The sequence below is a fragment of the Eleutherodactylus coqui genome, chromosome 8 (genome assembly GCF_035609145.1).
Source record: "Eleutherodactylus coqui strain aEleCoq1 chromosome 8, aEleCoq1.hap1, whole genome shotgun sequence".
NCBI classification, from domain to species: Eukaryota; Metazoa; Chordata; class Amphibia; order Anura; family Eleutherodactylidae; genus Eleutherodactylus; species Eleutherodactylus coqui.
In genome coordinates this window covers 141,977,131-142,113,710 of record NC_089844.1, presented here as the reverse complement: position 1 = coordinate 142,113,710, position 136,580 = coordinate 141,977,131, and the positions used below count along the sequence as shown (strand labels likewise).

The 136,580-nt window shown below is 45.7% G+C and overlaps 1 protein-coding gene across 8 annotated transcripts; it reads right to left on the bottom strand.

Moving 5' to 3' along the window:
- Positions 1-16,011: 16,011 nt before the first annotated feature.
- EPN2 (epsin 2) lies at positions 16,012-84,297 on the bottom strand. Of its 8 annotated transcripts, none has more exons than XM_066576596.1 (9): positions 84,086-84,297; positions 54,731-55,545; positions 38,351-38,463; positions 37,929-38,021; positions 37,470-37,644; positions 33,634-33,807; positions 24,268-24,363; positions 21,307-21,519; positions 16,012-16,969 (listed from the first exon to the last, which is right to left on the bottom strand). In XM_066576596.1, the coding sequence occupies exons 2-9, from the start codon at positions 55,326-55,328 to the stop codon at positions 16,662-16,664; spliced, it is 1,770 nt and encodes a 589-aa protein (XP_066432693.1). In that variant the 5' UTR covers positions 55,329-55,545; positions 84,086-84,297; the 3' UTR covers positions 16,012-16,661. The 8 variants fall into 8 exon arrangements, with proteins under 8 accessions (XP_066432693.1, XP_066432692.1, XP_066432697.1 ...); XM_066576595.1 differs by having other exon boundaries at positions 84,092-84,297; XM_066576600.1 differs by having other exon boundaries at positions 33,634-33,804; positions 84,092-84,297.
- Between the last annotated feature and the right edge of the window lie 52,283 nt (positions 84,298-136,580).

Genomic DNA, 136,580 nt, shown 5'->3' with positions numbered 1-136,580 from the left:
CATTACAGCACACGGCCCCATGAGGGTGCCTACCCACTTGCGATTTTTTTTCCTGTGATGTTTTGCGTTTTTTCTCAAGAGCAATTAGTATAGAATGTGTTCTTGTCCATCTGGGGTTTTTTTTCCGTTTCGTGGGGTTTTTTCACATAGAAACTGTCAGTTGCATATGTCTCCTTATTTTTCTCTTAATGCACCCATGATTGTCAATGGAGGGCTGCAAAAAACGCCCAAAAAACGCGCGGAAAACGCGCAAAAAACGCGCGAAAACACCGAGTTTTTCACGCGTGAAAATCGGCAACGCAAGTGGGTAGGCGCCCTTACAGCACATGATCCAATTCTAGCACATGGCCCCATTATAGCACATGATCCCATTATAGCACATGGCCCCATAATAGCACACGGCCCCATAATAGCACATGGCCCCATAATAGCACATGGCCCCATAATAACACACGGCCCCATAATAGCACACGGCCCCATGACAGCACACGGCCCCATGACAGCACACGGCCCCATGACAGCACACGGCCCCATGACAGCACACGATCCCATAATAGCACACGATCCCATAATAGCACACGGCCCCATTACAGCACACGATGCCATAATAGCATACGGCCCCTTAATAGCACACGGCCCCTTAATAGCACACGGCCCCATTATAGCGCACGGCCCCATTATAGCGCACGATCCCATTATAGCACACGATCCCATTATAGCGCACGATCCCATTATAGCACACGATCCCATAATAGCACACGGCCCCATAATACACCACGGCCCCATAATAGCACACGGCTCCATAATAGCACACGGAGCCCATAATAGCACACGGCCCCATTACAGCACACGGCCCCATTACAGCACACGGCCCCATTACAGCACACGGCCCCATTATAGCACATGGCCCCATTACAGCACATGGCCCCATTACAGCACATGGCCCCATTACAGCACACGGCCCCATTACACCACACGGCCCCATAATAGCACATGGCCCCATTACAGCACACGATCCCATTATAGCACACGGCCCCATTAATAGCACACGGCCCCATTACAGCACACGATCCCATTATAGCACACGGCCCCATTACAGCACACGGCCCCATAATAGCACATGGCCCCATTACAGCACACGATCCCATTATAGCACACGGCCCATTAATAGCACACGGCCCCATTACAGCACACGGCCCCTTAATAGCACACGGCCCCATTACAGCACACGGCCTCTTAATAGCACACGGCCCCATTATAGCACACGATCCCATTATAGCACACGGCCCCATTACAGCACACGGCCCCATTACAACACACGATCCCATAATAGCACACGGCCCCATTACAGCCCACGGCCCCATAATAGCACACGGCCCCATTACAGCACACGGCCCAATTACAGCACACGGCCCCATTACAGCACACGGCCCCATTACAACACACGGCCCCATTATAGCGCACGATCCCATTATAGCACACGATCCCATAATACACCACGGCCCCATAATACACCACGGCCCCATAATAGCACACGGCTCCATAATAGCACACGGCCCCATTACAGCACACGGCCCCATTACAGCACACGGCCCCATTATAGCACATGGCCCCATTACAGCACATGGCCCCATTACAGCACACGGCCCCATTACAGCACACGGCCCCATTACAGCACACGGCCCCATTACACCACACGGCCCCATTACACCACACGGCCCCATTACAGCACACGATCCCATTATAGCACACGGCCCCATTAATAGCACACGGCCCCATTACAGCACACGATCCCATTATAGCACACGGCCCCATTACAGCACACGGCCCCATAATAGCACATGGCCCCATTACAGCACACGATCCCATTATAGCACACGGCCCATTAATAGCACACGGCCCCATTACAGCACACGGCCCATTAATAGCACACGGCCCCATTACAGCACACGGCCCCTTAATAGCACACGGCCCCATTACAGCACACGGCCCCTTAATAGCACACGGCCCCATTATAGCACACGATCCCATTATAGCACACGGCCCCATTACAGCACACGGCCCCATTACAACACACGATCCCATAATAGCACACGGCCCCATTACAGCCCACGGCCCCATAATAGCACACGGCCCCATTACAGCACACGGCCCAATTACAGCACACGGCCCCATTACAGCACACGGCCCCATTACAACACACGGCCCCATTATAGCGCACGATCCCATTATAGCACACGATCCCATAATAGCACACGGCCCCATAATACACCACGGCCCCATAATAGCACACGGCTCCATAATAGCACACGGCCCCATTACAGCACACGGCCCCATTACAGCACACGGCCCCATTATAGCACATGGCCCCATTACAGCACATGGCCCCATTACAGCACATGGCCCCATTACAGCACACGGCCCCATTACAGCACACGGCCCCATTACAGCACACGGCCCCATTATACCACACGGCCCCATTACAGCACACGATCCCATTATAGCACACGGCTCCATTAATAGCACACGGCCCCATTACAGCACACGATCCCATTATAGCACACGGCCCCATTACAGCACACGGCCCCATAATAGCACATGGCCCCATTACAGCACACGATCCCATTATAGCACACGGCCCATTAATAGCACACGGCCCCATTACAGCACACGGCCTTTTAATAGCACACGGCCCCATTACAGCACACGGCCCCTTAATAGCACACGGCCCCTTAATAGCACACGGCCCCATTATAGCACACGATCCCATTATAGCACACGGCCCCATTACAGCACACGGCCCCATTACAGCCCACAGCCCCATTACAGCCCACGGCCCCATTACAGCACACGGCCCCATAATAGCACACGGCCCCATAATAGCACACGGCCCCATTACAGCACACGATCTCATTATAGCACACAGTCCCATTACCGCACACGGCCCCATTACAGCACACGGCCCCATTACAGCACACGGCCCCATTACAGCACACGGCCCCATTACAGCACATGGCTCCATTACAGCACACGGCCCCATTACACCACACGGCCCCATAATAGCACATGGCCCCATTACAGCACACGATCCCATTATAGCACACGATCCCATAATAGCACACGGCCCCATAATAGCACACGGCCCCATTACAGCACACGGCCCCATTACAACACATGGCCCCATTACAGCACACGGCCCCATTACAGCACATGGCCCCATTACAGCACACGATCCCATTACAGCACACGGCCCCTTAATAGCACACGGCCCCATTACAGCACACGATCCCATTATAGCACACGGCCCCTTAATAGCACACGGCCCCATTACAGCACACGGCCCCATTACAGCACACGGCCCCTTAATAGCACACGGCCCCATTATAGCACACGATCCCATTATAGCACACGGCCCCATTACAGCACACGGCCCCATTACAGCACACGGCCCCATTATAGCACACGATCCCATTATAGCACACGGCCCCTTAATAGCACACGGCCCCATTACAGCACACGGCCCCATTACAGCACACGGCCCCATTACAGCACACGGCCCCATTACAGCACACGATCCCATTATAGCACACGGCCCCATTACAGCACACGGCCCCATTACAGCACACGGCCCCATAATAGCACACGGCCCCATAATAGCACATGGCCCCATTACAGCACATGGCCCCATTACAGCACACGGCCCCATTACAGCACACAGCCCCATAATAGCACATGGCCCCATTACAGCACATGGCCCCATTACAGCACACGGCCCCATTACAGCACACAGCCCCATAATAGCACATGGCCCCATTACAGCACACGATCCCATTATAGCACACGATCCCATTATAGCACACGATCCCATAATAGCACACGGCCCCATAATAGCACACGGCCCCATTACAGCACACGGCCCCATAATAGCACATGGCCCCATTACAGCACACGATCCCATTACAGCACACGGCCGATTAATAGCACACGGCCCCATTACAGCACACGGCCCCTTAATAGCACACGGCCCCATTATAGCACACGGCCCCATTACAGCACACGGCCCCATTACAGCACACGATCCCATAATAGCACACGATCCCATAATAGCACACGGCCCCATGACAGCACATGGCCCCATGACAGCACACGGCCCCATGATAGCACACGGCCCCATTACAGCACACGGCCCCATTACAGCACACGGCCCCATTACAGCACACGGCCCCATAATAGCACACGGCCCCATTATAGCACACGGCCCCATTACAGCACACGGCCCCATAATAGCACACGATCCGATTCTAGCACATGGCCCCATTATAGCACATTATACCACATGGCCCTAATATAGCACATGGCCCCATTATAGTCTGTCAGGCTAGTCACATGCGTGAGCATTCACCTGGGCCAATGATCTGCATGCAAATAAATCACTGATGTCCTACTGTCACATGTTGCACAGACAGTAATAGAACATGTACTGTGCACTGCGCATGCACCGTCTGAGTTGCCCCTTTGTTTTCTTGAGTGCACACGAGCATGTGAGCAAAAACGCTCGACTCAGCGCAACGTATTTGTGCATGAACGAAATTGATAGATTTGCGCACATATCTACATATATTACCGTGCTTTTTGCGCACACAGGGCCAATTCACATGCGCTCAACACGCTCCTTCTGTGCATTAATAGGCTATTTAGCCTAATAAGGTCCAAATCTGTTCATTTTTTGGCCTTTTTTCACGCAGTATTTCACGCATCCCCTTGCGTATTTGCGCATCTCCCATAGACTTCTACAGGGGCCTTTGCTGTGCGAAGCGCTGAAAGATAGATCAGGTCCTACTTTTTTCTGCGCACGCAAAACATGCTCATGAGAACCAACCTATTGAAGTCTATGGGTTCTGTTTTCTGTGGTTTGCGCTTTTATATTTTATGCATTAAAAAAATGGTCGAGTGAAGAAGCCCTGACCTAAAGAAGCATCGGGGCGTATTGATTATTTTTGTGTGCCAGTTTTTTGGGCTTATAAAAGTCCCAATTCTCACTCATGCCGAAAATGTGATCTTTTAAAGTTTTACTCTAGGCTCTGCCAATTTTTGACAAGGTGGCCATGGCATAGTGTTATTACTATTTTATTACTACTATTATGGCTCATTCCCATGGGAGTCAGAATCGCGCAGGAGATAGCCGTGCAAAAAAAGCACAGCTAACCGCACAAAAAGTCGAGTGGAAAGACTATTTTTCCTCGCAGAATTCCTGAGCTGTATCAGCGTTGAAACAACGCTGATGAGCGACAGAAAAATTGCGCTGCGATTCGGAGTTTGGGGACCACAGGGAGAAAAGATTGTCACAGCAGCCCCGAAGTCCCTAGTTCGGCTGAACAGCAAGTTTTAAAAAGCTCCTGTTATCCCTTCACTAATCTCTTCATCTCCCCGAGGCTTCCCTTCATCTCAGAGGGGCTGGAGTGATTCCTCACTGCTGGGGAATCCCTCCAGTCCTGCTGCTGGGAAATTCCTCCAACCCCACTCCTGGGGAATCCCTCTAGCCCCGCTGAGATGAAGGAAATCCCCGGGGAGATAAAGGGGTTCCCCTGGGGCTTCCCTTCATTGTTAGGCACTCCCTTTATCTCAGCATGGATAGAGGGGTTCCCCTGTAGGGGAGAAGAAGTGCTTTCCCCGGAATCCCTTCTTTTCTTTCCACGGAATCCCTGGCTGGCCTGCATAGTCTCCCATAGGAGTCTATGGAGGCTTCTGCACTTTGCGCACCAAAGATATTTTCACGCCACAGGAAATTTCAGTCACTTATGTCCTATCTTTTTAGGTGGCGTTTTTTTTGCGCTGCTTAAATTTCTTCTTCTGAATGTTTTCGTAGGAAACCATTAGTTCTAATAGTCGTGTTTTTGTGCGCATGTAAGTTAGCTGCACAAATTCCCTCATGTGAATGAGCCCTAACGCCTACTTCACACCAGCCTAAGCACTAGCAATTGCACAGTGAACGAGCTGCTTTTGCACACGTATCGGCTCATCTTACTGTACTTTTCGTGCTCGTAGAGGTGCAAGACCCCCCCCCCCCCACCCCCCGTGTGATTTAGAAAGCTGTTTAGTCTGAGGCCCGAATGTGCTCTTTTCCGTTCAGTTTGGTGCTGTATTTCGTGCATCCTGTTGAGTATTGCGTGCGCACTTGTGCATCTCCCATAGACTTCTATGCGCACAAAATAGAGAAATGCGTGCTAAAAATACGGAAAATGAGAACAAACCCAAATACACCCATGTGAAGGAGCCCTAATTTACTAGTTACTAATTTATTATTAATGATGCCAGAAACCTACGCCAGCTCGTAGCATTCAGTTCAGGACAGCTTATTTCCATCCACAGAATTCCCTTTCGTTGGATGTTTTCCTCAATCACGCCATTCTCGGTATACTGTCCGCACCGTTACACAAGCGAGAAAACACCATAAGGTTGGCAGTGAAATCCTGGCCCGGCTAGTGTAGCACCGATGACCGCGCCTCATTGAAAGTCACTCAGATTGCTGGATTTTGCCCATCTAATGTAGATTTAAGGCTCATTCACACGAGCGCAAAATTCACGCAGCTATTAGTCGTGCAAAAAAATCGTCTGAACGGACGATTTCCTGCAGCGCTAGTTGCAAGGGTCAGGGCTAGTTGCAATTGACTGAAAAGATGCCCCGGGGAAAAGCCCCTTCATCTCTCTCACACAGTGAAGTGAAACCCCATGGCTGAGATGAAGGGGGTTCCCCCAAGGCTTCCCTTCATCACTGGGGATTCCCTTCATCTCAGCGGGATGCCGGGGTTTCCCTACTGGGGAATCCCTTATTCTCTCCAGTAGGGGAATCCCAGCATGGCACTGCTGGGAAGTTCCTTATTCTCTCTTGCAGGGGAACCCCTCTCTCCCCACTATGGAAAAAGTTCCTCCAGCTCCCTTTGCCAACTGGCTCACATAATCTCCCATAGGAGTCAATGGAGACTTCTGCGTTTTTTTTTTTGCCAAAAGATAGGTCAAGACCCGTTTTTTCACACCGCAGGGAATCGCCGTCGCTGAGTTCAGCTGCCTGATGTCCTATTTATTTTGTTGCGATTTTTTTTGATGCAGCTACAATTTGTGCGTCTGAAGGTTTCCATTGGAAACCGTTGGTTCTATGAGTCGCGATTCTTTGACGTATGTAACATAGCTGCATAAAATCGTACGCGTGAAGAAGCCCGCACACTGAAACTGATCCATGAAAAACTTCACGTGATTTTGTGCTGCACTCCGGGGTCACGGGGAGAATTTCCATACAGAGGAGCTCCAGCCGTGAGAGCGCGCCAGGGCTGTAATATAGGTGTCAGTCAGTGTATATGGATGTAGTACAGCTGAGTTTGTCATTTGGCATGCATCTGGTTGTAATCCTACCACATTATATCATGCTGAAGAAACAAATGACACACTGAGCTCTGCTACATCTGTGTAGACATACAGTATATAGCAATGTACCAGACAGTCGCATCCCAGGGAGATGATTGAAGTTATCCTGGATGAGACTACAACTCCCATTCTGCGGTCAGCGCTCGGTGCGGTCATAGTCAACCTTCATATTAGCGTTCATAGAAAAGTCGCAGATTTCATCTTGTCGTAAAAATAGGACTTTAAGTGAAGGGGTAAATACATAAGAAAAATAACTTAGACTTTGCAGAGCCGACCGGTACACAGAACATGTGACAGTGAGACGACACGTCCGCCATAACTGTGTTACAATGCAGCAAGAGGAACCCAGCTTCACACAGCGGCGGCGCAGCACGCATTATTACTTATTTTTTAACCAAAAATGAGATTGAATACAAGAGAAAACGGTTATTTCTTTTATATTCAAAATGTAAAAATAAATTGCGCAAATCGCACTGTGTGGAGCCGCGGCTTTACAAAGTTACAATGTCATGATAATTTAAAATGTCTTTTTTTTTTTTACTAATTCATAGTACAAATCGTGGTAGTATTGATTTTCCCTTTTACGACCTCATTATTAGGTCTGGGCGCCATGGCGATAATACACGGGCAAATGATCACAATGTCCGGTTGTGGTAGATCACATTAGTCTGCAGGAGGGGCATGAAATCACGTATCTCACGTGTCCGCGATTTCGGAATACAAAAGATCTGACAGTGTCAAAATCGCGGGCGTTGTTATAGGGTGAACAAGGGGTTAATAGCATAAAGTGTACATTCTGGCGTGGAAGAATCCGGAACTAAAGGTAATCATGATGAAAAATCATGGCGATATACGATTTTAGGCAAAATGGGTTTCAGAATCCGCGTGCGTGAAAACACGTGACGTATGAAGTCCAGTGTGGATTTTTGTAGCATTCCTCGTAGCGCTAAAATGGCGTGGATTTAATTTGCAGCAAAATTACGCCGGCCTGAGGGAATTCACGGGAGTTTTACGCGTGAGTTCCGCCTCTGAAAACGTCGTCAAAATCCGCATCTTTCTGCCATGAATCAGCAAGCAGACTTAGCACTGTCTACGGGCGAAAGCCATGTGTGGAATTCCAACGCGGAAAATCGTATGTGGACTTTGCCCATTGCCAGGGCTGAATCTGCATGCAGATCCGCGCAAAAAAAACAGCAGAAAGGCAAGGAATTTTTAACTTGGTTCTTAGAGGCATAATTCACATGGAAAATTCCGTGTTCTAATCCGCCGCGTGAACGTCCCCTAAACATATGCTCCCACATAGTGTAAGGCCGCTCACACACGGGCGTATTCACACTGCGGAATCCGGAGCGGGCAACTGCCTCCTGGTTCCGCGGCAAATGCTGCCCATAAACATGCTATTGGAAATCGCTTTTTCCTGTCCACGAGTGGAAATCAACTGCGATTTTCCGCTGACGGAGGAAAAGCCGCGGCATGTTCTATTTTAGCGCGGATGCTACTTTCATTGAAGCTGTCTGATCCACCATCCTTCACTGTGGATAGGTCGTGGAATCTACGTCATTGCTACGTGCAGACCATTCGCAATACAGCAGAAAAGAAAGAAAAGCAGGTATGTGCGAATGCCAGCTGGGCACAGGGTTGGATCCTGCTGCGGAATCCGACCCGCCCGTGTGCAGCCGGCCTAAATGCTGCACAATCCACAGCAGTTTATACGCGATTTCCAGAAATTTCATCCACAACATGCTGCAAAAAAATGTGCAGCATAAATTTCCCTGCGGTGCGGGTTGTACATACGGACAGCATCAATTTATGGCGCGGGTCTTCAGCATGGATATCCGCTTTCCATTGAGGGTATGAAATCCGCATCAAAATCTGCACCAAAATCCACAGCGGATTTGCTGCAGCGAATCTACTATGTGTGAACGTTCTTTTCTTGTGTGCGCAAATGCATATGATTTGCGCGTGCAAGAAGTACCTTCAAACACGCACATGTGAGCACAAATATGCAACGCCCATTGTGCAAACACAGGACGCAAATGTGCTTACGCCCGTGTGACAGCGGCCATCTTCACGCAGTGTGATCACATCACAAAGTCACAAAAAATTGGGGCAAAATTGTGACTATTGTGGCAGAAAAAAAAAATATGACCACAGCGCTCCAGAGGATGTAGCGCACAAGCTAGTTTTGTGCCAATTTTTGGGCGCAAAATTGCTGCTAAAATTGCAGAACTGCGCCAAAAAAAAATTTTCTAATTAATACAGCGTGTTTCTTCATTACAGCGACACAATCACATGGTCAGAGTTCTTTAATTAAAGGGGTCCCTAGAGATTCCCTCAAAATGATCTCTCATTTTTTCACTGCAGCTTTCTCCGGTTTTCTAGAATGACGAATTATTGATATTCACGATGATATTGGATATAAAGCGCCATCCCCAAACCGCAAAAAAAGGACCTTTTACACGGCTGATCGGCTCCTGAATGTGAGCCTAAAAACAATCCCCTCATGTAAACGGGGAGGCAAGCAGCCAACCAATGACAGCTCTGTGGGGGCGGACCATCGCTCAAACAATCGACTGTCCTCTAATTGGGTCTGAATTGGGCTGTGTAAAGGCCCGGTAGAGGAGTGCTGATCTCACGGATCGGCGTGAATTGTTTTCGTGTAAGAGTACCCTTAATCGTCGTCCTTATTTGTCAGATTGTTAAGAATTGTATTTTAGTTATATCTCTGTCTGGAAAAACTGGATGACAACAAATATGGCGGCTGTGGTCGTCATTGAGCTGTGTAAGGCCAGATTCACACGGACGTATTTGCGCATGCAAAATGTCCACGAGCAATACGCGGAGAGCAGAACCCAATCATTTCAACGGGTTTGTTCACGTATTTTTCCTGTCACGCAAAAAAAAGCGGCATGTCCTATTTTCCTACGCATTTGCGAACCCAAAGGTCCCCATAGAAGTCAATGAGGGGCGCACGAATGCACACGCAATACGGAGATGTGTAAAACGCGCCTGGAACTCAATTAGCCATTTCCATCGTGCGTTTGTTTGCCGCGTGCAGTTCACATAAGCATATATTGTGCGCAAAAAAAAAAAAAAGCAGCCTGCTCTATTTTCTTGCGCATTTGCACACGAAAATTAGCACTAAATAATTTAATTGCCTATTTCAATCAGTGGAAGCACGCTTGTGTGTTTTTTTTGCGTGTGCAAAAAGTACAGTAAACCATGCACATGCGCGTGTAAATACGCAACGCCATTCCGCAAATCTGCATGTAAATACACTTACGCGCATGTGACACTGGCCATAGATTCGCAACTCTTAGACCAAAAGGTTTTGGTGGAATGCATTCTGCTTAAACCAAGTTATCGCGCACGCCAACGTGCGAAGTCCCCGCGGATGCCAGGCGTTTTTCCGTTAAAACCGCCTCGCACTACTTCAGGAAAGTAAACCTTGCCTCGCACTCGCATGCACCTCGTACGCCGTGCGCTGCTGTGCCGGCCCCATTGAAAGCAATGGGCGACACGTTCCGAGGGAATACCTGAAGATATAGCATGCCGTGTATGACCCCATGAGCGAATGAGATTCATATTTGTGCAAGATTCTTGTGCCTCGCAATGCGCAAATCTTGCGAGATTTTCTCGGCTGTGTGAAAACGGCTTCAGTTTTTTTCAGACCCTTTTCCTTCCCGTAAAGTCGGCCATATTGGTTATCCACCCGCTTTCCTGGAAATCAGATATAACTAGGAAGCCAGACAGGAGATGACATCAAAGCGCCAATTTAATGGCGATTTCTTTTTTAATATATGATGCTCTTTTTTAAAATATATATTTATATATATAAAAAAAATAAAAATATATAAACTACAGACATTTCTGGGAGATAATAGATATTACCAGATGCAATATGAGGGGTTTGTTTGCGGACTATAGAGGAGATTTATCAATTGGTGAAGGTGCCTATAGCAGCCAATCAGATTCCTGCTCTCATTGTTCGGAGGGCCTCTAGGGAATGACAGCTGGCCTCTGATTGGTCGTGATGGGCTCCACTTCTCCCCTGCAGCAGTTTTTGATAAAGCTGAATGAGACTTTCACAAATGTTCCGATCCCTGATGAGGCGTTATATTTTACATTACAGGATAGAAAATGGAAGGTGTGATCTGATTGGTTGCTGTGGACAATTACGCCACAATCGGGGTGGACGACATTGTCCTGGTCTGCCGGCTACAACTGCATTTTGTATGTTTGTAGTATAAGGTGGGTTACCAGAGTGTCAGGATTGGGGGTGCAACTTGATTCCTTGGCAGAAGTCGCCCTTTGGGGTCTTAAAGGGGTTGTCCAAGAGTAGAAAAACATGGCTGCTTTCTTCCAGAAACAGCACCACATCTATGAACAAGATGGAGCTGAGCTGCAATACCAAACACAACCTGTGGACAGCTGTAGCGCTGCATGATATTCATGCATTCTGGTGATGTTAAGGTCACAAGTTCCTCCGCCAATGCCCCTATGCCAATACAAATAAGTGTTATCATAGGGATTTGGCCAATAGCAAACAATTAGAAAGCAGTTTTACATGAAAGGTAAAGTACAGATCTGATTGGACGTAATGAGGCACGAAATGTTCCTATTATAGCATTTGGACAGGAAGTGTTGTCATGGGGATATTGGGCTTCAGTTATCAGACCTGTTCTAAGGCTACATTCACAAGTGTCAATCTCGTGCAAGTGGCCGAAAATCGAGTCCCGAGATTAATTAGCGTTTTCTCATCCATTCACACGGGCGTATCATGTGAAAAATACGCTGCAGCGCAGAATTCTGTTGCTTGGCAGGAATCCTCAGAATGACTTCAATAGGTTAAAGAGCGGCAGCGGTCTTTTTTTTCCAGACGCAGGTGAACTCCCTCCCCTTACCTTTTTTTTCAGCTCCCATATGAGTCTATGGGAGCTTTCAGCGGTTTTTCCTCAAGACCTATCTTTTGACGCAGCGTGAAAAATTGCCGATTTGCGGTTTGATTTTTTTCACGTGCCCGAAAATCACCCATGTGAATGAATGCATTAGAATCCAGTGCCTCACGCAGTCGCAGCTAAATAGCCTCATAAAAGCGCTCATGCGAATGAGGTCTAACAGCGATGCTGCGAGGTAGAAAACGCTGCAGGTCCTATTTTTTCGTGTCCATCGGAACGCATTGCCCATTGTTTTCGATGGGACAGTCAAACACATCACACGCCGTGCGCTGTGCACGCGACTGCGAGGTTATGTTTCACATTAAAATCAATGGGAAACACTTGCCGATCCTCAAGCGCCGGAGGATCGCAATTTCACAGAAGTGATGCGAGGTTGTAAAACACACGTTGACAAGCGCGATATCAGACCGGTGTCTTGGCCCGATATGGCGCTTGCTTGTGTGAAGGTAGCCTCATGGTGCACTCACACCCAGTTGAAGGGAGTGACGTCAGCCGCGGAGCCGTGTCAGAAGACACACCATGGCGCAGATTTGGACGTTCTTTTTGACACAAATTTCGGTGCGGATTTTCCATTGCGCACAAATTCTGCTACGTATGAAGTACCACAAGGTACATTGGCCTGAAATTGCGCAGAAACATAATTCATTAATTTGAAGGAGTTCATTAATGGGAATGATTTTTCACTAGGCCATGTCCTATTCTTGGAGGAGTGATTACATGTAATGTGCGCTGTCCCGCACATCGCACAGAACACGGACAGACAGGGGTGTTTGTGCTATTCGATGCAAGTTGCGTCCGAGACTTTTGGGCGTACCTCCCTGTCGTCCGTGGGCATGCAGGCTAAGGCTATATTCACACAGATAAACGCAATCTTGGTCGATGAAAAACTCCGTTTTACATCAGTTGAGGTTTTGCGTTTTTAACGCTCGAGTGTCGTTGGAGTGTGATCCGTTTTTCATGAGCGTAAGTAAAAAAAAAAAAAAGGTGGCCTAAATGATGTCACTTATAGATGCGTGGAAAAAACGCAGCGCACACGTGTATTATGAGAAGGACATGCTGTAGAAAACAAAATTGCACATGTAAATATACACATTGGGCTAGATTTATGAAACTATCTAAAATAAAATGTGTCATTATTGCCCATAGCAACCAATCACAGCGCAGCTTTCATTTTACCTCAGCAGTATAAGAAATAGCAACCAATCACAGCGCAGCTTTCATTTTACCTCAGCAGTGTAAGAGAAGAAAGGTGCGCTGTGATTGGTTGCTATTTCTTACACTGCTGAGGTAACATGAAAGTTGCTCTGTGTTTGGTTGCTAAGGGCAACAAAGAGTTTTCCTTTTAGGCTGCCTGTCCACGGGCATTTTTACACTGCGTTCCCTGCGGCAATAATCCGGGCGTGGGGAACGCAGTGCAGAGCAGCGCTCGTGGGCGGCAAATTGCAGCATGCTGCGAATTGCCGCGATTCTCTGCGGTCAGCCTATCTGTCAGATAGGCTCACCGTGGAGATCCGTCAGCTGGCTCCTGCCTCCGGGCGGCGTCTCCCGCTGTGGACAGGCGGTGTTAGACACGTTTCATAAATCTCCGCCATTGACTTTAATGGGTCAGTTTCAGATTTGGACAGAACTCTAACGTTAAAATCACCGGTGTGAATAATCCTAAAAGTCAAACTGTCTGTTGCCCCTAGCAACCAATCACAGCGCAGCTCAGCAGGTTATGAAAGCTAAATTCTGATTGGTTCCACTGGGCAACAAGGCCAGTTTTGCTGTTGGACAGTAAATGAGGTCCTGTGTGTTCAAAACTGTGGCAGCGTTACACGGTTATGATAACTTTTTCCTGTGCGCCAATTTGCAGCCACGTGTTATAATAAATATCGAGGTTTTTTTTTTACAGAAATCATTTTGCGGCGAAATTAAAAAAATTTGGGCTAAAAACAAAACTAAAATGACCTCAAATCCCTGAAAATCCACATTTTGCTCATAGAAAGTAAAACAAGCGACGATACGGTGGGTAACACGGGATGAGATTGGCGCCGCGTGACTAATGGTGACAACAAAATACTAAGGATAAAACACAGCGAGAGGAAGGGGAGGACAGCGGACGTGGCGGGACCCTGCAGGCGACTCATGTCCATAGCAACCAATCAGCTGTTATTCTATGCCAGCAGTGATGTGATTGGTTGCTACTAGAGATGAGCGAGCGTACTCGGATAAGCACTACTCGCTCGAGTAATGTGCTTTATCCGAGTATCGCTGTGCTCGTCCCTGAAGATTCGGGTGCCGCTGCGGCTGACAGGTGAGTCGCAGCGGGGAGCAGGGGAGAGCGGGCGGGAGAGAAAGATCTCCCCTCCGTTCCTCCCCGCTCTCCCCTGCAGCTCCCCGCTCCGTGTCGGCACCCGAATCTTCAGACCCGAGCACAGCGATACTCGGATAAAGCAAATTACTCGAGCGAGTAGTGCTTATCCGAGTACGCTCGCTCATCTCTAGTTGCTACGGGTAACACCACCATTTTGTCTTTTATATTAGATGACATTCCTGAGCCCCTCTGTGGAGTGACTATACCACGATGGACGTCATTGAACCAGTCAGTAGAGACAGAAGAGTAAAGCAGCAAAGGGTTATTCTTCTAAAGGCGGCCATTTTGTCAGATGCAGAAATGTTTATGAACGCAGCCAACCGCCATCACTATCGTTACGACAGCCGAGTGAGTTCAGGACCCGAACGGCCGCCTACTGATATTATGGTGGTACCTGGTGTCTTGGTCCTATCACCCAGGAGATAGATCCGGTTTATATATTATTACATATGAGCTGCGTTGATGACATTTCGAGGGGATTTCCATTTTTTGTAAATAAAGCTGTCCAGGAATTCTACATAATGGCTGCTGTCCATGCAGCCGGTAAAAGCCTGTCCGAGGACGGTGAATGCACCTCCACACCGGAGGAAGAAGGAGACATGGCCATTGGTGGGCCCTAACATCACACAGTTAACATTCCACTTAAAGGGGTTTTGTCATTACCAAAAAAAATTCCCAAGCAGCCGGGCCTGGCGGAAAATATAAAGATAAAGCACACTCCCCTCTCCGTGGCCCCCCGGTATGTAGCTGAGCGGCAACCATGGCCCCGGCTTCTAGGTGTGCAGCCCGGTGGAAGTCAAGTAACTGCCTCAGCCAATCAAAGGCCACAGCGTCTCCGTCCAAACTCCTGGCATCAGTACTCACATCCTCAGCATCATGATACCAGGAGTTTGGGACAGTGAAGCTGTGGCCACTGATTGGCCAAGGTGCTCACTTGACTTTCATCAGGCCGTACACCCGGAAGTCCGGGCCATGGAAGCCACTCAGCTACATCCCCGGGGGCCCCGGACAGGGGAGTATGCTTTATTTTTTCATTTTCCACCAGGCCTGGGAATTTTTTTTTCCTAATTATAAAAACCCCTTTAACAGCGTGGGTTAGGATCTGCACCCCGCCAACAGCTCTTCACCGCCCCTTTCCCCTCCAGTCCTAGCATGGGTTTGTCACAGGCCAGCTGCCATTTTGTCGAGGTCTAAGACAACCACTTTACTCATTTTTTGGGCATTTTTAAGATTTCTGCTTGCTACCAGTGAATGAAAATGTTGCTGAAGTGTTCATCATACAGTGATTAAGCTTCATTTATATAAAGTCAGAAAACCCCTTTAACTGACCCTCCAAGATGGCCGCCTACGCTACGCAGTATTAAATCTCTGTCTGTTAGCGGATGGGGGGGGGGGGGTATTAAAAGCTCTTATCAGAAACCCGTCTCCATTACAATCGCATTCAAACCCACAGGACATCTAGAAGGGTGACATAACCATGTGAGTCATGTTATAGGCACACGATGCATTCTCGTCAGATCCGCATCACTGCGGTTTTTCTTTACGTAACAGGATAAACTTTCTGTCTATAGAAATACTCAGTTCAGACCAGTGTCTCCTTAAAGGGACACATTTTTACAAGTCCACATTTTTTTTCCTTCCCAGTGTGAGTGATGGCGCCTCGGTGGAAAAGAAGACCGCGATCCACTTCGATTAGCGCGACAAGTGAAAGACAGGAAGCCGAGGTCCAGCTTTGGTGTCCGTGTTAAATCCAATGTGATAAAATGCTTCAAATCAATCACTCTTAGCTAAAGGCTTGCCCCTCGGGCTGCATCACCCCCAACCTGCAGGACGGAACCGCCAGACGCTACCCTCAGGACTGGAAGAAGACGACAACAGTTTAGCGGTGTGTAGTGTTTACTATACATGACAGACAATACCCTGCGCCTTCATAGCAAGAAAGGATTGGTGGCATTCATGGCTTGGGCTGTCGAGGGTGGGATGGCCGAGCTGTGGTGGGGCAAGGTGGCTGCCATGTTCATGTTAATTCCAAGTCCCGTTGGTGGTACGGCGGGTAATGTGGAAATCCCCAGTAATGGCGGTGGTACGGAGACCTCTGGAGCCACGGCTGGCACTGTGTTAAAGGACGGGCTGACTCCCATCATTGGGCTGGAACGCAGCTGGTTGAGGGTGAGAGCTTGCGGCTGGTTTACCTGGAAAGGGTTGACGGCTGGAGTAGATCCTTGGGCCGGAGTTCCTGAAAGAAGAGGGCAAAAAAAAATAAATGGATGTGGCCAATTTAACAGTAGAGTCCCAGTAATAAAGGAGTCCCCCTCTACTGGGCATGTGCAGCTTTTCAGCCAATCACAGCACATAGGGTTGATTCGTAGCTACATGATTGGCTGAGTAGCTGCACATGCCCAGTAGAGGGGAAGTCCATTGTGCTTGGGACTCCTGCAACTAGTGCCAAGCTGTAAAACTTTGGAGACTCAGATCTGCTCATACCCATAAAATGAAAATGGTGGCCCCCAGTATTGTCACCGGAGCTGTGTGGCTGCAGCCTACTTTCCTAAATACATGAACACATGTATGTGGCAGCCGGGAATAACAGATATTGTATGAGAATTTTTACTTAAAGGGGTATTCCCATCTCAATTTTTCAGAGCAGAGATGGGAAATCCCGTCCCTCTGCTTTGACCACCTATCGGAAAAGGTTGGGCGCTCCAGTGCAGCGCTGTTTGCATAGCTCCTATGCACTTCAGTAGGAACTACGCAAACAGCACTGCGCTGAAGCGCTCGGCTACTGTTGTAGTTACCAGCCAACTGGCCAGTGGATTCCCATTTCGGTTATGAAAAGCTGAGATGGGAAAACCCCTTTAACCCCTTCCCCCCTTGTAACATACACGTATGTCAGAGAAGTGCTGGGTATGCGGGTGCCACATCGTTTATGCTGTACCACAAATGCTGCAAAAGCCTCCACAAAAATGGCGCATTTGCATTTTTTACATCATAACCCACTTAAAAGTTTTTGAAAGTTTTTAAATAGCTTAAATCGTACATTAAATGGTCCCCAAAACATAACAGCTCTTGGAACCCAGGGATGGGGGGGAAAAACGAAAACGCCCAAAATGGCTAGTAAGGGTTAAAGGGGCTGTTGCCATCAGATACATACCCCTTTCAGAATGTGCTCTGGGGCCAAACATCTGATAACCTCGGGCCCCACCCAAGCAAACAGTTGATTTTACTGAGAAAGCCGCAGCCAGTCAGACATTTCGCCTGCAGTGGAAAACGTAGTATTACGCGTGAATGGCCATCCTAATGCAAAGTGCGCTTGAATGGGAGCTGCTTGTACAGAGCAGTTCATCGTTCTGGCTCCTAGAGAGGGGTACCATGCAGGACATATGAACATGGTTTGCTTTCTTGGCACAACCTCCTAAAAGATCCTGGGCCCCAATGCAAAATCTATGATAGCGCCCCCATCGGCCATGTGACTTTTAGAATACTAGTGTCTTCTTACAGGCTCCCCACAGGCACCAGGGCCAAGCTGTGAGTGCTATCTGTGCACCCCCTATAGATATCCTTACAAGGGATGTATGAGCCCACATATTTCCGGAACCATAAAGACACATGAAATGATTAAATTGTTCCAAAATGAGAAAAAGTTGCCGGCCGCCCCTTGGAAGCTCCTGTGGTTCGGAGGAGAGACGGTCCTGATTTGTGAGAGGCCTCTTTATGCTGCTATGACTGGAGGGAGCGTGGGCGACTTACAAGGTATTTCAGGAATCTCTAATGTAAACAGGTCATTTCCGATTTCCAGGCAGACAGGAAGAACACAGGAAAGAAACTTTCTCCTGTATTAAGAGCCCCTGGCGAGGTGCCAGAGCCAATTACAACGTCTCATTGAAGCCAGGGAGCCTCCTCCAAGGCCAACAGGACACATATGGACGTCCCAGGGGGCCGGGGGTGGATCATGAGCTTCACGACACGCCAGATGAAAATGAACTAACTTGTTATTCAGTACTGCAGAGATGGGGACACTACAAACCAACACATTACAGCACCCCTTGTACACAGACCCGCACCAGGCACTGAAGGGCTTTGTCCGTTGTTAGTCCGAGGGTCACACCTCCCTTCTATTTTACCTGATTAGTATTCACAAGCCTTGTGTTAAGGCAGCAGAATGCAGTCCTAAGCTCTCGCACACGACCTGAAGGTCACGGGTTCAATCCCCGCATAGTTCAGGTAGCCGGCTCAAGGTTAACTCAGCCTTCCAAGGTCAGTAAAATGAGTACCCAGCTTGTTGGGGGTAAAGATGACTGGGGAAGGCAATGGCAAACCATCCCACAAAAAACAGTCTGCCAAGAAAACGTCACGACTTGGTGTTTGCGCCAGGGGACTTTACCTTTATTCACAAGCCGCATTCCTGCTCCTTACACTCCTACAGGCTGCTCATCTGTGCTGTGGCCCGTAATTACAGCACATGACTCCACACCATATTTAAAGGGTATCTCCTTGTCCTTTATTCTGCATTTCTTAATATATCTGTATAGCCATAGGAATTCCTTTTTTCTGATACAAAGCTTCATTACCCTACATTAGTTACATTGTAAAACTGTGGTACCTGCAACTACCACAAGGGGGAGTTAAGAGAAGAAAGATCCAATTGAACTCATAGAATCATAGCTTTTTTGCCAAATGAGACCTATCAACTGTCCTGGATCTGGTGGGACAGTCCGAGATTTTGGGAGCTGTCCTGCCATCCCAGAAGCCCTGCCTAATGTCCTGACTTCAACTGTATCTGCATCTTCAGAATATAGATACACTTAAGGGGTATTCCAGGCATTTACTATTGAAGACCTATTCTCAGGATAGGTCATCAGTAGTTGATCGCCAGGAGTCTGCTGCCCTGGATTCCTGCTGACTAGCTGATCCTTTAGCGTGCTGTCAGTGCAGAGCCAGAGGTGTAATAGGAGGCATCGCTCCCACTGATTTCAATGGGAGAGAAACATTCTATAAGGGCTCATGTCCACAGACGGGTCTGAATTCCGGGATCCGTGTGGTGTACCCGCACTTGCTTAAAGCATGTGGGTTTGTTTTCCGGACCATCCACTCTGGAAAAACAAATCGCAGCATGCTGCGTTTTGCCGCGGGGCCTGCGGGGACGGCCTCCATTGAAGTCAATGGAAGCCATCTGCTCTGCAGCACACCCGGAACTGTCACTCCAGGTGTGCTGCGGGTCCCACGGGAAAGCAGGAGATTAAAAAAAAAAAAAAAGAATTTCCACTGCGCATGTGTGTGTGTGTGGGCGTGGGGGCATGCCGGCCAGCGGGCCCACCCACATGCAAGGAGGAGACGCCGGACAACCCGCACACGTCTGGAATGTCCTCATGCGGCGGGCAGGGTGGGAACCACGTGGATCCCGGAATTCAAACTGCCCGTGGACATGAGCCCTTACACTTCCGGCTCTGACCACCGATGGATGAGAACGTCCAGCTCCACTGCACTGACAGCCGGAGGATCAGCTGATTAGAGGGGATCCCGAGTGGCTAACCCCCACTAGTCAACTATTGATGAGCCAAGTCATAAATAGTAAATGCCTAGCATGCTACCTTTGAATGTCATAGTGAACAACAGGGAGCCATCAGCTCCGCTCCCCACCACTCACCTTGCCGCACGGCTTGTAGGCAGGTGTGATGCAGTGACATCATCGCACCTGTCTGCATTGAGCCCAACAAAGAACTGCAGAGCGATCTCCTCCATGGGAACAGGCATTAATTTTGATGTGTTAAGTTGAAGGACACTTTTTATGTGTGGGGGAACTTAGAGAGAACCTGTACTATGGAGGAGGGGCGCACTTATGGGCATCACTGAGCGTAATAGGCTTCTGTGTGTAGGAGTATTTTTTTGTGGGGGGCACTAAGGAGGAATCTTTGCTGTGTGGGGCATCACTAGTATGAGTGGAGGACTAAGGGGGCATCACTAGGAGTAGTTTTTCTGTGTGGAGACAGAAGGAATCTTTGCTGCGTGGGGACATCACTGAGGACACTAAGGGGTAACTTTTAGAGTATGGGGGTATCACTTCTAAGAGACATCCCTCTCACTACTTTTTCTGTGTGTACACAGCGTGAATCTTTGATGTGTGAAGGCATCAGTGGGGGCACTAAGGGGTAATCTTTACAGTATGAAGGTATCACTACTGTGATGTGAGGGGGCATCTTGTGTGGCGGGCACTGATGATGCATGTTTACTGTTGAGGGGCACTACTACTCAGTGCCACACAATGAGGGCACTATGAAAGTGTGTGGGGCACAAAGGGGCACTATTATTGTGTGGGACCACTTCTAGAAAAAAGATGGCACTATTACCGCGTGGTGGCACAAAGGTGATTAGGCAGAATTGGGTGAAGTTAGAGGTGAGAATAAAGACTTGGCTTAACAGTACAAAATTTACCTGGGCTGCGCAACTTTTCACCCGTGGAAAGTTGGAAGTTATGCCTAATCTGTCTAGTTGAGCATGTCAGATGTAGCAGAGCTGAATATCTCAATCACTATGTTTATCAGCATGCGTAATGCTGGAATACCACTTGACTCCTACCTGATGCCAAGAATGGGTTGAACGTCGGGGCAGGCTGAGCAGGCATGGTAACCAGCGTCTCCAAGTTCACTAAGGCAGCGTTAGGTCCCAGGAAGGACTCCGGTGTTTTTCGAGCTATGGACTGTTTGCTAGTGCTGGTGGTAGTGGTGATCTGTGACTCGAAGAGATCAGGACTTGTGGTGCCGCTGCGCAAGGAAGTTGATATGGAGTCGGCTGGAAGTGATAACATAAGACTGTAAGAAGGTCATTCGGATTCACTCAAGGTCACCATGACAATCCTGCACCTAAAAGTGGACAACATTGTCATTGCAAAGTCTCAGTAGTGCAGCCTCAGGCTTCGGGCCTGTAACTTCAAGTGATGAGATCTCAGCACAGAAGTGACCTATTAAAAAACGGTTTTCACGTTTGTAATGCACGCTAAATACTTTGCTTCTGGGAGTGTCCGTCCCACAATAGCTGAAGATCTCACAGATCACCTCCTTAAATGAAGCCGGTCTATATAAAGAACTAGCGTGTAATTTAAGATAATGTTCCCAGCTGCAGCACATTACATATGAAACGTTCTGTCTTCAGATAGAGGGCCTCTTCCTTTCCATTCTGCATGTCCCAAAACTACACAGCACATGTGTGACCCGTGACCCGACACCCCATCCAGGGCTGCTGTACATGTAAAACCAGCCATTCTGCCAGATGTTCGACTCTCCCAGGCACCTGGGATGCATCATATTTCACCATGCACTTTCCAGGAAGCGAATTCTTGCAGTCTCGGTCGCCAGCGGAATGTTCTGGATGCAAAACAAGTTGTGTTTAACTTTGTAAGGAGGACGCGCTTACTGAATTAATCAGCTTGTGCAGCTGCTACTGACTGATGGCACCAAAAGTATGATGGGAGGACTGACCACAGGGCAGTGCATGGGAAGACTGACCGCGGAAAGGTGTATGGGAAGACTGACCGCAGGGCAGTGCATGGGAGGACTGACCCGTGGGCAGTGCATGAGAGGACTGACCGCGGGGCAGTGCATGAGAGGACTGACCACGGGGCAGTGCATGAGAGGACTGACCGCGGGGCAGTGCATGAGAGGACTGACCGCGGGGTAGTGCATGAGAGGACTGACCGCGGGCAGTGCATGAGAGGACTGACCCGCGGGCAGTGCATGAGAGGACTGACCCGCGGGCAGTGCATGAGAGGACTGACCCGCGGGCAGTGCATGAGAGGACTGCCTGCGGGGCAGTGCATGAGAGGACTGACTGCGGGGCAGTGCATGGGAGGACTGGCTGCGGGGCAGTGCATGGGAGGATTGACCGTGGGGCAGTGCATGGGAGGACTGACCGCGGGGCAGTGCATGGGCGGACTGACCTCGGGGCAGTGCATGGGCGGACTGACCGCGGGGCAGTGCATGGGAGGACTGACCGCGGGGCAGTGCATGGGCGGACTGACGGCGGGGCAGTGCATGGGAGGACTGACCGCAGGGCAGTGCATGGGAGGACTGACGGCGGGGCAGTGCATAGGAGGACTCACCATAGGGCTAACCACAAGAGGATTGATGGACTGTAGGACTATGCACAGGAGCGCTCACTATAGCGATGTACAAAGGGGATGTACACTGGAGGACTGACTAAACACTACTTACAGGACTGACTGTAGGGCTTATGTGCAGGGGGACTGACAGAGGACTATTCACAGGACTGACGGTAGGACTATGCACGGGGAAACTGACTATAATACCAGACATAGAATTATCCTTAGGGCTGTGCCCCAGATTGACTATAGTGCTGTACACAGAAGGACTGACTGTAGCAGTCTGCACAGGAATACTGACAAAGGACTATTTACAGGACTGACTGTAAGACTATGCACAGGGAATTGGCAAATTGCATTTTGGTCGTGAAAAAAAATAGAACATGTTGTTTTTTTCTGCATATTTGTGAAACAAAGGTCCCCATTGAAGTCAATGAGGGGTGAACAAGTGCACTCGTAATATGCAAGGAGGTGCGTGAAACACTACGTAATTCCTCTGGAAAAAGAACACTTCTGGAACTCATTAGACGAATTAGTAGATTCATTTGGTGTATGTGTGTCCCGCGGCTTGGAAAACATGCCCTACGGGCGGACAAAGTACAGTGAAACGAGCCAACCTCATTGGCTTCTACCTCATTGGTTTTTTTTGCCTTCCTCTGGATCAACAAGGGGGGTGGACACAGGCTGATCTAGATGGACACTGTCTGCCTTCAGCCTAACATACTATGTGACATGCAGTGTAAAGCCGGCCAAGGGGTCATCGGAGCTGTGTAATGAATGCAATGAACAAGACTGCAGCTCATTTACCTGGCCGTCACATAGGCTGATTCAGAATATATGGGGGAGGAACGAGCGTACATTCTCTACATACATTTCATCATTGTTGGCAGCACATCCCCTGCTCACATAGGAGATGTGCCTCTTACAACGATGATTTGTTTTTTGGATTCCCAAAAGATGTGACGAGCAAATGAACGAGCATTTGCTGATTCGTGGGTCGATCGGTTGCAGGATCACACAGCACAAGGACTGGGAAACAAATATTCTTACAGATCATCGAGTCACATAAAAGGCCTTTAACAAAGGACTATTCACAGGACTGACTGTAAGCTTAGTGGTGGGTGTGCCCTCTGGAGCTAGGAGGAAGGATTGTAAAGGCACCACTCCTTGATGGTCGACAGCCATGTCCTCATAAGGAGGCGGGTGCAGGAAGTGCGGGCAAATCTTTTACTATTAAAGCAGGTCTTTGGTGGGTGCAAATAATGCTGTTTAATGGGTAACAGCAAGGAGGACATGGCCAACATCAGCCTGCAAACATCTATCAGGTCCCACTGCTTAAGTGACCATTACACCTTATCAAGATTTTTTTAGGTAGCAAACTAGGGAAAAAATATAAAATCAACTTTTTCATTTTTTGAGGCTTCTCACTGTAAGCGATTTACCTGATACTTTGGTGGAGGATCGTAGGCTATCGAAGTCTGAGAAATCGTCCTTTGCCGTCCCATTTAGATTGCTAAAGGGGTCAAAAGAGGAACTTCCTGTCAGGGAAAATAAAGGTGATTTAAAAGGATTATCTGGTCTCATATAAATAAAGAGAAATCATATAGACAAAAGTTCAAAAAAGTGCACCTGTTTCAACTCCTCACCATTTTTTCAAGATTGTCAGTGAATGTAAACATCCTCACTTACATGCTGAGGCTGAAAGCCCTTACAGAGCTGACATAGGGCAGCTGCTTTAGCCCATTTGCAACATCAATGTAGTTGTACACCACATGAACAATTGGGGACTATGGATATCCATACCTGGAGCTGTTAGCTGTTTCATAGAGTTGACAACTAACCACATTCAGAGCTAGCTTACATAAAAGCCAGTTAAATACTTAGATGCCGTGGTCAATGCTGACCTTGGCACCTGAGCAGGTAGTCAGAGAGGGCCCATCTCCGATGTCCTATCAGTCCACCCATGACGTGATTATGGGGTACTAATGGAATGCAATGGTAGCCTGTGGTCTAGTGAAGGCTCTCAGGCCCGCCATGGATTTTTGCCTATGAGCTAACATCAGGAGTACAATAACAATATAATAAAATACAGAAGTCAAATGATTACAAGTTCAATTATCCTGGTGTGACTAAAAAAAATAATGATAATTAAATAATTATTAGAGATGAGCGAACGTACTCGTCCGAGCTTGATGCTCGGGCGAATATTAGGGTGTTCGGGATGCTCGTTACTCGTAACGAGTACCACGCGATGTTCGGGTTACTTTCAGTTTCCTCTCTGAGACGTTAGCGCGCTTTTCTGGCCAATTGAAAGACAGGGAAGGCATTACAACTTCCCCCTGTGATGTTCCAGCCCTATACCACCCCCCTGCTGTGAGTGGCTGGGGAGATCAGATGTCACCCGAGTATAAAAGTTGGCCCCTCCCGCGGCTCGCCTCAGATGCCTTGTGAGATAGCTGAGGGACAGTGCTATAGTGTTGGAGCTGCTGTAGGGAGAGCGTTAGGAGTTAGTGTAGGCTTCAAGAACCCCAACGGTCCTTCTTAGGCCACATCTATCCGTGTGGAGGCTGCTGTTAGCAGTGTTGCACTTTTTTTTTTTTTTCCAAATCGGCCGTGCAGAGCATTGCGCCCTGCAGTAATACTCCAGGGACAGAATTGTGTAGGCAGGGCCAGAAGACATATTTTATTGATTGAATATACGCAGTGGGCCTTTCCTTTAAAAAAAAAAGGGCAAAAATTCTATTTGGCCTGCAGGCTTGCGCCAATTTATTTCCTGGCTGGGAAATCACCGCTCTGCTGCAGTTAATAACACTGCAGTTCTGTGACACACAGCAGGGCCACACAACACATTTATTAATTGATTGAATATAGTCAGTGGGCCTTTCCTTTTAAAAAAAAGGGCAAAAAAATTCTATTTGGCCTGCCTCTGACAGTCCTCAGCGTTCTGGGTACGTGTGTGCTGGTTGGAGAAGGTAAAAAAAATCATACGCAGCCAGCTAAGTTTAACAGCAGGTTTGCGCCAATTTATTTCCTGGCTGGGAAATCACCGCTCTGCTGCAGTTAATAACACTGCAGTTCTGTGACACACAGCAGGGCCACACAACACATTTATTAATTGATTGAATATAGTCAGTGGGCCTTACCTTTTAAAAAAAAAAAGCAAAAATTCTATTTGGCCTGCAGGCTTGCGCCAATTTATTTCCTGGCTGGGAAATCACTGCTCTGCTGCAGTTAATAACAGTGCAAGACTGCAGTTCTGTGACACACTGCAGGGCCACAACACATTTATTATTGATTGAATATAGTCAGTAGGCCTTTCCTTTAAAAAAAAGGGCAAAAATTCTATTTGGCCTGCAGGCTTGCGCCAATTTATTTCCTGGCTGGGAAATCAAATCACTGGTAATACAGCATGCTGAGGGGTAGGGGTAGGCCTAGAGGACGTGGACGCGGCCGAGGAGGCGGAGGGCCAAGTGAGGGTGTGGGCACAGGCCGAGCTCCTGATCCAGGTGTATCGCAGCCGACTGCTGCGCGATTAGGAGAGAGGCACGTTTCTGGCGTCCCCACATTCATCGCACAATTAATGGGTCCACGCGGGAGACCTTTATTAGAAAATGAGCAGTGTGAGCAGGTCCTGTCGTGGATGGCAGAAAGTGCTTCGAGCAACCTATCGTCCACCCACAGTTCTGCGCCGTCCACTGCTGCAAATGCGAATCCTCTGTCTGCTGCTCCTCCTTCCTCCCAGCCTCCTCACTCCACTACAATGACACATGCTCAGGAGCGGGAAGACTCCCAGGAACTGTTCTCGGGCCCCTGCTCAGATTGGGCAGCAATGGTTCCTCTCCCACCAGAGGAGTTTATCGTCACTGATGCCCAACCATTGGAAAGTTCCCGGGGTCCGGGGGATAAGGCTGGGGACTTCCGGCAACTGTCTCAAGACCTTTCAGTGGGTGAGGAGGACGATGACGATGAGACACAGTTGTCTATCGGTGAGGTAGTAGTAAGGGCAGTAAGTCCGAGGGAGGAGTGCACAGAGGATTCTGAGGAAGAGCAGCAGGACGATGAGGTGACTGACCCCACCTGGTTTGCAACGCCTACTCAGGACAGGTCTTCAGAGGGGGAGGCAAGGGCAGCAGCAGGGCAGGTTGCAAGAGGCAGTGCAGTGGCCAGGGTTAGAGGCAGGGCCAGACCGAATACTGCACCAACTGTTTCCCAAAGCGCCCCCTCACGCCATGCCACCCTGCAGAGGCCGAGGTGCTCAAAGGTCTGGCAGTTTTTCACTGAGAGTGCAGACGACCGATGAACAGTGGTGTGCAACCTTTGTCGCGCCAAGATCAGCCGGGGAGCATCCACCAACAGCCTCACCACCACCAGCATGCGCAGACATATGATGGCCAAGCACCCCACAAGGTGGGACGAAGGCCATTCACCGCCTCCGGTTTGCACCGCTGCCTCTCCCCCTGTGCCCCAACCTGCCACTGAGATCCAACCCCGCTCTGAGGACACAGGCACTACCGTCTCCTGGCCTGCACCCACACCCTCACCTCCGCTGTCCTCGGCCCAATCCACCAATGTCTCGCACCGCACCGTCCAGCCGTCGCTAGCGCAAGTGTTTGAGCGCAAGCGCAAGTACGCCGCCACGCACCCGCACGCTCAAGCGTTAACCGTCCACATAGCCAAATTTATCAGCCTTGAGATGCTGCCGTATAGGGTTGTGGAAACGGAGTCCTTCAAAAGTATGATAGCGGCGGCGGCCCCGCGCTACTCAGTTCCCAGTCGCCACTACTTTTCCCGATGTGCCGTCCCAGCCCTGCACGACCACGTCTCCCGCAACATTGTACGCGCCCTCACCAATGCGGTTACTGCCAAGGTCCACTTAACAACGGACACGTGGACAAGCACAGGCGGGCAGGGCCACTATATCTCCCTGACGGCACATTGGGTGAATTTAGTGGAGGCTGGGACAGAGTCAGAGCCTGGGACCGCTCACGTCCTACCCACCCCCAGAATTGCGTGCCCCAGCGCGGTGCTGGTATGTGCGGCGGTGTATGCTTCCTCCACTAAAGCACCCTCCTCCTCCTCCTCCGCAACCTCTGTCTCGCAATCTAGATGTGTCAGCAGCAGCAGGACGTCGCCAGCAGTCGGTGTCGCGCGGTGTGGCAGCACTGCGGTGGGCAAGCGTCAGCAGGCCGTGCTGAAACTACTCAGCTTAGGAGATAAGAGGCACACGGCCCACGAACTGCTGCGGGGTCTAACAGAGCAGACCGACCGTTGGCTTGCGCCGCTGAGCCTCCAACCGGGCATGGTCGTGTGTGACAACGGGCGTAACCTGGTGGCGGCTCTGCAGCTCGGCAGCCTCACGCACGTGCCATGCCTGGCCCACGTCTTTAATTTGGTGGTTCAGCGCTTTCTGAAAAGCTACCCACGCTTTCCAGACCTGCTCGGAAAGGTGCGCCGGCTCTGCGCACATTTCCGCAAGTCCCACACGGACGCTGCCACCCTGCGCACCCTGCAACATCGGTTTAATCTGCCAGTGCACCGACTGCTGTGCGACGTGCCCACACGGTGGAACTCTACGCTCCATATGTTGGCCAGGCTCTATGAGCAGCGTAGAGCTATAGTGGAATACCAACTCCAACATGGGCGGCGCAGTGGGAGTCAGCCTCCTCAATTATTTTCAGAAGAGTGGGCCTGGTTGGCAGACATCTGCCAGGTCCTTGGAAAGTTTGATGAGTCTACCCAGGTGGTGAGCGGCGATGCTGCAATCATTAGCGTCACCATTCCTCTGCTATGCCTCTTGAGAAGTTCCCTGCAAAGCATAAAGGCAGATGCTTTGCGCTCGGAAACGGAGGCGGGGGAAGACAGTATGTCGCTGGATAGTCAGAGCACCCTCCTGTCTATATCTCAGCGCGTTGAGGAGGAGGAGGAGGAGCATGAGGAGGATGAGGAGGAGGGGGAAGAGACAGCTTGGCCCACTGCTGACGGTACCCATGCTGCTTGCCTGTCATCCTTTCAGCGTGTATGGCCTGAGGAGGAGGAGGAGGAGGAGGATCCTGAAAGTGATCTTCCTAGTGAAGACAGCCATGTGTTGCGTACAGGGACCCTGGCACACATGGCTGACTTCATGTTAGGATGCCTTTCTCGTGACCCTCACGTTGCACGCATTCTGGCCACTACGGATTACTGGGTGTACACACTGCTCGACCCACGGTATAAGGAGAACTTTTCCACTCTCATTCCCGAAGGGGAAAGGGGTTCGAGAGTGTTGCTATACCACAGGACCCTGGCGGACAAGCTGATGGTAAAATTCCCATCCGACAGCGCTAGTGGCAGAAGGCGCAGTTCGAGGGCCAGGTAGCAGGGGAGGTGCGGAGATCGAGCAGTATGTACAGCACAGGCAGTGCAACACTCTTTAAGGCCCTGGACAGCTTTATGGCTCCCCACCAAGACTGTGTCACCGCTCCCCAGTCAAGGCTGAGTCGGCGGGAGCATTGTAAAAGGATGGTGAGGGAGTACGTAGCCGATCGCACGACCGTCCTCCGTGACGCCTCTGCCACCTACAACTACTGGGTGTCGAAGCTGGACACGTGGCCTGAACTCGCGCTGTATGCCCTGGAGGTGCTTGCTTGTCCTGCGGCTAGCGTCCTGTCAGAGAGGGTGTTTAGTGCGGCTGGGGGAATCATCACAGATAAGCGTACCCGCCTGTCAACCGACAGTGCCGACAGGCTTACACTCATCAAGATGAACAAAGCCTGGATTTCCCCAGACTTCTCTTCTCCACCAGCGGACAGCAGCGATACCTAAGCAATACGTAGGCTGCACCCGCGGATGGAAGCATCGTTCTCTCTCACCATCCAAAACGGGGACATTTCTGCTTCATCAATCTGTGTATAATATTCCTCCTCCTCCTCCTGCTCCTCCTCCTGAAACCTCACGTAATCACGCCGAATGGGCAATTTTTCTTAGGGCCACAAGGCTCACTCATATAATTTTTCTAAACAATTTTTATACGTTTCAATGCTCTTAAAAGCGTTGAAACTTTAACTTGAACCAATTTTTCGGTCAACTGGGCTGCCTCCAGGCCTAGTTACCACTTAAGCCACATTAACCAAAGCGATTAATGGGTTTCACCTGCCATCTTGGTTGGGCATGGCCAATTTTTTCTGAGGTACATTAGTACTGTTGGTACACCAATTTTTTTGGGCCCTCACCTACAGTGTAATCATAGTAATTTCTATGTTCTTCGCCTGCACTCATGGTACAGAAAGGTGTGTGGGGTTGGCCTACACTTTAGCTACATAAATGTAACTGGGGCCTTGTCTATACTGCAGCTACTGAAATGTGAAAGAGACTGTTATCTCCCTAAACTGCTGCAATGGGAATGTTACTGGGGCCTGTCTTGAGTGCTACTATTACTGAAATGGAACTAAGACTGCGCTCCCCCTATACTGCTGCTAGTGATATGTTAGTGGGGCCTGTCCCTAATGCTACCGCTGAAATGTTAATAATTCTGGGCTCTGCCTATACAGCTGCTAATGGTATGTCACTGGGGTGTGGAAACAGAGGCTTCACAAAGACATGATGGCGGCGAGGCCATTTCCCACCAACGCTGTTACTGTTAAGGTGCATATAACTACGGACACGTGTAGAGGACACATAGTGCCTCCAAAACATCCCCCTCCTCCTCCAAAAATGAAAACATTCTTGGCAAATACCTTTGCATTGGTCCGTCTGGTGGCAGTCCAAGAATTTCACCTTTAACGACACAACAAGAGAGCACCACCACCATCCCCCCGCCACGGCCCACTTAATCCTGGCCACATTCCGAAAACCAACTACATAAAACCGCGCTACTAGGTCCGCAGTCACCACCACATTACCACCAACGAGGTTACTGTTAAGGTACATATTACCAGTCTGACTGGGGCATGCAGTGTGGGCCGAAGCCCACCTGTATTGTATCTGACGTTAGCTCTGCTGAGTAGGGCACTGCAATGGGATATATTTATGTACCGCCGGTGGGTTCCAGGGAGCCACCCATGCTGTAGGTGCACATGGAGTTTAACCTACATCTGTCCACTTGTAAAGAACCCCAGTCTGACTGGGGCATGCAGTGTGGGCCGAAGCCCACCTGCATTAACCACGACATTACCTCAGCTGTGATGGGCAATGCAATGGGATTTATTTATGTACCACCGGTGGGTTCCAGGGAGCCACCCATGCTGTAGGTGCACACGGAGTTTAACCTACATCTGTCCACTTGTAAAGAACCCCAGTCAGACTGGGGCATGCAGTGTGGGCCGAAGCCCACCTGTATTAAGCACGACATTACCTCAGCTGTGATGGGCAATGCAATGGGATATTTTTATGTACCGCCGGTGGGTTCCAGGGAGCCACCCATGCTGTGGGTGCACACGGAATTCCCATTGTGGAGTTGTACCTGCCTGTGACTATTTATAAAAAAACGCGGTCTGACTGGGCCATGCAGACACCTTGACAGATAGAAAAGTGTGTGGCACATAGGTTCCCCATTGCTATGCCCACGTGTGCAGCTCCAGATGGAGGTGGCACAGGATTGGATTTCTCATTGCTTCTGTACAGCATTGTGGACTATCGGCCCGCCCCTTTTATGGGGGGGTCGCTGCCTAGCCATGCCAACCCTCTGTAGTGTGTGCCTGCTTTTCCTCTGGCAGACGCACTTATAAATAGACATGAGGGTGGCGTGGCATGAGGGCAGCTGAAGGCTGGGCAGGGACAATTTGGTGTACGCTGTGGACACTGTCGTGCGGGGGGGGGGGGTTGGGCAGCATGTAACCCAGGAGAAGTGGCAGCGGAGTGTCATGCAGGCAGTGATTGTGCTTTGTTGGAGGTAGTGTGGTGCTTAGCTAAGGTATGCCATGCTAATGAGGGCTTTTCAGAAGTAAAAGTTGTTGGGAGGGGGGGGAGGGGCCACTCTTGCCGGTATTGTGGCTTAATAGTGGGACCTGTGAACTTGAGATGCAGCCCAACATGTAGCCCCTCGCCTGCCCTATCCGTTGCTGTGTCGTTCCCATCACTTTCTTGAATTGCCCAGATTTTCACACATGAAAACCTTAGCGAGCATCGCTGAAATACAAAAATGCTCGGGTCGCCCATTGACTTCAATGGGGTTCGTTACTCGAAACGAACCCTCGAGCATCGCGATAATTTCGTCCCGAGTAACGAGCACCCGAGCATTTTGGTGCTCGCTCATCTCTAATAATTATAATAATAAAACTTTTTTAAATATTACAAAAAATACCCAGTTTTTCCCATGAAAGCAATATAAAAAAACAAACACAATTAGTATAGCCACGTCTGTAAAGTCCGATCTATTATTATTTATCCCACACAATGAATACAATGCCGCAGCCTCACACCCCCAAAATTTAAAAAAACCCTAGTAGTAGGTACCCAAAAAAAGAAGGAATAAAAGCTACAGCTCACCTAACAAAAAAGAAGCCCCCACACTGGCCCATTTCCAGGGGAAAAAATTATGGGGGTCTGAAGATGGCGATAGAAGCAATTTTTTATAAAAGCCTACCTAAAAGTAGTAGACCATAATAAAAATTCTATAAATTTGGTATTGTGATAATTGTACTGATCCACAGAATAAATGTAACATGTCATTTTTACCAAATCATGAACACTGAAAAAACCAACTCCTCCAAGTGGTGAAATGACACTCTTTTCCATTTCAGTTTTTAACGTTTTCCAGTACATTATCTGGTAAGTTAAAGGGCTTTTCCAGGCAAATGTTATTGATGACCTATCCTCATGATAGGTCATAAGCAGCTGATCAGCTAGGGCCCATCCCTTGGGGACCTGACGATCAGCTGATCAGTCACCTGCTGCCAGCTCAACAACACACAGGGTATGGGGCGGAAGCTGATGCTCCGACCCCTGTGTATCGTCTGTTTTTTGTTTTTTTTAAACATGGAGGAAAAAATGGCTGCGGTGGGAAGAGGTTAAGGAGTATAAGGGATCCATAAGAGTTTTGGGGGAACAGATGCAAGCAAAATTTCAATAATTAGATGGGCAATATTTTGATAATTAGATGGAGTTTCATAGTCAAACGAAACAAAAGTCATGACCGCAGTAGGCAACGATACAGTAAACATAAAAATTAACAATGAAGAAGTCGAGTCGGTCCAAGATTTCATCTTCCTTTGATCCAGAATCAATTGCAACAGGCAATCTGGGCCTGAGATCAAGAGACTGATCGCACTTGGTAGGAATGCAATACAAGGAACGGAAGAGATCTGGAAAAGCAAGGACATTAGCATTGCAACGAAAACCGGACTGGTCAATGCAATTGTCTTTCCCATAACGACGGATGGTTGTGAAGGTTGGACGTTCAGGACAACAGACAGAAAGAAAATTGATGCGTTTGAACTATGGTGTTGGAGGAGAATGATGGAGATACCTTGGACCGCCATGACAGCGAACAAGGTAGTGTTGGATCAGGTCAAACCGAAAATATCACTAGAGGGCAAAATCATCAAACAGCGGCTCTGTGTTTTTGGCCACGTGATGCGCACGAACTGGAAACAGGACTGATGCTCGGCAAGGTCAGTGGGAAGAGAAGATCAGGATGACAAAGAACAAGATGGCGAGATACAATCAAGGCCACCACCAACATGTCAATCACCGAACTGAAAGAAGCCGCGAAAGACAGGAGTGCGTGGAGAACATTGATCCATGGAGTGACCGAAGATCGGATGCGACTGAACGGATAATCATCATCATCATAGTCACTCTTGTCATTACCCTACATGATGGAACCTGCCTACCTGTGCTTGTACTTGTTTTAATTGCTGGAGCCGGTCCCCAAGGATCTGTTGTGGAATTAGCAGCTCCCGCCGCCTGCGTAGGTACCCAGGGATCTTGTTTTTTTGGAAGAGACTGCGTTGTAGAAGCTGAGCTTGTACCCCAAGGATCACTGTTGGCGGATGGTTTTCTACCTGCTATATAAATAATTATATCACACAATGCCGGGCCGTGGGCAATCATTATTTACATATACAGGGACATAGTCATGACCCCACCCCCTAAAATATCCAAACACGTGACGACCACATGTTCCTACATTTCTAACTGTGGGAGCAGGTAGGTCAAGTTCATTGAGAATACTTTTATTACGAAAGGGATTTCCATAAACGAGTCATACAACAGCCCTTCTGTGCTGTCCGGTTACGGGAATCTTAGCTTATACCACACAATGTGGCCTTTTTTAAAGGTAGCTCCGAAATCCGTCAGACACTTGTGTGTATGTCCTGGACAAAGGCCGACTTCACATTCTACCAAGATATTTTTCTTCAGCAACATTGTGACCTTACATGGAGGAATGTGTCAGAATCGCCAAGAAACTTTCCAAATGAATGATGTCATGTCAGAACGACTCCAACACTAAGCTCCTGTGTATCTGCTGGGTAAGCAAAGGGGCAGGTGGCCGACTAGCTGACCACAGTATAAGGAGCTGCAAGTACAATAGGCAAACTAGTTGCATTACACTGCACCTGCCTCATTCTTCCCCAAGACTTCAGAAAATAGGGGGCAGTATTATAGTAGTTATATTCTTGTACATAGGGGGCAGTATTATAGTAGTTATATTCTTGTACATAGGAGGCAGGATTATAGTAGTTATATTCTTGTACATAGGGGGCAGTATTATAGTAGTTATATTCTTGTACATAGAAGGCAGTATTATAGTAGTTATATTCTTGTACATAGGAGGCAGGATTATAGTAGTTATATTCTTGTATATAGGAGCAGTATTATAGTAGTTATATTCTTGTACATAGGGAGCAGTATTATAGTAGTTATATTCTTGTATATAGGAGCAGTATTATAGTAGTTATATTCGTGTACATAGGGGGCAGTATTATAGTAGTTATATTCTTGTACATAGGGAGCAGTATTATAGTAGTTATATTCTTGTACATAGGGAGCAGTATTATAGTAGTTATATTCTTGTACATAGGAGGCAGTATTATAGTAGTTATATTCTTGTACATAGGAGGCAGTATTATAGTAGTTATATTCTTGTACATAGGAGGCAGTATTATAGTAGTTATATTCTTGTACATAGGAGGCAGTATTATAGTAGTTATATTCTTGTACATAGGAGGCAGTATTATAGTAGTTATATTCTTGTACATCGGGGGCAGTATTATAGTAGTTATATTCTTGTACATAGGAGCAGTATTATAGTAGTTATATTCTTGTACATAGGGGGCAATATTATAGTAGTTATATTCCTGTATATAGGGGGCAGTATTATAGTAGTTATATTCTTGTACATAGGGGGCAGTATTATAGTAGTTATATTCTTGTACATAGGGGGCAGTATTATAGTAGTTATATTCCTGTACATAGGAGCAGTATTATAGTAGTTATATTCTTGTACGTAGGGGGCAGTATTATAGTAGTTATATTCTTGTACATAGGGGGCAGTATTATAGTAGTTATATTCTTGTACATAGGGGGCAGTATTATAGTAGTTATATTCTTGTACATAGGGGGCAGTATTATCGTAGTTATATTCTTGTACATAGGGGGCAGTATTATAGTAGTTATATTCTTGTACATAGGGGGCATTATTATAGTAGTTATATTATTGTACATGAGGGGGCAGTATTATAGTAGTTATATTCTTGTATATAGGGGGCAGTATTATAGTAGTTATATTCTTGTACATAGGAGGTAGTATTATAGTAGTTATATTCTTGTACATAGGAGGTAGTATTATAGTAGTTATATTCTTGTACATAGTGGGCAGTATTATATTAGTTATATTCTTGTACATAGGGGCAGTATTATAGTAGTTATATTCTTGTACATAGGGGGCAGTATAATAGTAGTTATATTCTTGTACATAGGGGGCAGTATTATAGTAGTTATATTCTTGTACATAGGGGGCAGTATTATAGTAGTTATATTCTTGTACATAGGGGTAGTATTATAGTAGTTATATTCTTGTACATAGGGGCAGTATTATAGTAGTTATATTCTTGTATATAGGGGGCAGTATTATAGTAGTTATATTCTTGTACATAGGGGGCAGTATTATAGTAGTTATATTCTTGTACATAGGAGGCAGTATTATAGTAGTTATATTCTTGTATATAGGAAGCAGTATTATAGTAGTTGTATTCTTGTACATAGGGGGCAGTATTATAGGAGTTATATTCTTGTACATAGGGGGCAGTATTATAGTAGTTATATTCTTGTACATAGGGGGCAGTATTATAGTAGTTATATTCTTGTACATAGGGGGCATTATTATAGTAGTTATATTATTGTACATGAGGGGGCAGTATTATAGTAGTTATATTCTTGTATATAGGGGGCAGTATTATAGTAGTTATATTCTTGTACATAGGAGGTAGTATTATAGTAGTTATATTCTTGTACATAGGAGGTAGTATTATAGTAGTTATATTCTTGTACATAGTGGGCAGTATTATATTAGTTATATTCTTGTACATAGGGGCAGTATTATAGTAGTTATATTCTTGTACATAGGGGAGCAGTATTATAGTAGTTATATTCTTGTACATAGGGGGCAGTATTATAGTAGTTATATTCTTGTACATAGGGGTAGTATTATAGTAGTTATATTCTTGTACATAGGGGCAGTATTATAGTAGTTATATTCTTGTATATAGGGGGCAGTATTATAGTAGTTATATTCTTGTACATAGGGGGCAGTATTATAGTAGTTATATTCTTGTACATAGGAGGCAGTATTATAGTAGTTATATTCTTGTATATAGGAAGCAGTATTATAGTAGTTGTATTCTTGTACATAGGGGGCAGTATTATAGGAGTTGTCTTCTTGTACATAGGGGGCAGTATTATAGTAGTTATATTCCTATACATAGGAGGCAGTATTATAGTAGTTATATTCTTGTACATAGGGGGCAGTATTATAGTAGTTATATTCTTGTACATAGGGAGCAGTATTATAGTAGTTATATTCTTGTACATAGGAGCAGTATCATAGTAGTTATATTCTTGTACATAGTGGGCAGTATTATACTAGTTATATTCTTGTACATAGAAGGTAGTATTATAGTAGTTATATTCTTGTACATGGGGGGCAGTAGTATAGTAGTTATATTCTTGTACACAGGGGGCAGTATTATAGTAGTTATATTCTGGTACATAGGGACAGTATTATAGTAGTTATATTCTTGTACATAGGGGGCAGTATTATAGTAGTTATATTCTTGTACATAGGGGGAGTATAATAGTAATTATATTCTTGTATATAGGGGGCAGTATTATAGTAGTTATATTCTTGTACATGGGAGCAGTATTATAGTAGTTATATTCTTGTACATAGGGGGCAGTATTAAAGTAGTTATATTCTGTTACATAGGGAGCAGTATTATAGTAGTTATATTCTTGTACATAGGGGGCAGTATTATAGTAGTTATATTCTGGTACATAGGGGGGCAGTATTATAGTAGTTATATTCTTGTACATATGGGACAGTATTATAGTGGTTATATTCCTGTACATAGGAGCAGCATTATAAAAGTAACACACATAAAAGTTCTCGCACATAAGGGGTACAAGCTACTTAGACAAAGAAGAAACAAAAAGACACTAGAGGACATACCAAAAGATTGCCAGGGATCTATGCCAGAGGAGGTGGCAGCTGATCCTCCCCAGGGGTCTTGGTGGTTGCTTGATGCTGTTGCTGACCCTGCTGTCCAAGACTCTGACTTCTGGGGGGCAGGGGCCCCTGAAGGCAAAGCATCCATAAGTTCCAACAATGAAGTCTGTGGTTGCTGCTGGAATTAACCAAATTATGAGTTATAAAAACTAATGACATATATGTTGTTCATATTGAAACATCTGCAAAGCTACTCACTACATCTTTTAAAGCAAGAGAACATGTTTTGTAAAGGTGTTAACAGGTAATTATATATTGATAAAAGTTACATGAAGGTTATTGAAGCCCTTTGGAGACAATGTCTATGTAGCTGCGTGCTGATCCATTAACAAATCCTTTGATTTTATGCAGAAGAGAGACCATAATATGATGTGGGACTGTTGATCCCATTGCTAATCTTACCCCTTTCTTTTTTGGGAATTTGATAGTATCCTTCCTGCTTTCCTCAAGTGCCATCTGAAGTCGTAAGTCGTCTCCTCGCCGAATGCGCTCCTCCTGCATATATATATATATATATATATGATACAATCTAAACAAATGTCTCCTGGTTCATTCCACTGCACATTGCCATGTTCAAGTAGACCCTTCCCAACCCATCCCTCGGCGGCAGGTAGGGGGTATCTGACCCTATGGAACAATTCCTTCCCATACTTCCTGTTTGTTCATATTATCAGAGCCTATAGAGCGGGAGAGCCCAAATTCACACAACCCATAGCATAGGAGGGTGGGGCCAATTCAAGCTAGACCCAGCCCATTTTAAGAGGTCTTAGGGGCATGCTTTTACATGCAGTGCAACTTTCATGTAATGCTGCACCCATGCTCACCTGTTCAGCCACCTCTCTGCTCATGGCAAGAGCTAGTTGTAATTGTAGCTCCTCCTCTCCGCTTGTCTGGGGTCGGGCTTGTTCTAACTCCGAAGAGACTCGGGGAGAGGTAGCTGTGGAACCAAAAAAGAAAAAGAATAAGACTGCATAATATTCAACTTAAGGAAAATACACTTTTTGTAAAAAAAAAAAATCAAGCACTTAGAAGAAGTTCTCATTTTGCTGCAAAACTTGTCATAGAGTTACATCAGGCAGATATGAAAGCAGTGAATGTGTGAGGGCACAGAAGGCGACCGGGCTCAGGACCGCCTCGATAGACCACCCGTATAGAGAATCATCTGATCGTCTGACAAGTACGAGTAGGTCCAACTGTTTTGTTGTCCGCCATTCACAGACAGGGGGCGCCATCGTTACACCCCTGTGTCTGTTGGAACCATTTCCAGGCGCTTGGCTGAAGGACATTTGATCCCCATTACATGTACGGCCTCTGACCCCCACTGTCACCTCCGTTTACAGTGTATCGTGAACCACAAAACTGGATGCTACGGAGGGGAACCGGCTTGTCTTCAGTGATGAATTCAGGTTTACTTTTGGCGCTGACAACGGCCATGCTGCAATTTAGTTTAGGTTTTGTCCATTTCAAGGGCGGACAGAACTTGGATGTTAAGAACGTCCGTGTGACTAAGCCCTTATTCTGTGTATGTAATGGTGCACAGTACCACTTCTCATGTTTGGTAGGCTGGTAGCAATTTGCAGTGCATTACGCTTGTTTAAAAGGGGTTGTCCAGGAATGGGACATCCTTCCTAGTCCAGTTGTGTCAGAATCTCCACTTCTTGCCCCTTCCAAAGTCGGTGACATCATTGCAGGGGGCTAGCTGTTCGGCTGGCTTGGTTATTGTAGTAAGCCAAACAGCTAGCCCCCTGCAATGACCTCACCGAAAATGGAAGGTCCATACCATATGACCAAGTGTCAAATTGGGCAAGAAGTGGAGGGTCGCTTTTAGTCTGTGTCTTCATCAGCATACACTATATTCATCATGGCACAATAACTGCAGTATTATGTGGGGTAAATATCACTGCATGACTACCTAGATATGTCATTCAGGGATCTGGGAAAGTTAATCTCTTTGTGAGTTGTAATGGAAGCCATATTGTTTTTTACCCAGCTTTCCTAGAAACTGATAAAACAAAAAAAAAAACAATGGAATAGAAATGTTATCACAAAAGGACATAGTTTAGAAGGAAATGTAGAAGGATTACGTAGACCCCTCCTCTCTGTCATGAACATCTAGTCTCCAAACCGTGGGAAGTTCAGTCCTGATACATGGCCACGCAGTACAGACTATATTGTGCAAGCGCAGGCAGACACACAGCTGTCCAGCCTGGCATCGGAGCGTGCCAAGCATCACTCAAGGAATCCCAGAATATACTGGCACATAAACCCCAGCATGGTACAGCTCAGAGATCCGGGAAATACTGCAGAGCCCTACAGACAGGAAGCGAGGGCAGAGTTATGGGACCAACGGGGTCACAAGGCCTCATTCCCGGAATTCCTGTGACAAGGACATAGAGAGCTGGGACAGAACTGACCGTACAGAAAGAGAGCTGCCTGCGTGAGAGATGACGTACTGTGCCGCAATCTGCCAATTAGCACCAAATAACATCGGGGACAGATAACGAGGACAGTCCCACAGTGGGCGAACGTCAGGCACATGCCCTGCCAGGCCAAACACCCTAGCTATGCCCCGCTGCAAGCAATGCCCAATGTACCCCCAACCTCCTTACTCTTCTGCTGCCTATACACCTTCAACAACTGCCGGAGGATCGATAGGTCAGCTTGGCCGAATGTCTGTGTGCTTATGGTTGTGCCAAAACTGCAAGTTATCCCCTATGCACCGAATAGGCAATAACTTGTTGACAGGTGGGGGTCTCACTGCTGAGATCCCCACCAATCTTGAGAACAGGGGTCCCGTGTCTCCAATCCTCCGTACTGTGAGGTTATCGTACGCCCACAGTGAGGAGGAGACTGAATAGAGTGTTAGTTACACAAGCACACTAATGCTCCATTTACTTGTCAATGGGGCGGCGGAGATACCCAAGCAGCACCCACTCATCAGTCAGCACCCCATATGTACAGTGACATTACTGCAGGGGAGAAGAGACCCCCACAGTGACAGTCAGAGTGAGACACTGGAGCCCTGTCCTGAAGGTCGGTGGGGATCTCAGTGGTGGTCATTCCCTATCCTTTAATAATTAGTAATCTTGGTACAACCCCTTAAACCTCATACAGACAATTCAGACAACAACTTATTTCCTGAGGAACAAAAGGATCAGGCTTTGAAATTCACTATCCCCGATCCTTCTTTCCCCTGACATTATCGGTTGGGGAAAGTTGAGCCGTTCCCATAAACATCAGAGAGTTGTCCAGTCCTACCATTATCGGTGGGTTCAGACAACCAAACTCTAATGTATATGGAGACCTTTCTGTTCTCCTTTTTTCTTTTTCCTCTCATTTTAATGTGAACTCGGACAATGGAATTCACCATTCACATCTCCAATGATCCCTATGACCACTGTTGGGTGACAGCCTCTGTTGGAGCTATAATGGCAGCCATACTGGTTGTCACCGAATTTTCCCCCAAAAATCCCATCATGCACCACTTAAGCTGCAGTCTCGGGGCAACCATATTTGACAAGTAGCTGCAGATTCAGGATACGATTCAGCAGAAGGAGTTAGAAAAATCCACAATATTTATCTAAGTCCCGAATAATGCAGGTGAACAATGGTAGAATAACACACAAACAATTAGTTTTTACCGTACACTTTCCTAACTCTAGCTCCAGCTATCTAAATCCTAGGATTAAGGCTATTGTATATGTAATACGAAACATCAACAACAAAAAAACAGGAAAATAGCAAAAGATACCGTACACAGGTCAGTCCTGTTGTACCAGAATACAGAGGTGTAACATAGCTCACAGGCCAACACTACACTGCGGTATACTGTTGCTATATCCCTTGAACCGATTCATGAATCTGGTTGAAAACGCACAAACCTTGCACAATATCCACTTTCCTTAAATGTTAGCCCTGACTCTTATAGCCTGCTTTCTAATGAACTGTGTCTCTTGATCTGGTGGGCACACCTAGCATCTGGGTTGAGGCCAGCCTCACTTACGGTTGTGTTGCACAGGAGTCACCACTACCACCAACCTCTGAGCTTGTGTTGGGTCAAGAGAGAAACTCTACTGTGGTTTTCTCTGTTCAGTCTCCTTGCTTTATCAGTCATCTCTGGTTCTGCAACACATGGTCTCTTATGCTGGCTCCTTTACCTTCTGTTTTGTGCCTTCAACTTTGCCCAATGCAGCTCCTTTTCGGACATAAGACACATCAAGTCTTCCTGTGCAGTGCACACTGTGCTTTCCAAATGGCCAGCCTGCAGGTTATTACGCCTCCCATTACAAGGATCCAGCAGCACCTCCTGCTACCTACCAGTCATCAGGCACTCTCTTGATGGTGCATCAGAAATTGTGCTTCATATTTGCAGAGCCTCAGCCAATCAGAAGATGTCCTCTAGGCACGCTCTGTTTTGCTATGCTGAAATTTGGCATGTGACATTATGGCGCAAAGTTTGGCACATCTCCCATTTATTAAGATAGCAACTTTTTAACCCCTTTAGGTAAGCCCCTTACACAGACAGATTTACCCTTTCTAGTACCCCTATGCATCGGCAGCACAGTGGGGGTCTCATTGGGTCTTTCCAATGCAAGTGATATGATGGCTCAGGGTGATATCTGATCATCAGTAAAAATCCACCTGTTGCCGGGCAGTTCAGGCCACCCCCGCCCCACGTTGAAGGCCACCACAGGCCGGTTTTCCCCGCTCGCCTTCAGCACATGAGAAATTACTTCCAAATTCTGCTAATCACTAAAGCAGGATTCCCAGCACACCATCTGTCTATTCTCTGTGCCAGAGCTGCAGCCACTGGGCCAGCGGGGAGATGGCATATGTGGGCACCTGTCAGGCAATCAGCTTTACTCAAAGCCTGAGAGGTTAGGGTTGTATTTAGGATTTCTTCACATATTTCCAGCCGTATGTGTGTAGAGGCACGGATTTACCCTCCAACATGGTGAACATATCAGGTATGTGTTCTTAAAGGGGAAATCCACATAAAACCATCTTCTATAAGGGCACAGTGATAACATGTGAACAAAAAATTTAGACCACTTTTTTTGTAATTTGCCGGTGTCTGAAATGAGGGACCGTAAGAGATAAAAATCACTGCAACCTGCCAGAAGATGGTTTGATACTGAGAATACTGTGGATTTCCCCTTCAAAAACCAAATGTTTTATGAATCATTTCCCTTCATGCAAAAAAGATCTGATAACATGGAATCTGGTGACAGATCATCCAGCATTACATACACTGAATGGCCACTTTATTAGAGACCCCCATCTATTAGCGTTTTGGCCTTCAGAACGGCAGCAATTCATTGTGGTGTCCTTCCACAGGTATCAGAGGACCCGGGGTGCACCAAGAAAACCTTCCCCACACCATTACTACACCTCCTCCAGCCTGACAGGAAGGGGTCATCTATTCATGCTGCTTGCAGCAAATTCTGACGTTCCATCAGCACAGGGCAAGAGAGATCTGCATCCATCTGACCAGGAGATGGTTTTCTGCTGCTCACTGATACAAGTTTTCTGCTCTTTTGCCCGCTGGAGTCTTGTCTTTTTGTTTCTCCTAGACACAATGGCGCTGGAACTGGTCGTCTGCTGTTATAGCCCATCCGTGGTAAGGAATGGTAAGTTGTGTAATCGGACACATTAGTTGCAGCACCAGTGATGTGCTCAGCTGCTCTCGACTGTGCGGCACCTGTTGGTCAGAACGATTCCTGACATCCTCTGCTGACCCCTTTTAGTGATGAGTTGTTTCCATCCACAGGATCCCCTTTCTCTGGATGTTTCTCCTCAATTATGTAATTCTCTGTATACTTCTCACACCGTTACATGAGAAAACCCCACATGGTTGTCAGTGACATCCCGGCCCCGGCTAGTCTAGTACTGATGACCGGGCCTTGTTGGAAGTCGCTCCGATCACTGGACTTTCCCATCTAATGTGGATTCACAATGAAACTGATCCAAGGAAAACTGGTTACCTGATTTTATGCTGCACTCTGGGGTCACATCTGTGATACATCACCTAACAGCCACTATCCGCTCTGCCGCACTTCTCCTCCACAGCTCCGGCACTTGTGTGTAATGTTTAGCCAGCGCTTCCAAAAATTCCGCCTCCAGGAAGCACTGGCTGTGATTGGTTCTTGAGTGCCGCGGCTCAGCCATTCACTGCTGCGCTCGATGAACCAATCACAGACAGCAGAGTAGAAGTGAAGCGGAGCAGACAGCGCCTGTTAGGTAATGTATTGATGTTAGGGCTTATATTTCAAGCCCCCCAGAAAATACCGGCAAAATAGCACTACAAAGCTGCACAACTTTGTAGCACCATATCACTGTTGCCCATGTGAAAGAGGCCTTACGGGAAAACCCCCTAAATATCTGTGTAGCAGGATTATACTTGGCATCACAAGCCCCGTAGTACCCCATAACTGCCTTTCCACATATAAACTGGTGGGCAAGTCTATAAAGTAGGACGACAAATTGTAACTTAGTAATTGACAATCATATTACTGTAGATGGGGGAAGGGTAACCCTTAAACTTCTTAAAGGGATATTTCCATCTCAGCCATCACAGGATATGCCTCTGGGATGTGCGCCTACCTTTAGTTCTGCCCCCGCTACATTGGGACTTGGTTGGGATTTACAGAAACAGCCAAGCAGGCTTCCCTATGCTGTTTCCATCTGTGTAAGGCCGTTCTCACACGACCGGATTTGAATTGTGGATTCTGCAATCGCAGTCTGCCCTAGTATTGGAAGACATGTTGTTTTGACTTTTCCCTCACACGCGGATACGAATTGCGTAAGGAAAACCGCAGCATATTCTATTTTACTGCTTAATCCGCGACTCTATGGTCTTGGAAATACATAATTACATTGCATATGGGCTGCGAGTACCTGCGTCATCGCTAAGCGACGGCGCGGGAAATACAAAAACTGTACTGCACATGTACTGCTATTTTTCCTCAAAAACGCCATGTTTTAATAGTGTCTCTGGGTGGCTTTGCTGTATTAAAAAATATATATACTGCGGTAAAAAAAAGAGTGCTGTGGCCAGATGTCACATGTAGGTCAATGGGGAATTAGGAAACGCTACTCTGCATATTTTTGGTGGTGCTTTTTTCCACTTGCCGTGTTTTTTGGGTCAGTAGCTGTTCTATTTGCAGGCTGAAGATTTGCTGTTTCTTCCTCACATTTTTGCAAAGGTTTTTCTACAATGCATGAAAGATGTTAGAAAATACGCATGTTAAGAGTGCCCGAATTAGGGGAAAAAAGACACCTGGAAAAATGCTTGTAAATCCAAAACACACGTTCCAGTTAAAAACTGACGTCTAAAACGTATGTGAAGGAAAGCGAAGGCAAAATCGCTGCCGCAACAGGATACCGGCGGCCATTCTGTATTGGCAAAATCCGCACCTCAATTCTATGGATTTGACCAGATTTTGAATTGCTTGTATTTCAAGGGTAGAATGCAGCAACCTCAATCTGCAGCATAAAGAGCTCCGCTGCGGATTTAGAAATATCCCCAGCATGTGAAAATGGCTTATAATAGAAACGCTGCGTAAATTCTGCAGCGATTCTACCAGTCAACATTGTGCAGCATTTAGGGCGCCCTAAGGCTGGGTTCACACGGGGCAGATTTGCCGTGGAAATTCCATCCGGAATTTCGCCGCGGCAAATCCGCTTGCGGCCGCTAATCCCGGGATTAGCCAGCCATGTGGACGAGATTTCTCAGAAATCTCGTCCACACGGGATGGCAAATCCGCCGCGCCAAAGCCGGCACTGCGGCTCGGATTAGCCGTCCGCAGCATGCTCATTCTTTTTCTTCCTCCGCTGCGGCCGCGCTCTCCTCTATGGGAGCACCGGCCGCAGTGGAAGAGCGAGCGGGTTTTGAAGCAGTGCTTTTACCGGAGGAAATCTCGCATTTTTTCACTGCGGCCAAACCGCGAGATTTCCGACGCAATTCCGCTGTGTGTGAACCCAGGCTAAGACTTCCTTTACATGAGCGTAGGGCTTTTGTGGAGTAAACGATGCTCTTTTGTATGCACAACGGCGTATTTCACTGTTTGTGCCCACAAATCATGTTCATTTGCACGCAGCAAACAAAGATTTCAACCGATTGAAATAGCTAATTAGTCTAATGAGTTTCAGATGTGTTCCTTTTTCAGCGGAATTATGCAGTGGATCATATATAAAACCTTGCGTATTGCACACATTTGTGCCCCCAGCATTGACTTCTATGGTGTCCTTTGGTGCGCAAATAAGCAAAAAAATAGAGTTTGCTGCACTTTTTTTGTGCAAACCGAAATATGCAGGAAAAATCTAGACATTTGAATGAAGCTGCTGAAATCAATGGGTTCTATTCTCCGTGTATTGAGGGAGTAAATTTTATGCACGCAAATACGTCGGTGTGAATCTAGCCTAAGGCTGCCTTTCCACAGGCGTAGCGATATCCTACGGCAGATCTCCGCCGCAGGAGCCGATGCCGGGGAGCAGGGGAGAGCTGACGGCTGTCCGAGCTGAGCCTATACGACAGAAAGGCTCACCGCAGAGAACTGCAGTAAATATTGGCGTGCCGCGATTTAGATCCCGCGAGCGGAGAATCGCTATGATTCTTCGCTCGTGGACGCCGGCCCTGCGCTTTCCATAGCAATGCTATGGGAAGCTTCAGACAGCGTGATTCGTTGGCGAACCATCGCCCGTGGACAGGAGCCCTAAAGGTTCTCTTACAAGGAGCAACGAAATCATTAGAATAAACATATGGTGAAAGGAGTTGTTCGCTTTCAAATGATGTCCGTTTACACGCGCAGATAAGAATTCCTATTTTTTTGTACAGCTTGTTCAGTCCATCACTGGTCTATCTGGGGAGTCCGGAAATGCCCTGGAGTTTTAATCATTCATTCTTGCTGTAAATGCTGGGGATTTTTCACAGCAAATTTTGCTGCAGAAATTCTGCAGCCATTTACGTCCTTTGTGACTATATCCTAAGAACTTCCTGGTCATTGTAGTTCCTCTGCCTTTTCTGCACACAACCTTGATGCTATAGGAGGCTCAGAGGAGAAGCAGCATCTGTACAGAGGCCACAGGCAGGAATGTACATCTGATTATGCATCTATAGGAGACGTATTGGAGCATAGTCAGCCGAGAACGTATCAAGAACACCGGCCTCCCCATATTGGACTCCACATCCCCCAATAGTAACTCCTGAGTTCCTACTGCTTTGACATCGTCTATAGCGGAGCAGATAATTTGGTGGTGGGGATAATCCAGATGTGTAATCTGTAGGGTTTGCATTTTATTACTACAGGGAAGAAGAGGATGATGGAGTCCCCACTGGGTACGTCTAGCTATGGACGTCACCATATAGGAGAACGCTTAGTTCATCTCTATGTAGGAAATGTCCAACAGACACAAGTGTTACCATCCCAGACTATGTATTCCTAGATCAGTGATGTCCTACAGCACAGAATATTACTGAAATGTAACAAAAATGTATCGTTTACAAACAACAGCCAGTAATGGATACAAGAGCACAACACTGAACACATAGTAAACACATAACACATCGCTGCCTTGTCATGCCATGCAAAGCTCTAGATGCCCAACCAGAAGGGGAGTAGAATTCCTTTAATCCGGCATTACCTGGATCTGAAAGCTTCTGGATGATATCAATGATATTGGTTCTCTCCACTCAGTCTTCTGCTCTTGGCCTAAGGGCTTTTTTCATGTGGGCATATGCGAGTTTTGCCCGAGATTCTCAGGTGCAACTCCCATCAGACAGCCCAGGGATAGGGTGTCCATACGCTGTCCGATACCCCTAGGCTGTGGACATTGCATATCTGATTCTGCTCTGTGATAATGGACCATGTCAATAGCCTAATTGTCACAATTTGCATATTACAGTGCACAGGCAGCATATAGTGCAGATTTATGTCCATAGCAGAAGATTCCACCCTTAGATGCCCTCAATAGGCAATAAATAGTAATGAGAGAGTATTTGATAAGTTTGGTTTGACTGGTTTACCAAATTACAGAAAAAAGTTTAGTTCACTCTAAGGCCGGCTGCACACAGCCAGATTTGCACTGCGGAATCTGGAGCGGTCGTACGCCTCCAGATGCCGCAGCAGATACCGCCCATAGCATGCTGTGGAAGAGCGTTTTTTTCTGCACACGAGTGGAAATCAATTGCGATTTTCCGCTGGCAGAGGAAAAATCACAGCATGCTCTATTTTTGTGTGGGCTCTGCACGGACAGCTTTCATTATACTCGATGGAGGCCGTCTGACCTGTGTCCCCTCCGCAATGACATTGTGAAAAAGGTCACGGGTGCCCAGGTCATCACCTACAAATGGCGCAGGAAAAGAATGGGTTTAAGAATGTAAAAAACTGTACTGCGCAGGTCTGACGTCGAGCCGTGCGGACCATCCGTGGTACAGGGAAAGAAAGAAATAAGAAGCAGGTATGTGCGGACACCGGCCGGGCACAGTGTTGGATTTCGCAGCGGGATTCTGCATCCGGAATCCGACCTGTTTAGCCGGCCTAAATTAGTCTGACCCAAACCAGAACTTCTCCAATCCCCCTAAGGGGTCAGGCACACCGGCGTTATTACACGCATTTATTCGTGCGTAAAAACGTTGGCACTGTACACGTAAAAAAAAAAACGCGTAACCACGTCCATTACCCCCATTCTATCTTTTGTAGGTGCAATTTTTTTTTACGTGCAAACGTTTTTACGCGCAAATAAACGTGTGTAAAAACACCCGTGTGACTGAGCCCTAAGTGTTTATTCCCAGGAGCATATATCGGCCACCGTTTTCACTGCCAGCCGATAGACACTACCATCTGAGCTGTCTTCCCCTTTCCCTTCCCCTCACCGGCTCGCTCCCTCTCTCCTCCCCTGGCTGTTCGCAATGGGAGGGGGCGGAGCTTATCTCTGCCCCCGTCACCCCCCCTCCCATTGCAAACAGTCAAAGGGGAGGAGAGAGTCAGAGAGCCGGCGAGGGGGAGGAAAAGGGGAAGACAGCTCAGATGGTAGCGTATATCGTCCGGCTGTGAAAACGGTGGCCAATATACACTAGAGTAAATAAGCCCTAAAACTGTTGTGTATCACTGTTGAAGAGCCATATAAGAACTTATAACACTCTCAGCTCACCTCGGACTTATCTCGGTACTTTTAAGGCAGAGTTAACAAAGAAGAACTGTTTGCAAGGCATTATGGGCTCCCTGAGGTCATGTGATCCTTCCTCTTTCTGCCATTTAGTGACAAACCGCCCGAGGTTTGAGTTCGCACAAACCGAACTTTTAGCAAAGTTTGATCTGAAACAGGAATCAACTGTTTTTGGTTCGCTCAACACCGGCCGTAAATCCAGCAGAATCTCCACCTCACCCACAGTACAAGCTGTGTGGGGAGCATTGTAAATCCACATGGGGCGGAACAATTGTGTGTGGAATCCACAACGTGCGTAAAATACGCTGCGGGTTCTAAATACGCAGAATGGCAACTTATGCTGCAGATTCTGACAACCAAACCCTCAAGGAAATCCGTGGCACAATCTGTAGGTGCAGAAGGGCTTTTCTGCACAGGCCTCAGCGCAACATATTGGCACACATATTGGCGTATTTTATTGTACTTTTCGCGCTCGCAGTGCATTTTCATTTGTGCGTGGAGTGTTCAGATGTGCTCCTTTTTTTCACAGAATTGTGTAGCGTATTGCGCTCACATTTGCGCACCTCCCACAGACTCTTGGTGCGCAAATGCGCACAAAGGTAAAGCAGTTCATTTTTTTCTGCGTGCAAAAAAGGAACTGTAAATGAACCAATTGATATCAAATTTTGCGCACAAATAAGCCCATGTGAAGGAGTCCTTAGGGTCCGTATTGGACCTGCTGATTTCTCGTTTGAATGCGCGAATGATGTCAGAGTTTGCTCGGGCAGCCTGTTCATTCAGGCGGGTACATCGTTGGCTCGTTCAGCCACTGAATGAGCCAATGACGATTTTCATGCCTGCATAAAACGAACAGCGAACGGAAAGCGATCGATTTATCGTTTATCGTCTGATCGTTGCTGCATTTACACTGGACGATCATCCTTCATTTTCGCTCATCTCAACGATAATCGTTCCGTGTAAAAGGGCCTTTACACTTCTGTGTCACTTTACGCTGATGCTAACCTAAAATGCACTAATATGAGGTCACTCATAGGAGTCTTCTGCTTCCAGCCCTCCAGATGATCAGATAGTTATGTGCTACAAATATGATTGACTTCTCTGGATTGCCGGATTAAAGGAATTTTACATTCAATGTGGTTTTTCTGGGCTTTCATTTCTTTTTGCGATTCCCGGGAAGGCTGCATACACAGGGCGGTGACGTGGAGCCGTGGCGGCCACAATAGGAGCCAGCTCAGCCAGTCTTGGTACAATCAGCTGTTTATGTGAGCTGGCATCAACAGGCTTCTCATGAAGAGTGGGTCTGTGTATTGAGGGGGTGGTGGGAGGAGGGGATGTACCATGCAACTCTCCCACCAGCAAGCATGCACACTCACCTGATAGGACATCACACATGACTGGATGGGGGTGAGATAACAGAAACACAATGACTGAATGCAGAACACACGCATCATCTAATAACAGGTGAGCAGTGATGTCATCACATGTGCGTGACGGCGCTTCTGTCACATGACTGCATGATGGAGGGTTTCAGTAAAGTAGAGCTCGTTAGGAACTTGTAAGGCCGGGCTCACATGGGCGGGTTTGTATCGTGGATTCTGCGGTCGCCATTCGCATTTTCGATTTTTTGTTCACACTCACGGATATGAATTGCGTATTATGCGAGTGAAAGAAAAATCGCAGTATGCTCTATTTTGCTGTGGAATCCACGTGTGCGGCCTCCATTGATGTCAATGGCGATGTCCGACCTGCAGCCCATACGCAATTAACATTGCATATGGGCCGTGGGAACCCGCGGCATCGACACCGGATGTCCCTCTGCAACGAAAAGAAAAAAACAGCACGCAGCGTTTTTGTGTCCGGCTATTTCAGGTCATGGAGGCCAGATCAGTGCGCAAAAATGTCATGAGTTGTGTCCGGCATACAAGAACAATGGACGTATGTGAACCCAGACTAGAGAGCATTTCATGGCCCAATGACCGAGCAAGAATGTTTGTAAGGTCGCTGTCACACGCATTGAAGCGCCCGTGCGCAATGGGCGTTGCATGTTTGCAAGCACATGTCCGTGTTTTACTGTACTTTATGCACACAAGCATACTGCCATGTATTGCAATGGGCAATTAGTGTAATTAGTTCAATGCGCAGGAAATAGAGCATGCTGGGTATTTTTGTGCACAAGATGTGAACCAATCCACTGACATCATTGGCTTCTATTCACTGCATTTTGCGTGCGCAAATTTTTTGTTTGCTTGCCTGATCGGCTTGTAAATTTGCAGCCACTGAAAGAGGAAATGCCTGTTCATAAGCCGATCGCATCTTTCATGCATCACTGTCTGCGGCGCATCTCCCCGTGCGAAAAGCCGACAGCGATGAAACTCTACGGAGGAACGATATTTGTCCCCCATACTGTCTGAATCGGCCAGAGAAACAAGTGCTGATCTCACTGAGATTTTGTGGAGAACCCCAAAATTGTCCATGGAGTTGTACCATGAGAACTGTGCGGCAAGCTTGTGCCGTTCTGGGATGAGAGAAAGCTGGGTGTAAAACCTTGTCGGATCTGTAATGGGCGCCATATTGGATAACGCCTAACATTATCAGGGAAGTATAGCTTCCTTTCAGGGCTGTAGGAAAGCTGGATGAAACGCCGACTGCATACTATAATAATGGCCATATTGGTTGACATCTTACATTCTCAGGTGCCTAAAGCCACATTTACATGGGATGCGCTGTTGGGCAAACGATGTGCGACAGCGAGTCCCAGTGAAGTTCGCTCGGAGCGTGGCCAGCATGGAGGCTGGGTGGCCAGGGAGCGTTCTCCACCCGCCCACCGCCATTCACTGGAAGCAGGCAGTCATTCAGTCTCTGCATGCATTTATATGTTCAAATAAAAACGCCTCGCATCCGCAGGGAAAATGCATGTTGGCGAGCGCGGAATCGGGCAGCGAATCATGGCCCAATATCGTGCTCGCCCGTGTGAAGGATTGCGGAGTTTCTCCCATTGTTTTCAATGGTAGACCACGCATCATGCGGCACGATGCTGCCACCGGCCCCATTACAAACAACAAGAGATACATGTCCTAAGATGTGTAGGACCTCATGCGAAAGCATGGGGTTCATATTCGTGCAAGATTTCTGTAACCCTCATAGTGGGGAATAGGAGTTGCGCAAGAAGCATTCACACTGCGTTTATTACTACGCTGTCGGACTAGGTCAGGGGGTTCTGTCATGGCTGCCATAACCAGCAGTGTGATGGAGCCATGTTGGGACGGGAACATGTACTTGCATTAGTGAAACCACTTTGGAATCCATTTGACAAGGTTTCCGTTATATGGGAAAAAATTCCCTAAGCACAAACTCGCGGTGCGTTTTTAGCATTAGAAAGTCCCATTGACAATCGCGTAAATAAAACTCGACGTTAGCGCAGCGTTAAAAAACCGCAAGTGGGTGTGAGCCCTAAAACAGCTAGGTTGATGGATAAATAAAGGAGTTATGATTTTTTGAAAGTGGGGAGAAAAAAACAAAAATGAAGCAAAAAAATGTCATTAAATAAATAAAATGTTCAATTACTAAAATTTACTAGGAAAAAAGTTACCAGTGAAAAACATACAGTTTATAAAAACTGACACAAAAACATTTAGAACAGTCTGTCAATGTGTTTAACATGTCCGTTTTGGGAAATGTGTACGGTTTTTGCCATGCACTAGTGACATATACGCTAAACCATACCTCCCTAATGTCTCTTTAGGAGGAACAGTCCCTCCTTGGTCCTTAAATGTTCCTCTTTTTGACCTTGGAAATAGATGTGCATTGGGCCGCTGTTTTGAATTGCAGATTCTGCGCAGGCGTCTACTCGGACTATGCACGGTAAAACGTGGGCATTGAAAGGCATGCTTTTTAGAATTTTTCTTCCCACTTGCGTATTTCAGAAGAGAAATGCAGCATGCTTTATTTTACCGTGGAATCCACGCAGACGGCCTCCATTGATGTCAATAAAGGCGTGCGACCTACAGCCCATACGCAATTAACACTGCGCATGGACTGCGGGTAACCGCATCATTACTAAACGACGCAGCGGGAAATACAAACAAAAAAACCATATACTGTGCATGACCGTCTGCGAGCCTCCACAGTACAGTAAAGTGCCGTACGCAGGGTCACCAGCCGGAATCAGCTGCCAGCGGAATCCGACCCGTTCACGTGAGCCCGGCCTTAATAAAGTTACCACTTTGCTCCATAAACTATCTGCATGGTTTCTATCTCGTTCTGAGACCCCAATTTTCATATTATTCCATCAGATTCCGTAGATTTTTGGGCTAATAAGTAAATTCAAGGCATTAACATGTATACAATGTGGATGGAAAAATGTCCCTCTTTGACCGTCCAGAAAGTTGGGATGTTTGGCTAGACTACTATAAACATGATGTGAACAGCCCCTTACGGAAACAGAGTTTGATGGGCTACACCGTTTCCATAATTCTCATTCACTTCTATGAGAGACACGGAAACAGCGTAGCCCGGCCACCCTCAGCTGCTTCTGGAATCCCGACCACCCGGCCACCTCGTATACAGCGGTGTCCCCATTGCGGCCATGTTTAACCAAGATGGGAACACCCCTTTAATTAGGGCAGTGTTACTTCCCCTGCTGCTAACTAGGCAGCAAATTTCTCCATCCTCTGGTGGCAGGGATGAAAAAAGAAGGGAAATGCTTTGAGTGCCGACTTCTTTGAGGGATAATTAATTTGGACTTTGAAAGTCAGCCGGCAGAACGCCATTCTTCACTTCAAAAGACGGCTAAATTGGATTAACCGGGGGTGATAATGGCGGAGGGTGGAGAGTGGGATTTGTGTATTTTGACACCATATGTATAGAATCAGCGTATTACATGTTACCGATTCTTCACTGACAATTGTATCAAACCGGAACGCCGCTTGTACATCTTGTATCGAACTTGGGTTACAACGGTTTTTACTCCATTCACCTCTAAAGCTAAATACAGAATTCTGGTTTCCTGTGCAATGCATTGTGGGAAATGAGATGCCAGTTGAACAGTTAAAGCCAAGATCTTGGGTCACATGACTGACAATGAGGTGGGGCTTAACAGCGGTTTGTTTTTATTGGCAATCAGAAGAGTGTTAAAAGTAGCTTGGAACGTGAATGGAGAGAATGACACAAAATAACTCAAAACCAGTAAAACGATCTAATAAAGGAAAAATTCTCTCTCCCAGAATACACTTTGACCTAAAACCATGTTGTCACCTTAAAGGGGTTGTACTAGATGAAAAAAAAACATGTCCATGCATTGTAACTGGTATCGCAGCTCAGTTTCATTGAAGTGAAGAGAGTTGAACTGTAATACCACATACAACCTGTGGAGAAGAATGGCACTGTCTTGGAAGAAGGCAGCCATGTTTTTCTATGGGTATTCCGGGCACATAAGCACTTTTCGTACTAATGACATATCCTCAAGATAGGTCATCAATACTTAATCAAAAAGGGTCAGCCACTGGGAATCCCCAGCGATCACTTGATCTCAGCCCCCACACTGCATCAGCTACACCTTCTAAGGCACTTTTGGCCCCGACCACAATGCAGATGTCTGGCAATGAGTGCAGGGGCTGAGATTAGGTGATTGGCAGAATCCCGAGCAGCGGACCCCCACCGATCAACTACCGATGACCTATCCTGAGGGGTTAAATGCCTGGACTACCTCTTTAGATGATGGTTAGGTTGTCTATGGCCAGTTATCACAAATTCACAGATTTCTGTAGTAGTATCAGGCTGAGGTTCTTTGTCCCACCAAGACAAATCAAGATTGAGGTATAACATGTGGTTATTTGTGAATCATCCCAGAAGAAATAGACTCTAACCCTTGTTGATTGGCTCCAAACTCAGCCCGAAAGGAGTTTGTCTTCTGCAAGACCTTTGGGCACTGTTAGGATCACCTGGCACCATGGTGGGCTAGTGTGACCCTAATCCTAGAACTATAAAGTGTTTTCTTCAACTCAATGAAAAACATAATAAAGCATTACACTAATACTCACATCCATGGTAAGATGCCGGAGAACCACCAGATTTCCCGTAGTCTTGCTCAGAGTAGCTCGTGGACAGGTTGGGCTGGCTAGAACCACGTCCAAAACTGATCTGGTTATTACTCCCAACTCCTGTAGCCACCTGTGCCATTCGCTCTTTGGTCTTAAGTGCCTGAGCCCTTTCGCCCTTTAACCTCTCATCATCTTTTAAGAGGCTCACTAACTGTTTTGACTTTTCCCTCACGTTGATCCCTTGGTCTTTCCCATCTCGGTCGATGTACTGGAAGTCTTTGAGCGTCTGTATGGCAAATATATTTTCTTTACATTGGTGGGACACTCTTTCCGAACCAGTCTTGATGAGATAGTCCAGCAGGGTCAAGGCTTTGTAAACATGTCTCCAGTTCTTTCCGTGGTCATTGAGCCTCTTCCAGATCATGCTCATGATTTCCGAAAATGCCACCACGTTATAGGTCAGGTCGGCAATCTCTGTCATGAGGGAGCTGGAAGGACCCCAAGGATCGTTGGAGGTGGCTTCTCTAACTTTAATCTCTGCCTCTGAATAATTATTTACAATGTTCTTCATCTGCCGCCTTATGGACGAGGTTGTCATTTTTGTAATTGGTTAAAAAAAAAAACACCTCAAATTTTTAGTTAAAAAAACCACAATCACAAAAAGTCTGAGATGCCCCGGGTCCTTAGGTTAAAAGCCAGGTGAGGAAACTCTCTAAACGAAAATTCGCTGGATGTTCCCACACATGACAAGAAATGTGGTCCAATGTTGATTAAAAGCATCTCCTCGGCCAACAAACATCATGCGATCCAAGAACCTAAAACAAAGAGAAACAATTGTTAGGTGTGTAAAGTTCGCAAAACTCAAAAAAGTTTTTAAAGGGGATGTCTGATATAAATATTCCATTTAAGTATCCTATTACAGAATTCTGAGTTATATCAACTTCCACAACCTCTGAGAATGCAGAGCCCGTGGCACATTGTTGACAGCGCCAGGTCTTGCTCCCAACACCCCCAGCAATCAGAGGATTTTTCTGAGGAAAGCGCAGCCAGCCATACATTTCCTGCTGAGGAAATATAGTACAGTATGGCTGTTAACATGAATGGCCAACCTGCAGTAATAGGAAGGTATAAGGATGACACCAAATTCGCAGTTCTGAGTCATAGAGGGGAGTCCTGAGCGGGGACCCACATATATGACGTTCATCGACCCTAATAGGGCCTATGAACAGGGATCGTGCTCTTGGCAGAACCTTTTTAATATAGGCTGAGAAAGGGAGGTCCCTGTTCAGGATCCTTATCTAGTAGAACTTTGCAAGGAGCCTCTCTTGCGCTGGAGTACAAAGCATGTCTCTGCATTAAATGGACAAACCCTTAATTTTGGTGGGAATAATAATATCTCCAGCACAAAATACTGGAAGAAATTAATGTAATACCTAATTTCTCCTGTGGAGGCACTGCAGGAGAATTAAACACTTGCTGCCAGGTTTCCCCATAGATTACAGCTGATTGCTGGGGATCCTAGCAGCAGGACTATCTCCGTGCATGGACCGTCATTACATCCCTTTGTTTCACGAGTGTCTGCTGCCTCATTTTACGCCTAGTTAGCACTAGCCATAGGGGTTTCCATTTTCCTGCTCAGTTCAGGGAGCAGGAAAACGGCAACCCTTGGCTGAAAGAATCCAGCTTATGATAGAAACAACCAGCACCAAATGACCATAATGGGATCCGTTCCGTTTCCCTCTGGGATTTCACAGGATGAAATAGCGCAGCATGCTTTGCTTTTTCGTCTTTTTTTTTCGGAAATCAGTTACCCAGGTTCTATACAGTCTCCAACAATGATGGGAACTACCTCTTATACACTCTTTGCCAAAAGCAATCCAATTCCTAGAAGAAGTTGTCGTTTTGCTACAAAACTCGGCATTCAGTCACATCTCTGATATGTAAATGATGGGAGTTGTAGTGATTAGATGAACAGTCTTGTCACCTGAGGCCCTAAAAGTGGTTCCTCCCTTGGCCTATAAAAGGCCCTCAGAGGCTCCTTGTGTGTAGTGACCGCTTGTAGATCCGGCACAAAATACTGCAAGAAAAAGCGCTGCAGGCAATGCTTTTTCGTCCGGTAAAAAGGCAGTCAGCTGAACTAAACCATTATAGATAATGGGGTCCGTTCGGTGCTGTTTGATTCCATCGTAAGATGGATCAGTTCGGCCGGGGGGTTCCCCTTTCCTGCTCCTCTCACCTCGCAATCAGCAGCCCCTCACTGCAGTGTACAACGTGTGATCAAACCCTTAAAAGGGAACAAAGAAGCTGGAAATGAAATGCTGATGTGAACTCTGAGCCTTGGGGCCAGTTCACATCTCACTATAGTTTTGGCCCTGGAATGTCATCAGGTTTCTATTTAAAGGGGTTGTCCCGAGGCAGCAAGTGGGGTTATACACTTCTGTATGGCCATAATAATGCACTTTGTAATATACATTGTGCATTAATTATGAGCCATACAGAAGTTATAAAAAGTTTTTTACTTACCTGCTCCGTTGCTAGCGTCCTCGTCTCCATGGTGCCGACTAATTTTTGGCCTCCGATGGCCAAATTAGCCGCGCTTGCGCAGTCCGGGTCTTCTGCTCTCTTCTATGGAGCCTTTCGTGCAGGATGCCGGCTCCGTGTAGCTCCGCCCCGTCACGTGCCGATTCCAGCCAATCAGGAGGCTGGAATCGGCAGTGGACCGCACAGAAGAGCTGCGGTCCACGAAGATAGAGGATCCCGGCGGCCATCTTCAGCGGTAAGTATTGAAGTCACCGGACCGCCGGGATTCAGGTAAGCGCTGTGCGGGTGGTTTTTTTAACCCCTGCATCGGGGTTGTCTCGCGCCGAACGGGGGGGGGGTTTAAAAAAAAAAAAACCCGTTTCGGCGCGGGACATCTCCTTTAAGATCAGAGAGGTGGCACCCCTGAATGGAAACTATATCAGTCCTCAAAGGGGTATTCTGGACTTTTTCTATTGATGACCTACCCTCAGAACAGGTCATCGACATTCGATCGGCAGGGATCCACCACTCAGGATCCCTGCCGATCATCTGATCCTCTAGCCCACTGTCAGTGCGGCGGGGCCGAACGTTCACATCAGTGGTCAGGGCTGGAAGTGTAACAGGCAGATTCCCTTCCATTGATATCAATGAGAGTGAGTGATGCCTCATATTAGACCTCCGGCTTTGACTACAATGAGGATAGGTCATCAATAGTAAAAGTTCAGAATACCCGTTAATTGAAACTTGCGGAAACAGAGGCCAGTAGGTCTCTTTTTTGGCAGGTTCCCATTCTTTAGGGTCCATCACACTATCCCAGAAACCTTCCAAAGCAGAGACCTGTTAGTCTACGTTTCAGCAGCTCTCATTACAGGTAGAGATAGTCTCCGTTCAGGTCATGTCCAGCAGTGCCACTTTTGGGCTTTTAAGACAGAAAGCCTGATGGCAACCCCTGAATGGAGGCCATAGTGAGATGTGAACGGACCCTTAATGGGGCAGCAGGATAGTATAATTATCTAAGACTATACATATAGATATGTCAACCAATAGCAAACAGCCCTACTTCCCTAAAAATGCACATTTGGCTCAGCTGTAATGGAATATTACATGCGTGGAGCAGTGGAGATAATCAGTTGTCAGACACCACTGTCACGCTTATCTGCAGAAGAAACATTAAGTTTGAACAGGAACAATCCTTTTTTCTGTTCATTTAAATCCTGCAGATTGCCCTTGTTAGCGATCATTTAAAGGATTGGACCAAGATACACTTTTATCACCTATCCATAGGTGATAAAAGTCTGATCGGTGGGGGTTTTAATGCTCAGACCCCCACCGATCCCAAGAATGAAGCTCCCCTGCCTACTTTTGTCACTATGGGGTTGATTCTCCTACCGACAGTGACGTCATAATGAAAAGAGCAATGGTCACACATTCGCACCTGCCGCACCATTCATTTCAATGTGGCTGACGCAAATAGCCAAGCGCTTGTACTCGACTATCAACAGTGATCCTGTTGTGGAGCGGCACAACGCATGCAGAGCCATCGCTTCATTCCATCTCCTCCTCACTGGGCTTGGGTGCAATGAGCCCAAAAGATGAGGAAACGGGACCCCATTCTCAGGATCGATGACCCCCACCCATCTGACTTTTATCACCTGTCCTGTGGATAGGTGACAGAAAAGCATCTTCGTACAACTTCTTTAATTAACTTCACTCCCCAGTCAGTCATGTGACAATCACCTGAGCTCCCATAGTGCACCACTCTCTGGTGACGAGAAGCAGGTAGAACTTAGCTTTGGATGTGAATGGAGAAGAAAGCCATGCTGTAGAAATGATACAACCATAGAAATCTGACTGTAGTTGAACCTTTATTCCTGGAGGTTTCATCTCATGGACTCCTTGATAACATGTTCTGACATGTCTCAATTATTTCCTCGCTGTTATTTAAAGGAGTCACATACTCTCTAAGGAACGTCATAGTGCCAAATAATTCTAACAACACATAATTCCCTCATTCTTAGGACTACAACACATAAAAACACCATAAAAATTAGGAAATGCCAAACAAGACTCATGCGATAAAGTTGCTTTTGTTGAAATGCTGATAACATGAAGTAAATAGGCCTCATTTCTTTGCACAGAGCAGAGCAGTGTAAATAGTGAAACCAAACTCCGTCCTCATATTCACAGGTCTCACCTACTTTACCAAAACAGCTAGCTGGTTTATATCAGTTCCTAGAATTATGGGAAGTTTACATGGGCTGTCAATCAGGTATTGTAAACGTCCACCTATCAACTTGTTTAATGTTTATATACAGTCCGATGGCGACTATATTGGAGATGAATTATATCGTTTAGGGGTTTTTTTTACCCTTGTTTTACTGATGACCTATCCCCTGGATAGATCATCAGTAATTGATGGACAGGGGTCTACTGCCCGGGATCCTCGTCCATCAGATGATTGTCCAGTCCAGAGTCGTTAATCAGTGGTCAGAGGAAGAAGACAGATCACTCATCTCACTTCCATTGAAATCAATGGGAGCGCAGCGTTGCTCCTATACTTACTGTTTAAGTAGTTATGTCCTGCCCTGAGCAGGAAGTGTAAGAGCAGCGCAGCGCTCCCAGTGATTTCAATCGGAGTGAAGCCAGCGCTTCGACTGCCTCCTCCGACCAATGACACCGTCTGGCCCTCTGACGATTAGCCGGACGATTAGCTGATGGACAGGGATCCCGAGCGTCTGACCCCCGTCCATCAAAAGCTACATGGGTTAGGTAATCAGTTTAAAAAATCCCAAAATACATCTTAAGTACAATCTTTTGTCTGAAATACAGCATCAACAGCACATTGCCCGTTCACACGGGGAGATGTGCTGCCTATAATAAACAACCTAATCAGCTGATGAATGAGCATTTGCTCTTGCATCAGCTGATTGCTGCCCTATTTACATGGCACAATGATTGAGTGAATAAACATTCTAATGAATGCTCATTCAAGATAGCTGGCCTGTGTAAATGTCTCTTAAGGGCTCTTTCACACGAGGGACCTGTGCGCACCCAAATTCAGCACCTCAAAAAAACGTGGCTTACTGCACACAAAAACACGTGATTGGATGATTTTTTTGCGTGCATGTCCCGAGCTTAATTAGCACAAAAATCCCCTATTCATAGCGCTGCTGTTCGGGAGTTTGGGGATGAGAGAGAAAGTGAGAGAGAGAGAGATCTTGGCAGCAGTCCCGAACAGCAATTAGTACCTGCAGGGCTAGAGGGGACTCCCCGAGGGAGTCCGCCATAGCAGGGAGAGAGAGGGCAAGGCTAGAGGTGTGCCCCTCTCCCTCTCTCCTTGCTATGGGGGATTCCCTTGGAGAGTCCTCTCCAGCCCCGATTTCTCTCTCTTGCCAGGGCCACACCCTATACAGCTAAACCTCCTTCTCTGCTATGGGGGATTCCCTCAGGGAACCCCTCCAGCTCCACTCTCTCTCTCCACACTGTGGGGAAATTCCCTGTAGCAGGGAAAGACAGGTTTCCCTGCAGGAGGTAATTACACTGACTGTCATTATGTCTTGAAGCCCTTAAGCTAGCCAATAATGTATGTGACGCTACTGGGTAATTTAACTGATTAAGAACCAAGTGTGGTAAATATACAGTGCTTGGTCCTGTGCTTTAACCCCATCCGATAGTAACAGCTGTTAGTCACAGCTGAGAACCCGAAGGAGAAGGGAGAAATGGTTTTTAACCTCTTCTGCCTTCTCCTTTCCCAAGTAAACAGCGCTCAATAACCACTATGTACTAAGAAATTAAACTGAAGTGTTTCTTCCACTACGCGATCCATTGGTCACATAACCGCTGGGATTCCCTGTTACAGTAGAGCTGCAGGGTCGTATCAGACCCTGATCAGCTCTGCCAGTGACTATTGTCCCTACAGGGGATGTTTTCCCTGTACCTGGGGATCCTGTGGATGCCCCAGCTACAGTGGAAAAATGTCAAATAAAAACAAACATGTGAATGTCCCCCAGAGGTCTTATATGACGTCATGGAGAACATGGTAAAAAAAATTATTACATAAATAAGAAGAAAAAAAATTACGGAATAAAATAAAAATATATAGATACATAAAATTGAAAATAACCCAAAGCTGACGCCAACCCAAACTGTCGCCATATGCGCCCTGTAATTCAAAATCATACATATTATATATCAAAACATCCGAAACATAATAAGGGAACCAATTTCCATACTTTATTTTAGCGTAAATATACTATTTAAAAAAATAACTATCAATGTTAAAATAATTTTTTAAAGCTTTTTACCCCCAATAAAACAAAAAAATAGGGCAGTAAAACCACCACATGGGTAAAATCCCTAAAAAGTGACTGGTCCTTAAGGTGCAAAGCAGCCTGGTCCTTAAGGGGTTAAGGGCTAAAAGGCATAATGACAGTCAGTGTATTTACCTCCTGCAAAGAAAACCCTTCTCTCCCCTCTACAGGGAATACCTGGTTCTCCATTCGCTGGCCTTGCCGACCGGCTTGTTTAATCTCCCATTGGAGTCTGCGGACACTGCTGCGCAAGGCGCACTAAAGTTAGGTCAGGTCCTTCCTTTTTGTGCAACAGAGGATTTGAGTTTCTGAATTTAAGTTGCTGAGGTAAGAATGCTTTTCGGACGTAGCTAAAATACCTCCGTCTATATGTTTACATAGGAAACCATTGGTTCTAATAGGCGCGATTTTCTGGCGTGCCTACATTGCGTCAAAAGGGCGCTCGTGTGAAAAAGCCCTTAAGGCGGCTATTACAAAAGCGATAGTGGCTAGTGCTCGTGTTTTCCTGACAATTGCTGGCAATTTTCGGAAATACGGGAGCACTAGCTTGCGTAAACGTGTAATAGCTGCCTTAGTGGGGTCTCAAACAAACGGGTTTAAGATACAGAATCCACAGCAAAACGCAGACATTAAAAGACATGTAGTTTTGATTTTTCCTTTACACTCTGCGTATACAAACTGCGTATTCCGCGAGTGGAAAGAAAAATCACAGCATGCTTTATTTTGCCGCGAAAAGCCTCAATTAAAGTCAATGGAGGCATCCAACCTGCAACCCATACACAGTTAACAATGCGTATGAGCTGCGGGTATCCACGTCATCGCTAAACAACGGCGCAGGAACTGCAAAAAAAGAAAACTGTACTGTGCATGACTGCCTGCGAACCTAGGTGGCCATACACAATACATGTAAGTGCCGTACGCAGGGCCACTGGCCGGGCTCACAGCTGAAATCCGTTGCATGCAGAATTCGATCTGTCCATGTGAGCTGCATGCAGCAGAATGCATAATGCAGGTGCAAGGGACTGGGGGGCAGGGAACAAAAGGGTTAAGTGGGAGTGAGAGTAATGGGAATGGGTGGAGTTAGAAGAGGAAGTAGGAGGAGTTACACATGAGGAAGAAAAAGGAAGAGGAAGGACAGCAGTGAAGGAGCACCACGTGAAAGACGCTGGAAGAAGAACTTGAAAGACACCCGCCCATCGGCCCTTGAGGGTTACGGGCAAGGTTTTGGTTTCGCGGACATATGGAGATGGAGTTTTTTCTGGAGTCGTCATAGCTGGGTAGAGGCGAAGATCTTTCCATGCTAGCTGCGGTATAGGTCGAAAAAGGTTAGCGAGCCCGAAGGAGATCAGGGCTTATGAACGCCCGTGGTGTTTTTATCAGATTCAAGAAATCAGGATGTATCATAGCATGGGAAGGGTTTATAGGTTTCTAAAAGTTTTAAAAGAGTTAATATGTTTTTAAAAGTTCGTTAAAAAAGCTGTGGCCTACCCCACGTTTAACACCAAGTAGTATTACGAGTACTTGTCTATAAGTAAGGGAGCGAGACGGTTAGGGGGATGTACCCCCAGTCCCCGTCTTAGAGACACTCTGTGATGCCTGGTGCAGAGTCTGGTGGGTGTCTGATCTAATATGTCTGATCACAGGGATCCACCGATTACAAGAACGGGGGTCCTGAAGGTCTCTGAATGATGCTCACATGTGCCCACTGCCACTCCATGAGGTGTTTTGGTATAAGAACACCTTCAGGGTTATGGTAAGAGTAAGCTCCCTGGCATGTTCATCTTTGATCCCTGTGTTCTCATTACACAGAGGGGATGTAGGCCAGTGTGTTTATATCAATGGTCATTGTTCAGACTGACAGGAAACCACAGAAGTGCTATGGCTTATTTTAAAGACACAGGATCTTCCATGGGGTTCACAAACAATACACAGGAAACTGCTGTGCGGCTAGAGAAAACAGATAATAGGGTAACTCCCGGCAAAAATGGAGAATTCATCTTACAGAGTCATTGCGCTCTACTTTCCCTCAAAGTTTCGCTTACAGACACGGCTCTATTACAGACAACTCTGACAACTTCTAGACCACAACGGCAGAAAGCTGTGCTAGACAACAAAGAGGGTTGTCAAGAACCACCCGGGACTCATAGCCTGGTTGGTTGCTTAGAAGAGGATGGTGGTCATCTCTAGGAGCGCCACTTCAAGAAATTCTCCGCTTTGGACAATCCCTACTTTTTTCCCTTTCTGCTGCAGCCCTTTTTGTTTTTTTCTGTTTTCATTTTTTCTTCTCCACTGTCAAAAAAATTAAGGGCAATACAAGGGCTTATTTTTGTGGGACGAGCTGTATTTTTCGATGGTACCATTTAAAGTACCATATAATATATTGGAAAACTTTGAAAAAGTTGAGCAAAATGGGAAAAAAACTCGATTTCACCATAATTTTTTTGGTGAAGGGGGGAAGTGGGTCTTACAGTGTTCAAGTTGTAGTAAAATGCCTTGTTATCTTTATTCTGTGGGTCAGTACAATTACAGTGATACCATAGTTATTTAGGGTTTTTTTTATATTGCACTGCTTAACCCCTTACGGACATGGCTTATTTTGACCGTAAGGACGTGACAATTTTGGGGGGATTTTTATCTCCACTTATCAAAAACCATAACTTTTTTATCCTTCCGTTGACACGGCCGTATGAGGGCTTGTTTTTTGTGTGGCAAACTGTAGTTTTTTGGTACTTTTTTGGGGTACATATACCGTATTATAAAACTTTTATACGCTTTGTTTGAGAGCATAGAGAGAAAACATCAGTTCTGACATGTCAATCTTGCAGCATAAATTATACGATAAACCTTTTCCGCGGGTTCCTACAACTATACCTACACCAAAATTATCTTTTTAGGTTTTTCTACTTCTTGGGATGCAAAATGGACAAAATAAACATTTTGCCTCTGGTTTTTAGGTTTATTTTTAATGGTTTTAGCTGTGCAGGATAAATAGGGCATTTAATTTATTGTGCAGGTTATTATAGATAGATAAAATGATACCAAATACGTTTTTTTTTTTCTTTTTAGTACAAACAGGAAACCTTGCAAAAAAGTGTTCTTTTTTAAACATGTTTTTGATTTTTGCACTATTTTTATTTTAGATTTTTTATGTCCCTGTAGGGGACTTAAACCATAAAGGCTATGATCATTATGATAATACATTGCAGTGCAGTTGCCATGGTAACCCAGTGGCCATCTGCAATTACATAGTGGAGGGCTGATGATGTCACAGAACCCTTTACATGGTGCGATTTACATTGAGGGTTTAACAGCCGGGATCGGTGTTTTCACCAATACCCGTTGTTGCAGCAGGAGGCCTGTTATCACTTACATCTGGTTCCTGCAGCTGGATGATGTGGACTCACTTGTTAGTCAGCCCCTTCCTTCCACAGGGGGATTTGAACTTCTGATTATTTGATTAATCATACAGTGTACTGCAATACTGTATTCTTCGCAGCAATCTATCAAGACATGCCACAGGCATGTTTTAATAGGCTACCATTCATAGCAGCCCAAGGGACCTTCAGAAGTCTCCAGGCTACCATAACACTGGAACGGCACCCAACGATATCACGAGGGAGACATTCTGGATATCAGAATCCCGATCGTTATCTGTGATCACAGTAGTTGAGGGTGGGATCAAAGATGGCCAACACCCACAATGATATCATCCATGTATGAAGCATTTTGGGCAGGGGTTAATAAGCGTCCTTTGATAAGAAGCAACTTACAAAGTGTCACCCTGCTAGAATACTTAGTAATCAGTTTTGATCTGTGGGCAAAGCTGTCAGTAAGTGTTCAGTTTCCCTACAGCGCCACCCCAGGAGAAATGAAGCATTACACAGTGCCTATACAAATCAATGGGCTATTCGTGTAATGCAGGATAGGACAGGTGCTCCAGAGAGAGAAAGATGCTCTTTATAACCGTTCTCCACTCTGGCCGGGAGATGAGGATCCTGAACAGAGGACCCTGTCTACTAACTCAGAACTCACTAATAGAGTGCATGAAAATGGGTTTTCTAGTCTCGAAAAGTTGGCTGACAACCAATATGGCTGCCATAACACCAACAGTCTCATTTATAGTAAGGACAATATACACTAAGGTTTAGGAAACTGAAAAGAGCTAAGCAGGGTCTTACTTGAACATCCTCAAGTTCTGCACATCAACTATAACTCTCATCATGCCCCACTGGCTGCTGTGATGTGCAGGACAACAGGTGGCTGTCTACACGTGTCCGGCCTAAAGTTACGCTATTGTTTATTCTATTACGTTCTCATGTAATCCAGACAGGAAGGGAGACAAGCGAGCATTGTAAAGTATTGAGGACATGGTGAATACAACCTCCACTGTTTCATCATGGAGACAGAGAACGCTTCATGTGGCTCTGTAAATGGAGACATTCATGGACTATTCGGGACTAAAGAAATGGCCCTGCCTGTGTATGAAGGCGCAGAAGACTTCCGACTCTTGTAAAGATTGTGTCTAGATTTCTGCTTAGAAAAGGCAAATAAAATAGGTGAACGCTGGAAAATGAAGCACATAGATAATAACTATGGAACGCTACAAACTAGTACTGATCATATGTGCTACAGTGTATCAGGCAGGAGTATACGAACAGTGGAAGTATCGCTCATTGTCTGTGCGGACCGTGAGATACGGAGAGTTCTTGCTTCAGATACTGGATACTATAGATAAGACTTTTGGCTGCTGTTATGCATTTTGACAGGGAAGACCATGGGAAAGTTATGGAGTTTTCCAAGACTAAAGGTATCCTTAGGCCCAATGTCCACAGGTGTATCTGATTTGCGGAATTCGCATGGGGCACCTGCGCGGAAGATCCACAATTCAAGCTGCCCATAGGGAAGCTTGGGCGTCCGCACCTGAATTAAAGCATGCAGATTTGTTTTGCGGATCTTTGGATGCGGAAAACAAATCACAGCATGCTCCATTTCAGTGCAGTTCCCACATGAAGTCAGTGGAAGCCATTCAATCCATGGCCTGTCCGCAGCTGACACGGATGGACCGCAGATTACGTAGGAAAGCAGGAGTTTAAGGCTGGGTTCGTCGCGGCAAATCCGCCTGCGGACGCTAATCCCAGGTTTAGCCAGCCATGTTGATGAGATTTCTCAGAAATTTCGTCCACACAGGACGGCAAATCCACAGCAGCAGAAGCCAGGACTGCAGTGCGGATTCGCCGGCTGCAGCATGTTCATTATTTTACTTCTTCCATTGCGGCCACGCTCTCCTCTATGGGAACGCTGGCCGCAGCGGAAGAGCAAGCGGCCAAGCCCGCTTCAAACCCCGCACCTAAGTGCAGCTGGTTTTGAAGCAGCGCTTCTCCGGGCGGAAATCTCACGATTTTTCGATGTGGCCAAACCACGAGATTTCCGTCGGGAATCCGCCCTGTGTGAACCCAGCCTAGAAAAAAAAAAAGTACTGTGTATGTGTGCAAGCCATCACTTTCGCACATATCCGGAGAACAGAAAAAAGAAGACTCGGACAGATAAGCGGGCACGGTCGGATTCCGCTGTGGCCTCCCGCATGCAGAATCTGACCCGCCCGTGGACATGAGGCCTTACACGGGACAAATATAGCCTGAATTTTCACTTGAAACAGCAAATTCAGGCAATAATCGTCCCGTGTACATGCGGTCACTTTACTGGACACTAAACCGAGAAATCACTCACACGTTGGAGTTGCTTTGTTTCTTAACCAAGCAACTACTGGGCCGTGTAAACAGCAGTCTTTCAATCTTTCTCCGGTGAATGGAAGTGGAATCCCCGGTTGCCCCGCCTACATTCACTGTCAATCCTGTTTAAAGCACCAAAGTGAAAGTCAGATAGTAGTCAGTAGGGCAGCTGTTGGGCACTAATGCCCCCCACAGTGTAATGGCACCTTAAGATACTGCAACTCGCTATTCATCGGCTTCCCCCGCACTAGACTCACTCCACTCCAATCTATACTAAATGCAGCAGCTAGGCTTATTTTTCTATCCAGCCATTACTCAGATGGCTCTGCACTCTGCCAGTCGCTGCATTGGCTGCCCAGCCACTGCAGAACTAAATTTAAACTTCTCACCCACAAAGCTCTCCATGGCGCCATGCCACCGTACATCGCCTTCCTCCGGTCCGTACACCACCCAGCTCGCTCACTCCGATTCGGTAACACACTCAGACTAAACACCCCTCTAATACAAACCTCACATGCTCGCCTACAGGACTTCACTAGAGCAGCACCCATCCTCTGGAACGCTCTACCCCGTAGAGGTAACCGGACAATTCCCAATACACGAAATTTCAGATGCGCCTTAAAAACTAACCTCTTCAGAGAGGCATACCATGTCTCCTGACCTAGTCCCCCTGCCCCTCCCTATGGCTCCCCACACCTTCCACCCTGCCTATCACATACGACCTCTACCCCTGCATCTCCTTACCGCCCCACCCCGTTTGCTTTCTAATAACTGATTTCCACATGTAATTCCCGTACCGCCTGTGTTCCCCCGTGCCTCATGCAACCCCCTCCGGCCTTAGTCAGACGGGCGTTTTTTTGCGCGATTTGCGCATGCGTCCGGCAATTTTTTAAAACCATTGCTTTGCAATGGTATCGGACACATGAGCGCTTTTTATGCGCTCGTCCGATAAATTATAGAACAGAAATCGCAGATCGCACCTATCTGCGATCTGCAATTCCTGTTCTCTTCTCTATATGCGCTCAATGGGGCCGGCGGCAGCAGCGCCGACCCCAGTGATAACATATAGAAGACAAATCATTCTTCTCTGCCACAGCTGTAACAGCTGTGGCAGAGAAGAACAATGTTTGCCCATTGAATTCAATGGAGCCGGCAATACAGCCGGCTCCATTGAAAGCAATGGGCTGCCGGACAGCGCTGGATGAATTGTCGGGAAGGGCTTAAATATATAAGCCCTTCCCTGCAATTCATCCAGAAAAGTGTTAAAATAAAAAAAATATATATACTCACCTTGTCCCGGCAGCCGGAGTTCAGCGCGGCCGGCCTGCAGTGGATGTGAAGGGGGTGTGAGTCAGACCTGCCCCCTGATTGGCTCAGCGCTGAGCCAATCAGAGGCAGGTCTCACTCACACCCACTCATGAATTCATGAATGGGTGTGAGTGAGACCTGCCTCTGATTGGCTCAGGCTGAGCCAAGCAGGGGGCAGGTCTGACTCACACCCCCTTCACACCCACTGCAGGCCGGCCGCGCTGAACTCCGGCTGCCGGGACAAGGTGAGTATATATATTTTTTTTATTTTAACACATTTCTGGATGAATTGCAGGGAAGGGCTTATATATTTAAGCCCTTCCCGACAATTCATCCCGGGCTCGCCCGCAGCACATTGCTTTCAATGGAGCCGGCTGTATTGCCGGCTCCATTGAATGCAATGCGCTGGACAGCTCCGGCCCGTTTCTAATGAAACGCGGCTAGGAGCAGATTTTCAGGCGATTTTCGGGCACCGGTCACGCGATTTGCGGATGCGCATCAGTCATGCGATCCGCAAATCGCGCGAAAAAACGCTCGTCTGACTAAGGCCTCCCTTTGTACTTCCTGTAACCCTCCTACCCCATTTGCTTCAAACTGTTTGTATATCACATGTAATTGTTGTATCGTCTGTGTTTTCTCCCATGCTTGAAAGCGCTGTGGAATAAGTTGGCGCTATACAAATAAAGTTATTATTATTAATATACTGATGACCTACCCTCAGGATAGGTACCAATATCAGACTAGTAGAGGCCCTCCTCACTGGATCTCCGATGATCAGCTGTCTGATGTGGCTGTGGCACTTGGGTGAGCTCTGAAACCGCTCTAGCGCATACCAAGCACAGCGCCGTACATTGTATAGTGACTGTGCTAGGTACAGCAGCTCAGTCTCATTGACTTGAAGACGGCAAAGCTGTTTTTCGGTCAGGTGACCAATGAACGTGCTGTCAAATGTTCGACAAGAGGCTGCCGCAGCCCCTTCAAACAACTGATCAGTAGGGGGCCCAAGCAGCAGACCCCCACCGATCTGATATTGATAACCTATTCTAAAAACAATGTAGAGGAAAATCCTGGCAGCATGTAGAGCTGCTATATAAAATAATACTCTTTATTCTCCCAGGAGACAGCAACGTTTCAGCCATGAGGCCTTTCTCAAGCTTGAGAAAGGCCGAAACATTGCTGTCTTTGTGTGATGGGAGAATAAAGAGTATATTTTATATAGCACCTCTACATGCTGCCAGGATTTTCTTCTACATAACGTGGACTTCTGTGGGAGTGTGGTTTGCCTCTTATCTGGCTCTTGCATTTGTTGGCCCTACCCAGATTTGGTTTTTCTAGTCTTTTGCATTTTTTATTTATCTATTCTAAAAACAAGTCATCAATATCTCAGTCCTGGAAACCCCCTTTAACTAGAAGAGAGGAAGCCCCATGGAAATGATCAAAATGTATCCCAAGTCATTCCTGCCACACTATACCTCTAGTCTAGCACTTCTTACCTTCATTCTATGTATAAGGGAGGTATCACACAAACAGATTCTAATTTCGGAATCAATAAACGACAGCGTGGGAAATAGCAGAAAAAAAAGAAAACCTGTACTGCGCATGACAGCCTGCGAGCCTAGGCAGCCATACAAAGTACAGGTTAGTGCCGTACGCAGGGTCACCGGCCGGGACCACAGCCGTAATCCGCTGCGCACGTCTCACATACGGAATCCAATCCGGTCGTCCGGCCTAAAGGGAGAGTGACATAACAGTATTATGTACATTAAGGGCTCGTTCACATCGTTTAGAAATAAGTAAAATGATGAAAGAGTGCAGCGCTATTTGTCTTGTCATATCTGGCAAAATTCCGGACGGATGGAACCCGAATGGAGCCATTGTGGTTAATGGGGTTCGTTTGGCACCATTCGGTTCTGTCATATGATGGATCGCAGGAAAATGGTAACCCCTTGTGCTGATGTAAAGGAGCCATGAGGCTGAGCTCACATCAGCATTTCCTTTTCCATTTTCTTTCCATCTTAAGTTGTAAAAACTGAAAAAACGGATCCAGTAGAATCGCTATTGGTTTCAGTGGGACTTATTTTGTTTCAGTTTGCTTCCATTCTGTCTGGTTTACGTTTTTTAGATTGGAAGGAAAAACAAGTGCAGGACGTTTAGTGCCATCCAGAAAAAAAGCAAACGGAATGGAGCTTTCCATGATTTTTTACTTGTACTCAATGGGGACAGACACAAATTGAAACTACTCTATTTGTATATATTTGGGGGTCCATTAAATCACATTGCACATGTACAGTTGCAAAACTAGAGTTAAAGAATAACCCCCCCCCCCCCCCCCCCCAAAAAACGATACGTTGGAATCTGATCATAACGTAAGAAACTTATGGAAACAGAACCTACTACAGTGTCTCCCTGAAAATGAGACCAACCTTGATTTTAAAATATAGGCCCTACCCTAAAAACAAACCCTAGCTAGACTACATTAAAAAAATGAATACATTACCTAGCAGCCACGTTCCGGGTCCCTCCCACTGCTCTCAAAGTTCCATAGCTTCGCCGCTCGCTGAACCAACGCGACGGCTGCATTGATTGGCTGAGAGCAACGCTCGCTGGACCAATCAGAGCTGTTGCTTCCTGGAGGCAGGATTTATGAATCCCACGACCAGCAAGTGATGTTCTATTGGCGGCCCTAGGAGTGCAGGATGCGCGGCAGAGCTACGGAACCTCAGAGACTAGCGGGAGGAACCCAGACCAAGGCTGCTAGATAAGTAAAATAAGCCATTCCCTGAAAATAAGACCTAGTGCCTCTTTTGTGGCAAAATTTATATAAAACGGGGTCTTATTTTGGGGGAAACACAGTAGTTTTTTAACACTTGTTTAATGGATCCATCAAAATACAGGATCAGTTAGAATCAATTTTTGTACATTTTGAAAAGAGCAAAAATTGGATTAGTTAAAAATGGACAAGAGATCACAGATGTGAACGCATTAAGTGCGTAATATGGACAGGATAAACCCCACTGACTTGCATTGGGATATTCAACCATGCTTTTTACGTGCATAAAAAAAGATTGCAGTATGTCCTGTTCTCTCTATCTTGTGGACCAAAATTGCCCATGCAAGTCTATAGGAGTGTAAGAAAACCGCAGTGAATACGCATGAAGCCAGGACATCAATTGGTCCTTCTTGCATGCGTATACAACACAGTGAATACACACACAAAAATCCATAAGAACGGCCAAATACGCTACGTGCAGTGAAAACCCATAAAATGAGCCCTTAGACCCAACCAATGCACATCCAATTTAAGCTTCTACTAAAGGCCCATTTAGACACAACGGTTATCGCTCAAAAGATGTCACTCCAGCGACTTTTGAGCGATAATCGTTGTGTCATTCACAGCACAAGATGAGCGATCACCTTGCGCTGCGAGTGGAAGATGCAAAAAACAAGCGGGTGTCCCCGCTTGTCTTCTGCATCCAGCTGTTCCCCGCCCCGAGCGCCCAGCTGTTATACAGCCAAGCGCTCGGAGTGGAGGATGCAGAAGACAAGCGGGGTGTCCCTGTTTGTCTTCTGCATCCAGCAGTTTACTGCACGAAGCGCCCGACTGTTATACAGCCAAGCGCTCGGAGTGGAGGATGCAGAAGACAAGCGGGGTGTCCCTGTTTGTCTTCTGCATCCAGCAGTTTACTGCACGGAGTACCCAACTGTTATACAGCCAGGCGCTCGGAGCGGAAGATGCAGAAAACAAGCTGGGTGTCCCCGTTTGTCTTCTGCATCCAGCTGTTTACTACACAGAGCCCCCGACTGTTATACAGCAAGCGCTCGGAGTGGAGGATGCAGAAGACAAGCGGGGTGTCCCTGTTTGTCTTCTGCATCCAGCCGTTGACTGCACGGAGCACCTGACTGTTATACAGCCAAGAGCTCGGAGCGGAGGATGCAGAAGACAAGCGGGGTGTCCCTGTTTGTCTTCTGCATCCAGCAGTTTACTGCACAAAGCGCCCAACTGTTATACAGCCAAGCGCTCGGAGCGGAGGATGCAGAAAACAAGCTGGGTGTCCCCGTTTGTCTTCTGCATCCAGCTGTTTACTACACAGAGCCCCCGACTGTTATACAGCAAGCGCTCGGAGTGGAGGATGCAGAAGACAAGCGGGGTGTCCCTGTTTGTCTTCTGCATCCAGCCGTTTACTGCACGGAGCACCTGACTGTTATACAGCCAAGTGCTCGGAGCGGAGGATGCAGAAGACAAGTGGGGTGTCCCCGTTTGTCTTCTGCACCCAGCCGTTTACTGCACAGAGCGCCTGGCTGTTATACAGCCGAGCACTCCGTGCTAGGTATGGAGAACAGAGCTGGACCGCTCTGTTCTTCATACTCAGCCTGTCATCATGGAGGGGGATACAGCTGAAACAATAACACGCTGAAAGACAACGATGAGCGACGGTATAACGAAAACTACACAATGTCAGTGCAGTTACACACAACAATTATTGCTCAAAAGCCGTCTTTCTGAGTGATAATCATTGTGTCTAAATGGGCCTTAACTGCTGACATCCCATCCTATCATGCATCAGGACATCAGCCGTAGCATAGATTCCCCGTGATAATATATGCATTAAACCAACTCAGGCTCCATCAGTTGTGACCCTACACAGCATGCTGCCAGATGACTGGACTGTTATTGGTCTGCAGGCTCATTTTTTGTAGCTGCATTAAAAAGGAACTTCCAGTAATTGCAAAAAACCACACACCCCTTCAGGACTGTATTGTGGTCTGACGCTATGGGTGGAGCATGGTGAAGCAAATATTACTTCTCCCTGACTGTCTCTTCTGCTGCATGGCCTCTCAAGGGTTATTAGTAGTGTTGGTAGAATGTACAGGGGAGCCACAGGCTCAAATGTGTCAAATGGCGCCCCCACACAAAACAAAAGACTCAATTTACAGGCATTGAAAGTGCCAATACTCAAGATACCCAACATGCAGTATATTTTTGAACCATTGAGACTTGTCTAAACTGACAGTAGTGGCCCCAATAGTAAGCGTCCCCCTTAGTGGCCTCAATAGTGATAGTGACCCTCTTAACGGCCCCAGTAATTATAAAGACCTCATTAGTTGCCCCAATAGTAATATTGACCCCTCACAGTGGCATCAATAGTAATAGTGCCCCCGATAGTGGCCCTGGTAGTAATAGTGCCCTCATAGCGGACTTTCAGCCAGGCAACAACCCAACAAGCAGTTAACCCACTCCGCTGTTCCAGTCTGATGGCAACCGCCAATGCTGTTATCAGTCTGTGACCCCTGACTTCTCTCCCATCTGCATCCCCAAGTTCGTGAAGGTGGGTGGGGCTTGACGGGAGGGGGTATCACTGCCTTGAACCGACACATCTATGTATAATTTACACCAGAAACTGGTGTAGATTAAGCCGGAAATGTCCGCCAGATCAGACCTAGCGTACATCTCTGTGTAGGCACATGGAGGTGACAGGATGCGACTAATATATGTAAAGGTGTGCGCCTCTTCAAGGGATTGTCTGCAGTAGTTGGTGGATACAGCCCACTGCTCGGGACCCCTACTCATAAGCGGACCGTCTGGCTTGCTGTCCAGTGCAGCGGGCAGGACATTGTCATCTCATGAGCAGTTAGCACAAAGACTGCAAATCTGCTCCAGCCCAGAGTTGATGTGGAGGTGCTTTTCTGATGCAGAGAATGCCAAAAGATACAATTTAAGAAGGATACGCCAGCGCACTTAATATTAAGGCAGGTGTAGGAAATGTCTAATGACAAATCCCTAAATCTATCAGAAATTTGTTACAAAGTTCTCATTGCACATGGGAAAACCCCTATGATTATAATTACCATGTATTACTCTCACCTTTTCTTAATCCTCAAACAAATATTTAAAGGGCCATTTCCCAGAGCCGGCGATCATTGTAGTGTCTTTATAAAGACATACTCTTTGAGTTCTGCTTCCTGTTGGAGAGCAAAGCAAGTCATAGCAGGTTCCAGAGGCTCGATTGTCAGCACAGCACCGCACACTTTCTTGGGCCACATCCAAACACATGGAATTTATTCTGACGTAGGGATAATGTCTACAGCAGATTGGCAGCAAACTCAGGATGTTACAGATTTAGTAGAACCAGGAGAGGACACCAAATAAAATCTTCTGCCTAGTGTCCCTTCAACCCACTGTACTGCCTTTATTGCATAGGTTGCAGTAAAGGCGTTGTCTGACAACTGTAATACTACCTAAAAGAATATAACTACTATAATACTGCCTTCTATGTACAAGAATATAACTACTATACTACTGCCTCCTATGTACAAGAATATAACTACTATAATACTGCCCCCTATGTACAAGAATATAACTACTATAATACTGCCTCCTATGTACAAGAATATAACTACTATAATACTGCCCCTTATGTACAAGAATATAACTACTATAATACTGCCCCCTATGTACAAGAATATAACTACTATAATACTACCCCCTATGTACAAGAATATAACTACTATAATACTGCCCCTATGTACAAGTATATAACTACTATAATACTGCCCCCTATGTACAAGAATATAACTACTATAATACGGCCCCCTATGTACAAGAATATAACTACTATAATACTGCCCCCTATGTACAAGAATATAACTACTATAATACTGCCCCCTATGTACAAGAATATAACTACTATAATACTGCCTCCTATGTACAAGAATATAACTACTATAATACTGCCCCCTATGTACAAGAATATAACTACTATAATACTGCCCCTATGTACAAGTATATAACTACTATAATACTGTCCCCTATGTACAATAATATAACTACTATAATACTGCCCCTATGTACAAGTATATAACTACTATAATACTGTCCCCTATGTACAATAATATAACTACTATAATACTGTCCCCTATGTACAAGAATATAACTACTATAATACTGCCCCCCTATGTACAAGAATATAACTACTATAATACTGCCCCTATGTACAAGAATATAACTACAATAATACTGCCCCTATGTACAAGAATATAACTACTATAATACTGCCTTCTATGTACAAGAATATAACTACTATAATACTGCCTCCTATGTACAAGAATATAACTACTATAATACTGCCTCCTCTGTACAAGAATATAACTACTATAATACAGCCTCCTCTGTACACGAATATAACTACTATAATACAGCCCCTCTATGTACAAGAATATAACTACTATAATACTGCCTCCTATGTATAAGAATATAACTACTATAATACAGCCCCTCTATGTACAAGAATATAACTACTATAATACAGCCCCCTATGTACAAGAATATAACTACTATAATACTGCTCCCTATGTACAAGAATATAACTACTATAATACTGCCCCCTATGTACAAGAATATAACTACTATAATACTGTCTCCTATGTACAAGAATATAACTACTATAATACTGCCCCCTATGTACAAGAATATAACTACTATAATACTGCCCCTATGTACAAGAATATAACTACTATAATACTGCCCACTGTGTATAAGAATATAACTACTACAATACTGCCCCCTATGTACAGGAATATAACTACTATAATACTGCCCCCTATGTACAAGAATATAACTACTATAATACTGCTTCCTATGTACAAGAATATAACTACTATAATACTGCCCCCTATGTACAAGACTATAACTACTATAATACTGCCCCTATGTACAATAATATAACTACTATTATACTGCCCCCTATGTATAAGAATATAACTACTATAATACTGCCCCCTATGTACAAGAATATAACTACTATAATACTGCCTCCTATGTACAAGAATATAACTACTATAATACTGCCTCCTATGTACAACAATATAACTACTATAATACTACCCCCTATATACAAGAATATAACTACTATAATACTGCCCCCTATGTACAAGACTATAACTACTATAATACTGCCCCTATGTACAATAATATAACTACTATAATACTGTCCCCTATGTACAAGAATATAACTACTATAATACTGCCCCCTATGTATAAGAATATAACTACTATAATACTGCCCCCTATGTACAAGAATATAACTACTATAATACTGCCTCCTATGTACAAGAATATAACTACTATAATACTGCCTCCTATGTACAACAATATAACTACTATAATACTACCCCCTATATACAAGAATATAACTACTATAATACTGCCTCCTATGTACAAGAATATAACTACTATAATACTGCTCCCTATGTACAAGAATATAACTACTATAATACTGCCTCCTATGTACAAGAATATAACTACTATAATACTTCCCCCTATGTACAAGAATATAACTACTATAATACTACCTCCTGTGTACAAGAATATAACTACTATAATACTGCCCCTATGTACAAGAATATAACTACTATAATACTGCCCCCTATGTACAAGAATATAACTACTATAATACTGCCCGCCTATGTACAAGAATATAACTACTATAATACTGCCTCCTATGTACAAGAATATAACTACTATAATACTGCATCCTATGTACAAGAATATAACTATTATAACACTGCTCCCCTATGTACAAGAATATAACTACTATAATACTGCCTCCTATGTACAAGAATATAACTACTATAATACCACCCCCTATGGCTTAATATATGTACCAATGATGCATTTGGTGGCAGATTATTAGTTAGGTAACAATGTAGCATGGGTAAGTCAACTTGAATTCCACTTTCTGCTCAGATGGTTTTTATGTTAATTTCTTGCCGGAAAGGTAAGACAAATATTTGGCATGTGATTGTGTGATGAACATTTCTCTTGCTTCATATCATTACTGGAAATCTCTCTATCAAACCATGAAGCAGTTGGAGCACAAATAAAATATACAGCGGCCGGGTTAGGTGACCTGTGAATGTATAGAAGTACCTTTACCAGTCAGACTATGCAATACTTCCACATTTCTTTATTAATGGACATGATGAGTATATCTACACGGTGCCATGATTACTTTCCGTGACGTCTAACAGGTTGCTGAGCAACGCAACACCAGTGCCTCTTTAAATCCAGACCCGTTATATCTGTTCTCAGACTCGAAACTAAACTTCACAGTATTATTTTTGTACTTTAATAGCTTCTACTGAGCGAAGGAGCATGACCAAAAATAGGTCTCCAAGCAAGAGCTTAAAGGGGTCGTGATATTAAAGTACCCCCTTACAGAAAAGTGTGAGTTTGACATGTAAAACCCTCACCTATCGCCTGAACAGGGGTCTGTGCCCCCAGACAGACTAGCAAAATTAATGGGGTCGCAGAATCACAGCCGCATTCATTTCAATAAAAGCTCAAGACGTTGCCGAGTGCTTTAAAGGGGTTTTTCGAGACGTAAAAAAAAGGCTATATGGCCTTAAAATATAGAAAAATTGCATACTCCCATCTCCCAGCGGCTCCCTGTCCAGCGCTGCAGCCCTGCTGCCCGCCACTGAAGCCATTCCTTCCGGGTTCCATGTGGCAGGCTCGGGGGTGCAGAGCTAGACGAAAAGGCCATATAACCTTTTATTAGGTCCTGGAAAACCCCTTTAACTTAGCTGAAATGAATCGAGTGGTGACCAAGCATGTGTGCTGCTGCACCATTCATTTTGCCAGTCTCTCAGGGGGACAAGGGATCCCCATTTGGGTGATCGGTGAGGGTCTCAGTGGTCAGATCCCACCGACCAGCTTGTTGTCCCATTAATACCTCTTTAAGATGCTGTTGCAAACCTTAAAGGGTATGTTCACCTGTATAAGCACCATGTTACAGTTTACATATCTAGATTAACAGGTGGGTCACAATGTACATGCATTACATTTTTTGTCTTGCACTGATCAAGAGTTAAAACAACCCTCTTGTTTCGGGACAAAATTCTGTTCCGGGACAGGAGAGAGGGGAGGGTATATTACCTGCCATTGTTCTTCTTTGCGGCCCCTCCAATCCGCCAGTTCCAGGGCCCGTTTTCAACCGTCCAAGTTGACAGCAGCAATTTTTTAACTACATATTATACACTGCTTTCTGATTGGCCAGTGCTGATCACCTGAGCAACTCTGGCCAATCAGAGAGCAGGTATATGGCAAAGGTAATCTAATACTACTAATGCACTGTAAAGATTTGGTATTCTGAATATTGCGTTGGCCATCTTGGAACCAGAGAATTAGAGGGATGCCAGAGAACAACATCTGCAGGTAATATATTCCCTTCCTCCTCAGGTTCCAAGACAGAATTTTGTCCCAAAAATGTACCGTTGCTTTAAACTGGCCATACACTTTAGGCCGCCTGCACACGAGCGGAAATTCCGTGGCGGGATTTCCCGCAGAATTTCCGCCGCTGGAAGCCTGCATAGGATTGCGTTAACAAACGCAATCCTATGCAGACGGCCGTGATTTGGCCGCGCGAAATATAGCGGCATGCTCTATTTCTGTGGTCTGCGCATGCGCCGACTGCCTGGCAAGCCGGCACATCAAACAGCCTGAGCCGGGGGGAGCGGGTGAGTACGCGCTGGTCCCTGCAGGCGCTCGGGTCGGGTCCCGCGGCGATAATTCTCGCCGCCGGGTCTGACCCGCCCGTCTGCAGGCGGCCTTAAGACATATACTGGCCAAACCCACTGATTTGAGTAGAACCAGCCAATCATCTAACATGCATAGCAGTCTTCTGACTTTCCCTCTGTACATCCTGTATTATTCTTCAGAGCTGCACTCACTATTCTCCTGGTGGAGTCACTGTGTACATACATTACTTATCCTGTACGGATCCTGAGTTACATCCTGTATTATACTCCAGAGCTGCACTCACTATTCTGCTGGTGGAGTCACTGTGTACATACAGATTGAAATTCAGTACAGAATAAAGGCCCTTTTAGACGGGACGAATGTCGGGCAAACGATGCCCGACACTCGTCCCCGCACATACTTGTTCCCATGCACCTGCACGGGAGCTAGTATCATTAGTTCCCAGTGGGGAGGCTGGAGGAGAGTTCTCTCCTTGCGCTCCCCCGCCCCTCTCCATTGACTTAACATAGCGGCCGTTCAATACTGAACAGCTGCTATTTACACTGAGCGATCAGCTTATTGTCCATCATTTATGCTGCATAAAGGATGGACGATGAGCTGATTGCTCATCGTTCAGTGTAAACAGCAGCCGTTCAGTATTGAACAGCCGCTATGTTAAGTCAATCGAGAGGTGCGGGGGAGCACAAGGAGAGATATCTCCTGTAGCCACCCTGCCCACCTGCTGGCCGCTCTGTGAGCGAACCAGCACTAGTAGCTTCTGTGCAGGAGCACGGGAACAAGGACACACAGGGACGAGTGTCAGGCATCGTTTGCAGACATTCGTCCTGTCTAAATGGACCCTAAGGAATGTACGTACACAGTGACTCCACCAGCAGAATAGTGAGTGCAGCTCTGGAGTATAATACAGGATGTAACTCAGGATCAGTACAGAATAAGTAATGTATGTACAGTGACTCCACCAGCAGAATAGTGAGTGCAGCTCTGGAGTATAATGCAGGATGCAACTCAGGATCAGTACAGGATAAGTAATGTATGTACAGAGTGACTCCACCAGCAGAATAGTGAGTGCAGCTCTGGAGTATAATACAGGATGTAACTCAGGATCAGTACAGGATAAGTAATGTATGTATACAGTGTCTCCACAAGCAGAATAGTGAGTGCAGCTCTGGAGTCTAATAGCCCTTTTACACAGGCCGACAGTTGGGTAAATGACTGCACGAGCACTGACGTCACCGCTAAGGTCGTAAGCGCTCATGCAGAGCGTTTACACTGACAGACTTCACTGCTGGATCACGGCTTCTCGCTCAGCGCTTCACCTTCTATGTGAAGCGCTGAGGGGCAAGCGTTTACACAGAACGACAAGCCCACAATCCAGCCATGGTTTTTAAGCTGACTGAAAGTCAGCTTTAAAAACCTGTGAGCGATTTTTGTGCATTTACACAGCGCGGTTATCGCTCAAGTTCCTTTGTTTGAATGGCCCATAATATACAATGTAACTCAGGATAAGTGATGTAATATATTTACAAAACAATTCAACTTTTTAGATGAATTCTATTTATGAACTATAAAAATATCCTTTAATACATATACCTAGATTTGCCAATCACTGCCCAGGTAAATGAGAGTGACAACCCCTGTTTGTGATCACCCAACTTTCCCATAAAAAGGATAGACTATGAATGAGACCAGAGATAAAAAGACTTAATAAAAGAAGACTCTGAAGAAATATTCCAAGAGCAATGCTCCTGGGCTTACATCTCCTTGGTGCTTCACTGACACAATAAACTAAGAAACGCAAACATTGTATCTCAGCTGCTTTGTATAAAGCCATCACTGACATCTCACTGGTGCCTTTACCTGTAAACTAGCCATAGAAGCCTGTAATCCAACCTGAGATCCGATATTCGGGATGCCCGTTGGTTACGGGAAACACGTGGAGAATTCTATACGTTTATGATATCACTGTAGTGACATAAATCCAGAATGATGACAATATTGGGATCCGCTATGACAGTTACCCAGAGCTGGGAAAATTCTTCATCAACTGGGAAAACAATTGCAAACCCAAATGTGTTCCTGTGGGGGTAAAAACTGCACAATAATGGGAAGAAGTCCAACAACAGAAACTTTTTACCTCATAGGAAAACATAGGGGTTTCCTGTAAGGGTGATTTTACCTGAAGTCATTTGAATTACTATATGAGCGCCATTCAACGACATCAGTGCTCGCCTTTGTACAGGCCGCTTCAGACTCTATGCGGGACAAATGATCGTTCGCCTCCAATAGAAAATCATTGCAGTTCGCAGCACATGAGATGTGCAGCCGGCAACGATGAGTTTCTTTCAGTTACACAAAAGATGCGATCAGCTGACAAATGGGCATTTGATTGTTCGTTGGCTGATTGAATGCCACTTCATACAGGCTGACAATTGGGCAAATGAGCGTTCCTATGAACATTAATGACCAATTGTCGACCATCGCAAAAGGGTTTTAAAGGAGTCATTCCCATCTCAGGCTACTATGACAAATCCACAGGATATGCCATTAAAGTGTGATAGGTGCGGGTCAAACCTCCGGAACCTGCAACTATGTGCTGTTCTCGCCCCCACTGACCCCGGCCACCCTGAATGCTGTCTGGATGACAGAAATAACTGAGTGTTCTGCAATACACTGTTTCAGTAATTTGGAAGCTGCAGCGAAAGCATAGCTCACTCACTGTGCTACCTCCCATTGACTTCTCTGTTTCCGTCAGCCTGACCACCCTGTATTTAGTGGTGTTCCTGATGGAAATACCCCTTTAAGTTTCGGTAATGGCAAGATATTACCATGTTTGATGCATCACCTAGCTATTCCAATCAGCTTTGGGGTCCTAAGTCCAAATCTGGCCAGGAACAACATCTGCATGGAGTTTGTATATTTTCTCCCAGCTTTCATGTTTCCTTCAAGTTCTGTCAGAGCTGTAATGGCAAACATACTGATTGTCACCCAGCTTTCCCAAAGCAGATATAACCTAGAACTGATTTCTTATTTTAGGAGAACCATTCTTTAGCCTACACCTCCACAACATTGATAATCTTTATTTGCCCAATGTTTACAAGCTCAAAGAGGTTGTCCAGGACTTTGGGGATTCTTTTCTACTGATGACCTATCCTCAGGATAGATCATGAATAGATGATCGGAGGAGTTCACCGCTCAGCATCCCATCGGAGGAGTTCACCGCTCAGCATCCCCAGTGACCAGCTGATTCCTAGCACTGCAGTCACTAAGTAGCGCAGCAGGCCAGGTTGGTATGCTAGACACAGCTCCTATTGACCAACCTGGGCCACTGCACTACAGTCAACCAAATCTGCTTCCTGCACTGCCCGTAGTGACAGCAGTTGATTAGTGGGGATCCCAAGTTGCGGCCCCCCTGCGGATCATCTATTGATAAACTGTCCTGATGACAGGTCATCAATAGAAAAAAATCCTAAATTCTTTAAAAGAGTTGTACCAAAATTACATCCATAGGATAGGGGATAATTTGCTGATCGGTGGGGTTCTCAGTGCTTAGACCTCCACTGATCTCCAGAATGGGACTCCCATTCTGCCTGTCACTGCAGGGGTCACAGTAACCTCAGCATGAAGGGAGTGCTGGTCAAACATGCACAGTCAGGGCTCCATTCATTTTAATAGGGCTAAAGGAAATACCTGAGCAGTTGGTGGGTATCTCCTCATTATCACTGAAAGTGAATAGAGCGCTAGTGCGCTTGCACGACCACTACTTCATTCAATTTCCTCCTTACTAGTGGGGGGCTCAAGTCACCCCACAATGAGAAGGACAGGGGACACGGGACGCACATTCTTGGGATCAGCATGGGTCTCAGCGGTGAGACCCCCACTGATCAGCAAGTTTCCAGCAAGAATTACTTGTAATTCTTGTACAACCCCTTTAATTCGCACATGTGTGTTGTAAATCACAATCTGGAATGAGACGTAGTTAAAAGTTACAGCACAAAAACAAAATTGCTCTTCTACGCTGGTGTCACCAAAATACCTTCCACGCCCCCCCAAAAAAGCAGAACAAAATGCAACAACATACTTAGTTCCACAAATACACCTACATGCCTCCTGCAGCAGGTTTTTCTAGCTTTTAAAGGTCGAAATGTAAGTGAAGAAAAATAGCAATCTGTCCAGCAAACAAATGGTTAATGAGTTTCAAAAGCTAGGGGGTAAGAAGAAAGTGAATCCTACCCACACAATGTATAGCCCCTGCTAACAATAGAGTGACTACAATGCATTTGATACCAGGGAAGAAGTATTGTCACAACCTAAACTTCCTGCACACAACCTCCCCCCACCCCGAGACCCTCCAGGGAACAAAAGGTTACGGAGAAAGATGGATCCTGCCATCTCATCCCTAGAGTTTACATTATGGTACCCATTGTAAAATGTATACATATAAAAAGCAGTAGCAGCAGCTTCTTCTCCTACTAGAGGTGGGCACTGGTGCCATCCTCTTGGCATAGGGTGGGGTAAGTTCCATGGAATAACATAAAGGAGTTGCAGAGGTAGCAGTCTATCCAGCACAAATAGTTCACTGTGCCAGGAGGTATTTTAGGGAGGGAAGGATATTTTAACAAGCTCTGAGCTACATGCCAACATACTCTGCCCACTGGAATTCTTGAGATGGAAGGGCATGGTGCAGGGAGGGCAGGCCTTGCATGCAAGTTACTAGCAACAATAAATGCATAAGATACAATGTATCAGTAAAGCAATATAATAAATAAACAAGGATGGAGAAGGAAGGGTGCATTCCCACACCCTAAAAGAAGAGGCCTCTTCCTCCAGACATCTCATGCAACAGGCCCCTGGGCATCTGCAGGGTGGTAGAGTGGGTGAGGGCCCCCCTTCTTTCATATCTGCATGTAAACACCCCAACCCACACACCCTAAAAAAGGAAAAAGCCACCTACACTCACCCCGCTGGACTCTCTCCTTCCTGCAGGGTCTTCTCTGTGCCAAGCAGGGTCTCCTGTGACTGTGTGCAGAGGGGGCAGGGAAGGTGCACCTCTCCCCCCACCCCTCCCAGCTCAGGGTGAGACCTCAGAGGGCCACTGGTGAGAAGAGATCGGGTGTCTATTGAGCCCCAGACGGGCGGCAGGGAGATGTGAGGCAGTCAGGGAAGGATGAGGGGAGGAGAGAAGGGAGGAGGGAGAGAGAAACAAGAGCCTGCAAGGAAGGGAGGGGAGAGCAGGGAGGAGGAAGAGAGAGCCAGGGCTGGGGGGTCCTGATTTCATACACTCCCTGGGTTGCCAGCCACACTGTACTGTTACTAGGTATCAGACCAAAGGGCTACAGTGTTGATAAACTGATACAATGTATATACAGAGGGATAGAAGGCAACAGAGCAAAGCACATAGCATTATGCTGGCACATGGGAAGAGGATTAGAAAGGGGGGGCACTGTGCAGAAGGAGAGATATTATGTAAATACAATGTAACAGTAGGGGGTGGTTGTAGGGCACCGGTGGCATGCCAGCTGTTGTGGAGCTACAAGTCTTAACAATGCCAGTTGGCAAGCCACACAAAAAAATGACAATTGTTGCATTATGTGTCCATTATCGGAATGTTCTAATCAATAATCATAGGTATAATTGTTATCCCATGGAACACTGAATCCATAAAAGGTGCAGGCAGAGAGGAGGATTGGTGGGGCACTTTATATGCCTCAGACCTAGGTGCCAGGACATATCAACAGGGAGTATAGAGATAGCATTGCACCATGGCCCTAGTGCCCGGGGTTGCCCGAAAGTCTTTCTGCTACTAAACCCCATAGTGAATGCAATACACCTTTGAACTGACCTCACTAGTGGGATTTAAACCTACAGATAAATCTTTTTAAAGGGGGTGGCTGGGAGGACTACTGACAGCTAGGCTCCTGCTCTAACAGCTAGGAACAGAGAATCCTTAGACCGAGGCAGTTTTAACCCATTGCAGCATGTAAGTAGATGACAGTGGGAAGAGGCTCTTTTCCTCACCCATTAGCACCCCACAGTTTGATTGCAGTGGGTTTCCATGGCAGCCAGAAGTCTGACAAAGGCCTCCATGAGTGCCATGTAACTCAGTCTATTAGGCCACGCCTCTCACAGAGTCTAATAGGCTTTTGTCATAGGCTTAAAGGAGTTATCTGGGAGTATAGTGTTACGCAAAAGCTTGTAATAGTAAAATCAAAAAATACATACTCGCCTGCTGCTGTTTCACCGGCCCCTGCAGAACTTCACTTCCAGAAGGGGAGTGATGATGGGTATTATTGTATCTTGTCACCACCAGGAAGTCCTGGTGGAGACAACAGTGACAGTCCGGTTACGCGCCCTGTAGCTGACTGGATACAGAGCAAGCTGGCCTGCAGGTCCTGGCAGCCCATTAAGGTTTATCCCACAGTGCCAGCATCACCTGCAGAGGATCCTCAGGCAGGGAAGGACTTCAGCAAACCTGGGAGCGGTGAAGGTGGCGGCTGCACCACATGCACATCCAGCCGCAGGAGGAGACGCTGCAGCATTGATAATCCCCCATACAGCAGCGGCAAGGGTCGGAGCGGATGCGGCAGCGGGACAGACAGGAGCACTGAGGCAGCGGAGCCCCCCCTCAGTGCAGGTGGATTGCGGCCAGGGCAGGACATACCGGACCAGTGAGTGAGCACTGCCCCTGCCTCACTGCAGGGGGATTGGGTCGCCGCCAGAAGACACCGGATCACTGAGTCAGGGGAGCCCCTGCTTCAGTGAAGGGGGATTGATGCAAGCCGGAGGTTCGCCATAACGGTTGCCATGGGGAGATGCTAGAGAGAAGGCTGCCCCGGGGAACCTCCTTGCAGCAGCATCTGCATAGATTGTTCCCTGGGCTGCACAGTAACGGTTAGGGGTTTGTCTTCAGGTGAGGCTTAGTTTATTCACTGTTAATGCTTCCATGTTACCCTGTAACATGGAAGTATTTACAGCTAATAATGTAAGCCTCACCTGAAGATAAACCCCTAACCCTAACCGTTACCGTGAAGCCCAGGGAACAATCTATGCAGACGCTGCTGCAAGGACCTTAGAGAAGTCACTCAATCAGGAGCTAGGGGTTTGACAGGGGCATTCCTCTATGCAACTCCTGTCAAACCCCTAGCTTCCGGTGGTGACAAGATACAATAATACTGTGATGATCACCCAATACTGGGTGACAAGTGTGCTGCAGCTATTCACCGGCTGAAGAAAGACAGTGATTGGCTACAGCAGTCATGTGACCCTTTTGTCGGGGACATCATCACCGACTCCCTGTATCCAGAAGTGAAAACCAGCGGCGAATGGGAGCAAGGAAGGGTGATTATGTATTCTTTGATTTTACTACTGTGAGGTGAATGAGTTTTGTGTAACACTATGTCCCTGGATAACACCTTCAATAGAATGCACTACATAAGTAATGCAGTGTACTATGCTAGAAATCAAACAATCACATCTTCAAGTTCCCTCAGGGACCAAAAATAATGTCAAAAGAGTTCAATAATGTTTAGTTAAAAGAAAAAAAAATCCAAGTTATAAAGTATCCCCGCAAAAAAAAAAATGTTTTTAATGGATAAAATCACCAAAAAAAAAAAAAAAAAGTAAAACCTTATAGGTATCACGGCACATCCAGACAATAAAGAAATTTACTGTTATTTATCCTGCATGGTGAATGCCGTATAAATAATTTCAAAGAGTAGTGCCAGATTCAGTTGTTTTCCTTTAAAAGCATGTTTTTATTGTGCAAAAGTAGTAAAAAAAATAAAAGTATCTACATAAACTTGGTATCGCATTCATCGTGATGAGCCAGATAAGAAAATTTTCATGTTATTTTTACCAAGTGGTAAACGACATAAAAACAAAACGAAAAACAAAGACAGAATTTCTGGACATTTTTTCCATATATACTTACTTTTATACTTAGCTCTGCCTCCGTCCTGCCCTCCCCCATTGCAAATAGTGCTGAGGGGCGGAGAGGGGGCGGGAACTCAGTGCGCTGCTCCCGGCTCTTCCAGCCTCCTCCCCCTGCAGAGAGGGACGCCGTATATATGGTTGTCTGAATAAGCCCTCAGAGTGGAGCCATTAAAATATACAACTTGTCTCAAAAAACAAACCCTTACATGGCTATGTCCATCAGTTATGACTCTTGCAATGCAACAATGAAAATCGCTTGGTCCTTTAGGCACAAAATAGGCTGATCACTAAAGGGTTAAGAAAAGAGCAATAATATAAATGTCACATAGTAGGTAGGGGGCTCTGTTACATATTTAGCAAAAGGGCTCAGGAGCTTCAAATCATGCTTCTGGGTGCCAACAAGCCACTTAGCCTTGTCCAGGGTATTTAGATACAGGACTAGGATTGGAAACTGAATGTTTGGCCCAGCTGAAGGACAGCCAGATCCTCCCCACCGTGAAAAATGTCCCTTTAAACTGGAAGGAGCTCCATTCGGTGCTTGTGCTCTGGCAGGCCGGCCCGCTGCATTAATCCCCATCTGCTATCCCATCTCTCGCCAAGGTTATTCAAACACATTTTACAGGCCAATACCTTTCTTTGATGTGATTATCATTTCAGTGACAATTATAATAAAGCCATGGATGCGTCCGTGACGTCACAGGATGCTGCTCATGGCCTCCATCACATACCCCATTTTTGCTGTGATTTTAATCATACTATATTCTACTGAATGGGTGCTTTAAGAATTCCCATTTATACTTTGTTAGGAAGCGAGGAATTGCTCTAGTATCAGAGTAAGGCCTCCTGTCCACGGGGACAGATTCGCAGCGGGTCACCCGCATGCGTGATCCGCGCCCCATAGGGATGCATTGGACACCCGCAGGTAGTGAAATACCTGCGGATGTTATTTTCCCCTTGAGGTGCGGATTGCGTGTGCAGGAAAACATCCGCAGCATGCTCCATTTCAGTGTGGGTCTCCCGTGGGGACAGCTCCCGCAGGCTTCTGCTGAAGCCTATGGAAGCCGTCCGGATCCGAGGCACACCCGCAACTGAATTCCTGCTCTCCGGTGCGGGAGAGCAGGAGTTAAAAAAAAAAAGAGTGCACGGCGCATGTGCGCGGCACGCTACCAGCGTGCCAAGCACATCCGCCGGGCCGAAGAAAAAGATCCGGCTGCGACGGAGGGAAGATCTGCAGCGTCCGGACAGGTAAGTAAATCATCTTTTTAGGCCTCATGTTCGCGGGGAAAGGAGAGACTCGCTGTGGGATTCTGCATGAAGAATCCACGGCAGGCCTGATTTTCCCCGTGGCATGAGGCCTAAGAGTCCGGTCACGTTGTCTTCTGCACCATCTGTCTCATGTACGGAGCGCAGCAGTGCGTCCCGGAGAGACCGCGGGTCACTGGACCTGAACTCAGAGCATCATACGACTACTGGGACTCCCACCACTGGTGTCTGCTAAGGGTGGCTTCACACTGAACAATTATCATCTGAATAGTCGTTAAAGCGGATGAATGATGGTTGACTTGTTCAGTTTCTCAATCACATAACTAACTGTTGGGAATGGGCTGAAATATCACTTGATGACGAGTTAGCGGGCATGAGAGTCTTTGGTGGGCATGTATTTGAAATTTTTCAACCCCTCCCGAAAGCATGCTCATTGGTTGCTAAGCCCATTGAAAGTATATTCAGTAAATAAGCGCAATTTGACTTTGAGTGAACACTCGCTGCTGCGGTCTTTCACTGAACCAAAACCAACCTTAGGGCTTATTCACATGAGCGTATATCGGACGGCGTTTTCACGGCCAACCAATATACGCTACCATCTGATTCAATGGATTCCAATGCATCAGATCACACAGGCGTATTTCTGCGGCGTAAAAGCGCCTGCCCGGGCAGGAAGGATAGTCCTGGAACTACCTTCCTGGCCTGACTGCAGCCACTGTTATAGACTTCTGTTAAGTTTGAAGCCAATGACGGTGGCTGGAGAAGCCAGGTAGGAGGGAGTTTAGCAGAGCAACAGCTAAACTCCCTCCCCCTTCTATTCTCCTCTCCGCCCCTTGCAATAGGAGGGGAGGGGCGGAGCTAAGTTCCACCCCTCCCGCCCCCTCCCATTGCAAACAGCCAGAGGGGAGGAGAGGGGAGGAGAGAGGAGGTGATCCGGCGAGGGGGAGGAAAGCAAGAGACAGCTTAGCAGAGCTATCAGAGCTAAGCTGTTCTCTCTCCCCCCAACGGCATATACGCCAAGCCCGTGCATCACATAGTAGCATGAAAACGCTGGCCGATATACGTTTGTTTGAATAAGCCCAGAGACCGGTTCAACTAATCTTATTTTAACTCCTTAGTGACCAAGTTTTTTGTTTTTTCCTCCCGCCTTTTAAAAAATCGTAACTCCTTAATTCATCCATCTTATATATTTTTTAAGATATTAAATTTTTTAAAATAATTTTCTGTCTCCATCCTCTGCGCAGAATAACTTTTTTATTTTTCCGTCAACATAGTTGTGCGAGTGCTCATTTTGTGCGGTACGTCCTGTAATCACTAAGGGGTTAAAGGTCAGCATGGACTGTTCAGCCGGGGATCACTTGCAAGTATTTATGTGTTTTTGGGAACCAATGAGCAAGTGGGAGGGCAAGATGGTCAAATAAAGATAGGAGCCAATCAGCGTTCAGAAGAAGGCGCACACCAAGCAGGTTAGTCAATGAAAGACAAATGATTACTTGTTTATACCAGATGGTAATTAAAAAGTCTAAATAATAAAATAAAAATACTATTTGATATCGCTGCGTCCGTAAAAGTCCGATCTATCAAAGTAGCACATTATTTACCCCGCACGGTGAACGTCGTCCGGAAAAAAAATAGAGAACACCAGAAATGCACGTTTTCAGTCACCCTGTATCCCAGAAAAACGCAATAAAAAGCGATCAAAAAGTCATACGTATTCCGAATTAGTACTAACAGAAACTACAGGACATTCTGCAAAAAATGAGCCCTCGCTGAACTACGTCGACGGAAAAATAAAAAAGTTATCGCGCGAACAAAATGACGGCAGAAAATAATTGAAAAAATTTAAATGTCTTTGAAAAAAAAAGAGTAGTATAGTAAAAAAAAAAACTATACAAGTTTGGTATCGCAGTAATCGTACCGACCCATGGAATGAAGTTATCCTGCTGTTTTTGTTGCAGTTTGTGCGCGGTAGAAACAAGACGCACTGAAAGATGGCGGAATGTCAGTTTTTTTTTTCATTTTACTTCACTTAGAATTTTTTTTAAAGTTTTTCAGTACATTATATGATACATTAAATAGCACCATTGAAAACTACAACTCGTCCCGCAAAAAACAAGCCCTCATACAGCGACGGCGATGGATAAATAAAGGAGTTGTGATTTTTTAAGGGGGGGAGGAAAAAACGAAAAAGGAAAAAAAAGGGCCGCGTCATGAAGGGGTTAATCAACCAGTGACTATTTTTAGGTGAGCTGAAAGAAAGCGACTAGTGAACGAATTCTTACTCGTCACCCGGTTGGTGGCCACGTCACCACGCAATAATTGTCGCTTTCACTTGTTTTATCTAGCAACTATTTGGACTATAGTTGTCCTGTGTAAAGCCATCCTAATGTAGCAGAGGGTCCTTAAGGCGCTTTCACTCGGGCTACAAAATCGCGCAATTTTCCGGTGATGCGACAGCACTACAAAACACGTTTGTGAAATCCATGCTCTTTATTGGTTTCCTTCACGTTTCGCTATGGAGCCTCCTTTTTATCGCCTTGCAAAGCATAAATTTGTGTTTTTTGTTTTTCACGTTGAAAAATCGTGGCAATATTGTGTGAAAAAAAATGCGCAAAAAAAAAAAATTGCAACTGGCAGAGATGTTATTGCAAGAAAAAGCAGCGCTGGTGGCCAAACATCTCATGAACAATATTCTGATTTTGCCGTGATTTTTTGCGGCGATATCGCCGTCGCCAGTGTGAAGGAGCCCTCAGGCCACTCGCACACACCGTCTGTTAAAGCACAGCGTTTCAACGCGTTTTTGAACGGCATTTTCAACCGAGTTTTTATAATGGATAATGTATGCTAAAAAAAAAGCTGAAACGCGCTTAAATAGACCAGACAGTGTCTGAAAATCATGGCGTTAGAAACGCCGCGTTTGAAATCTATGGAGGCGTTTTACAGAGTTTAGCACAGCGTTTCAAACGCCACGCTGAATACTGTAAAAACCTGTGTGTGTGAGCATGGCTTAAGGCCACTCTGTTACATCAGAAGACACGAGTATCATAAAAGTGCGCGGCTGGTGCAGCCGTATTACGCACTTTGCGCTGCCACCCCGAATCTCCTTGTCAGGAGACACACAAACATGTAGAATGTAATTATATTCATCATTTCTTACCAAGAAAACATCCAGTCCTTAGATGTGAAACTGTTGGGGCCTCCTGGGCAAAATCTAAGCCTGCTGCCTCTAGCAATCAATCACAGATCAGCTTTCATTTCCTAAAGGACAATGGACAAATGTAAGCTGAGCTGTGATTGGTTGCCGTGGGTAACCAGGCCTCCTGTTCTCTGAGGCAGATGAGGCCTGTGTGTCTAGTAATGGTTTCCTGACCTGAGAAGTGCAAATCCAGCAGCTCTCATGTAAATGTGATATTAATACCCTGTACTACCCAGATATTAGTCACTCCTCCGTTAACTTTCTTCCAGCGGTCTGTTAAACCCTCAAGCGCTGTGGAATATGTTGGCGCTATGCAAATAAAGATTATTATTAATGACATGGTTTCTCCTCCCAACTTTCAAAAAATCATAACTCTTTTATTTTTCCTTCGCCGCTCTCACACAGGCGTATTGATATTGCGTGCCACGCGCGCAGCTTTCCCGCATGTGACACGCGATGCCAATAGTCCATTGATTTCTATTTGGCCATTTACACCAGCGTTCTTTTAAATGGCGTATTACTCACGTAAAAAAAAATCTCAGCATGCCCTAACTTGGTGCATATAACGCACGCATGCATCCAAAATAGTGCATGAACATCAGCGGCGCGCAGCAACTACGTATGTCATTGTTGTCAGAGCCCACCATAATTGTTTTTGGTATCATTTTGCAGTACATACGACTTTTTTTTCGCTTTTTATAAAAAGTTTTCTTGGAAATGGGTTGACCAGAAAAAGCGCAATTCTGACATTGTGTTTTTTTTTCCTCTGCTGACATTCCCATGGTAATGCCTTGGGCCTCATGCACACGGCACACATGGATTCTGTGTGAGGAATCCCACACGGAGGCAGCCAGTGTCCGCTGCCGGGGACCCTGCTTATCAGTCATCTCTTCTTTTCTTCTGTACCGTGGATGTGCGGCCGGCGCAGTATAGATTTCCTTGCGCCGTTGCTAGGCAATGCTTACTGCAGAAGTGCCGCGGGATGGACAGCTTCCATTGACTTCCATTGGCTTCCATTGGCGTCCGCACTGCGAACCCGCAGGAAAATATCGCCCGTTACTTCCTATGGAGATCCGCTGCTTCCTACACACAAGTGGAAATCAATTGCGATTTCCGCTTGCGGAGGAAAAATCGCAGCATGCTCCATTTGCAGCAGGCACGGCTTCCATTGAAGTAAATGGAAGCCGTCCGACCCGCGGCCCATCCGCAATGTGCCTAGCGACGACGCGGGGAAAAGAAAGTGTTGAAAAAAAAATCTGACAGTGAACCGCCGGGTCCATCCGCAGTATAGAAAAGATGGCGACAGAGCAAGTACGCCGCTACTGCCAGTGCTGGACTCCGCTGTGGGATTCTGCATGCGGAATCCGACCTGCCAGTGTCCAGGCGTCCTTACAGTCTTGCGCAAGATGCCATAATCGGCTGATTACGCTATACACCTGTAATTTCAGTTTGGATCACATTGTTGGTAGACTATAGTCCGCCATCAGCCATCGTGAAAAATCACGTGTTTTTATTTTAGAGATGACTGTTATCTGAAATGGCCCAAATCGTCCATTTCAGGCAATGTTTCTCTTAGGGCTCATTCACATGGGGACCTACATGCGCAAAAATCACGCGTGTAAAAAAATACGGCTATAAGAACAGAAAAGTCACTCCCGGCCAGCCGGCATAAGCGCAGAGCAGAGCCGGGGCGTCGGGAGTGACATTTCTGTGCGGGCCTCTCGTGTAAATTTTTTTACACGTGTGATTTTTGCATGTGTATTTCCCCGTGTGAATGAGCCCTCAAGTATATGGCCATGGCTATGTTCACACAATTCAAAACTGTGTTGAGAAAATCCAATGTGGATTTCAATGTAAACCGCTTGTATTTAACACAAATTAATGCCATGGATTTACATTTCTAGCAGTGCCAGATCCGCATGCAGATTCAGTAATGGGAGCTGTGCCTGCATTACCAACTTCGGCCACTGCAATGTATTCGGGGCTGTTGGCTTCCAGCTCTGTACACACTGACAGCAGGTCAAATAACAGCTAATCAACAATTGATGACCAATCCTGAGGACAGACCATCAGCAGTTTAGACCCAGAGAACCCAAGAGTAACTGTGCATAAATTGACATGCAGTGTGGATTTTGAATCCGCGGAATATAAATTCCTCCATTGGATTTTCACAGCCAACTTTGCCCTTAGCAATGCATAGGATGAAATCGGCAACTTCATTTACATGCGGATTTTGTCCTGGATTTAAGCTAAATCTGCAAGAAATTGTTTTCTGTCTCATGCAGATGTACCCTGCCATCTGATCACCCACAATGCACTGCTTTCCAATAACAGCAATCCAGAAAAACTCTGAATTTAGCTTTGGATGTGATTGGAGAAGAAAACCTCATACAACTCAAAATAAGAATAAGACAAGTAAAGAAAAAAAAAGGATCTACAAAGTTACCCAACACCTTGCACAGATTTTAACGTTTTCATTCATAGGTGGAGTTACCCTTTAATTATCTTCACCTTCCCATATTTCATTTGTTGATGACAGGAAGACAGATAACAATTAAATGACTCACCGGAATCTAAAATAGCGTATAATTCAAGTGATAATGGCTTGTCTGAATATCTGGGGGGGAGGGGATGTGGTCTCTCAGGGACCCCCCCAGACCATCATTAGACTGTCTTCATTTCCTCGCTTCCCAGACAATGGAGAATGACAGTGAATAGATGTCGCCAGCAGTTTGAACTAATGGAAATATAATAAAATCAGACAGCACGGGCCGGGAAGGAGCTGGAGCAGCTGCATTGACCTCTCGGTAACTGTGAGCACTGGAGAATTTGATAAAAGGTTTGTGGTTATGAAGTGATCTGCTCAGGGGGCACTCAGGGCCAGTAGTTTCACTATCAAACATCTGCGCCCCTCCGGGGCTTCGTGACAGACAGCATGTAGGGCTTGCAGCATGGCCTAGTGTGGTAGATGGGCTAGAATGGGTGAGAAAACTCGGGTCACAGGAAAGTATCTGAAATGACTCATTCATTTAGGTATAGCTTTCGTTCTTTAATTTTAAAGGCATTTCATTGCTTTTTAATAATTTTAGGGGACGATTCCAATTCAAGTCATATTCCTTGGTTTGTAACTAGCAAGTCATGCCAGACGAATCTAATTTTCTTCAATGACAGGATCATCAACTGAGTTGATCAAGGAAATGTAGTAGATATAGTATGTCTTGAATTTAGGAAAGCATTTGATAAAGTATCTCATACCATACTTATTGGAAAAATGACTAAATATGGGTCTGACAAGACAACTGTTAGGTGGATTCACAACTGGCTGAGTGATTGTACTCAAAGAGTGATCACACATGGCTGCACATCCAAGTGGAAGAATGTATCAAGTGGGGTACCACAAGGTTCTGTCCTAGGCCCAGTATTGTTCAACATTTTTATAAATGATCTGGAGGAAGGAATTGATGGCAAACTGATCAAGTTTGCAGACAACACAAAGCTAGGATGGATAGCTAAAACTAGATAAGAGAGAGAGACTATTCAAAAAGATCTAGAAAAGCTTGAACATTGGGCAGCAACTAACAGAATGGTATTTAACAAGGAGAAATACGAAGTCCTACATCTGGGCAAGAAAAATTAAAAATCCCCATACAGAATGGGAGGAATTGGGCTGAGCAGCAGCACATGTTATAAAGACTTGGGTATAAATCATAGACAGAACATGAGTCAACAGTGTGATGCAGTAGCAAAAAAGGCAAATACAATTCTGAGATGTATTAAGAGAAGCATAGAGTCTAGATCACGTGAGATAATTATCCCCCTCTACTCTTCCTTAGGCTTCTTTCACACGAACGCATATCGACCGGCTGTTTTCACAGCCGGCAAATATACGCTACGTTGTTAGTGAAAAATTTGGTGAACGGGCACACAAATCAAACATTTGTGCGCCTGTTCATATGGCCTGGTAAGCCTGGCGCAAATGTGCAGAGCTCACCAAGCCATCGCCCACTTCCCCTCCCTCCCCATCGCAGACTCACCTCTTCCTTCCCGCTCGTTCTATGCAATGAGAGGGGTGGGGCGGAGCTAAGTGTCGGTCTACCCCTGCTCCCTCCCATTGCACAGAACGAGCAGGGAGGAAGAGAGGTGAGCCTGCGGTGGGGAGGGAGGGGAACAGAGGGAAGGAGTTTAGCAGCCACGCTGCTAAACTCCCTCCCACCTACGGCCGCTGCTCCCATGCAGTGGCCGACGTATTCGGCCAAAACATCATTCCAGACCTATATTTTGGGTCCGACGCAAAAATGCCTGGCGCTCTATTGGCTTGGCCATGCGTTTTTACATCTCACAAATACGCCCATGTGATCTGATGCATTGGAATCCAATGCATCAGATCACAGCGCATATCAGCCGGCTGTGAAAACGCCGTCCGATATGCACTCATGTGAAAGAAGCCTCAGCCAGACCTCATCTGTAATACTGTGTCCAGTTCTGGGCACCCCAATTTGAAAAAGACATTGACAAACAAAGCAAGTTCAGAGAAGAGTTACCAAGATGGTGAGCGGTCTGCAAATCGTGTCCAATGAGGAACGGTTAAAGGATCCGGGAATGTTTACTTTGCATAAAAGAAGGCTGAGAGGAGACTTAATAGCTGTCTGCAAATATCTGAAGGGCCGTCACAGTGCAGAGGGATCAGCCCTATTCTCATTTGTACAAGGAAAGACTAGAAGCAATGGGATGAAACTGAAAGGGAGGAGACACAGATTTCATATTAGACAGTGAGGGTGATCAATGAGTGGAACAGGTTACCACGGGAGGTGGTGAGTTCTCCTTCAATGGAAGTCTTCAAACAGAGTCCTGACAGAAATCTGTCTAGAATGATTTAGTGATCCTGCATTGAGCGGGAGGTTGGACCTGATGACCCTGAGAGTTGTAGTTTCGCAAATATATAGAAAGACACAGGTTGGAGACCATTACTTCATGGAGACACTACTTACAGAGACCATGCAATGTGAGAACTCCGCGATCCACTGCCGCAAATGTGACAGGGAATTCCTGGGGGAATCCCTTCAGCAGCTGCTGGGAAGTCCCTTCATACCCATTTTGACATGAAAACGCCTCACATCCACGTGGCTTTCGCATGGTGGAAAGTGCTATATCAGGCCATGATTTTCTTGCCCATGTGAAACCACCCTTAGAAAAATTGCTGTATGTCCTATTTTTTGTGATTCTTTAGAATTGCCTGTTACTCTCTATGGGAACGTTAAAGAAACTCATTGCTATCGTATCCAGTGCGATTTGCATGCATGTGCAATGTTTTTTTTAACGCATATTACTATGGAGATCACATAAAAACAGAAAGTGCAGAGCAATGAAAAGAAGCATGAAGACGGATGTAAAACAGATGCAAAATCACAAAAGGCATCGCAAATGCATGAAAACTGCATGGAAGATGGTTGACCAAAATCACATTTGCCTGTGTGAATACAGCCTTATGGCTTATTTACACGAGTGTACATCCGCACCGTGTTCTACCATCTGAGCTGTCTTCCCCCTTTCCTCCCCCTTGCTGGCGCTCTGCCTCTCTCCTTCATTTCGGCTGTTTGCAATTGGGGGGGGGGGGGGGGGAGATGGAGCTGAGCTCTCCCCCATCCCACCCCCTCCCATTGCTGGCTGCGAACAAGGGGCGGGAGCTCCAACCGCACCCCGCCCCTCCTATTGCAGTCGGAAGGGAGGAGAGAGGCAGAGAGCCAGCGAGGGGGAGGGAAGGGTGAAGACAGCTTAGACGGTAGCGTATATCGGCCAGGCCGTGAAAACGGTGGCCGATATATGCTCCTGTGAATAAGCCCTTAGGCTAGCTTCACATGGGCGAGTGCGATAAAAGGATGCGAATCCTGACCCATATCGTGCTCGCCGTCCATGTGAAGCGCAGCAGACGATAGCTGAGTATCTCCCATTGCTTTCAAAGGGGGTGGCGGTTGCCGCCGGCCCCATTGAAAACAATGGGCGCTGCTAGATCGCGCAACCAAATAGAAGACGGTGTGATTTGTTTCCCTCATAGCAATAGAATGGGGTTCATACTTGTGCGCGATTTATGCATCTCGCAACGTACAAATCTTGATCGAGATTTTGATGCCCGTGTGAAAGCAGTCTTACACGGAGCAACTATAGTTCAGACAGTTGCTCAGAAAAGTCGTTGAAGCATACAAAGAGTCGCTTGTTTGCTTTTACACAAAGTGATGACTGTTCACTAGTTATATGCCGAGATATTATAGAGCAGATCTCCATGCAAATTAGTGCGCAGGTTGTTCGAATATGAACGACTGACTTTACATCGGATGACTTTGGATCAATCAGCAACAAAATAACTAGTGACTTATCTCTCGTTGCCCGGTCAGTGGCCATGTTTACTCTGAACAACTATCTTTTGAGCGATTATTCAGCTTATAGTCGTCCCATGGAAAGATACCTATGAAAGGTCCTCCTGATCATTTCAGGGCAATTTTTTAGAGTAGAGCCGTGCACTAATGCAAGAACATGTCCCTGGGGGGCTGCGCACATTCGTTTACAAGTGATCCATAGTTCCTCAATCTAAGGCCGGGCTCACATGAACGGATCAGATTCCACTTGCAGATATGCGTAGTGAAAGACCAGCGAATAATCGCAGTAGCGAATTGCATATGCATGCATTTTTTTTTCTATGGGTGTACATTTAAGGACAGCGTATTGTCCGCACGGAAGAACGAGCGCAAGCAGGAAATGGCATCAGATAGTTGCCCAACTCCCTGAAAACACCCTTCTATCGCTCAGGTGATGTTTTTTTGCGCTGTCATGGTGAGCACTTTTCTGAGAGCCTTCAGAACGGGATACTGCTCTCTCGGCTTGGCTGGTTCATACTACTTTTTTTTTATTGAAGTAGTATAAACCACTTTAAAAAATCCCTTATGCTTCTGAAGGAAGAGCATAGAAGAATAAGCTGAGGTTGCAGATCCATAGAGATCAATGGAGCTCGTACGCGTGGAATCCGCGTTACAATAGAACATGCTGCGATTTTTATTCCGCTCGCGGAACCTGCAATTCCTACCCGCAAGTTTGAGCGAACCGACGACAGTCAATGCATTTCAATGCCCGCAAATTACTGTGTATCATACGCGCGGACAGCGATCGCAGTATCCTCAATTTTAAATCCGTTCATGTGAGACCAGTCTAAGTGTCCACAAAAGGGGGTGGATAGAGATCCAAGCTCAACTATATGGGTATCTGCAGTGTCACTCCGATCCACAGGCCCCTCTCGCCCTCTGCCAGGCAGCTCAGTGACACTGGCATATCACTTACATTTTGCTCTCATGCCATTCGGTTAACACATGCCAGCTCTCCTTTTAGGGCCCGCCTGTGTTTACAGAGCAGCTTCTAGTTCCTCTTTTCTCATTGTAGGATTTAGTTTATCATATTCCCCAGCGAGAGACAAAGCAGACCCGGCTGTAGACACAGCTAGAAGCAGGGCCAACCTGTGTAACAATGCAAGAAGCACTTTCCAGTCCTCCGATGAGATGGAGCAATGGTCGCCTGTAGTGGTTATAGAGTTATAGTAACAGTTATTAGGTCATGTCTGCATAACATCAAATTATGGGGGACTAAAATATGAGTCGAAATGTCATTATCCCCATATGGTACCTTTTTAAGGCCACATTTAAACACCCCTTAAAGAGACTTTCCAGTAACGGGGCAGGATATACAGAGTGGGGGTATATTTTTGTTCTCTACAGCCCCTCCAATCTGCCACTTTCAGACCCTGTTTTCAGCTGCCCAAGTTGGCTGCAGCAATTTTCTGACTACTGAATGCACACTGGGCACTGCTCTCTGATTGGCCAGTGCTGATCACGTGAGCAGCTCTGACCAATCACCGAACAAATATAGTGCATTGGTAGTCTAGCACAACCAATGCACTGTGGGGAATAGGTAGTCTGAAGATTGTGTCCGCTCAGCAATAATCGTTCCATGTAAAAGAACCTTTAGTACGGCAGTTTATGGTTCAGAGTTGACTTCCTAATAGGAAGCTGCAACCATAGACAGCAATTTTTTCATTATGGTGCCAATCCTTCTTGGCACTCGCCTACTTACACATATACACAGACACTTTTCTGCCCTCTGCTTTTATCTACTGTATATTACTCCATAGTTGCATTTGAAGGCTGCGATCGATCGATGGAAAGGAAAGCTCATATTCACCTTGGAAGTCAGAATAGCAAACTCTACCTTTCATAGGAAAGGAGGTCACAGTATTGGTATAAAAAGCAATAAAATAATACACCACTGGCCTTGGCTTTAGTGTCCGGGTACTCTGTGGCATATGGCTGACCCGTGCAGTCAGATAGGGCATTGCCCACCAGCTTGTTGGGGGAAGCCGAGTGGATGTAGGCTTCGGGCGATTGTCCCTTTGTTCCTGTATTGTTAGTTCTGTTGCTGTACTTCTGTTATGGCTTCAGTTATGGTATTGTATCTATCTACTGAGCTTGGTTCTGGTGCTGTATTTATGTACTGAGTTTGTTCTGGTGCTGTATTCATGTATACTGAGCCTGTATTCTGGTGCTACATTCATGAGGTTCATTCATTCTGCTGTTATATTTATGCTATGAGCTTGGTTACGGTGCTGTATTTATGATTTTAGCTTGATTCTGGTGCCATATTTATGTACTGAGGTTGGTTCTTGGGCTGCATTTATGTTACAAGTTTGGTTCTGTATTTGTTATGATCTTGGTTCTGGTGCTGCATTTATGCTATGAGCTTGGTTATGGTATTTTATGTATGTAGTGAGCTTAGTTCTGGTGCTGTATTAATGTTATGAGCTTATTTATGCTACAGTATTTAGGCCGCCTGCACATGGGCGGGTCAGACCCCGCATAGAGGACTTCGCAGAGGAATCTGATCCAGTGGCTGGCAGGCGACCCCAGAGTACCTCTCCAGCATCTTCTCTGCTGTGGATGTGCCAGGCGGCGTGCCAGGCGGCGTGCCGCGCACATGCGCAGTAGAGATGATGCTGGTCCATAGCTATAGCAATGAAGTGGCTCCCGCGACCATTCTGCGGGAGACAGAGTGGAAGCCATCCGTGCGTATACCCAACAAAATCACGGCATGCCATGATTTCTTCCCCGTGAGCGGAACATCGCAATTGATTTCCGCTCGTGGGCAGGAAATCGCGTATTGTCATAGCATGCTGTGGACTGGATTTGCTGCAAAATCCGGAGGCGAACGCCCGCTTTGGATTCTGCAATGCAAATCCGTCTTTGTGCAGGCGGCCTTATTCACCAAGCCGTTCTGGTGTGAACATGCTATCATCTCGCTGCCTTCTGCACAAGCAGACAGATTACCTATGAGTGCAATATATCTTAACTACCTAACCTACGGTCAGCGCTCTATAGCTTCCCATTCATTCCTCTTCATTTCACTTGCCCAATAATACCAGAATGTTTGATGGTGTTACTGGTAAGTAAGAGGTTAATGTATGAAGCCTGCCCCAGGGTATCAGCCAGGGGACCTGTGTCTGGGAATGCAGCCTATAGGCGGGTGGGCATTCATGGCTAATATAGGAATTTTCTACCCTGACTGTGTGCCATTCATGTGTCTAATATCTGTGCCACCCACCTGGGTCTTTTCCTCCCTCCCTTTTGTGTATTTACAGAGCTGCCCTTGGCTTCTGACAGATTAACCAGATGCCCAATTAGTCTCTGGCGTAACCAGGAATCATGGGCAGTCCTGGCACTGTTCCCGGTCTCTTGTCCACGGCCTCCTTATCTATACAAATTCTCTGCAGGAAAATGAAAGGCTCAAACCCGCCGATGCCTCAGGAAGACCTATTCTTTCTCTCTTCCTTCCTGATGCCCTCTTCCAAAAAACCTGGTCCAAATGAGTCACCCCCATCTGTGTTGGCAACTTGTCCAGCCTTTCTCTACAGCTCGGTCCATACGCAGACCTCCATGAATGGCTGGTGGAAGTCCACAATAATCTCTGTGTAGTGCAGCGTCCATCCGCTTTCACATGACGTCCCCTACTCCCTGCGGTTATGATGATGACACCTGAATGCCATCTTGAATGCCAATGTCGTAGAGTAAATACAGAAGCACGCTTACTTATCTGTGATAATCCCAAATCCAACTTTATCCATCCTTCCACAATTGCATGAACTGTAGAAGAGTATCAGATACTCTTCTATATGCAGGGCCTATAGCTATGTTCATTCTCAATGTCTTGATTCAAGAATAGAATGCTAGAAATTCAGTGAAGACTGACACTGGCAAAATAGCAGGAGTAAAGGGCAATGTAACACTACTGATCTATACACTGCCTGATATAATGGGCGACAAAGCTATATAAAGTGCACACGCCTAATATCTAAGTATTGTAGATGGTGCCTGGAAAGTATGAGATGACTGACATTTCAACAGTGCAGCCTCATATACCTAAACTACAAGTTTACTTGATGTTAATTCCTAACTTTTTCAAGATCTCTGCTTGCTGGAAAGCCCATCCTGATTACTGTATGTCTATCTCACTAGGTGGGCGTCATTTAACAGTGTGTCAGAGTAATGAATCCTGTGTCAGACAGGATCAGTGGGGGGGCATTATTTAATATGACACCATCAGCCCAGTGATATCACCTAATGTGACATCAGCAGTACAGTGCAGGGCCTGAAGACAGTATTGTTCTTAATAGGGTCATATGGAAATGAGATGCAGATATAGGTCATCACTATTTCAGTCCTGGAAAACTCCATTAATGTGACATCGTTAGTATGGTGACATCACTTTTTATAATACCAGGAATGTGGCAACATCAGATCACCTAATGTGACATCAACATGAGAGTGACATCACTTCAGGGCCTGAAGAGAGTATTATTCTTAAAAGGGCCATATGGAAGTGCGATGAAGAGTATGTGATAAGGGGTTATCCACTTTCAGAGATACTTTGTACCTCCTAATGGGAACCTATCATTACGGCACTATAAACTAAGTTATGGATCTGTAAGGGTTGGTTATTTTTTTTTATACTCACCCACTCTCTGGTTCCTGCAGTGCCTGCTGCTGAAGATCCCGCTGGCACTGCAAATCCAACTCTTGGCAGAATGCCATGTTTGCGCTCTCCTATACAAGTCTATGTTAGAACGCGAGCACGGCACTGTGAAAACAGTTGGATTTTAAGTGCTGGCGGGATCTTCAGAGGGGGACACTGTAGGATCCAGAACAATTAAGGTGACCAGATTTTCCTAAGGTCAAAGCGGGACAGAGGGGTGTGGCCAGGGGGCAGGGCTTATCACAACATATGAGCGCCCCAGTAGTAATAGTGACTCCAACAGTGGCCCCAGTAGTAATAGTGTCCCTATATTGGCCTCAGTAGTAATAGTGATCCCCACAGTAGCTCCAGTAGTAATAGTGACCCCCACAGTGGCCCCAGTAATAATAGAGCCCCCGTGGAGACTTACCTCCCCCTCGTCGTCTTCTCAGCGCTACTGCTGGCGGGAGTGTGTATGCCCGCAGGAGAGCTTCCTCCCCTCTCCTCCTGCGGAACCAATGAGAAGAGGTCAGGGGAGAAAGATCCCGGGTGCACACACTGCCGTCAGTGTGTGTATGCAGCCACAGCGCTGCTGAGTGATTGCCAACCAGGTATCTGTGACACCTCGGCTGGTAATCACTTTAATGGTGACCCCGCGTCCTGAAAGTGAGACAATAGCGGGGAAGACGTCCCAAAAGCGGGACAAATGACTGTTCCACTTGGGACCCTGGGTCCCAAATTAGGACGGTCTCGCCTAAATTGGGATGTCTGGTCCCCTTAAGAAAAATACATCACCTGGCTCCCTGTCACCTTCCCTAACTACACCACAACTTAGTTTATAATGCTGTGGGGACATGACAGGTTCCCTTTAAGGAGACAGCCCTTTTATTTCCATTTTTGGCAATGCACTCCCTATGTTTTCAATGAGGCGGGTGCTGCTGCCGCTGGCACAATTGGGAAGAATGGGCGACATCACACATTGTTCTTTGTGATGCGAGGTTACAGTGAAAACATCGTTAATGAGAATTAAACCATTGAAAATCATCGGTTTCATTACCATGCGTTTTCACTCACTCTCGCATCGCAGCGAAGTTGTATCACCAGTGGGTGCGAGCCCTGAGGCTTGTTTTTGCGGGATGACTTGTAGTTTTCAATGGTACTATTTAATGTCCCATATAATGTACTGAAAAACTGTTAAAAATTTCTAAGTGTATTAAAATACAAAAAAACACAATTTCACCTTTTTTGTGGCAAAAATGACATGATAACTTTAGGCCGCTTTCACATGGGCGACAAAATAGCGCAATTTTCTCGCGATGCAACAGAGCTACAAATCGCATGTATGTGAAGCCCATGCTTTCCAATGTAGTGATGTTTTGTAGCCGGCTACATTGCAAGAAAAAAAAAAACTTACTGCACATCTGCACCAAAATTGTCAGCAAATTACTGACGTGTGAACGCATCCTAAAATATATACTGTCCATGTTGCCTATAGCAACCAATCACAGTGCAGCTTGCTTGTTACCTCAACAGTTTCAGAAATGAAAGCCATACTGCCCAACTCTTGACCATGTAGCAGTGCATGAAGCGCGCCACGGCGAGCTTTATGATAGGCCATGCCCCTTTACACAACATCACACCCTCTGTATCCCATAATAGTGCCGTTCCCTGACTCTCTCACAGTAAGTGTCTCTCAGTGACCTCCTCACACTAATACTAACCCCCTTAGTGGCCCTAGTAGTAAGAGTGATCCCCATAGGGGCCCCAGTAGTAACAGTGCCTCGTTAGTGGCCCCAGTAGTAATAGTGACCCTGTTAGTGGCCCCAGTAGTAATAGTGACCCTGTTAGTGGCCCCAGTAGTAATAGTGACCCTGTTAGTGGCCCCAGTAGTAATAGTGTTCCCAGTAGTAACAGTGCCTTGTTAGTGGTTCCAGTAGTAATAGTGATCCTGTTAGTGGCCCCAGTCGTAATAGTGGTCCCCATGGTGGCCCCAGTAGGAATAGTGACCCCCGTAGTAATAGTGGCCCAAGTAGTAATAGTGCCCTTGTTAGTGGCCCCAGTAGTAATAGTGACCCTTTTAGTGGCCCCAGTAGTAATAGTGCTGTGTTAGTGGCCAAGTAGTAATAGTGATCCTGTTAGTGACTCCAGTAGTAATAGTGGCCCCAGTAGTAATAGTGGTCCCAGTAGTAACAGTGCCTCGTTAGTGGTGTCAGTTGTACTAGTGCCCTTGTTAGTGGACCCAGTAGTAATAGTGACCCTGTTAGTGGCTCAGTAGTAATAGGGTCCCCCATAGTGGCCCTAGTAGTAATAGTGCCCTTGTTAGTGGCCCCAGTAATAGTGAGCCTTTTAGTGTCCCCAGTACTAATAGTGGCCCCTATAGTGACCCCAGTAGTAACAGTAACCCATTAGTGGACCTAGTAGTTATAGTGCCCTTGTTAGTGGCCCTAGTAGTAACAGTGACTCCCATAGTGACCCCAGTAGTAATAGTATCCCCCATAGTGGTTCCACTAGTAATAGTGACCACCATAGGGACCTGAATAGTAATAGCAACCCCTGTTAATAGCCCTAGTAGTAATAGTACCCCCACAGTTGCCCAATTAATAACAGCAACTTCTGTTAGTTGCCCCAGTAATAATACTGACCCCCATTAGTAGTCCCAATCTTAATAGTGACCCCATAGTGGACCTCCAGCCACTTGACCAGCATTCAACTCATCATCCTGGTCGGGCACCGCTGCTTAATCAGTGCGACCTCTGACCTCCCCACCCGGAGTCTGCGTGCAGTAACGCACATGCCGGGCAAGAGGTCAAGTGTCTTACCGATTACAGCAATGTCGCCGCTGCCACTTAACTGGGCCAACTGATTAAAAGTTTGCTGGGGGAGACAGGACATGACTCCTGCCGCCTGGGACAGCAAGACAGCATCCCAAATCCAGGTCTGTCCTGCAGAATCCGGGACGGCTGGGAGGCACGGAAAATTGTGCTGTGATTAGCTTCGTTTTTTAGACAGTTTTGATAAATGAGGCCCAATGTATATCAGCTAGTTGCAGCGCTTTCCAATGCTCAAGCTATATTTATACGAAAACAGAACAATGATCTGTCCATAAAAAGTTTTGGCTGTCCGTTAATGAAGATGGACGTTGGCACAGGATCGGCTGATCACCGGAGTGTTCCTACGGCGGCTAATAATACGAATAATAAACTCACCGTCCGCGGCGCCCGGCAGATGACGAGGGAAGTGCCAGGCTATATTTAGATGAGTGCCGGTTTCGAACACCTTGTATCCTCAGAGGTGACAGCTGCCTTTAGCTTGTCAGGCCACGTCTCTGCGCAGGTCCCCCCTGTCCTTCCCTTATAGCAGCCTGCCATGAGACCGCGCAGAACATCACAGCATCTAGCTGAATTACACCATGTCAACCAAGACCAACCACAGGAAGCCGTGTGGTGACACTTGTCAGCGGTCACAGGGGCGGGTCTCCTCGCAGCCTACAATTCGTGTCTGCGCTCACGCATCACTTGTCACCGCTGTTGCCATCTCTGACCTAAAAACCTAAGCAAATTATGTTGCAAATTCAAGTATGACACTTTGCGCTCCTGTCATTGTGTAGGAAAGCAGTTCCCTACGGGCACCCGAAGTTAAAGAAGTTGTCCTTTGCAGATCACTCTGATCTACTGTTCTGTCTCTGTGTCAGTTTTCACTGTAGCACTTGCATTGTATTCATGAACCAGGAACTTTAAAACCATTGTATTGTAGATCTAGGGTTTATGATGCCTCCCTAACAATATGCAATGTTTAAAACTATGATACATGTATTTAACCCCTTAAAGACCCGCATATTTTATGCCTTTAGGACCAAGCATTACAAGAGCCATAGCTCACAGACATAGCTGTATGAGGGCTGTACTTTCTAATGGCAGCACTCTGGGGTACATATAATGTGTTGTAGAACTTTCATAATATTTTTTAGGGGGAAGATGGAAAAACTTCCCAGAAATTCTATGATTTTTTGAGATGTATTGTTTTCACTGCGCTCACCATTTGGTAAAAATAACATAATAACTTTATGGATCGACACGATTACTGCGATACCGTGTTTAAGCCGGGCTCACACAGCCGGGTCGGATTCCATATGCAGGAGGCATATTGCGAATGACTGCATACTCATGTCCGTCACAGCTTTTTTTTCCCCTGCGCCACCGCTTAGCGATGTTGCGGGTACCCACAGCCCATACATAATGTTATTGCGTATGGGGTGTGGGTATATCCGCGATCATAGAGAACAATGGGCTCTTTGGTCGTGAATTGCGTGGTAAAATAGAACATGCTACGTTTAATTTTGGGAGAGCGAATTACCCAATTCCGACCCGCTAAAGTGAGTGGAATTGTGTAATCCAATGTATTCGATTGAACTGCATATTACCGCGGATCATGTGATGCACAATTCAAATTCAGTCACGTCAGACCGGCCTTCTAGAGATTTATTTTATTTTTTACTACCTCTGCGAGGTCTTGTTTTCTTTTACTTTTTGGGAAGTGAAAAAAAGAAAATAGCAAATCTGGTATTACTTTTTCAAATTATTTTTATGGCTCTAACTAGAGATGAGCGAGCATACTCGGTAAGGCGATATACGAGAGAGAGCATCGCCTTTTTCAAGAACCTGCTGGCTCGTCCCTGAAGATTCGGGGGGGGAGGGGCGGGGGTCAGGGGCGGCACGGGGCAGGGAGGGGGAGCGGGGAGGAGAGTGAGAGAGATCCCTCTCTGTCTCCCTCCCGATCCCCTCTGCAACCCACCGCTCACCCCCGCGGCCACCCCGAATTTTCAGGGATGAGCCAGCAGGTACTCGAAAAAGGCGATGCTCTCTCGAGTATATCGCCTTACAGAGTATGCTCGCTCATCTCTAGCTCTTACCAAGCACGATAAGTAACTAAATATTTTCATTCCTTGGATCAGTTTGACCGCAGGAATACCTATTATGTGCTGCTTTTTAAAAACTATTTTGATATTTTACCTATGTAAAAAGGGATTTTGTGGGGAACATTTTTCTTGAAAAAAATCTTACAATGGTTTTTTTCTTTAAAAAATTTGAACTTTATTGACACTGATTTTCAGTCCCACAAGCGGACTAGGATAGGATAATGCATTACTTAGATAGTGCATTCCACAATGGCTATGACATCAACATAACAGACTCTGCAGGAGGTGAGGTCTAATAGGCTAGGTCACACGGCAAACACGGAGGCCTTTGATAGGGAAACTAATGGGAACTCATTGGTACCTTGCAATCACATTTCAGGGTGCTGATGGGTGACAGAAGGAGCTCCCTCCTCGTCATTTGGTTACATGCTGTAGTTGCTATTGATTAGAGCATGTAAGGGGTTAACCCCTTAGTGACGAAGCCTGTTTGCGCCTTAGTGATGGAGCCAAATTCTGGAAATCTGACGTGTCACTAAACATGTCATAACTCCGTAAAGGTTTTGCATATCCCAGTGATTCTGACATTGTTTTTTCGCCACATGTTGTACTTCATTTAGGTGGTAAAAATAGACCGTTAGAATTTGTGTTTATTTGTTAAAAGTACCAATATTGGGAAAATTTTGAAAAAATTTTCATTTGTTCACATTTTCAACTATAATATCACAGATATGTGCAAACATACAAATCTTTGCTAATGTATATATTTCCATCTGTTTACTTTATTCTCGATGCACATTTGAAAAACTTTAGTTGTTTTTTTTTAACCATTTAGGAGACGTACAAATGTAACATTACTTTTCAGCATTTTGAGGAACACTTTGTTTTCCTACACCCCTTAATGTATTTACTGAGGGGTGTCATGAGTATTTTGACTTCACAGTTTTTTTTCAGGAATTAATGCAATTTAGAGGAAAAATACAAAATGTCACATTTTTGCAAATATGCCATTTTATATTTTTTCCATAGTGCACATGAAAATGAGGATTGACACCCCAGAATGGATACCCCTGTTTTTCCTGTGTTCAGAAATATACCCATTGTGGCCCTTATATTATGTCTCTATGCACAACGGGGCCCAAAATGGAAGGAGTAGTCGGTGTCTTTCATCACAGAAATTTTGCTTGAAGGCCTTTTATGCCCCATAGCACACTTCTAGAGCCCCTGAGCAGCCCAAACCATAGAGAACCCCCACAAATGACCCCCTTTTGAAAACTAGACCCCTTAAAGAATTAATTAAGGGGTGTACTGCGTATTTTGACTCCACAGTTTTTGAATGAATTTAAGCAAAGGAGAATGAAAAAATTATGAGTTTCGTTTTTTTGGCAATTGTGTCATTTTAAAAACAGCTTTTTTTATACAGCACACACATGAATGAAGACTTGCACCCCAAAATGGATACCCCTGTTTCTCCCGTGTTCAGAGACATACCCATTGTGGCCCTAATCTTATGTTTGGATGCACAAAGGGGCCCAAAATGTAAGGAGTAGTCGGTGGCTTTCAGAACAGAAATTTAGCATGAAGGTGATTTAGGCCCCATCGCCCACTTGTAGAGCCCTTGAGCGGCCAAAACCATAGAGAACCCCCACAAATGATCCCATTTTAAAACTAGTCCCTTTAACGAATTTATCTAGGGGTGTACTGCCCTACAATTTTTGAATAAATCTAAGCAAAGCAGAAGGAAAAAATTATGATTTTAATTTTTTTTGCAATTTTGTCAATTTAAAAACCGTTTTTTTTGCACAGCACACATATAAATGAAGACTTTCACCCCAAAATGGATCCCCCTGTTTGTGCCGTATTCAGAAACATACCCATTGTGACCCAATCTGCTTACAGGGCACATGGCTAGGCCTATATTAGATTGAACACCCGTTGGATTTCAGGGTACAACTGAATTAATTCCAGACCCCATTGCCCACTTATAGAGCCATTGCGCGGCGAAAACGATAAAGAACCCCCACAAAAGACCCCATTTTGAAAACTAGAACCTTTAACGAATTCATCTAGGGGTGTACTGTGTATTTTGAACCCACAGTATTTGAATGAATCTAAGCAGAGCAGAAAGAAAAAATTACAATTCTCATTTTTTTGGCAATTGTGTCAATTTAAAAACAGGTTTTTTTTGTACAGTGTACATAGGAATGAAGACGGTCACCCCACAATGGATCCCCCTGTTTGTTCTGTGTTCAGAAACATACCCATTGTAGCTCTAATCTGCTTACAGGACCCATGGCTAGGCCTATAATGGAAGGACAACCCGTTGGATTTCAGGGCACAACTGAATAAATTCCAGGCCCTATTGCTCACTTGTGTGGGAAAAAAAAATGGACTCCCAAAAAATATCCCCCCCCCCCCCACACACACACACACTCCGCGCCCTTTTTGGCGTTCCCTTAAATCTTAGATAAAAGTAATAATGTAAACTGTGTGTTTTTTTCAAAGAGAGGGGTAATTACGGGGGCCTGGTTGGGATGGGCACATGGGGCAGTAAAATCTGGTATCCGACATCCTCTCATCCTTTTGGGGGGTATTTCGTGACCTCAGTAGTGGGTATGGGGTGTAAAAAGTGGCGCTCTGTGAGTCTCCGTAAGCTTGCTGAGGTGCAATGGTCTCACACAGAAGGCGCTCAACAAGCTGCTCCTGAAACTGCAAGAAGGCGAACGTTCCCTGGGATTCATGTAAATTACGTATTACAGGTAGCGGTCTGAATAACGCCGGGCTCACACGGCCGTATGTGGCATCTGCTTGCAGAGGCTCGCAGTGATCCCAGCTGTGGGTCGGCCGTGGCGCTGCATACGGACGCGTAATGTACTGCGCATAACTGCCTACTCACACAGGCGGTCATGTGCAGTTCACCTTTTTTTTGTTTGTATTTTCCACGCTGTCACTTAGCGATGACACAGGTACCTGCAGCCCGTACACAATGTAGATGCATATGGGCTGCAGGTATATGCGCGACTATGGAGCACAATAGGCTCTATGCTGCGGATATTCGCGGTAAAATAGAACCTGCTGCGTTCTGTTTTCTGTGAGTGGATTCTGTGATCCAACCCACTAATGTGAGCGGAATTGTGTAATCCAATGCAATTGATTTGCGTGTTACGCGGATCCGACGCATACGGGATCCATAATTCCTATCCGGTCATGTGAGATCGGCCAAAGGTAGATCGCTACCTTTGTATCATGCCATCTCCTGGTTTCCAGCTACCTTCAGGAGCCGGGAGCCAGGAGATTTTAAATTTACCGGGGCTCCCAGCCTTCTGTGCATGCGCGTGACTTCATTCGTCTCGCGCACATGTGCAGAACAGCTGCAACGTGCCCCGGAGGACCCCTTCACGGACAAGGCGAGTAAGTTATTTCAGCTGCCCTGATGGATCGGATCCATCAGGGCAGCTGAATCTTTAACTTTTTTTACTTTATTTCGATCGGCGCTATCCGTTGGATAGCGCCAATTGCATTGCCGGGGGGTAATCTCCGCAGCCCGGGATGATAGCTCCATGCTGTCGGCTACCTGCGGGCACCGACAGCATGGAGCTATCACGTCCACAGCCAAGAAGGCTTTAATCCAAAGAGAATACATATTTTTATGTCCTCTAGGATTAAAGCCCACTTAGCTAGAACGTAAAAAGGCAATGAGGCCGTCACTAAAGGGTTAAACTGCCAGGATCTGAGGTTTGTCTGTCCTGGCAGTTACAGCAGGAGCCTGGCTGTCAGTAGTCAGCCAAGTCACTGCCTTAAAAAGATGTATGTGCAGGTTTAAAGCCCACTAGCGACCACCATAAAAAGGCATATTGCTGGTTACTAAAGGGTTAAAATACATGAGAGTCCAAGGGATGTCATTCACTGCACTACAAAACTGTATTAAGTATTTACAATGAAAAACGTATACGATTTTCTTTTCAAAAATGGATCAAAGCTTATCAATACATATACTGCGCATATGATTTTATAATTGTACACGTATGCTTATAATTAGAGATGAGCGATCCTACTCGGCCACGCCCCTTTTTCGCCCGAGCACCGCGATTTTCGAGTACTTCTATACTCGGGCGAAAAGATTCGGGGGGCGCCGTGGGTGAGTGGGGGGTTGCAGCGGGGAGTGGGGGGGAGAGGGAGAGAGAAAGGGCTCCCCCCTGTTCCCCGCTGCTACCCCCCGCTCCGCCATGCCTCCCCCCGCCCCCCGGCCCCCCCGAATCTTTTCACCCGAGTACTGAAGTACTCAAAAATCGCAGTGCTCGAACGGGTAAATACTCGAAACGAGTGAATTCGCTCATCTCTACTTATAATGCGTGCATTTTTACACGTTTTTTCATGTATGTTTCTCGCATATGTAAAATGTACGTGAAATTGCAACTGTGGACGGAATGTACCATGTCCTAGTACTGCAGCATTCCAGCTCTGTAATGCAATAGAGAGGGCTGATCGGTATAAGTGAGTTATTAACTTGCTCAGTCTGCCCACATATGTTACTGGGATTCTTCACAACTACTAGAACCACATCAGGAACGCCTGAAGCCGAACATGCAAACAATATCCACAGTCCTTACAAATGAAACTGTTCATCCACCAACCATCACAATTGCAGACTTTGCCTCAAATTTCTAGTTCTCTTGTTTGGATCGCGGTATATAGCTCCATGCATAGCTGACAATAACATCACTGGTGCAGTAAAATTTTGTAAATTGTGGGGCAAAGACACTGCTAGGGCTCCTACCCACTTGCGTTTTTTTTAACGCGATTGTCAATGGGACTTTCTAAAATGACAAAGCACAAACTTGCAATTTCTTTTTAACATTAGAAAGTCCTTTTGACAATCGCGTTAAAAAAACGCAAGTGGGTAGGAGCCCTAAGGGCTTTTACCCACTAGCGTTTTTTTTAATGCTGCGATATCGCTGCGTTTTTTTCCCCTGCAAGTGTCAATGACACTTTTTAATGTTAAAATCGCATCGTACAAAAATTGCAAGTTTGTGCTTCTGCGATTTCAGTGCGATGCGATTTTAACATTACAGAGTCTCATTGGTGTTTGCAGAAAAAACACAGCGATATCGCAGAGTTAAAAAAATGCTAGTAGGTAAAAGCCCTTAGGATAATGCAGATACACATAACATATACATTACTGACATATATAACTTAAAAGGTAAAAGTGACAGCGTATAATTGGTTTAGATGAAGCAGCTGAGAGCATACAGTGACACATAATGTACTTTGTATAAGAGGCTAAGTAGTGAGGATAATGGACAAGAATATTACGTTAATACTGTAGCCTATGTACAAGCATATAAATACTATAATGCCACCCCTCCCCCCTATGTACAAGAATATAACTACTATAATACTGCTCCTATGTACAAGAATATAACTACTATAATACTGCTCCTATGTACAAGAATATAACTACTATAATACTGCCCCTATGTACAAGAATATAACTACTATAATACTGCTCCTATGTACAAGAATATAACTACTATAATACTGCCCCCTATGTACAAGAATATAACTGCTATAATACTGCCCCCTATGTACAAGAATATAACTGCTATAATACTGCTCCTATGTACAAGAATATAACTACTATAATACTGCCTCCTATGTACAAGAATATAACTACTATAATACTGCCCCCCTATGTACAAGAATATAACTACTATAATACTGCCCCCTATATACAAGAATATAACTACTATAATACTGCCCCTATGTACAAGAATATAACTGTTATAATACTGCCCCCTATGTACAAGAACATAACTGCTATAATACTGCTCCTATGTACAAGAATATAACTACTATAATACTGCCTCCTATGTACAAGAATATAACTACTATAATACTGCCCCCCTATGTACAAGAATATAACTACTATAATACTGCCCCCTATGTACAAGAATATAACTACTATAATACTGCCCCTATATACAAGAATATAACTACTATAATACTGCCCCTTATGTACAAGAATATAACTACTATAATACTGCCCCCATGTACAAGAATATAACTACTGTAATACTGCCCCCTATGTACCAGAATATAACTACTATAATACTGCCCCCTATGTACAAGAATATACCTACTATAATACTGCCCCTATGTACAAGAATATAACTACTATAATACTGCTCTCCTATGTACAAGAATATAACTACTATAATACTGCTCCCTATGTACAAGAATATAACTACTATAATGCTGCCTCCTATGTACAAGAATATAACTACTATGATACTGCCCCCTATGTACAAGGAAATAACTACTATAATACTGCCCACGGTGTACAAAAATATAACTACTATAATACTGCCCCCTATGTAAAAGAATATAACTACTATAATACTGCTCCCTATGTACATGACTATTATAATACTGCCCCCTATGTACAAGAATTTAACTACTGCAATACTGCCCATATGTACCAGAATATAACTACTATAATACTGCCCCCTATGTACAAGAATGTATCTACTATAATACTGCCCCTATGTACAAGAATATAACTACTATAATACTGCCCCCTATGTACAAGAACATAACTACTATAATACTGCCCCCTATGTACCAGAATATAACTACTATAATACTGCCCCTATATACAAGAATATAACTACTATAATACTGCCCCCTATGTAAAAAAATAAAACTACTATAATACTGCTCCCTATGTACATGACTATTATAATACTGCCCCCTATGTACAAGAATATAACTACTATAATACTGCCCCCATGTACAAGAATATAACTACTATAATACTGCCCCTATGTACAAGAATATAACTACTATAATACTGCTCCCTATGTACAAGAATGTATCTACTATAATACTGCCCCCTATGCACAAGAATATAACTACTATAATACTGTCCCCTATATACAAGAATATAACTACTATAATACTGCTCCTATGTATAAGAATATACTATAATACTGCCCCCTATGTACAAGAATATAACTACTATAATACTGCCCCCTATATACAAGAATATAACTACTATAATACTGCTCCTATGTATAAGAATATACTATAATACTGCCCCCTATGTACAAGAATATAACTACTATAATACTGCCCTCTATGTACAAGAATATAACTACTATAATACTGCTCCCTATGTACCAGAATATAACTACTATAATACTGCTCCTATGTACAAGAATATAACTACTATAATACTGCCTCTATGTACAAGAATATAACTACTATAATACTGCCCCTATGTACAAGAATATAACTACAATAATACTGCCCCCTATGTGCAAGAATATAACTACTATAATACTGCCCCCTATGTACAAGAATATAACTACTATAATACTGCTCCTATGTATAAGAATATACTATAATACTGCCCCCTATGTACAAGAATATAACTACTGTAATACTGCCCCCGATGTACAAGAATATAACTACTATAATACTGCCCCCTATATACAGGAATATAACTGCTATAATACTGCTCCTATGTATAAGAATATACTATAATACTTCCCCCTATGTACAAGAATATAACTACTATAATACTGCCCCTGATGTACAAGAATATAACTACTATAATACTGCCCCCTATATACAAGAATATAACTACTATAATACTGCTCCTATGTATAAGAATATACTATAATACTGCCCCCTATGTACAAGAATATAACTACTATAATACTGCCCCCTATGTACAAGAATATAACTACTGTAATACTGCCCCCGATGTACAAGAATATAACTACTATAATACTGCTCCCTATGTACCAGAATATAACTACTATAATACTGCTCCTATGTACAAGAATATAACTACTATAATACTGCCTCTATGTACAAGAATATAACTACTATAATACTGCCTCCTATGTACAAGAATATAACTACTATAATACTGCCCCCTATGTACAAGAATATAACTACTATAATACGGCCCCCTATGTACAAGAATATAACTACTATAATACTGCCCCCTATGTACAAGAATATAACTACTATAATAGTACTCCCATGTATAAAAGTATAACTACTATAATACTGCCCCTATGTACAAGAATATAGCTACTATAATACTGCTCCTATGTATAAGAATATACTATAATACTGCCCCCTATGTACAAGAATATAACTACTATAATACTGCCCCCTATGTGCAAGAATATAGCTACTATAATACTGCTCCTATGTATAAGAATATACTATAATACTGCCCCCTATGTACAAGAATATAACTACTGTAATACTGCCCCCTATGTACAAGAATATAACTACTATAATACTGCACCCTACGTACTGGAATATAACTACTATAATACTGCCTCCTATGTACAAGAATATAACTACTATAATACTGCTCACTATGTACAAGAATATAACTACTGTAATACTGCCCCCTATGTACAAGAATATAACTACTATAATACTGCCCCCATGTGCAAGAATATAACTACTATAATACTGCTCCCTGTGTACAAGAATATAACTACTATAATACTGCTCCTATGTACAAGAATATAAGTACTATAATACTGCCCCCTATGTACAAAAATATATAACTACTATAATACTGCCCCCTATGTTCAAGAATATAACTACTATAATACTGCCCCCTATGTACAAGAATAAAACTACTATAATACTGTCTCCCATGTATAAGAATATAACTACTATAATACTGCCCCCTATATACAAGAATATAACTACTATAATACTGCCCCCCATGTACAAGAATATAACTACTATAATACTGCCCCTCCTATGTACAAGAATATAACTACTATAATACTGCCCCTCCTATGTACAAGAATATAATTACTATAATACTGCTCCCTATGTACCAGAATATAACTACTATAATACTGCTCCTATGTACAAGAATATAACTACTATAATACTGCCTCTATGTAAAAGAATATAACTACTATAATACTGCCTCCTATGTACAAGAATATAACTACTATAATACGGCCCCCTATGTACAAGAATATAACTACTATAATACTGCCCCCTATGTACAAGAATATAACTACTATAATAGTACTCCCATGTATAAAAGTATAACTACTATAATACTGCCCCTATGTACAAGAATATAACTACTATAATACTGCCCCCTATGTGCAAGAATATAACTACTGTAATACTGCCCCCTATGTACAAGAATATAACTACTATAATACTGCACCCTATGTACAGGAATATAACTACTATAATACTGCCCCCTATGTAATAGAATATAACTACTATAATACTGCTCACTATGTACAAGAATATAACTACTGTAATACTGCCCCCTATGTACAAGAATATAACTACTATAATACTGCCCCCATGTACAAGAATATAACTACTATAATACTGCTCCCTATGTACAAGAATATAACTACTATAATACTGCTCCTATGTACAAGAATATAACTACTATAATACTGCCCCCTATGTACAAAAATATATAACTACTATAATACTGCCCCCTATGTTCAAGAATATAACTACTATAATACTGCCCCCTATGTACAAGAATATAACTACTATAATACTGTCTCCTATGTATAAGAATATAACTACTATAATACTGCCCCCTATATACAAGAATATAACTACTATAATACTGCCCCCTATGTACAAGAATATAACTACTATAATACTGCTCCTATGTACAAGAATATAACTAATATAATACTGCCCCCATGTACAAGAATATAACTACTATAATACTGCTCCCCTGTACAAGAATATAACTACTATAATACTGCCCCCATGTACAAGAATATAACTACTATAATACTGCCCCCTATGTACAAGAATATAACTACTATAATACTGCCCCTCCTTTGTACAAGAATATAATTACTATAATACTGCCCCCTATGTACAAGAATATAACTACTATAATACGGCCCCTCCTATGTATAAGAATATAACTACTATAATACTGCCCCCTATATACAAGAATATAACTACTATAATGCTGCCCCCTATGTACAAGAATATAACTACTTTAATACTGCCCCCTATATACAAGAATATAACTACTATAATACTGCTCCTATGTACAAGAATATAACTACTATAATACTACCTCCTATGTACAAGAATATAACTACTATAATACTGCTCCTATGTACAAGAATATAACTACTATAATACTGCTCCTATGTACAGGAATATAACTACTATAATACTGCCCCCTATGTACAAGAATATAACTACTGTAATACAACCTCTAGCTGACAACCGTATAGAGCAAGCATGTAGTGGAATTTAACTGGGCTCCCATTGTTTTTACTGCTTCATGGTATTTAAATGATGAGATATCATGAGCTGTTTTCCCTTCTGACATGTTTCACTCTGTCCTTACATCCTGTGTATGCAGGTGCATGTAAGTGCATGAGGAGTACCAACTATTAATTGCTAAAGGCCAAACAAAGCATTAAATAATTAGTTGTGCCAGGACTCGCCTTACACCCACTGGCATGGAACAGACCCTCTCCCATTCTTTGAGGGCTGTTATTTCTACTGGAAATGAGTAATTGCTTAAATTGTGATGTCATCTAGAACCACAGGGGGAAGCTGTTTATGAGTCAACTTGATTTTCTTGGCAGCATCAGCTTACACAAAACTAGAGATGCCATGGAGGTTTAAGATGTGAAGTACCTCATGTACCAAATCTCAGAGGAAAAGTGGTGGAAGAGATCATGCTGGAGAGTTAAGAACATTCTAGGTCAAAGTTGAGTCTATCATCTTAGGGAAATATCTAAACTGTAAGGGTGGACACCCACTGGCAGCGCAGTGCGAGAAAAAAAACGGCATGACACCGGGATATCGGCAACACGCCGGCATATCGCCATGAATGAATAGCTAAGGGCTATGTGTGATTGGCTGAGCGCTCAGCCAATAGCTAAGCAGTATCTGCTATTGGCTGAGCCCTCAGCCAATCTGCACAGCCCTTTCAGGAGGCGGGGATTTTTAAATAGCAGTGCAGGGGAGCCAGCAGGAGGACGCGTCTGAGCGCCGGAGAGGTGAGCAATATATATATTTTTTTTTTACCACTTATTGATGATTATCGGGGAAGGGCTTATAATTTAAGCCCTTCCCCAATAATCATTCCGCGGGGCCTGACAAAGCGGGTGCTTTCATTGGGATCGGCAGCAGTGCCGATCCCATTGAAAGCAATGGGATAGAATGCTGTGGACTTCTGCCACAGCTGTGACAGCTGTGGTAGAGGATTCCTTCATCCCCGCGGTCACCGCGAGGATGAAGGAAACTCCTGCCACAGCTGTCACAACTGTCTCAGCTGTGGCAGAAGTCCGCGGCATTCTTCCTATGTTTTCAATGGGGCTAGCGCTGCTGCCGCTGGCCCCATTGAAACCACTAGCGATATGCCGGTTCTATACAGGCGTCTTTCTTGCGCTGCGAGGCGAGAGTTTTCTTGTGCTCTCGCAGCGCAAGAAAGAAAAAATCGCAAGTGAGCATCCACCCTAAAGGAGCGTGATGTCTGTCAAGCAGTAAGAATTATATTAAATATTACATGGGAGTGGTAATGTTGGTGGGTTTACAAGTGACAGGGGTAGTCGGTAAGACTGTTAGGTTTTTCTTACATAGAAAGGACTATGATGTAGGGTCTGATATTAGATGGTTTAGGAGCTATAACCAACCCTCACCCAATCCACCTTCCCCTCTCACCAACCAAGTCTTAATATGCAGGGCACCAAGAGAGGCATTATTTGGGTCGCTGGCTATTATCTAACCTGGTCCTAAATTACATCTTGGTCTTTTACTTAGGTGAGGCACCATGACATCTCTGGAGGAACAATTTGAATTCCAAAATGCCCCGTAAGAGGAAAAATGATGCAGAAAGAAGGAAATTTAAGGAAAGATGGGGAAGCAAATATACAGTACGTTTGTGCTTCGAGGAGAAAAAACTATGTCTTTTGTGTTATGAGGCAATGTCAGTCGGCCCTTTGAGTGCAACCGTAAGACTGATGTGGCCCTCGGTGAAAATTAGTTTTACACCCCTGCTTTAGTTCCTCTATGTAAATTGAGGTCTCATTTAAGAGCCTAGATAGATAAAAGTAAGAAATAATGTCATGTTTAAAGGGTTTTCAAATAATAACACTCATTCTTGAAGGTCTCAAAGACAACAAGAGAGTCTCTTAGGTAGAATTATAGGGGTTTTGCAAGCAATGCTCACTGTCAGTAGCAGGACACACCAGGGTTGGAGTGGAAGCTGCTGCTCCGACTACTGTGTAGTGGCCGGCACTTGTAATTGCAGGCTCAGCTCTCATTTATTTCAATGCAGTTACAAGTGCAGGCAACTACTCATGGGCCTGGAAAATCCCTTTAACAACCAAAAATGCATCTTTATGTTTTAGGGTCTTCAAACTGAAGGGTTTATAGGTAGATCTGATGATCGACTATACTAGAGCACCTTTCCCGTTTTTTGCACGTTTCACCCTTGTGTTCGCAGCTAGTTTGTAATCATGTCCTAACAATGGCTGAGTTCAGATGACTGCACTTGGTGAATTACATCTGAATGTGACAATGGATGTCAGTGTGATTACACCCCCCTCCAGGCATATATACACTCCGGGTGTGGCACTGACGGGTCACACCCAACCCTCCATAGGCCCTCTGCTCCTTCACAACAATAGAGGGAGCAGGTGTGCCACATTCCTGGGTGCTTCACAGCAAACAGATTACTTGGAGAAGAATCCACATACCATAACCCTTTCACCACCAGCATTACAACTACTTATATAACATCATCCGCCTAACAGCACGCCTGCAATCTGCGCATATGCCTTACATAATTGTAATGAACATTCAGGCTAGGTGAGCGGAATGCCTGTAGGGATGCTGCCCGACCCTAAGCCATTATGGGAGGCAGTATTTCTACTGTGGCCACTATAGGGGTCACTATTACTACTCGGGCCACCTATATAAAGGATACTTACTACTTGGACCATTGTGGGGGTCACTATTATTATTTCTACTAGGGTCACGTATATAAAGGATACTTACTACTGAGGTCACTTTTACTACTGGGGTCACTATTACTGCTGGGTCCACTATGGGAGGCAGTATTACTATTGGGGCCACTATCGGGGTCATTATTACTACTGGGGCCACTATTGGGGACTCTATTAGTACTGGGCTCACTATTACTACTGGGGCCTCTATGGGAAGCACTATTACTATTGGGGCCACTATTGGGGTCATTATTACTACTGGGGCCACTATTACTATTGGGTCACTATTACTGCTGGGTCCACAATGAGAGGCACTATTACTATTGGGGCCACTATCAGGGTCATTATTACTACTGGGGCCACTATTGGGGACTCTATTAGTACTGGGCTCACTATTACTACTGGGGCCTCTATGGGAAGCACTATTACTATTGGGGCCACTATTGGGGTCATTATTACTACTGGGGTCACTATTACTGCTGGGTCCACAATGAGAGGCACTATTACTATTGGGGCCACTATCGGGGTCATTATTACTACTGGGGCCACTATTGGGGACTCTATTACTACTGGGGTCACTATTACTACTGGGGCCTCTATGGGAGGCACTATTACTATTGGGGCCACTATTGGGGTCATTATTATTACTGGGGCCACAATGGGGGACACTATTACTACTGCGGCCACTATGAGCGACACTATTACTACTGTGGCCACTATTGGGATCACTGCTACTACTGGGGCCATTATGGCGGACACTATTATTACTGCGGCCACTATGGGTGTCACTATTAGGACTCATTCACATGGGCATTAGCGTATTTTGTTTGCTCAAACACATAGAGTATTTGCGAGACTGAAAATAGCTTACGTCTGCGTTTTGTGGCAGCTCCGACATGTTTTTGTGTGCCCAAATACACTCCCTATTTCTGCACGTAAAAAAGAATGCAGACGGGCCCATTAAAATAGTGCACAAATATGCAGTGAATCAGCAGGCTTTCTGCATATTTGCACCCGCCCATTCATTGCAATGGCCTATTAGGGTGTGTAATATGCACAAAAATAGGTGATGCCGCTTATTTTTTCACACAATCATGTGAATGAACGATCATATTTTCACACAATATATGCTCATGTGAATGAACACATTGTAATTAGTGGGTTCTATTCACTGTATATGACACGCACAAAAATTGCACGTAATATGCTACGCAAATATGCTCATGTGAAGAAGCCCTTACTATAAAGTCTTACAATTCATCAACCCTTTCAAGGCAACCATAAGACTGATGTGGCCCTCAGTGAAAATGAGTTTGATACCTATAGTCTAAAGAAAAGAGTGCAAACAAAGAATGTCTCTGGAGGACCCAGTCCACCCTCATTACCCAATAGCAAAAGAGATGGGACCAACTAGGGCTGAGTCCCCTCTCTCCAAAACCTCTGTAGCAGTCAATAAAGTGCATACGTCCTTGCCCTGTGATGATGCCGGCTGGACACTACACAGCAGATCTGGACTTCACCTATAGAAGTCACCTTTCCTGTGTACTAACTTTATCTCTCAGTACTGAGATAAATGCAGGATTTATAGTAGGGATGAATAATGTAACAACTGGACAGTCGAACGAGCAATTATATGAAGCACGATCAACACTAATAGGTAATGAGAATGCAAGACTTGGAACTTGCCAATGGATGACAGATACAGAATGATGACTCTAATCAAATGATGGAGCAGATGGTGAACAAATGATAGTAAACTTACAATAACTGATCCTAAATGTAGCTTGCCCTAGTTCTTTCCCTGATCTATCCCTGACGCTGACCCTACTGTTCATGACTATCCTTAGAGATATCCACAATGAAAACACTATTTGAAACAATAACTCTGGCAAACAATGAGACATGAAATTCATACTGAGCAGAGCTGAACTAGTAAGCAAGAAAAAGACATATACAAAAAGAAAAAAACAATGCTAAGAAACAAGGACTGGACTACACATAATCTCGGGAACAAAAGAACTCAAAGAAGAAACAAGCTGGACCAGGAACTATGTACTTAAAGCATACAAGGAATACTGGATAAAAAATTGTAGATAGCTTATGCTATAACCAGCAACACACTGTAGAAGCCAAGGATATTCAAACAAAGGCTAACCAATAGAGATGAGCGAGCATACTCACTAAGGGCAATTACTCGAGCGAGCATTGCCCTTAGCAAGTACCTGCCCACTGAGAAGAAAAGATTCTGCTGCCGGCAAGGGGGAGTGGTGAGTTGCGGGAGTGAGCAGGAGGGAGCAGGGGGAGAGAGGGAGAGAGAGAGATCTCCCCTTCGTTCCTCCCCGCTCTCCCCCGCCGCTCCCTGCCCCTGCCGGCACCCGAATCTTTTCTTCCAAGTGGGCAGGTACTCGCAAAGGGCAATGCTCGCTCGAGTAATTGCCCTTAGCGAGTATGCTCATTCATCTCTACTAACCAACTATAAACTCCTCTCTAAACAAGTCTGAGTTCCAGCAGTGAAGTCAACTGACCCACTACACTGTATAAGCTGAGAGACAGTTCCAACAACAAACCTGAACACGAGAGCCAGCAAAAAAGCAGAACTACTGCTGATTGTAACATACCCACAAGTAAGGGGCTACTTAAGTGACAACCAATAAAATGTGAGTTGTTGTTACTTCTTATTTCTCACATGAAGGTCAGTTTTAAATGGCTTTAACGCTTTCCAATCCAATTTGTAGCCTGGTTTTCCTAGGGGGCTTACTTTTTTTCTGCAGCTATACAACAGTGCTATCTGCTGGCTAAAGCTAGTACTGCATGAGGTGACACGTTGGCTAGGCTCTGACAGCAGAGAGGCTGGCAATATACAGTAAGAGAACCCCGACGGACGTCTTCCAACATCGAAGCTGTACAGCCTTAAATCATAATGTTTTCACAGGTCAGATTATTGGAAAGAGTTAATATAGCCAGGGACCCCCAGCAATTCTGCTGAATCAGACCTAGATCACTACAGTATACTATAGTGTTCATTCCTGTAGACCACCCCTGTGGGATCTTAATGATAGCCATATTGGTTGTCAGTTGTCACCGGCCTTTTCCACATCTGAGAAATAACTGAACAGAATTTTAAGTAACTTGAGGACGACTCAAGGATTTAGATTTCAGGGGAGTTTTTTTAATTGTAACATATTATAACTAGAGATGAGCGAGCATACTTGCTAAGGACAATTACTCGACCGAGCATTGTCCTTAGCGAGTACCTGCCCGCTCGGAAGAAAAGGTTCGGCTGCCGGCGCGGGTGAGAGGTGAGTTGCAGCAGTGAACAGGGGGGAGCGGGGAGGAGAGATGGAGAGAGAGATCTGCCCTCCGTTCCTCCCCGCTCTCCCCCGCCGCCGGCAGCCGAACCTTTTCTTCCGAGCGGGCAGGTACTCGCTAAGGGCAATGCTCGATCGAGTAATTGCCCTTAGCGAGTATGCTCGCTCATCTCTAATTATAACCAATAAACGATAGCAAAACAACATCAGCATTAACTGGATCTAGAGACGTGACCTCTCATAGGTCCCACCTCTCCAGGCCCCTGCGCTTGTGGCCCCTGGTTTATATCACTTGACATTAGATGACAATGAAATGCATTTGCAGTTACTAAAAGGTCTCAGTGATCAGTACATTAACCGAGTTTTGTCCGCCGGACCTAGCACATTGATTGCACACATCACTTAGCACAGCCCTAGGTCACCGGGCCTCAGCTGGTTGCACCCTCCGGGGATCTCTACACATCTGATCTCCTGTATTATTCAAACACATCATTAGCAGCTAGGATCATTCACTTACTGACAGTATAACCCCTAGGGACCCGAGGCCAACACATGACATCATGTTAGCAGCACTTAGATCATTCATTATCAGATTAATCTGTTGGGAAAATGAGAAAAAAACATCTCTGGGGATGATGCTGGAGATGGCGTCTGACACGATTATGACCAATGGTTCAGGTGCCGTCAACCGTAGATGCTGTTGGAAGGATATTTCACAATGGTCTGGAATTGTGGTTCACTTAATTATTGAAACCTTGGTATTGGGCAACTTGTGTTATATATTCCAGAAAATACAAAAACTAAAACTGTACTCTTAAGGCCGCCTGCACAGGAACAAGTTTGAATTGCGGAATCTGCGATTGTGTCTTGTGCAAACGATCCACGGCATTCCGCACAAATTCAAACCACTAAGCATCCGCATGTCCGCTCACACCAGCGGGGTATTATATAGGCGTTTTCTGGTAGTGCTACAGATGAAGTTTAACTGTGACAACGTTCTGCAACAAGTTATGTTCAGCCATTGAAAACCTATTGTTCTCTTATCACAGCATCATAGAGGCTAAACAAACTGTGGCACAGAAGGTTATCACAAGTCATGTTAAACTGAAACATCTGTACGTCAGCATTGTATTGTGGTATTATGTAGGCGTCATATATTACAGTATTATGTAGACCGTGTATTTCAATATTATTCTAGGCATTTTAATAGAGTACAAGGTGCACACTGCATTACAGCATTATCTGGGCGTCATATTATAGTATTATGAGAGCGTTTTATCACTGTACCATGTGGACAGTGTGTTGCAGTATTATGTAGTCATTATATTACAGTATTATGTGGGCACTGTATTACAGTAATTCTATAGGCTTCAGATTACAGTTTTTCGTGGGCACTATATAGCAGTATTATGTGTTGTATTACAGTATGATGGAGGCACTGTATTGTAGTATTACTGTACGTAGCCGTTTTCTTATAGTTCTAAGTCGGCAATGTTTTGCAGTATTATGTAGGAGTTGTATTACAATACTATGTGTGCACTGTATTCCAGTATTATTTTGGCTAAAGGACCACCACAAACCTTGATCCAGTCTTAATCTTCTTGTATGACAATTGTGTACCTGGCTTTAGGCTAATGTCTTTGGCACAGGATGAAGAGTATATAGACAGACTCCGAATTGTTTATTGCTAAAGGACTGGAACAATTTTCCAAATTATTATGAATCACATCGGCAAAAAATAGATATTCAAAGTCTGGAAGGGATTAGTGCAGATCCCTGAATTTATGTGACAGCACATGGCTTTAATGCCATGGAAAATCACTGAGCTAAAGGTTGGTAAGTAGCTGGAAAAATGCAGCCAGTTCTGGGAGCAACAGCTTGAGGTTTGCCATAGGTAAAGATTAATCACGCAGCTCACCCTAGTGGTCAAAGCTATGACATGCATTGTATGAAGAGATGACTGCACACAGGAACTTTTTCTACATTGACTTCCTAAATGCTGACAAACTTTATGCATGGTAGTTGTTGCTGCCTCATAGAAGGCATTAGCACTTTCTATAGATTGTAAGCTTTCTAGACAACAAATGTGAAGAGCGGCCGGTGCTGCAGCTATGCAACACCCCAACAGGCCAAAATCAGCATGGAGTTAGTACATTTCTGTTACTGTATTTTTTCCTGTACTAGGTTAATTGTCTTTAGCTGGGGCTTACAATCTTAGTGTCAACTGGCGGGTTCATAAGACAGCCGTCCCATAGACTACCGCCTGATTATTGCTCCTGTGGTATGCAGAAGCAATAATTGTTCAAGTGAATGGAGGCAGAAATCGTTCCTGCCCGCCCGCTTCTATTCACAGTAAAAAGGAGTTACTCAAACGTTGAATGGCTCCTGTTTACTTGATCTGATAGTTGTTTAGCATATAGTTATACTAAAAATCAAGTGACACCAATAAGTGAGCAATTTCTAGGATGTAAGCCTAGGGCAAGGACCTCCAAAGTAGTAGTTTTTGAAATACTACCTGTACCTCATGCCACACCAGAATGACAGCATAAGATTAAGGAGGTAAACAAATGGCTCCAGAGGTGGTGCAGGTAAGAGGGGTTTGGGTTTTTCAAGAACTGGGCTGACTTCTCAATGAGAAGGGTGCAGCTGTGCTGGAAGAGAAGATAGCTAGATGATTGTAGGAGTGTTTAAACTAGGGACTGGAAGACAGTGTAGACAGTGACCTGAGACTAAGTAATGGAAATGGGGGCAGAGCGGTGTGAGGGGTTAGTAGATGAACTAGAAGTAATAATGTCTGAGGAAAACTAAGACAATAGTGGGAATAACAGAGACCTGGTTGGATGAAAGCTGTGACTGAGCGGTGAACCTAAAACTGTGGATCATAAAAAACGGAAAGGGGGAGGGGTTTGTCTTTATGTAAAATCCTGCTTAAAGCCCACATTACGTGAAGATATATGGGAGGAAGATGAACACGTGGAGTCTCTATGGGTGGAAATACATGGAGGGAAAAACAATAATGAAATCCTCATAGGGGTTTTCTATAGGCCACCAAATATAACAGAAGCCACTGAAAATCTATTATTGAAGCAAATAGATGAAGCAGCAAATCACAATGAAGTAATTATTATGGAGGACTTTAATTATCCGGACATAAACTAGGAAGCCGAAACCTGCAGATCTCATAAAGGTAACAACTTCCTGTCAATTACGAAAGATAATTACCTTACCCAACTTGTACAGGACCTGACTAGGAGGACGGCCATTTAAGAGACCTGACAGAATAACAGGGCGCAGGTAGGGGATCACCTGGGAAATAGTGACCATAATATAATACGTTTCAACTTTTCCCTCAAGAGAAAGTTCTATAGGGGAATTACGAAAGTACAAAACTTTAGTAAGGCCAAGTTCGATCAGCTTAGTGATGCCCTTAACCTTATTATCTGGGACAATGTCCTCAAAAATAAGACTACAAACAATAAATGGGAAATGTTAAAAAACATCCTAATTACTTCCTGTGAGCATTTCATACCTTACAGGAATAAAAGACTCAGTAATAGGAGAAAAACAATGTGGCTCAATAAAGATGTAAAGAGGGCAATAAGCAGTAAAAAGAAAGCAATGAAACTACTAAAACAAGAAGGCAGCGAAGAAGCATTAAAAAACCCATCGGTAAAAAAAGAAATGATGTAAAAATCAGATAAAAGCAGCAAAGATGGAGACAAGAGTGACATATTGCCAAGGAGAGTAAAACTAACACTGAACTGTTCTTTTACTATATAAATAGTAAAAAGATTAATACTGAAAGTGTTGGCCCTATTATTAATAAATAATACAGGAGAAATTGTAGAATCGATGAGGAGAAAACAAATCTATGAAATAATGTTTTCTCCGGAGGAAAATGAAACGTCAGATGAGATGCAGAGTGATAAAGTAAACTCTCCACTAAATGTCACCAGTTTAACCCAGGAAGAAGTGCAGCGCAGTTTTAAAAGATTAAAATAGACAAATCGCTGGGTCCCGATGGCATACACCCCTGGGTTCTAAGGGAATTAAGTAATGTAATAGACCATTGTTTCTTATATTTAAGGACTGTATAGTGACAGGGTCTGTTCCACTGGATTGGCACATAGCAATATTTGCTGAAAGTGAACCTGGAAATTGTGCAATTTTGTAACCTGTGTGAAACAGGCCTTAAATCCATGAAAAGGGTGTGGTGCGTGTATTTTTAACTGGCCCTGCATGTGCAAAAAGTACAGTACTATGTGCAGACATGTGAACACACCATTGGGAACCAATGGTTCTAATAGACGCGCTGGCTTGTGCGCACATAGGTGCGTGCAAAGCAGCGCTCATGTGAACGAGGCCTCATCCAACCTAGTTCCTGCTCAAATATGTTGCACTGTGGCAATCGTTTTTCTGCATACACTCTTGTGAAGCCGCTCTTAGACGGCAATGGCATCTGAAATCGTCACCTGCTGTTATAGCCCACCCACGGTAAGGAACGTCATACATTCAAACACGTTAGTTGGAGCACCAGCATTGTATTCAGTTGCACTCTGCTTGACTGTACAATCCGCACGCATTTATAGGACACTCGGTCCACATCACGCCATGTTTGTCACTGCACAATTCTTGCAGATTTCAGTTTTTACATTGCTGATGGTGAAAACTGGTCATTTCACAATATGATTGCACAAATGTGGATTTTAGGATTAGTAGAATGCTCTGTAGGGGGTTTGTTCCCTCCAGCACTCTACTTTAGATTGGACTGGAATTTGGAACAGATTATTGGTGAAATAAATTGGTGAATTAAAATGTTGTAAAAAAAAACAGTGTTTTTTTCCTATTTTAGTTTACATCCACGGACCAAAACGCCCATTAAGGCCTCATGTCCACGGGGAAAATCAGGCCCGCTACGGATTCTCCATGGAGAATCCGCAGCGGGTCCCTCCTGCCCCACGGACATGAGCACTGAAAATAACAATTACTCACCTCTCGCCCGCTCCGGATCTTCCCATCGTCGCGGCTTCATCTTCTCTCCGTCAAGGCCGCATCTTCTTTCTTCAGCCCGGCGGATGTGCATGGCACGTCGGTTGCGTGCCGCGCGCATGCGCTGGCCCGAAGAAAAAAGATCCGGCCACGACGGAGAGAAGATGAAGCCGCGAAGAAGGGAAGATCTGGAGCAGGTGAGTATATTCTAATTTTGGTCTCCCGCGGATCCAGACGGCTTCCATAGGCTTCAATAGAAGCCTGCGGGAGCCGTCCGCGTGGGAGACCCGCACCTAAATGGAGCATGGTCCGGATTTTTTCATGCTCCATTTTAAAAAAAATCACTTTTATTGACCATCCACGGGTATTTATCTACCCGCCGGTGGTCAATGCATCCCTATGGGATGCGGATCCGCATGCGGGTGATGCGCTGCGAATTTAAAATAATCTTTTGCCCGTGGACATGAGGCCTAAAGCTTTGGGTGCATACAAAATGCAGTGAATTTGCATTAGCATCATATTGATAAATATATGCACATTAGCCTACATATTAAGGCCCCCTGCACATGAGCGGAAATTCCGCGGCGGGATTTCTGCTGCTGGAAGCCTGCATAGGATTGCGTTAACAAACGCAATGCTAGGCAGACAGCCATGATTTGGCCACGTGAAATATCGCGCGGCAAACAAATCGCGGCATGCTCTACTTCTGTGCGGGGCTCTGCGGGTGAGTACGCGCTGGTCTCTGCAGGCGCTCGGGTCAGGTCCCGCGGCGAGAATCCTCGCCGCCGGATCCAACCCGCCCGCTGCAGGCGGCCTCACTGTGGTTTTTCTTGCGCACCCTGTTTTTTGTGGCTTGTGAGAAAACTGACATCACTTGGGCCTTCCTGCGTTTTTTTTTGGATGCAAATAAATCTTCTCATCCATCCTCCCAATGGATGGCCATGGAATAAGAAGATGGAGCAGGATTCTAGAGGTGAACAACTGGCTACGTCAATGGTGCTGTCAGCAAATGTTTGGATTTCTAGATTATGGAGTGAATTACCTATGCGATGGACTGCTTGCTAGAGACGAGTTGCACCTTACAAAAACGGGTAAGCATATATTTGCTGGGCGGCTTGCTTCACTCATTAGGAGAGCTTTAAACTAGAACAATATAGGAATGGAAGTGAAAGGCCAGGTAAAAATATACAGCTCATTAATACATTTGAGAACCTCGCTATTAGAAGTGGAAGAACAAAGACAAAAAAAATTCAGAAGAAAAATAGAGGAACAAGAGACACCGATCTCAAACTAAAATGTTTCTACACAAATGCACAGAGCATGGGAAACACAAGGGGAATTGGAGCTCCTAACACAGGGAGAGAAATATGATGTCATAGGCATCACGGAAACTTGGTGGGATGATACACATGATTGGAACACAAGGCTTGAAGGATGCAACTTATTTATAAGAAACAGACCTAACAAAAGGGAGGATATATTGTGTTGTATGTTAGGAAAACATTAATCTCCACCGAGATTCAAGCTTCAGAGCTGGGAGTTCTGTAGAAACTGTTTGGGTAAGAAAACAAGGAGAGAACAACAGAAAGGACACCGTTGTAGGCATTTACTGTAGGCCGCCTGGACAAGCAGAAGATATGGAGGAACTCTTTCTACATCAGATGGCCAAGCTCTCACAAAAGCATGACATAGTTATAATAGGAGATTTTAGCTATCCAGACATTTGTAAAAGTAATGGATCCAACAAATTCGTATCCGCTCTTGTTGGCAACTTTATCTTCCAAGAGGTAGAAGAGAAAACAAGGGGATCTGCTATCTTGGACCTAATTCTTATCAACAGGGAGGAAATGGTTGAGGAAGTAAGGGTGGCTGGGACCTCAGGAGGCAGTGATCATGCTATCCTTGAATTTTGCATAAAAAGGGAAGGAAGACCTGAAAAGACTCAGACCTCAAGGTTGGATTTCAGAAAGGCAAATTTTTTAAATGAACTCAGAAATTGGATAGAAAGAATCCAATGGCTGGATGTTATTAAGGACAGGAATGTCCAAAAAGGTTGGGAAATATTGTGAAATGAGATTCTCAAAGCACAATCGTTAACAATTCCTAAGAGAAGGAAGAATGCAAAGCATTTAAAGAGACCTGGATGGATGAACACAGAACTTGCAAACATGTTAAAAACTAAGAAAAATATATTTATCAAATGAAAAGAGGGGGGTATATATTAAAAAAGAATATAATGCAGTCTGCAGAAACTGTAGGGCAAGTGTCAGAAAAGCTAAAGCTAATAATGAATTAAGGCTTGCAACAGAGGCCAAAAGCAATAAAAAAGGATTTTTGGGGTATGTCAAAAGAAAAGAAAAATCAAAGATACAATTGGATGCTTACAAGATGAAAATGGTGAATTGGTTAAGAGTAGAGATGAGCGAACACCAAAATGTTCGGGTGTTCGTTATTCGGAACGAACTTCCCGGGATGCTCGAGGGTTCGTTTCGAACAACGAACCCCATTGAAGTCAATGGGCGACCAGAGCATTTTTGTATTTCGCCGATGCTCGCTAAGGTTTTCATGTGTGAAAATCTGGGCAATTCAACAAAGTGATGGGAACGACACAGAAACGGATAGGGCAGGCGAGGGGCTACATGTTGGGCTGCATCTCAAGTTCCCAGGTCCCACTATTAAGCCACAATACCGGCAAGAGTGGGCCCCCCCCCCTCCCAACAACTTTTACTTCTGAAAAGCCATCATTAGCATGGCATACCTTTGCTAAGCACCACACTACCTCCAACAAAGCACAATCACTGCCTGCATGACACTCCACTGACACTTCTCCTGGGTTACATGCTGCCCAACCGCCCCCCCTCCCCCCCCACAGCGCACACCAAAGTGTCCCTGGGCAGCCTTCAGCTGCCCTCATGCCACACCACGCTCATGTCTATTTAGAATTGCGTCTGCCATGACGAGGGACCGCAGGCACACACTGCAGAGGTTGGCACGGCTAGGCAGCGACCCTCTTTAAAAGTGGCGGAGCGATAGCCCACAATGCTGTACAGAAGCAATGAGAAATAGAATCCTGTGCCACCGCCATCAGGAGCTGCACACGTGGGCATAGCAATGGGGAACCTATGTGCCACACACTATTCATTCTGTCAAGGTGTCTGCATGCCCCAGTCAGACCGGGCTTTTTAATTCATAGACACAGGCAGGTACAACTCCCTATTGTGAAGTCCCTGTCGACCCACAGCATGGGTGGCTCCCTGGAACCCACCGGCGGTACACAGAAATATCCCATTGCATTGCCCAACACAGCTGAGGTAGTAATGTCGTGCTTAATGCAGGTGGGCTTCGGCCCACACTGCATGCCCCAGTCTGACTGGGGTTCTTTATAAGTGTACAGATGTAGTAAAAACTCTGTGTGCACCTACAGCATGGGTGGGTGCCAGGAAGCCACCGGCGGTACATAGAAATATCCCATTGCATTGCCCAACACAGCTGAGGTAGTAATGTTGTGCTTAACCCTTTCCAATCCAATTTGTATATGGTTTTCCTAGGGGGCTTACTCTTTTTCTGCTGTTATACAACGGCGCTATATGCTGGCTAAAGCCAGTACTGCATGAGCTGACACGTAGGATAGGCTCCGACAGCAGAGAGGCTGGCAATATACAGTAAGAGAACCCCGACGGACGTCTACCAACAACGGAGCTGTACAGCCTTAAACCCTAATGTCTTCACAGGTCACACAGTGGACTGGAAAGGGTTAATGCAGGTGGGTTTCGGCCCACACTGCATGCCCCAGTCAGACTGGGGTTCTTTACAAGTGGACACATGTAGGTTAAACTCCCTGTGGACCCACTGCCTGGGTGGGTGCCAGGAAGCCACCGGCGGTACATAGAAATATCCCATTGCATTGCCCAACACAGCTGAGGTAGTAATGTCGTGCGTAATACAGGTGGGCTTCGGCCCACACTGCATGCCCCAGTCAGACGGGTTCTTTAGAAGTGTACAGATGTATTAAAAACTCAGTGTGCACCTACAGCATGGGTGGCTCCCTGGAACCCACCGGCGGTACACAAAAATATCCCATTGCATTGCCCAACACAGCTGAGGTAGTAATGTCGTGCTTAATGCAGGTGGGCTTCGGCCCACACTGCATGCCCCAGTCAGACTGGGGTTCTTTACAAGTGGACACATGTAGGTTAAACTCCCTGTGGACCCACTGCCTGGGTGGGTGCCAGGAAGCCACCGGCGGTACATAGAAATATCCCATTGCATTGCCCAACACAGCTGAGGTAGTAATGTCGTGCGTAATACAGGTGGGCTTCGGCCCACACTGCATGCCCCAGTCAGACGGGTTCTTTAGAAGTGTACAGATGTATTAAAAACTCAGTGTGCACCTACAGCATGGGTGGCTCCCTGGAACCCACCGGCGGTACATAAAAATATCCCATTGCATTGCCCAACACAGCTGAGGTAACGTCAGCTGTAATGCAGGTGGGCTAAAAATTAATTTGATTACACTGTAGGCGAGGGCCCACAAAAATTGCTGTATCAACAGTACTAATGTACATCCCAAAAATTGGCCATGGCCAGCCAAGAGGGCAGGTGAAACCCATTAATCGCTTTGGTTAATGTGGCTTAAGTGGTAACTAGGCCTGGAGGCAGCCCAGTGTAACGAAAAATTGGTTCAAGTTAAAGTTCCAATGCTTTTAAGCGCATTGAAACTTATAAAAATTGTTCTGAAAAATTATTTGAGTGAGCCTTGTGGCCCTAAGAAAAATTGCCCGTTCAGCGTGATTACGTGAGGTTTCAGGAGGAGGAGCAGGAGGAGGAGGAGGAGGAATATTAGACACAGATTGATGAAGCAGAAATGTCCCCGTTTTGGATGGTGAGAGAGAACGTAGCTTCCATCCGCGGGTGCAGCCTACGTATTGCTTACGTATCGCTGCTGTCCGCTGGTGGAGAACAGAAGTCTGGGGAAATCCAGCCTTTGTTCATCTTGATGAGTGTTAGCCTGTCGGCACTGTCGGTTGACAAGCGGCTACGCTTATCTGTGATGATTCCCCCAGCCGCACTAAACACCCTCTCCGACAAGACGCTAGCCGCAGGACAAGCAAGCACCTCCAGGGCATACAGCGCTAGTTCAGGCCACATGTCCAGCTTCGACACCCAGTAGTTGTAGGGGGCAGAGGCGTCACCAAGGATGGTCGTGCGATCCGCTACGTACTCCCTCACCATCCTTTTACAGTGCTCCCGCCGACTCAGCCGTGACTGGGGAGCGGTGACACAGTCTTGGTGGGGAGCCATAAAGCTGGCCAGGCCCTTAAAGACTGTTGCACTGCCTGGGATGTACATGCTGCTCGATCTACGCACATCCCCTGCTACCTTGCCCTCGGTACTGCGCCTTCTGCCACTAGCGCTGTCGGCTGGGAATTTTACCATCAGCTTGTCCGCAAGGGTCCTGTGGTATAGCAACACTCTCGAACCCCTTTCCTCTTCGGGAATCAGAGTGGGCAGGTTCTCCTTATACCGTGGATCGAGCAGTGTGTACACCCAGTAATCCGTCGTGGCCAGAATGCGTGCAACGCGAGGGTCACGAGAAAGGCATCCTAACATGAAGTCAGCCATGTGTGCCAGGGTACCTGTACGCAACACATGGCTGTCTTCACTAGGAAGATCACTATCAGGATCCTCCTCCTCCTCCTCCTCCTCCTCCTCCTCAGGCCATACACGCTGAAAGGATGACAGGCAATCAGCCGGTGTACCGTCAGCAGCGGGCCAAGCTGTCTCTTCCCCCTCCTCCTCATCCTCCTCATGCTCCTCCTCCTCCTCCTGTACGCGCTGAGAAATAGACAGGAGGGTGCCCTGACTATCCAGCGGCATACTGTCTTCCCCCGCCCCCGTTTCCGAGCGCAAAGCAGCTGCCTTTATGGTTTGCAGGGAATTTCTCAAGATGCATAGCAGAGGAATGGTGACGCTAATGATTGTAGCATCGCCGCTCACCACCTGGGTAGACTCCTCAAAATTACCAAGGACATGGCAGATGTCTGCCAACCAGGCCCACTCTTCTGAAAGGAATTGAGGAGGCTGACTCCCACTGCGCCGCCCATGTTGGAGTTGGTATTCGACTATAGCTCTACGTTGTTCATAGAGCCTGGCCAACATGTGGAGCGTAGAGTTCCACCGTGTGGGCACGTCGCACAGCAGTCGGTGCACTGGCAGCTTAAAGTGATGTTGCAGGGTGCGCAGGGTGGCAGCGTCCGTGTGGGACTTGCGGAAATGTGCGCAGAGCCGGCGCGCCTTTACGAGCAGGTCTGACAAGCGTGGGTAGCTTTTCAGAAAGCGCTGAACCACCAAATTAAAGACGTGGGCCAGGCATGGCACGTGCGTGAGGCTGCCGAGCTGCAGAGCCGCCACCAGGTTACGCCCGTTGTCACACACGACCATGCCCGGTTGGAGGCTCAGCGGCGCAAGCCAGCGGTCGGTCTGCTCTGTCAGACCCTGCAGCAGTTCGTGGGCCGTGTGCCTCTTATCGCCTAAGCTGAGTAGTTTCAGCACGGCCTGCTGACGCTTGCCCACCGCTGTGCTGCCACACCGCGCGACACCGACTGCTGGCGACATGCTGCTGCTAACACATCTTGATTGCGAGACAGAGGAGGAGGAGGAGGAGGAGGGTGCTTTAGTGGAGGAAGCATACACCTCCGCAGATACCAGCACCGAGCTGGGGCCCGCAATTCTGGGGGTGGGTAGGACGTGAGCGGTCCCAGGCTCTGACTCTGTCCCAGCCTCCACTAAATTCACCCAATGTGCCGTCAGGGAGATATAGTGGCCCTGCCCGCCTGTGCTTGTCCACGTGTCCGTAGTTAAGTGGACCGTGGCAGTAACCGCGTTGGTGAGGGCGCGCACAATGTTGCGGGAGACGTGGTCGTGCAGGGCTGGGACGGCACATCGGGAAAAGTAGTGGCGACTGGGAACTGAGTAGCGCGGGGCCGCCGCCTCCATGATACTTTTGAAGGACTCAGTTTCCACAACCCTATACGGCAGCATCTCAAGGCTGATGAATTTTGCTATGCGGACGGTTAACGTTTGAGCGTGCGGGTGCGTGGCGGCGTACTTGCGCTTGCGCTCGAACACTTGCGCAAGCGACGGCTGAACGGTGCGCTGAACTACACTGCTGGATGGGGCCGAGGACAGCGGAGATGAGGGTGTGGGTGCAGGCCATGAGGCGGTAGTGCCTGTGTCCTGAGAGGGGGGTTGCATCTCAGTGGCAGGTTGGGGCACAGGGGGAGAGGCAGGGGTGCAAACCGGAGGCGGTGAACGGCCTTCGTCCCACCTTGTGGGGTGCTTGGCCATCATATGTCTGCGCATGGTGGTGGTGGTGAGGCTGTTGGTGTTGGCTCCCCGGCTGAGCTTTGCGCAACAAAGGTTGCACACCACTGTTCGTCGGTCGTCAGGCGTCTCTGTGAAAAACTGCCAGACCTTAGAGCACCTCGGCCTCTGCAAGGGGCCTCTGCAGCGCGAGGGGGCGCTTTGGGAAACACTTGGTGGATTATTCGGTCTGGCCCTGCCTCTACCCCTGGCCACCGCACTGCCTCTTGCAACCTGCCCTGCTGATGCCCTTGACTCCCCCTCTGAAGACCTGTCCTCCTGAGTAAGCGTTGCACACCAGGTGGGGTCAGTCACCTCATCGTCCTGCTGCTCTTCCTCCGAATCCTCTGTGCGCTCCTCCCTCGGACTTACTGCCCTTACTACTACCTCACTGCAAGACAACTGTGTCTGATCGTCATCGTCCTCCTCACCCA

Coding starts and splice junctions, on each gene's coding strand:
- EPN2 (XM_066576596.1), bottom strand. CDS start 55,328: ATGACAACCTCGTCCATAAGGCGGCAGATGAAGAACATTGTAAATAAT. Junction 24,364..33,633: donor TAAAACAAGTACAAGCACAG/GTAGGCAGGTTC, acceptor TTTCCCTGACAG/GAAGTTCCTCTTTTGACCCC. Junction 21,520..24,267: donor ATCCTCCACCAAAGTATCAG/GTAAATCGCTTA, acceptor TATCACTTCCAG/CCGACTCCATATCAACTTCC.